Genomic DNA, 144,179 nt, shown 5'->3' with positions numbered 1-144,179 from the left:
CAATGACTTCTCCTGAGGCTTGTCATGTATGTCCTCCACTGGCTTTCTAACAAGAAGACAGACTAAAATTTGACTGCTCAGATCCATGAGTTTAATAACTTAAGAATGGTGGGAAAGGCCTTGGTAGGTGAGCCTCCCATTTGCTAAGGAGTGTGTAGTGTGTATGAAGGAATGCTAGCCCACTCCCAAAAGTGCACCTGAAAATCTACAGTCATTGTTCTAAATCTGCAGCCACCTTAGACTCCAGGAGCAGCAGATCCTCACTAATAGGTCTCTCCCATGATAAGGTGACCTCCAACCAGGAGCCATTATCTCATGGAAACCGCTTCTCCCTAGAAATTTCTTAGGGTGCTGATGTGATTTTGCCCATTAATCAAGGCATTTATGACTAGATTTCAGCTTTCAATTCCGTATTGTGAGTAGAGCCATACCCCAGCCATGCAGAACAAAAATCATGTTTCTTGTCTCTTCAGAAGACTTGACTCCTCCTTGCCTATTCTTTTTTCATTTATGTAACCGAGAGCATTCAGAATGGATATTGATTCTGCTCAAGGGAAAACTGGCTAGGACAAACTCTGCTCCTTTCTCCACTGGAAATCCTGTCATTGAATGTCCCTACAAGATGATGTAAGGTTGAAGCTGGGGGAATTCTCTGTAAGACTGCAAGTCAGCTACATTTTCACTTCCTCCTTGAAGTGGGATGCGTACAGGTGTGAGCAGGTCTCCTGGAGAGGGAGAGTCCTCCGTGCCCTCCCCACTCCAGCCGAGCTTGAACTCATTTCCTTTTAGATTCCCTCAGGTCTTGCCTTCTCGGAGAGCCACCATTTGTCTTTCTTTCATAATCTGAGTTCCATTTGCTCTGCAGGGCACAACAAAAATATAGATTTCTTATTTTTAGAGGCCTGATTTGTAATCTTTATTTTCCTACGCCTCGCAGGAAGTTAATCAATTTGTATACCAACTTTCATTCAGTTAGCAATTCATGTAACACAAGTTTGCTGACAGTGCTGCCAATACTGCAAAGGAACACCCACTGAAATTAGGAAACTGGGAATGGAGACATGGCTCAGAGGTTAAGAATGCCTGCTGTTCTCACAAGGAGCTGGAGTTTGGTTCTCAGCACCCCTATTAGGTGACTTCCAACTGCCTGCAACTCCCACTCCAAGTAATCCACCTCTCTTTTCTGGCCTCCATATGGAGGGCCCGGCCATGATAGGCTCAATAGAGGCCTGAGTCTCAGTAGTTTTCCCGAAGTAGTTTTCCTGGTTGCAAGAAAGACCACAAACTGAGACCACCCAGGCACTACTCAGGAACAGACCATCCAAAGGAATTTCCTAATGTTCCAGCTGTTGTAGATAGGATCACCTGCTAGCACACACCCTGCTAATGTAACTTTTCTGGTGTTTGTCTTTAAATACTGCCCTCTAGAAGGGCAGAGGTACCTCCTCTTGCTGTTGTGCTGATTAGGTCCCTGCTGGCTTGTAACTGTGCACACAATAAACCTTGCTTTTGCATTTCGGTCTCCCTGATGGTCTTTTGGGGGGTCCCCACGGACTAAGCATAACACATAGGCATCCACATGCAAATGCACACACACACAGACACACAGAGACAAACACACAGAGAGACACAGCACACACACTCACACATAGACACAGAGGATACACACACATACACACACACACACACACACGCACACGCACACTCACACACCCCATGCAAAACAAGCCTTGGTGTTGGAGGGATGCCTGAGAGATGAAAAGCATGAATTGCTCCCCAGAGAGCTGAGTCCAATTCCAAGCTGTGGCATTAGGAAACTCCTATAACCTCAGCTCCAGGATACTAGACCCCAACCCCAAGGCATACATGACACACCCTCATATAGACACATACATACATACCCATGAATAAAAACAGAAACAAATGTTTACAAGCTTTAAAGAACTAGCGATCTGAAAAAGCCTTCTGCTTTTGTCGGTCTGTCTTAAGTCAGTATTTTGCCACTGCAGCCCAGGCTCCTCTCACCTTAGTAATCTGCCTGCCTCATCACCCACCTCCCCAGGCACTGCAGTTACAGGAGTATACCATAAGCTCCAAATGCCACCAGTCTCAGCAATTGTCCCACTAGCTTCCGCTTCACACCACTTCCTACAGACACCTCTTTGAAGGCAAATTTGCCAGAAGCCCTACCAGGAGCCAGAAGAAGCACAGAGCAGACCCTGGCTGCGGTAGCTCACAGGCTTCCTGACAACAGACAGGTCTAGCCGACAGAGACACATTTCACAAGGCGTTGTTTTGACTACTTATTCTCAATGTAGGATCCATTGGTGAGGTTCCTCCCCGGGGGTGAAGTCTCTGGCTATCAAAGCAAGATTGAATAAAGAAATCATTCCTGCATATTTCTAATGGTAGAAGCTTCAGGAAGCTGTCATTCTCAGGGAAGCATAGAACCAGCAACTGAGAATGTGCTTCTCACGTTGAACTCTCAGAAGTCCTCTTTGAACTGGTTTCTTCTCATTCACTCAGGGGCATATATCTCCAAGTTTACAGACACGGGGCTTTCAGGAGGCAGGGACACAACCTGATACTGATATGTCCCTGCATATGTTGTTTTTTGTTTGTTTGTTTTGTCAACTTGATACAAACTACAGTCCCTTGAGAGGAGGGAGTCTCATCTGAGAAATCGCCTCCATCCAATTTCTCTGTAGGCAAAAAAGTGGGGACATTTTCTTGGTTAATGGTTATGGTGATTTGAAAGAAAATGGTTCCCAAAGGGAGTAACACTTTTAGGGTGTGTGGCCTTGTTGGAGGAAGTGTGTCACTGTGAAGGTGGGCTTTGAGGTCTCCTGTGCTCAAGCAACCCAGTGTCCCAGACTACTTCCTGTTGCCTACAAGTCAAGATGTGGCACTCTCCATCTCCAGCACATTGCTAGCATGTATGCCACAATTCCCATCATGATAATAATGGATTAAACCTCTGAAACATAAGCTACCCAATTAAATATTTTCCTTTATAAGAGTTGCCGTAGTCTTGATGTCTCATCACAGCAGTAGAAACCCTAACTAACCCAATAGTTGATGTGGAAGAGACCAGTTCACTATGGAGGGTGGACGTCCCTGAGCCTGTTACCTATGATCTCAAGGTATATAAAAAAGCAGACCGAGTATGCCATGAGAAACAAACCAGCAAGCAGTGTTCTTTCAGGATCTCTGCTTCAGTTATTGTCTTTAGGTTTCTGCTTGAATTCCTGCCCTGACTTCACTCAATAATGGATTAACCAAATAAGCCTTTCTCTTCCCACATTATTTTTGGTCTTGGTGTTTATCACAGTAACAGAAATCTGAGTGGAAAATGGGATTTGTCCCATAAAACCGGGATAGATCAAAGACCTTAGAGAACAGTAAAGTGATTATGGCTATTCTTTTTTGTTTGTTTTGTTTTTTGAGACAGGTTTTCTCTGAGAAACAGTCCCAGCTGTCCTGGAACTTGCTCTGTAGGCCAGGCTAGCCTTGAACTCATACAAGGTCACAATTCCTATTAGCAATACTTTTAACACTGGAAAGAAGAGGGCGAAAGGTGTGGAGGAGGAAAAGGAGAGGGAAGGAGAAAGGGAGACAGAGAGAGGAGAGAGAGGTGGTGGGGGGAGCATCATTAATGTTCTTGACAGTTGGCACCTGCTCTGAAGCCCAGGGCTCAGAGGCTCAGCTGAGCGGAGCCCATGGGAAGAGCAAGCACCCTGACCTTTGAGCAGTATGCTAATATGCTTGTAAAACCTTGACCAATCCCACTTCCCATAGGCTGCAGTCATCCAGAGTCTTATAATGTTTCCAGGTCAGTATCAGGGAGGCATTTAGACATAGAAATTGGCACCGTTGAAATCAAACCTTTCCATGGCTATTTTTAGGAGGGGATGAAATATTGACATCCATGTGAACTGTCACTCATGTCATCTGTCAGAGTCAAAATGAATACACAAGATATCCTTGAAGGATTTTCCCCTTTATAATCTAACAAAGGAAGAGCCTGGTTATTTCTATGAGCAGCACATATAATTTAGTTCTGTTTAAAACGAAGTTGCTGTGCCCTCCAGCCCAGAGTGCAGCAGCACTGACCAATCTCTCCTTAACATTAGGGCCACTCATGCATAGCAGGGGGCAGATTCCTTAAGAGCCCTCATTCCCTCATCTCTTCAATCTTAGCTGTATTTCAGAGTTGTTTGCGTGGGTTGCCATAGTCAAGTATTGTATTCATTTGGCTAGAACTTCCAACTCACTCCTGCTTGATCCAGAAAACCCATCCCCCTCTCTCCAAACCCCACCCTCTCAGAGAATTTCCAAGAAAGGGAAGACACCAAAACACCCAGTTCCACATTCTTGGTGGCTACCATAGCTCCTCCCCTGAAGTTGCCAGCAGTCTAAGATCCTACCAAGCTTTCCAACTTTTGACCATACTTGGGCACAAACCCTGCTTGTACAGGGCATGTCTTCACCCCTCGCCTACAGGTTATATAACCTCCCTGCTTTAGTTTGGATGTGTGATTTTTTTGCCTCTATCTCTGGGGTTGGAGAACTCACCTGGGAGTTGCTTTACTCAAATAAACCTGTTCTACTTTTTCAGTTCGGCTTGATCTGGCTTACTGAATTGGCGGAGAAACCTGTTATTGGGGTACAGAAAACCTATTAGTAAACATAATACTGCTTAATGAACAACCAAATTGCAAATTGTTTGATTAGAAGTGAGACCCCACCCCTGGCACCCATCTTCTGAATGGAGCAGGAAGCTCCATTTCAAGCCCCCTCCCCTGGGAGTTGCCTTAGTCCAAACTCCGGGAAAGTCTGCCAAGCAGTGATCCCTCCCCAGGGAGGGTCAAGACCATGCCCACAGGCTATTTAGGCTGCCCCTAGAAAAGGAACACGGGGTCTCTGAGTTTTTCAATCTCCCCTTTTTTCTCTTCCCCTCACCATGCTTTTCCTGGGCCACCCGGAAGTACCGTATTAAACACGAGCATCTTTTATTTGGACTGATTTGGTTTGAATGGAATTATTTGCGTCGGTGGAGAAGCTCGTCTTAGGAAATATTCCTAACACAAATGTCTTAATGTCTTTAAGGAAGAAGCAGTTTCTTGTGCTGTTCACAGTCTTGAACACCAGCAAGGGTGAATGCTACCAAGTGGTCTATCTCCAGGAATTTAGCAGGTCTGCTTTAGGGGACGCTGTCCTTTAACCATCCTTTAATCCTTTAACCAGAATTCCTGAGATATGTACATCCTTCTCAGAATGAACAGCAGGGGCCTGGGTTCGGAAAGGTAGAGTCCACCCCCACTTGTGGCAGTCTGTGAGCTGGCACACTGTTGGTCCTGCGTCAGGGGGGTGCTGCACGACCCCGGCTCTGGATCAGATGTGGTAGGAAGATCACTACAAGGGCTTTTGCTTTCCCTCCCTTAGCTCCTACCCAGAGCTCCTTTCCCAGAGCAGAGAGCTATGGGAAAATCTGATTTGAGCCACCTTCCAATTTAGGAAAGGCTAACCACTAGAAAAATGAAGACTGGAATTGCACAGCGATTATTTTACCCTCCAAAGCTTCAGACTTCTGGCTTTCTTTTTCTTTCGTTTTCGGGATGAACCAAAATGTCATGTTTTGAGATATCTATCTTACTGAGGAAAAATTGGAAAGTCAATTTATTGCATACTCTCTGCCAGAAAAAGCATGCATGTTGTGACTAAGGAGTTCCATTTATCACAGAGAAATCAATTCGAACAAGAAGAACTGGGGTTCAGGAACTTCTGAGGCAAAACAGTGGGTTATAATAGTTGTTTCCAGGTGACTAGAAGACTCAGAACAGAAAAGAATAAATTCTATGAGAGAGATAAAGAACACTGAAGAAAAAAGATGATACTGGAGCCCAAAGCAGAAAGCAGCCAGAGCTGCTGGCGGTGTCTCAGGGCAAGGGCTGGGGTCAGACAGTTCATAGTTTAGTTCCTCCATCTGAGTGCTGCTGCACACTGAGCTCTCTCAAGATTGTTCTACCTGTTAAGAAGATTCCCACACTGGGTACGGTGGCACATACCTTTAATCCCAATACTCTAGAGGCAGTGACGGATGGATCTCTCTGAGTTCAAAGCCAGCCAGACCTATATAGTGAAATCTTGTCCAAAAAGAAAAGAAAAGAAAAGAAAAGAAAAACAGAAACATCCCCAATAAAACCAGAAGATACCCAAGTGCCAATTATAAAACGGAATCTTAAGAAATATAAAAATGCAATGGGACACATGCCACTTCTAGTGGACCATAACTCTTGAATTAAAAAATCCAAAAATAATAAAATAGTTAGAATTCTGTACAAGTAAGTAGAAACATTGGCTTCCAGTAATAGTCACTGGCTTCAAAAGAGAAACAAGCAGATGAAAGAAATAAGAGAAACAACTCAGTAGATACATAAGAAAGTCAGCTTTGTAGGAAAAAAAATTCAGCAGCATGGATGAGAACTGGAACAAGGAAACTGAAATTTCAAGAAAACTAAGCTTTAAACACAAGGCTCATTTCACCCATTAAAAACTTGTGTGGTATCACCAGTACATTTGGTCAACCAGAAAAAAAAATAACATCAGTGTTAAAAGACGAAGTCAACAAACATTACATTAAAACACCAATAAACAAAAGCTAAGTATAATCATTATATTAAGAATGATTCATAGATCAAATCTATGAATCCATGAGGAAGAAGAAGCAGTCGAAATAAAAGAGCCATTAAAAATCTATTTAATGAAATTATACAAGAAAACACTCCAAATCCAAGGAAATATATGGACGCCATAGGAAAACAAGCACTTAAAAACCTCAAGTAGATACAGATACAAAAGAAGTCTAGATTCTAAAACAAGAAAACAATGAAGAAGTATTAAAATCTAAAAAGAAAAATTCAACTCAAAATGACAAGCGAACCAGAATAATTTCAGATATATTAGCAGAAATCCTAAAATCTAGTAAAACATGGAGTGATGCTTCAAGCATTAAAAGTAAACAGCTTCCACCAACATTAGTAAGTATGTATAAGTGAGGAAGAACAAGATTTTTATATCAACAAATACTAAGGCAATTCATGACTCCCAACCTGACTCTGCAGAATATACTTAAATAATCCTACACACAGAAGGGAAAGAAGTCTCAGTCTAAAGAGTAGATAAGTTTCATGAAAGGAATATATTGATATAGAAGAACTCAATTACCTCTACAACTAACAAAATTACGGGAACGAGTAGGCTCTTGTTAATAATAGCCCCAAATGCAAATGCTCTCGTTACCCAAACTAAAAGACATAGACTAGTTAATTTGTTTTTTAAAAATGGCAATAGCAACACTGAGTGCAAGGAACATATTTTATTGGCAAAGTAAACAGAATGAGGGTAAATGATGGAAGTAAGTATATCAAGAAAACAGAAGCCTCCAATAAGCAAGATTAACTATCCACATAACTGGCAACATATACTGAAGGCCAAAACTAGTCGAGGAGGTAAACACCATTTTATGTTAATAAATGGAAAATACAAAAGAAGATATATTCTAAATGCGTGGACACGGGACTTTGATGAACACAGTTGTGTAAAAGAAATGCTAATGGCTGTAACAAGGCAGATGGGTCCAGGGAAAACTATAGCTGCTAATTTCAACAATCAATTCTCTTCAAAAGAGATCATTTGCTAAAAAGAGCAATAACATCATCAACAACAACAAACATCAACAAAGAAATTTCAGACGTAACTGTACCAATGATCAAATGGAGTTGGCAGACATTTAGAGATGTTCCATCTAAAATCGGCAGAGCATACATCCTTCCCAACAGCTCATGGACCTTCCTCCAAACTAGATGGTGTTTTAGTCTTTACATGTCTCACCAAGCAATAATTAAAATATATTACTGTATCATGGCATAGAGTAATAAATCTACAAATCGATATTAGAAAAAATTTAGAATTATCTGGAGTCAGAAAAATATTCTCTTGAATTAACGGAATGGTGTATCATTTAAGAAATACCAAAGGAAAGTCTTAGGACAAAATAGAAATGGAAGTATAACTTATTGGAATCTCTGGGACACAGCTAAGGCAGCTCTATGAGAAATTTTTGATGCTGTGAGTCCTTCACTTAAAAAGTAAACAAATAAAAGAGAGATCTCAAATAAACATTTTAATTATATACCTCAATGTCTTAAAAACCAAGACTAAAAATCTCAGTATCAATAAAAAGAAAAAATAATAATCATATTGTTGAAAGAAAGGAATTGGAGACTAACATAATGAAGCAGAAAAGACTGAAATAATGGGTTGTTTCTTGGAAAGGATAAAAAAGATAAAAGATAATTGACTAAAAGAGTAAAGACACAAGTTAATAAAAGTTGGAACAACAAAAAGAGCATTATAATATACACTAGTGGAAGCCAGGGGACAGTGAGATAATAGTTTGAGAACCTACAGTCCAAAAAACTTTTAGAGAGAATATATAAATTGATAGACTAATAAGAGCTACCAGAACTACATTGAAAGGATATTAACAATGCAAGCAGACCTATAGAAGCAAACAGATTGGAACTGTCATGAAGTTTTACAACAAAAAAGTCAAGGATCAGACTGTTACATCCTACCATGTCCAAGAAGAACACAAATGTTCTTTAAACTGTTCCACAGTGGAGGGTGAAGAAGCACTACCAAATTAATGCTATAAAACCAAATAACTCTGTAAATACTTGCAATCTAAACTCAATAAGACATAGAAAAAATCAGACAGCAAAATAAAGTTGGTTTTATTCCATGGATACAAGGATGGCTCAACATTTTCAGGTCTATAAATTTAATAATGTATATAATTAGACCTAGGAACAGAAGTCACATGATCACTTAATAGATTTAGAAAAAAAAAACTTTAACAAAGCCCAAATATCTTCTTGACAGAACATACCACATAATAATGAAGGATATGCTCAGAAAACCTCTAACCAAAACTATACCAAGTGAAGAAAACTGTGAAATGTTTTTTTTTAGTATTAGACATGAAGTAAGTGCATCTATTCTTATTCATTTGTAATGTCTAGCATCATAGGTAGAAGAAGTTTGAAAAAAATAGCAATAAGGGGAATAATGAAAAGTGATGCAAACAAGAAAAAGTCAAATAACCATTGTTTACAGACAGCATAAGCCTATACTGTTTACAGATGACATAATCATATAATGTTTACAGATAGCATACTCCTATACTGTTTACATATGACATAATCATGTAATTTTTACAGATAGCGTAATCCTATACTGTTTACAGACAGCATAATCCTGTACTGTTTGCAGATAACATAATTCTGTACTCTTTGCAGATAACATAATCCTGTGCTGTTTACAGATAACATAATCCTGTACTTCAAAGACCCTACAATTCATCAGCATCCTTTTATATCTGTCCTATAATTTCATCAGGTTATCAGGAAACAACACCAATATACAACAATTAGTAGCTCTCTTTAAACAGGCAATTCATGCTTAGAATAGAACCAGAAAAAAATGCATTTACAAAAGCTTCAAGATAATATCTAGTAACAAGGTAGCTAGGGAGATAAAAGACTTCTATAACAACATCTTTAAAACAAAATTTTATAGCAAAGAAATTGAAGAAGACAGAGGATACATAAAAGACCTTCTACATGGTCAATTGGCAGAACCAGTACTGAGAAAGCACTCTGCAATATCAATACAATCACAACCAAAATTCCAAACCAGTCTTTAGGATTAGAACAAAAACAATTTAAAGTTCATACACAGCAGTGATTCTTATGTAAGTAAAAAGCTAACTGATTGAGCCACTGGAGCTCCTAGAGCAGTGAGTCTCAATCTGTGGGTCGCAGCACCTTTGAGGATTGAATGACCCTTTCACAGGGGTTGCCTAAGACCATCAAAAAAATGGATTTACATTGTGATTCATAGCAGCATCAGAATTACAGTTATGAAGTAGCAGCAAAAATAATTTTATGGTTTAGGGTCACCACAATATGAGGAATTATGTTAAAGGGTCAGGAAGGTTGAGAACCCCTGATATAAAGTAATAAGGACCCTGAAGAGCCAAAGTAACCTTAAGCAGAGAGAGCAATGGTGGAGGTATCCCTGTACCTGACTTCAAGATGTATTACACAGCCAACATGTGGAAAACATGTTACTGACATAAAACAGACACGGAGACGGTGGAATTGAAGGAAGGATCCATAAATAAAACCATGGACCTATAGTTAGCACCTAATTTGATGAATTCACTGGTAAGAATGCAGCTTTTCTGACATGTGAGACTGGGGATAGGGGATTTCTACATGTAAAGGATGAGACTAGATCCATATCTTTCAAGAAAAATAAATTAAAAGAGATCAAATGTTTCAATGCTAGACCTGAAGTTTTGGAACTACTCAGAAAATTTAGGTAGAACACTTTGACATATAGGTGAAAGGTGATATAGCCACTCCTGAAAAGATTTCACTAGCATAGGAAATACTAGCGTGGGTTCTCACAAAGCTGAAACTGAACCTGTTGTGTTATCTTACGAGACCTCTGCTAGGGAAACAATAAAAGAAATCCGACTCTCTACATAGGTGTCAACATGTCCATATTTTTTTGCTGCACTATTCATTATAGTCAAGATATGAAACTGATACAGTCTATGGGGTTTTGGTCTGGTTCATATTCTCTGACAGTTAAAAAATGAAAAGGCAGAAAAAAATCTGAAGTTCAACAGGCAACAGCAGAGAAATTTCATATACTACAAAAAGAATTTAAGCACAGTTGAAGAAAGGCATTTATTATGGCTGAGGAAACACAATCATGCAGACACACAGATACAGTAAACAGACAGAGTTGAGAGGTGTGGGGGTGGGAATGTGTTGATGGAGGCTGCTTATTCATTCCTGGCTGCCCAGACAAACTGAAAATAATCACACAGAAACTATATTATTTAAAGCACTGCTTGGCCAATAGTTTAAGTGTATTGCTGTCTAACTCTTATATCTTAAATTAACCCATTTCTATTAATCTGTGTATCACCACATGACTGGCTTACTGGCAAAGTTCTGGTGCATCTGTCTTCTGCTGGCAACTACATGGATTCTCCCTGACTCTGCCTACTCTCTCTCTATATATATATCTCTTTCAGCTTGGCTTTACTGTGTTAATCCATTGTCCAAAAGCAGCTTCCTTATTAACCAATGGCAATAAAATATATTCACAGTATACATCACCTCCTACATCAGGGTTGGGACTCAGAACTCTGAAAATCCAGTCTTTGCTCCAAGGCTGGGGGTTTAAATCCTCTGAAGAGTCTTCTTCCCCTAACTTCTGGTTGGTCTGTTTGAAGAAAGTTAGATTGTTTGATTGGCCCAAAACTGTTATGTGTCATTCTGAGCTAACTTTAAACTTGCTAAGTCAGTCCATCAGCAGGGGCCTTTGTTTTAAATTGTCAGGCTTTTGTCTCAAGGCAGGAGGATGTGGAAGAAGCTGGTCATCTTGGAAATTTACCATCTTTATTACCTAGCTATGGCCCCTCTCCCTATTTGTCTGACTACCAGGAAGTCTGTGTAATCCCTAGTCTCTCAAAACCAGTTTAGAGGCAAATAGATAAACATATAAAATATGCATGCAATGGGACTTTTGATTGGCCACAGTTTAGAATGAAATTATATCATTTTCAGGAAAATGGATACAATTAGAGATTATCACATTAGGTAAGATAAACGAGGCTCACAGCGATGAGAGCTGCATCTGGAATTGTGTGTGTGTGTGTGTGTGTGTGTGTGTGTGTGTGTGTGTGCGCACGCGCGCACTCATGCACACGTTCATGCATCCTTAAAAGAGAAGGGTACTCTCTGAAGTAGTGAGAAGGCAGGAATAAAAGGGAGTAACATGGGGAAAATAAAGGCAAGTTTTGCAAATTTTGTCTCATACTTAGACTATTAATAAGAGGGGAAGGAAGTCATGGGAAGGTGAACAAAAGAAGGTAAATATTAATGAATTATAATGACATATGTATATAAAAACATTATCATGAAAGCCATTATTTTGTTTGCTAACTCAAAAATATTATTAATAAATATGTAAAGAGTGAATGAGGAAGGAATAGGTAAGATGTAGAAAGAGCCTTAAAGAGTACATTATCCCAGGAAATTTTGACTTACACCTTTAATCTCTGGTAGTGGCAGGTAGATCTCCATTGAGTTCAAGGTCAGCCTGGTCTACAGAGCTAATTCTAGGATAGTCAGAGCTACACAAAGAAACCCTGTCTTGAAAAAGAATACATTATGGTTAAATCAAGCAATTAAAGGAATAAAGTAACAATGATTGTAGTATTGTGAAGACCAAGGATAAATATCTTAGAGCCTATAACCCATAAACAAATGCCTGAATAAACACAAAAATTAGGGGAGAATTAATGAATCTTTGTTGAAACCCAAATGCTATTCAGATACTCTCTGTAAATATATGATTCCTGCCCCACAGCTGCTCTCAAATAATCATTCAGAGGCTTAATATAAATTATAAATACTTGGCAAATAGCTCAGGCTTATTACTAACCAACTCTTACCTTTTAAGTTAACCCACATTTTTTATTTATGCTCTGCTGCATGTTGGTACCATTATTTCCATGGCACAATCATATCCTGTTCCCTCTGGGTCTGGCTGGCAACTCCTGATTCCGTCCTTCTCCTTCCCATCATTCTAAGGTTGGCTCTTCTACCTAATTTTATTCTGTTCAACTATTGCCCAGTCAGCTTGTTTATTAAACCAATCACAATGACAAATCTTCACAGTCTACAAAGGGATTATTCCACAGCAGCCCTTTCTTCCTTAATTTAACTTCCATTAGGACTGGACTGAAGTAGCTGATTTATTTTCAATGAACGAAGTATGGAAAGGGGGAAAATCACAGCTTCACAGGGGAAAATTGGCCAGACACACTATGAACTAAATAACCAGAGTTAACATTATCATCATAACCATGCTAAATGATTTATTATGTAGAAATGTTCCCTGCCCCCTGAGTTTCACAATAAAAGCTTTATGCCTCTATGTGTTCTTAATTAAAAATTGTGGACTTCCAATCTAATCATAGAAAATCTTTTGAAAAAGCCAAGAAACATTCTACAAAACATATGGCCAGTGCTCTTCATGGGTCAAGGTCATAAAAACAAAAATAAAATATCCAAGATTGGAGCAGATTAACAAGATAAAATTTTTGACTGTGAGGGTAATATTTGGGTTGGAGCTACATATATTAAAAAAGAAACTATTGGGGGAAAGAAAAGGAAAGGCAACTATTGGGAACACAAAGGTTCTTGTGCCCAAGAATTTCCTAGGAAACCAGGAATGTTATGCACTTAGGATTGTCCTTTCAAAAGGAAGGGAAATCCTGTTTTTCCAGAAAGCTGGGAATTGGAGGTGAATAATAGCCCAGGATTTCTATTATCTGTAGGGCCAGGCCATATTCAAGTTACCACAACCAGAGTTGACTAGTTTTCTAAATGACCCTTATAGTACCTGCACAGCCAGGGTCTCCCCCAAGCTTCTACAACCAGGATCACAGGTGGCTAATAGCCTAAATGAACTCTATGCTTTCTGTATGACAGAGACAAGCCAGGTCCTTCCCTAGACCCTTAATCTAGCACAGGTAACCTATCTCCAGAAGCCATCTTCTTAGAAAAAAAAAAAAAAGATGTGTTCTCTGAGTTGAGTTTCAGTGTAACCATGCTTTCTTGTACACTGGGGACTGTATTACACCAGGAAATCTTTTTTCCAAATTATATCATGTTCAAATATACTGACAATAAACTGTGTGGCATCTGACTCCCCAAAGTCTGATACAGGTTAATAAAGAAGTCAATCTGAACTGAGTTTTCATTCTAACCTCTTTGCTTCATGGATCACTGCCTGCTTTGACCCCTACCTACAGAGACCCCCATAGGGATAACGTTAAGTAATTGTAAGTCCCAAATCATTCCATAATTTAGTTTTGAAAAGGTTGCAAATTCAAAGTCCTATAAATAAAAACAGACCTGAAAATATTCTAGTCAGTGAAAAGAAAGTACATTATATACAAAAATGACATATAATGGTAAAATTCATTATTTTGTAATTTAACTACACATATATTTCAAATAAAAATATTTGAATTGAAAAATATATGAACTGAACCCTAATTCAGTTCATAATGCGATAAATTTTTATTTAAAGTCTTAAGTAACACTTTTTTCTTGGCTGTTATTATCAATTCTTTTGCTGTTTTGTTTTGTTTTTGAGACACGGTGTCTCTATACAGCCAGAACGGTTTTATCTCCCCAGATCTAGAGTTACATCTGGTGGATTGGGCCACCAGACATGAGTGCCGGGAACTAAACTCAAGATTCTCTGCAGGAGCTGCAAATACTGAAACCACTGAGCCATCTCTCCAGTTAGATCCTGATTGCTAAGCATTGATCTTAGAAACATTTTGCAAGCCATATAAAAACAAACATTACAGGACATTTGTTATTTGAGTTTTAGTCACATCTAAGGCAAATTTCAACACTCCATGAAGCGTGGCTGCTGTAATACCTACCGTGTGGCACAGCGAGTGGAGCTTTTAAAGGCACCTGGTGTTTTGGGCTTCTGTTGCCTTGCCTAGAGATGGCTGCTGAGACTTCCCTGGGGGATGCAACCATCTGCATCTCTGGCCATACAGGAGCCAGTTCTAATGCCATGGCTTCTCTTGTTTTAAGGAGCAAGAGACATGATCCTTGTGCACCATCCTGGTGAGAGTTTTTCAAGTCTCTCATCAAAGGGACGATCTTGGAGCTACAAACTGAGCCTGTCTGCGGTAGAAAATAGCTGGAAGAGACTGAGAATGCCCTTTCTTTGAGTGTTCTGCTCTGAAGAAAGCTGCTCTGATGGGTTATTAGGAACTTTGAACTAGGAGGAAAACTCTGGATGAATCCAGGATAAAGGATAGAATAAGAATTGTGTGTGATCACATGTAGGACACATACGTAATTACAGTGTTCTGGTTATCATGCCCTGTCACCAATGACTTTGAGAAGGGTGATAAATTAGTCATGGAGACATGAAGCTAGCAGGTCTTATTACTTACTCCTTTCATCTCTTTATTGATATATCTGTGTGGAAGCCCTCACTTCTAAACTCACTTCTCAGCAAGAATCCTTATAGTGATATTTTGTTTGTGTTTTAATAAATAAAGTTTACCTGAAGATCAGAGTGCAGAACTAGCCACACTAGTCAGCCATAGAGGTCAGGCAGTGGTGGCACACACCTCTAATCCCAGCAGTCACATGAGCTAGTCATAGAGGCTGGCTGGTGGTGGAGCACACTTTTAATACCAGCACTAGAGAGGAATATAAGGTGAGATGAGACAGGAACTTGCTCTCTTTTCGGTCTGAGATTTTGTAGAGGTTGGGACTGGAGACAGGGCTCAGCAGGCCTGCTCTTCCAAAGGTCCTGAGTCCAATTCCCAGCAACCACATGGTGACTCAAAATCATCTATAATGAGATCTGGTGCCCTCTTGAGAAAGAGACCTGGTCAGTCATCCTCATTAACTTAGACCATGAAACCCAATATGGACAAGTTCAACAGAACTGCCATATATGGGCTGCCCATGCATGCAAAAAAAAAAAAAGCCTCTCTAGTGGCTTGGCTGGTTTGCTTTTCTGATCTTCTAATTGAACCCCAAGATCTGTCTTTGGGTTTTAATTATTTGTGCTACATTCAGAAGATGAGTAAATTCATTTAAAAAAACAAAGATGCTCCTGAAAGTTAAGGCCAACACAGACAGACCCAGATGTGGTGTTAGAGACAGAAAGGGATACATTTTCTACAACTTTCCTCAGTTGTCCCAGATGCTCCTTGGCTAGTGACGAAGTACACAACTTTCTGGGTCTGCCTTGGTGAGACAATGCAGCCTGTCTGTGTGAAATAATAGACATTCCCTTCTCAAGATTCTGGGGAGGGGTTTCCAGGAACAAGGTGCTGAAAGCTCTGGCTTCCCAGGTCCCTGTTCCTTCTTACAGATGGCCACATCTCGCCTCTGAGTGCTTGGCTTCTGTGTGAAGGAAATAGTCAGGTCAAAGGCTTAGATTCCCGTTCATCAGTGGTTTCAAGGCCCTGTCTTCAAGTACAGCAACCTTCTGAGGCCCTGCATGCTGTTCTGGCTTCCGTCTATAATCTGGGGTCACCACTCACCCTGTAGTCTACAGCAGCAGCTGTGTAGAGCAAACAGAAAGCTGAATAAATAGAAATCTGCACTCCCATCAACCCCGAGGCCAGGTCACTGATCTTCCTACCTAGAGCCTCTTCAGTCTTCCACTAATACCTCCTATGCATGGGGGCACAACTTACTCCATCTTTCCTGGGGCACTTTGTGCAGCTCTGGGTCTCTGGGTCTGCTCCCTGCCTCCTACCAAAGTAAACAGAGTGAGAGGCATGCGAGGCAGAGGAGTCATGGTGCCGGGATGGTTGGGAGATCCAAACTTCTGTCTGACCATGAATTCAGATGACTCTTCACTAGTCTCCTGATTGGCTCTCCATCATGTTTGGGACATGAAAACAAGTGTGGCAAACGACTGATAAGAAATCGGAACTCACTGGGTGGTGGTGGCACACACCTTTAATCCCAGCACTCGGGAGGCAGAGGCAGGTGGATCTCTGTGAGTTTGAGGCCAGCTTGATCTACAGAGCGAGTTCCAGGACAGCCAGGACCGTTACACAGGGAAACCCTAGCAACTGATGAGAAATCAGGGCTCATGCAAAGTAAAATGTGAAAGGAGTCAGGGACAGTACATACCTCTGAGAAAATTTTAAAAGAAGAAGAATAAATGTATACTTTTCCTTTTTAAATTATGCGGCAAGTTTGAGAGGTTTATCTACTCAGATAAGTAGTATACACATAGTGGATTAAACAAAATCAGAATGACTGATGACTTGTATACAGTAGGTAATAATAAGAGGTTAGACTGTAGTATGTGGCTTTGGAGTGAATCTATAGTCACTAGAGTACAGATTTTTTTTTTCTCCTCTGTGTTTCCCAGCGTGTGAGGCAAAGGGGTAGCCTTGTTATTATAGATTCACAAGCTACTCCTTGAGAGAACAGAGTCCATGCTTTTATGACAATCAAGTTCTGCCAAGCACAATGTTGCCTCCCCCCTCAAAACAAAAACAAAAACAAAATAAGCCTGTATCACCATGTGCCTGTGGGTCAGCGTTCCTACCCTGACTGGTCACAGCCTACCTGCACTGGGCCAGCTGAAGACGAGAGGCTAGCCCAGCCTCTGGAGATAGCATTTCAGAAGATGTGGGTGCAGCATAGATACCTGGGTACTCCCGAAGTAATCTTAGCATAACTGATTGTCATGTAAGACTTAAAACAACGCCATTTGGTAAGGTGTTCAGACAACATAGTTTGGACTCCTCTAAATAGGTAGACACCAAGTCAAGGATCTGTAACAGAATTTATTTGGAGGTAGAGAAAATATCAAGGAAGGCATGGGGAAGGGAGGAAGTGAGGGAATAGAGATGTGTGTGCCTCCTCATGCCTCTCCCCATGATGTCTTCCAAAGATCTTTTCTGCCAGGGAAACTGAACTCAGGCTAGAATCTGTGATGCAGAGACAGAGGGAGCTGGTGTAAATACAACAAGTTCTCAGTTATTATCAGAGGAACTATTATTAGAGATGAAGCATACCCTGGCATCCCTAACCAGTTCTGCAAGAGGCACTGTGTGCTGTTATTGCCAGAGAAAACACTCAGGCAACTGCATGCAGAAGGTGCCACTGGTATTTGCCAACCAAGCTGAAAATGTCCTCAGCTGAGCTCGGCCTGGCTGCTGCCAAGCAAAGAACTGAGTCAATCTTTGCTGACATCCTAGGAGCAACCTGAAATTCCAGGTCATCATTTTCTTGGCTGAAACTAAAAATATATTTTCTTAACTTTCACTGTTTTTTTTTTTATTGACTAAAATGTGAGAATTAGCAAAACTAAAGATGTCCCTAAGTAGGAAACACAACGCTGCTTGCACACAAAGTTGCTTGCACACAGCTGGTCAGACTCCAACATTTCAGGCTCCCTGCTGATCTTGGGGGGATGTTTTCTGGATCTTATTTTATGCATCTGTAAAATGGGCCAAGGAATATTTGCACACTGTGGGAGGCATAGTCATCCTTGGGTGGTGCGGGACAACTCTGTAGTCTGTCAATTATGTTTTAAATAAATGTTGATTGGTCAGTAGCCAGGTAGGAAGTATAGGCGGGACAACCAGACAGGAAGTAGATGCGGGTCAATGAGAACAGGAGTATTCTGGGAAGAAGGAAGCTCTTCCTCCCCTGTCCTGCCCAGACATTGAAGAAGGAAGATGTGACCTGCCCCACTGAAAAAGGTACTGAGCCATGTGGCTAACATATACTAGAATAATGAGCTAATATAAGTTATAAGAGCTAATAAGAAGCCTGAGCTAATGGGACAATCAGTTTATAACTTATGTATACCTCTGTGTAATTTTCTTTGGGGATATAACAACTGCAGGAACCGGGCAGAACAGAAAACCTCAGTCAACACTTGGGCTCACAGAAAAGCACTTGGGAAATCAGGAATGTTAAACAGACTGGGAGCAGAGGTGACTGATAGCCTGATGACCTTTGCACTCTCTGTATGACCAAGACCACACCAGCTCCTCCCCAAGACCCTTAAAATGTCATATGTAGTCATTCTAGAGAACCCATTTTAATGGAAGTGGTCGCATGTTCTTGACAAAGGTTTTCATGTCGTCATGCCTAAGGGTTATTGTGCACACATAGGGTTGAGTTAATTATCACCAGAAAGCTTTTCACAAATTGTACTGTACTTAAATTTGCCTAAAATAAACTGCCCAGTGTACGACTCTTGAAGTTTGAACCAACTCTGGCTATCGAGTCGAGTTGAGCCAGAAGTTCCTTCTTGCCTCACAAGCATCATTACTCTGTTGACCATGGTGTTTGCAGAGAACCCCACAATATACGTGGTAGTAAATGCTGCAGGAACTAAAGACAAAAGAATTCAAACTTTAGTAGGCAAAGTAAAAGTTTTTTAGAGAATCCTCAAATCAGTTGTTTTTATTTATGACTTACCCATGGATTCCTCTGTCCGTGTTTGAGCTTGAAGATGCCGGTCTTGTCGAAGATAAAGTGATGGATACAGCAGTCTGGTTTGTCCTCCTAGGACCTTCCTGCAGGCAGCATTTTCTTGAGTGCCTTTCTATTTTACATTCTCTCTAGTGGCAGTAGCTGACTCCAGAGAGTCTGGTAATAGGCAAGGTCGCCTGTGGGGTGAAAGGCTATAAGAGATGACCAGCGTCTTTCCTATGCTTTCCTCGCAGAGGAAATGCAGGTCATCCCAAGGAATCTGTGCGAGTTAACCCACTCAACTCCCATGAGCCACTCTATTTCCAACAGTCAATGGCATTAGCTCAGTTCACACTTTAGTAATGTCTACCCGTAACCAGATTTCAGACTACCCTCTTATTTTATAAACTGTTCAAGAAAAAGCAAAATAAATACTTATATAAGAAAACATAAGGTTTTAGTCTGAACCCCAGAATGAGCCACAGTGTGTTGTTCTTAGGTAAGATCCAGAGACTGTCTGCCATTCAGCCATCTACATATGTACAAGAGGAAAACAAGCACACCGACTTTCTTCTTTTAATAGTAAGTTGCAGAACACTTGGCAGACTTGGAAGAAACATAAGCCACAAAGTTCATTAATTTATTGTTTGCACTGAACTTGGGAGCTGCTTTAAAAATACTTTTACAAATCTTCCCAGAAATTCAATTTCAAGCAATCCTTGGCAGAGTTGCTGTTAGGTGATTCTCCTCCAGTGTCTCACCAATTCTTTCCCTGGCCTTTGGAACTCAGTTGTACAACTATGAACATAGAAAGGAAGAGATGAAAGGAGGGAGGGAGAGAGGGAAGGATAGAGAGAAGATAATTGGATAGATAATTAATAGACAGACAATTAATAGGTAGATAGATAGATAGATAGATAGATAGATAGATAGATAGATAGATCAAGAGTTCCACCAATGCATGTCAATGGTTTTTCTCTTTATTGTCACCACTCAGAAAACCATAGGACTCTCTCTCCATGCTGTAGCCTCAAAATAATCATTTTCTTGAGCTGAAGGGAAAATGTCTTGGGCCCTAGTGGACCACCACGTGAGTGGGCAAATGCAGAATGCAGGCAGATCTTCCTTCACTGAGTTCTATTTTATAACATGGATTTATAGATGTGTGGGAATTGAGGTTGCCGCCTGTCCTAGTCTACTTTCTATTACCCAAACCACATGAGCAGAAGAAAGCTGGGGAAGAAAGGGTTTAATGACTGCTACATCTCAGATTACATTCCATCGCCAATATAAGTCAGGACAGAAATTAAAGCAAGAACCTGGAGGCAGAAACTGAAGGAGATGCCCTGAAGGAGCGCCGCTTACTATCTTGGTCATCAGAATTTTGCCAGTTTGATTTCTTATACAACCCAGGACTACCTGCCCAGGGATGTCACTGCCCACAGCAACGGGCCTCACTCATTCATCAAGAGATTGACCTGAAGAATGCCCACAGGTCAATCTGATGGAGGCATATTCCCAGTTGAAGCTTCCTCCCCTTAGATGATCCTAGTGTATGTCAAACCGACATAACTAAAAGCAAAACGAATCGGCATACATCTTGCTTCCATTTTCTGGTCAGAATTAGCCAACTGAATGAACTAGTGACACCCCTTTGGGAAGCCAGGCAGACAAGAGCCCTGGGTAAAGGTCCTTGAGGAAGGGCGTTGAGGAATGGCCTTGTCTTGCCGGCTTGACTGCACGGGATCTCTTGTGGGTTTGCTCAAGGAAATAAATGTGACTTCTTTCTCTTTTTCTGGGACAATGTCCCAGCATCATTTCTCCCATTTGAGAGGCCAGGTCATGTACACTTTTAAATGTGTTATCCTGGAGGTGCTTGTACAGGCAAGCAGTTGCTGCTGCCTGATCTTGAAGGAGCAATGAAGATTTCAGAATCATGGGTAGTCTTTGGCTCACAAAAAAGTAGAAAGCCTCCAAGACATTTGCTAGCATCCAGTGATGTTTCCTTGTGCGTGCTGGTAGGATGTTCATGGCCTGCCTTCGGTGATCGGTGATCAGGATAGAACTCACCCGGAGGACAGTTAGTGACCTACAGGAAACTTAGAGACAAAAGTGGCGTACCTCTAAAGCTCCAAGCATCTCAGTGTCTGTACCTGTGAAGTGTGCTTGGGAACTTCCTTCAGCCGTGGGTCTTTTGGGAGGCTGGGCCATGTTGGAGCGTGACTTTTGGGTTCCCAAGAGGCCGTGGTCCAGCCCAGCTCTCCGCTTTCTTCTTCCCGCGCTCCACTTCTTGAGGTTGGACCCCATTCTGGTTCTGTGAGTTTTCCCCTTTAATAAAGAAACTCTTTGCATAGTCAGTTTGGGATTATTTGACTCGCTCGTATCCCTCCCCCCAAGCCCCATATATGCGTTCAGTTTGGAATTATTTGACTCGCATCCCCCTTCCCCCCTTATACGCATTTAGCTTCAGAAGTGGGTAGACGGGACTATTCCAAGGACTCTCGATCCTGACGCTGTAGGAATGCATCGGCCTTCAGGAGCTGAGCAGTGATAAGTCAATTTTCCATCCCGTCTCTCTGTCAACAGACTGAGAGAACTAGCTGTGTGAAAAACTCAATAAGAAATCCTCACGCAAGCCCTAGACTGCCGTATGCTTGGTGACATCAGATCATGAATTACTGAGGAGGATCAGAGACAGACAAGAAAAAGCACCGTGCTCACACTGCTCAGGGTGCGGCAGTGGCTGCAGTTTGTCCAAGTGTTCATGGAAGTTCAAGCTTCCCTTATGTAAGCTTTTATCACTTTTAAATGTGTTCTAGTTGAATTGGCTTGTTTTATGCTTTGCTCTGCTTCCCAGATGAGCACATTGTCAAAGATAAGATGAAAATTCCCAGGGGTTTCTTTTTTTTTTTTCCTTTTTTTTTTTTTAATCTGAAAGGTGGAGGTTGAGAGAAAAAAAAACCCACAGTCTGAGAAAAGGTACTGCCACTTAAAATATTGAAGTATTGAACGGTGGTGTGCCCAGGACAATAGGAAGGTAGGCAATTTCTAAATTCTTCCTGTGGTTCACCATGAACAGAAACTCCCACAGAGGGGTGGGAAACGAGACATCAATCTCGGCTCGAGACTGCAGGCTTTCGCTTAGCGGATTCTTCCACTGAGCGGCTCAGTGCATCGTTGGCCTCGTGGGTAGATATTTCTACACTCTGGCAATTAGATCATTTCCCTTCTGTTCTGGTCACAAATAGACATGCTAATCTGCTACTTTAATTATTTTTATTTGATTTTTATTATCTAATAAACTTCCATTCAATTCGTGGCAACTAAATTAATGTTTGCCTTCTTGAATCACCAAAGACCCTGTAACCGGATAATCTACAGACAGAATTAGGGAGGGAGTCCTGGAACCTGTGGCATGTCTCTCAACTCTACATGGAGAGATACAAACCAAGTGTGTGGGTACTTAACATGGATATGATTATTCTCAGCAAATCCTCAGAGACCTTCCATTTTTGAGAACATTCAATGGATTAATGGATTGACCACAAGAAAAATAAGCTGTCATTACTACGGACATAAAGATAATTTTGGATGGAGTGGCCTGGAATAGATTATCTAATCCATCTGTGGAGGATTTTCCACAATGAATGTGACTCATACATTCAAGTAAACACACTTTAATTGTTAAAGCTCAACTGTAGTGGAAAGTGTCTTTTTCCCATGTAGTGCTTGCAGTGCATTAACAAAACTATCCTCCAGGGGGCGCCGTACCTTCAGCATGGCTCTGACTCCTTGGACTGGCTCTTCTATCCGAATCCAAGGCAGGCCATCAGACTTCAAACTCCTGGGTGCAGAAGTTCTAGACCCTAACACAAATTTCACATTGGAGAGTTATTTATTTCTGAATTTTGGGCTAGACTAATGCATTTGGAATGGTTAAAGTGGCTGTGGGCACAAAAGGACCAGTGTGCTTTGAGGGGATTTCTTCAGTGGTCCTTCCAACAGACTATGGTTACAGTCAGATCTTCAGGGCTTTCTGGAAGTAGAACTGTGAGTGTTGGCACCCTGCAGACAATTTCGTGTGGGCAGGATAAGGCCACGTGGCTCACAAGAGCACGCTAACCGTCTTTCCTACACGGGCCATACACAGAGCAATTCCCGTCTGTTTTTAAATGGAATTGTCATGTAGGTATTTGTAACCCCATGTGGCCGAGGAGCCAGCCACATTGTGAATGTCAGAATGGCAGACAGGAGTGGTCCAGAGACTACAGGTGTCCGTGTATATGTCATTAGCAGGGGTATACAGTTTCTACAACTGTACGCTTCTTACAAGTGCTGGGCTCCGGAATCTGTTACATAACTGCAAACCTATCTCCCAGGGTCTTGCAAGCATCAGTTAATATGGCTATTTGGTGCAAAGTTCCTTTCATAACTGGTGTGTGATGACAGATGATGGCTATTCTCCAGTTTAAAGTCACCGAGGGTTTGGACTTGTGTCTCCTCTCCACAGAGACTCCGTCACTGGGAACAGGTCCCTACCTTTGGTCCTTCATGCTTACCTGAACGCATCCATCCTAAAACAAACAAATAAACAAGCCTATCAGTACCCACTCCCGGAGCCAAATGCGCTTCTGGTGTGTCTGCCCACAGCTGGGACATAATATCTCCTCTGTGTGGCAGACTGCATACAATGACATACGGTGACAAAACTCATGAAACTTCCTGTTAGCGTGTTTCTCTCACGCCCATTCTGTGTTTGTAACTCAACATAGAAGGACTGTCGATGAGAAGACCTCTGTTCAGAGAAGATCTGGTTCAGACTCAAGCTGAGAAGGTCTCTACCTGGCAGGGGGCTGGATCTATGTTTTCTATGCACAGGCCGATGGGCACTTTCTCTGTTGGTGAGAGGTTAGGGACATGAACAGTATCACTGTGCCACACAGTGGCTCCCACAGAGCTGGTGCGCTCTTCCTTTTCTGGCAGAGCTATTTCTGTGCCCACCACACATTCCTACCCACCAGAAGGCAGTCTTGAGGATTAGATACAGGCCAGTGTTTTTACTTTCTTACGGCATCCAGCAGAGAGTAGAAGCAAGGATTTTTTTTTTTTTTCCGAAACCTACTCATTTTGAAAATCAAATGCTAGTCAGCAGGTATCCTATCATACCCAGTCTGGGGAAAACACATTTGTATAATCATCTCGGCTAATTAAAGTCTGGCAGACACTTAACTGGTCAAAAATTCAAGCTTGAAATGATACACCTTTCACTAGAACAGTCCTTTGGAGTGGCAGAGTTGTCTTTCTCTCATTAAAGCAAGTGGACGGACGACATTGTTTTCTTAACCAATAAGTCACACTGTTTTCCACGGTTCAAAGTTAAGCTTTTATTCAGTTTTAAATTAAAAAAATAAATTTCATTATTAAATAGTGAGATGGGTCTGACTAACGTCCAGAGAGCTTGTTACTCAGGACCAGGGGCACAATTGATGGGGGTGGGGGGGAGATCACCTAAACTAAAATTATCGGTGGTGCAGAGTTCGCGAAAAGTTCAACAGTGGCGTGATTCCAAAGAAACTAAAATACAAAGTTTTAATCGTGTACAATGAAGGGAGAAGTGAACCACTTATTCTACTACAACCAGAAGCTACTTTCCCAGCGCCAGTCAGCGTGGCCGTTATACCACAGTGCTAATGTCGTCGGGCTCGTCTGCCTTCTTTTGCCTACTTGGCAGGGATTTCAAGTATTCAAGGTGTCTTCGGGCATCCTCCTGATTCTGCCGCACATAATACACCACGTACGAGATCACCATGGTGAACCAGCCAAACATGGTGACGAGCATGGCATAGTCAGTGGTCTTTTTCGGGAGGTTACAAAGGTCAGCATCGTTGGCAGCGTTGAGGAACGGTCTCCCGGCATGCTCATCCAACACCGAGGTCTTGCAAATTACGTTGTGTGCTGTCTCGTGATTGGATGCCATGCTCCTCAGAACTTGCTGGAGGGTGCAGTCACAGTGCCAAGGGTTGTTGGCGATTCTGGCCCTAGCCTTCAGATTATTGAAGGCATTTTTGTGCACGCTTTGAATCCTGTTGTCCGACAGGTCCAGGGTCTGCAAGGTTTCTGCTACTCCCTTGAATGCATGCTCATCGATAAACTCGATGCCGTTTTTGGACAGGTTGAGAACCCTCAGTTGATGGAGGTCCTTAAAAATCTCATTGGGTATCGATGTGATCTGATTGGAGTCCAGATACAGCAAAACTGTTTCAGGAGGGAGATCTCTGGGTATTTCCTTGAGATTTGCATTGCTACAGGTGACATTTAAACCGCCAGAGGAAGAGCAAAGGCAGCCTTTGGGGCACATACTGGCGGAATGAAAGCACAGTATCATCAGAACAAAGCTCTGGAGGAGGAGACACATGGAGAGGGAACGGGATAGCCACAGGTCGACCAGATTCATGCTGGAATCTCAGCATAATCACGAGTCCATTCCTCATTTACTCCACAGGTTGTAACTGTTCTGACCACACTCCGGATTTCCTTCCTGAGCGGCTCAAAAGACTGCAGTTAGCGCACAGCCTTCATCATTTCTGTCCTTGCTTGGAAACCTAAAAGAAAGGGAAGCAGATGCAATTAGCTTCTCTGTTAGGAGAGGTGCGTGGCAATTAAAAGGTGCCCTCAGGTGTTTGGCTTTCTACAGCGGCAGGAAGGTGAGTTAGGCAGGTAATTTCCGTCAAAGCCACTGGAGGTTCTCTGTGTAATGGGAATCTCCTGCTGAAATCCCCAGAGATTGGAAAAGACTCTGAAGAGAGATCAACATTTCCACATCCTATGACCTTGTTTTCTGCCAGGGCAGAATTAGAACAAACTTCTCCCATCTCTTCTACTCCACTCCTGGGCCTTTCTATAGCCATAAAATGTAATCACGTCTTTTACTCTTCCTCCAGTAACAGAGGCGTTATATAATTCAGTCCTCCTCTTGGGCAGCAACAAGGACCGATACCTGTATTTGAAGGTTAATAATCATAGACAAAAATGCCTGCTATGGGCTTTGAGAAGATACTCAATTTAGAATATTGTCTCTAAAGAAACATCTGACTTGCGTTAAGAAGTAGATGGATGTCTCTGACCTTCACTGCATGACGTTGGGGGGCAAACCAAAAACCTCCCTAAGAACTGCTTTCTTTCTAAACTCCGGAGACTGCACAGTACCTGTGAGGATGCTCACAACTGCATCCCAAAGGGTTCTCTGTCTGTTTCCTAAGCAATATATCCTCTGTCCAACTCAAACAAGGCACATTGCTGTAATGCTTTTTTATTTTAAAAAAAAAGATAATTAAGATATACTGGCTTCTAGGACATGCCCAATAGGCTGCTTGTTCTTCCATTGAAGCTTGCACATAATACACACATACATACACACTATATAAATTATTCATATGTATATCATTTATATATTCTGTTATATATGTGTATATACTATGTGTGCATAAACAAATATGTTATTGTTAGAAGCAGCTGTGGAAATTCCCCAAAAGATTTTTCTCATTCTTGTAAATATTATATATGTTATATGTATACACACACATATACACACAGACCACCTTGTTAGTTTTGGAAAGAAGTGTGGGAATTGCAAAACTGAACAGCACTAGCAATATTGTAGCATTTCCTCAATAGCAGAGAACAGTGGAAAGAATACTCACTGACATTCAGAACTATCTCGTGATAGTAGCTCGCAGAAGGAGTGAATGGATCTTAGTGAGATTATGTGTCTTGTCTAAGGTCAAATAGTATGTAGGTGTAAAGTCAAGAATCCTGCCAAGGATTGCTCTGACTCATCCATCTCCCCTCTCTTCCCACTGCCCCCTACAGCTCCCTCCACTCCCATCTGTCCAGAAGTACATTCAGGCTCCACAGAGCGCTGCTTTTTGAGATGTTCATCACTATTAAATTGTAGCCAAAACCTCTTTGGGTCTTGATCCATGTTGGGAACCTCGCGGAGCTCCACTGATAGGCCCTGAATGGTAAAGGAACTACAGTTGACTTCAGAAGCATCCTTTCAGGATGCTGGGAACAATAAGCACCTTCAGTTTCAGCAGTGAGCATCAGACAGTCTTGTGCAAACATCTCTTTTATAGAGATCCCAGATGGATAAACTCCTAGGGAAATGACTCCAAATGTTACCAAACTCACAGAAAAAGATGATTAATGTGAGCTGGAAGCACAACGAACTGAGTTGTTAATCACGGAAGAATTAGATGAACAACAAGAGAGTGGCAAGGATGTACTTTTGGAGCACTGCAGGCCTGGAGCACCAGAAAGCAAGAAGGAAGGAGCCCAGCACACTGGGCAGCCAGTGGGCTCCTGCTTTCCTCCAGTCCATTAGATACCAGAAAGCAGAAAAGAAGGAGCTCCCATGCACCAAGCCCTCTCTCAGCACCCCAGGTCTCCCTCCCTCCCACGGTCTCCACTGAAGTTACACTGTGGCATTTGGTAATCTCTAATAATTCCTCAGGCGGGAGAGAGCCCACCAGAACAAGAAAGGGAGGGGCACACAGACAAAACAGAAAGGGGCAAAAGTATAGACTGAGGATGGCAGGATGGCACAGGGAGCAAGACAAAAGGGTTTGCTGGTGGAAATAGAGGAAGTTCACATCTACCAAGTCATCCATCAACCCAGCGTGTGTATCAGCCACAGATTAACAGAAAGGTAGCAAACTCTTTGTGGTCTTCATACTCCTGAGATTTTTAAGTTGGTTGACTTCTGGACAGAAAAGTTCCTTAGTTCAGAGTATGAATTCCTTGAGGTTATATCTTTGTGTCTGTCTCATTTGGAATCAACAGTAAATAGTCAATAAGTGCTATGTGGTCCAACCTGAGTCCTTGTTGAGATTATTCCATCTGTCTAAATATCATTAATTTGTCTTTGATTCAATATTGCAAAGACAAACATGAACTTGATCTGAGAACTGGCAATATACAGGCAGTAAGAGCTCAGTACTTACCAGTTACAGTTTCTGTCACCCTTTTGGATGTGTGCTCACCATCTACTTAGGGGTGGACACATTGTAAGATATAAATACTACTAGTGAATGATGCAATGTGATATTAAAAAGCCTGTCTATGCTTTTTAGTATTCACAGTGACAACTGTTACTATCTTTAACTTAAAAACCAACTCATTAAATGTCTCCTGGTTCCACATGCTAACATGGTGAACCTTGGGAAAACTGAGAACAGGCACCGGTGAGATGGAAAGACAGATCCTTCTGTCATTAGACTCCTGTAGACTTGATGATGGTTTCTCCAGAATTATCATTTTTTATTAGTGTTCTTTATAAATAGTTTTTATTGAGCTATACATTTTTTTCCCACTCCCATTTCTTCCTCCCCTCTCCCCTTCTACCCTATTGCTGCCCCCATGCTGCCAATTTACTCAGGAGATCTTGTCTTTTCTCCTTTACAAGTGGATCCATATATGTTTCTCCTAGGGTCCTCTTTGATGTCTAGGATTACCATTTCAATAGCCATGGTCACACGAAAGAAAGGGGTCTGAATCACACTGAGGCCTCAACATAAGAGTGCAGCCCATCTTGAGATGATACCCCTTGCCCCCAATGGGCTATCCATGCCTGGAATGCTTGCTAAGAAAACTAATACAGAACACCTCTTTCTTCTAGGGATGTTGGTTCCAAACAAGTGTCGCATTTTCTAACTGTGACATTTGAAAAATGATGAAAAAAAATAAAGCCTCTCGAGATTAACTAGATGGCTCAGCTACTGTGACTTGGTTTAAACCCCATCTGGGATATAATGGCAAGATATACAGAATATGGAGAGCTGCTATGGCCTGAATATTTAAGCACTCAGATGACTCATGTGTTGAAATCTAATACCAATACAAGGGTAACACAAATATGTCTATGGTAGATCCCTTGTAGGCAGCATTAGTGTCTGTTTAAGCATTTCCAGAGAAATTCTCGTCTCTGTGCTATGTGAGGACAAACAGAGAGAAACATCTTTGAACTAGGAAATAAGCCTCCACTATATAAAAAATCTTTTGAGACCTTGATTGATCTCAGATATCCTATTTCACAAAACCGGGAGAAGTGAACTTGTGCTACATCACAAGAGAAAGTAGGTTGTCATAGTGTCCAGGAGAAACACAGCACAGTCAAAAGAGTCAATAAAGTCAGGTCATTTTCACAAGGGTGAATGGGAGGGCTTGTGGTGCTGACTCACTAGTTCAAAATGATTGGCAGCATGGCATGGTCTGAATTTTTTGCACAAATAGACAATAGCTGGCTGGCAGATGAAGCTCTCAGAAAGAGATAACTATTCCCTCACCGGACACCACCTGCAAAGAACACTGCTAACAGGAGCATGGAAATATGAACATCCCAATCCGTTTGGATTCAACTTTGTGCACAGACCCAGAGAGGAAACAATCTGTGGTGCTGGGAGAAGAGGGTGACAGATTTCTGTCAAAATGAGCAGGACTGGGGTCACAGAAGGATGACAGAGACAGCTATGGCAGTCACTGGCTGTCCTGGTAAAAGTGGGACTCCCTGGTCACTGGCTGTCCTGACACAGAACTGGACTCGCTGGTCACTTGCTGTTGCTCTGACACGGAACTGGACTCACTGATTACCAACTGTCCTCTGATACAGAACTGGCCTCACTGGTCACCAACTGTCTCTCTGGTACAGAACTGGTTTCATTGACGGGACAGACCAAGTTCCAAAGCACCTTTCCTTTCTCAGAACTTCTCTGCACACGCCAATTCACAGGACCCCATTATCTCCATTCATTGATCCTCTTGCCTGTGACAACCAGAAAAGCCCTATTTCCAAGTGTGCTGTCCAGCCGTGACTTGTTCCCATAAGAGGACCTTTTCATCCCAAGACTCATGCCTTGCTCATATTTCCTAGCTACATAAGCTTGTGAGCTACGAAAATAATGCTGGGGTTGGGTGACAGCTATCAAACACCCTTTCCAGAATGAAAAGAACTAAGTCTACTTAGCAGAGAGAAGACAGTTCACTCAGCAGCTGACTGATTGCCCTGTCCTGTTTTCTATTTTTTTCTTGTGATGAAGGGATAGTCAGGTCTATCTGGGTAACAGAGTGTACCATTGCAGAAGAAACAGATGTACTAACTGCATCCTGACCATTGCTGCTTCCAGCCGGGAAGATTTAGTTTAAAGGTAAAAGCCACAAAACAGGAAAACCTCCAAACACACAATTTTGTAGTCAAATCGATGGGGGGAAATATCACATAATTATGTACACTGATAATTTCTCTGTGTCAGAGAGTAAAATAATACACAAATCAAGAGAAGGATTATAATACAGAGGGCTTGTGTTGGTCTGCTTTTAAACTTACAGAAAAGACTTCAAAGGAGTAAGAAACTGATCCAAGAAGAGAATGAGCAGAAAACCTATATATGCATATATATAGTATACATATAATATATACACATACAAACAAATCACACATAACACACACACATTACATGCCATATAAACCAAAGTATATCACTACCACTGAAACAAATTTAGTTAAGACATCTGTGATCCTTTTCAAAAACAAAAAGAATATCTACTGTCAACAAACGTGAAGAGACTCAGTAATACCACTTTTGGGTATATATCCAAAGGATGCTCAATCATGCCATAAGGACATGTGCTCAACTATGTTCACAGCAGCATTGTGTGTCATAGCCAGAACCTAAAAACAACCTAAATGCCCCTCGACTGAAGAATGGATAAGGAAATTGTGGTACATTTACACAATGGAGTACTACACAGCAGAAAAAAAGTGACATCTTGAAATTTGCAGGAAAATGGATGGAGCTAGAAAACATTATTTTGAGTGAGGTAACCCAGACACAGAAAGACAATTATCACATGTACTCACTCATAATTGGTTTTTAAACATAAAGCAAAGAAAACTAGCCCACAAATCATAATCCCAGAGAACATAGACAATAATGAGGACCCTGAGAGAGACTTACATAGATCTAATCTACATGGGAAGTAGAAAATAGAAAAAAACAAGATCTCCTGAGTAAATTGGGAGCACGGGGATCTTGGGGGAAGGGTTGAAGGGGAGAGGAGAGAGGCAGGGAGGGGAGCAGAGAAAAATGTAGAGCTCAATAAAAATCAATTTTAAAAAAGACAAAAAAAAATGTGAAAAGAAGAAAATGTTCTCAGCCCCTTCAGAGTGCAGAGAGCAGTGAACTCGTTTTTTTCACCAGTATTATCATCCTAAATTTAGAGACAAACTTCGCTGATGTAAGGATAGCAAAGGATGACCCCAAAATAGCTTGGTAAAGGAGGTTCTTAAAGCCGAATCACAAGTATGTACTATGTTTTCAAAAGAGGTAACCGTGCAAAGGAATACACACAGTTACGCTGACTCCAAGCAGACAGTGAGACTGAGTCTGCAGAAGATAAAAACTGCATCTTACTCACTTCTGTGTTGTTTGGAATTCATAGGGCATGACACTATTGCAAACACTGAAACAATAAGAGTACAAAGGTACCATGGAGTAGCGAGAAAACTAACCTAACGTGGTTGTTTAGCAAGTAATTGTGCTCTCCATGCAAGGGCTGCACAGTGGCAGCCCGGGAAACAAAAGCAGATCACATTTCAGGACGAGAAACTGAAAACATCAACAAGTAATCCACAAAAATGGGAGTGTGAGCCATACCCTGCAGCAACCAGCCTGGAGCCCCTTGATGATGTCAGCTGGGACCGATCATTCCACGAAGGGCACCTAAGTTCTCAACCTGTTTTTGCAGTATCCCAACCCCTGCTCATCATCACTCTCTAGTCTAATAACTACTTACCTAGTACAGTTACTAGACTACATGACCACAGAGGGTATTCAGTGTCTTACCCATTTTCACGTCAGTCACGTTAGTCAAAGCATACTGAAATGAATTCGGATCTGTTCTCATTTCATCATAGACAGCTACCATTTGGCATTACATGCCCAGCATTTGTTCAGAGATACTCCCATCTAATAGGGTAGGAACTGAAATTCTGACCAGAGCCCTGGTAAAACAGATGTAGAGGTCCCAAGTGAGGGGTTAAGCTACCATATGACATTTGCCCAGCACATGCCATGGTAGTCTAACATCTTCAAACTTATTTGAAGGATGACAAGGGTCCAAAGGTACCTCATTCATCATCTTCTCCAAGAGTAGTTTATTACATGACCCTGAGAGTTGGTGGAGAAGGGTGATCTAGAATCAGAGCCAGGTCTTTTGTTTGGAGGTGGTCTTGATGATATTTGGAGGTTGAGTAGGCCTGATCCTTAATGTATAAACAGAGATGTTAAACTGGTTCATATGGGTCAGATATAGTCACCAAAGACAAAGATGCCCTCCAAACAGTCTAGTTTCCAGTGTAAAAGTGCCTCAGCCACAAGAAAATATGGCATAATCTTGAATCTTAGGTTTAGAAGTGTAGACATCTGGAATTCATATGGTCCCAGAGTCATGGAATCATAGAGTGGGTCTGTGTCACAGAGAATTCTCAGCAAAGAATCATGTCAAGCCACCATGAATTTTGCCATCCATTTGTACTTCCAAGAGCAGTTCCTGTCTCACCTGATCTGGGAGTGGAGTGGGTAGAAAGAAAACAATTCCCCATTCCTCTTTAGTTTGAAAGTCACACCTCTATATCCAAAGAGTCTGGAATGTAATATTAAGCTGGGGGTGTCACCCAACCCTCTAGCTCCCCTATATCCAAGAAGTCTTGGATAATTGGAAGCCCTGGGCCTAGCAGTTGCCCTGGCTTGGACTCCAACTCCCAGCCTGCCAAGTGCTGACCCCTCCCTGGGAAGGAATACCCAGGCTATTTAGGCTTGCACCAGAAAGAAGAACACTTGGCTTTTGGGTTTGTGTGGATCCCCCCTCTGTCTCTCTCTTTCCCTTGCTATGCTCTCCTGACCACCCGAAAGTGCAACATTTATTAAACATGGGCATTTTAATTGGGCTTATCTGGTCTGATTGGATTTCTTTGTCCTGGCGGAGCTGCTTGTCTTAGGAAACATTCCTAACAGAAAGAATGTGGAGAAAAGTTGAATATAAGATTCAATGTTATGATTAATCTTCTAGAATAAATTTGTACTTTGGTTTAAATTGAGTTTGTTACGTAAAATGATGGTAAGGTTATCTACTACCTTACTCTAATCATGAAACTATCGGGTTGAGCGATGTTCTCATTCAGAAGCCGAGAACAATCAAATAGATGAAGATTAAGGGAATGCTGGAGGAGAAAGGGGAATCACATTTTCCCAGGGATGTACAAAGATCCTGACAACTCTCCAGGGGCAACGGTGGCCCTGATATGATGAGCAAATAAAGGCTTGTGTAGGTTACAGCCTGTCTCTGGTGAACCTTCTCAGTATCATACCCAGAACCAGAGTCCAGCATTTCAGCCTCGGTGGAGTCGAATAGCATAGCCTTCTGTACTAATGGTCAACCGTGTCCCTCTATTTCCTGTTCCTCTAACTCCACAGAATGGGGAAACGCCAGCCTAGATGTATTTTGTCTCTACGCAACTGCTATGTGTTGTAAGAAGAGGAGGGAAGAAGACGATGCTCAGAGCAGAGCACAGGCTACAGACACGCTCCAGGACACAGCTTGGGTTACAGGAATCTCTCAACACAGGACTCAGATCCCCAATCCACTCAGATCAGAACCTGGATTCCAGAAGTCATGAAGGGAAGAACTATAAAACTCGATCCCCCCAAGACAGAATCTGGATCTTAGATGTCCCTCAGGTCAGCAGATAGACCCTGATGTACCCCCAGATAAAACCTGGAATCCCAGGTGTTCCCAGATAAGAATTTGGTCTCCACATATCGTCAGGACAGAATGGAGATCTCAGCTGTCCCCCAGGACAAAACTCTTATCTCAGGAGTCTTCGGGACAGATGCCCCTCAGGCTAGTTCCCATGCACTATGCACTTGATTTTTGTCTCCCCTTTCATTCCCCTTTCTATTACTGAGAGTATGTAAATAAACTTGCTGTTTTAATATCAAAGCAGCTCTCTGAATCTTCTGACAAAGTCTGGTAAAGCCAAAACTACATACCCTCACCTTCTCTGGCGAGGCCCTCATAGTCCTCTCTGCCATCACAATGGCATGAGACCCACTTGTTCTTGTCCCAGTTAGGTGTACCACAGATTTTTCCTGCCTAAAGCCCACATCACAGAATCTATCTTGTGCTGGCTGGTTTGATATCAACTTGATACAAGCTAGAATTTCCAGAGAGGAAGGAGCCTCAGTTCAGGAAATGCGTCCATAAGATTCAGTTGTAGGGCATTTTCTTAACTAGTGATTGATGAGGGAAGGTTGATTGATTGAGGTCCTGGGTTCTATAAAAAGTAGGTTGAGCAAGCTAGTAAGCAGCACCCCTCCAAGGCCTCTGCATCAGCTCCACCTCCAGATTCTTGCCCCATTTGAGTTCCTGTCCTGACTTCCTTCAATGATGGACTCAGATGTGGAAGTGTAGGCCAAATAAACCCTTTCCTCACTAATTTGCTTTGGGTCATGGTTTCATCACACAATAGAAACTCTAACTAGCCCACATCTTTAATTGAAATGTTGAGAAAGTAGGCAAACATTGGCTCTTAGGAACATCATGCCTCCTCCCTACATGAGCTAAGAGTCACACTGCTCAGAAGGGTTTCAGATCTCTTCTTGTCCATGAATCCACTGGAAAAACAAACAAATAAAAATCCAAAACTCTTTTTCCCCAACCAGAAATTTTTCCTGCTGTGGATTCAGAGCACAGGGCAAAGATATTTCCATGTCTTGACTAATATCCATAATTATTATACAGCATGCCATAAGTTTATGAGATTAAGTGGGAGCCCATCCACCTTGGCTTCTCTCTGCTTTTCTATTATTACTTCTCAGCATGTTCTTATATAGCTTCAGTAGTGAGAGCTTTGGAAACTTTTAAAATGTAATCTCCAGAAATTAAGCTCTCAGTGTCTCATCAGAGTGCAGGTTGCTTGAAGGTCACTTTTACAAAGACCTAACTGACGTTGGATTCAAATGTAGCTCTGTGGTGAAAAGTGACTATTTCCTTTTTAAAAAATCTTATCCTTCTTAACCCTGTCCCCTATCTACTTTGTATTAAATCGACAATAGTCACTGACTCGGGAGAGAAAGCATGGGATTGAGATCCCAAAACAGGGCCTACACTTGGTTTCAGATCTCAGCTCCACAAGGAACAGTGTCCATGCATCTAACAAGTCACATACTCCCATACTGTGGATGCTTGAGTACCGATCCAACACACCAAGGATAAACCAAAAAATCAACAGCATCCACCTCAGTGCTCGTTTCTAGGCTATTGGGCAAAGTTCAAGGGAAGGATGTTCCCAGAAGTCTTTAGTCGGTAAAGAAGACTCTCTGTCTTCGTCTTCAGTAGTGGTGACAAAAAATAACACAAAATTTTGTTGGAGAATTTCAGCTCTTATACCTAAAAGAAATGGTTTGTACCTCATTCATGTCAGGACAAGCTCATCCCCTGGCTCCAGCTGAGGTGAAAGAATTACACTAACACACAACTGGAGGCGCTCTCGAGTGAACTGTTAGAGTAGGAAGACAAACACAGAGCCACAGAGGAGGTCACAGCAGCCACACTGGGGGGGGGGGGGGGGCGGGCGCGAAGAGACGGGACACAGGCTTCCTACTTAACAAAGTGCTGAAAACCAGGTGTTACTTGAAGAGCTGGGGAGCCTGAGCGTGCAGACTGTGTTTGAGATGTTATTGCAGTAACTTTTAATTTCCTGGGCTTCATGATGGCGTGAGTCCACATGCATGCACATGCACACCTGTGTACACATTCAAGCACACACACATGCACACACATGAAAACACACACACACACTTGTTCACTATAACTCCTGGAGCATTTTTCTTGACAAGGAAGTCACTCGGGAGATAATGATTTTATGCAATTTCCATGGATTTTTTTGTATTTTGATTTAAAAAAGGGTTTAAAAAACCCCTAGAAACAGGACTGACAAGATGGCTCAGGTGGCCAAAGTTCTAGTCACCAAGTGCAATGACCTGAGTTCAGTCTCTAGAACTCCAAAGATGGGAAAGCGAGAAAGCCAACCTCTGAAAGTTTCTCTTTGGCCTCTACATGCTCACCTTGACATGCTCACATACATGATAAATAATTATAAAAGCCTTGAAAACAATAATTCATTTCAACACTCACTGTAACAAAATTGATTAAATAAATATGGCATATCAATTAAAACCGAAACAATCTATACCTTAAAATTTCAGATATGTTTCACTGAGGGAAAAGTCTGAATGAATGACCACCTGGGAAAGAAACAGGAAGAAATCACATGCAAATGTACACATGGCTATACACACACAACACACATGTCCATACATGAACCCATACAATGTACTCACAAACTTTCACAAAGCAGTATATATGCACATATGATCAAATGCACACACATACATACAAACATGTATACAGACACACTTGTATAACACATACATGCATAGGCACATATGTATATAAACATGCAGGTGCACATGTATGCATGGGTACAAACATACCCATGCATGGAAAAATCTGCAGGCAGACAGACAGACAGATAGACACACACACACACACACACAAGATTTTTTAAAGGATGATTGAACACTAACAATTGTTAATGCTTACATGTTCAGGAGAAGGTTCTGTTAGCTAACTTATGTTGTAAACATTTGCCATGAACATGATTAGAATTCAAACAATAAAGAAAAGGATTGGCCTATCAGTCCTGATTGCTAGCCTCATCTTCTTAAAGACCTACAGAGGATAAACATGCCCAGGAGGCATAGTTGTCCTTATCAACTAGCCACCTTGGACAGTTTAAACTTTCTGAATTTTAAAAAAAGTATATAGGAGATAGTACAGGCCTGAATCTATGCAAATCCAGGCTCCTCTCTCAGTTCCCATTCTAGGTGAGGCCCCAGGACAAGCCAATGTTCTCATCTCAGATCCTACTCCACAAAGGAATATATTACCTACTTCATTCTCACAGGCATGGGTGGAGCTGTGTGCTATTGGCTGATATATCTGGGTGGAGACCAGACCAACTTTGCGTTTTCAAAGGGTTCCATAGGATTCCAAGTGTCTATGAGTTGTATCAAATGAATATCCTAAAGTCACCCTTTTGGTTTTGAGAATCATGGTGGACACCAGTCCTTTCGAGTTTCTGAGGATCAACATCATATTAACACATAACCTAGATTTACTCAAACACAAGAGCCCCTGCTGGAGAGTCCCCATACAGCATTGTGTTCACACGGTACTACACTCTGAATTCAAAATGAACAGAATGGCTACAGCTCCTGTTGGTGACGACCTTACTTCACCAACAAGCTCTCAGGAGTGTGAGGTGAAGAGCTTGCATGGGGGATTCCAGGCTCACACTTGATCAGTACCAATCTGTAGTACTATTGCAAGAAACACCCACCCCACTAAGGCCCACCCAGGCACAGATGAGAAAATGACAACCTGTGGCTATAACTCAGGGTTGGTGTTTAACTAAAGCAATGTCCTTTGATTGACACAATCCATGCCTCTAATAATGACAATGAAAGGGTTCTTGCTGTGTGAATTTTATACTTCGCTGCTTCCTCATCTTTCATTGAGTATTTACAATCCTAACACGTGGGCAGGAGAGGAGTTCAAGGTCACTGTTGCCAACATTCTGAGTTTGAAGTCACCTGAGCTACATAAGACCTTGCCCAAACAAACAAACAACGACCACAAAGCTTTGTCGGAACCTGATGGACATATGAATTCAGGCCTATCTTCTCAGTTACTCAGAGATGCTGAGGACAGGAGATCACAAACTTAAGGTCACCCCAGGCTACAGAATGAGTACAAAGCCAGCCTGGCTAACTTAGAGAGCCTGTCTCAAATTAAAAAGTGAAAACAGAGCTGTGCTGTAACTCAGAGTGTTTGCCCAGCACTCAGCTGACTCAGTTGACTCTTTCATAGTCAACCAACTAATGAGTCAACAAAAAATTCTAAAGTAAAAAGAACCTTAAACTTAGACACGACTTAGTATCTAACTTTGTTATCCAACTACCGGTTAATTATCAGTGAGTTAAGGGTACTTTGCTAGTAGTTTCATGATTTTTAGGGTGACATTTCATCTCCACATTTCCGTCTGTAAAATGAGTTTAGAAATACGTATTTCTAAAGTATATTCCTCATTCTATAGCAGCCACGCTTCTTTGCAATGTGCCATTAGGTCTCTTCCTGTCCAGAGAGAGAGTCTTGAATCTACCTGGCTAAAGACTTGCTTTGGCTACACCAGCAAGCAGAACTGACAGAGTTACAGGGATGATTTTGAGTCCCTCTGAAAGACCTTCTGTAGCTTGTTTTGCTCCCGAGGACCCTGCCAAGACACATGTTAACATATTCCATGAAACCTGCTGGATGATGGAAGGTCAGGTGACATGGATGTCAACTGTTCCACCTGAGGTTTTGAAGTTTGAGCTATTTCTGCTTCATACATATGAGAAAGCCTGGGTCATCAAATGCAGCTATTTAATCTTTAGGCGACCTGTCTGGGTGAGTCATAGGGACCAGAACCAAGCTACTCACACCTGTGAATGATGACAAGTGCCTTTTGCATATTATATTATGCAGATAATGGATACACATCACCATCTCCCAATTAAAATATATTAATATATTTGTCCCTTATCACATGCACGGCTGATACTTGTTTACCACCAACAGCTAATAAGTGTAAGCTCTTAAACAAGTGTGACAGAGTCCCCATTCACAAGTGCTGTCATTGCTCAGCGCTGAAGGACACCAGCAATTCCACTGTCATTAGAAAACAAATTACTTAATTCTATTTGCTGACCATCACAGTCAATAATATTCTGGGTTGTTATGGTAACCTCTGAGCAGTCCAGAAAAACCCTGACACGTAGATGAAAGATATTCATGCCATCTGAAGGTCAAGCTTGAATAACAAATTGAAATACAGTTTCCTCATGCATCCTTGATGTCTAGAACAACGGGTGATGGGGAAACATGCACCGTATTCAGGCTCAGGACTAAGATTTGGGGTCAGACTGTCCAAACTTCATTTCCTTCATGGCACTTGCCTTGATCCCCCTGTGTGTGAGCAGAGAGCCATAGAAGACCGTACCACTTCTGCATTTTATAAGGATAAAGAGAGATTATTGAGATAAGACACCTGAGCAGAACCTGGATCTAGTCTGTGGACAATAAATCTGACTTCTGTGCCTTTGTTGAGCTGTTTTTGTTCCCAGTGTGATCTTGGAAATGGAGCCTATGTTTCTCTCCAGCTCTCAGCTCATCCCACAAACAGACAATGTCAAAGGAAGAAAAGGTTATAGAAATTCAGTGGGGATTTAACATCGTGCCTTGGTGGTCCTATGATACAAAAGTGCCGTAATAATAACCATGTATCAATTCAGGACTCACTGTGACCAGGCGTCTGGCCTGAAGTCTCATCTCCCACTAAACAGAGTCCTTTCCTCACTACCGTGGAAATACATGGAGTTCTCTCCCATTTGTACTTTGGTCATTTCCTATACACAAACTTTATCCAGGGCTGCGAGCTCATGTGGTCGTCTCTGAAGCACCCAAATGAAGCAGAAACCGAAGTCTGTTCCTGACCCCAATCAGACAGGAGTAGGGAAGTCACTTTTCTCAGCTGACCCATCCACCACCTGTTCTTTCCAATCAGGGCAGAGGCAGGGAAGCGAGTGAGGGCCTGGCATGGAGGCAGAGAACATGAACGGCACATAAGAAGGAACAGCAGAAGAATCCAGGAGCATCTCCTACTCAAAGCAGCCCTTCTGGTTGGACGGCTGTCCTTTCCCGAACCACCGCTCACCACACTGAACTGAAAGCCCCCAATCTGCCTGCAGAAGCAACTGGCATAAAACCGTCACCGACAGCTCCACAACATCCCTTTGATTTCAGATTCACATTTTCATTTTGCTGAGCACCTGCTTGCGTATTAAAAACCCCACCTTCTCCGTGATTGCCTGGAGGATCATGGAAGGTCAAAGTTGATCTCATAGGTTCCATTATGTGATCTACACCTTCAAAGAAGCCGCAGTCCTTAAAGATAATACAGAGTGTAAACCCTCGGATTGATAATCCTGGCCAGGGCATTCACAGTGCTGCCAGCGGGTCTTTGGTGCTGACAGGAGGGTCACAGAAGGCCACTTCTGCTTCCCTACAATTGCAGTGGGCTCACGAAGGAGTTGTTTTTAGGTCAGTGGTATGGGTCCTCTCCATGCTGAACCTTTACTTTTTCAGGTCAATATAGATGCAATTTTCCAAGCAAAAGCCATCATTTGCTAGAAAAAATTCCCCCAAATCCAAACAGGAAATGCGATCTGAGATTATTAAGGCCTACATCCTGTGCACTGCATCAAAGCCATACTGGGCAATGCATGGCCCTGAGTTGGCATGAGTCTCCTCTGGGAAGTACCCGGAAAAATTAACAGTCACCCTGGGAGTTGGCTTTGTCAACAACACACCAAATAAAACTTTCCATGTCCCTTTAATTGTCTTCCTGAAGCAGTGAGAGGTTCCCTGTCTCCCTGCTCAGACGTAATGGAACAGTTCTGCGTTTTCCTGTGTCCTCTACTGAACACCAATCAGCAGGTGTGAGAGAGAGAGCAGAAAAAGGTGGCAGAAATCTGTTCAGGGGAAGCTGAGAGACCAGGAGAGGGAGCAAGGCATGGCAGTCAATCCCCATTCTGTCTCCTCTGAATGCTTGTGTGAGCTCTAAAAGCAGACAGTCAGTACTGACACCCTGTTCTAAATTTCACTGCGTGTGGTATAGTTGCACAAAAATGTGGAGAAAGGGAAGGATCGAGAGCTACTAATTGAGAGCCATTCTTCCTGCAATTATGTTCCAAATAAAAACAGAGAGCCTAGCCCACCAGGAAACAAAGGCGGCAGGGTCCCCAGGAAGGATGGTATCTGGGTAACAGAGTGTACCATTGCAGAAGAAACAGATGTACTAACTGCATCCTGACCAATGCTGCTTCCAGTCAGGAGGATTTAGTTTAAAGGTAAAAGATGGAATTTGCATGTTCTGGAATGTCCATCTCCTTTCTGCTGGCCTCTCCACTTCTCCAGCATAGATTCCTCTGTTTTCCCTCTGCCGCTTTACCTGTTGGTTGGCTCACAGAAGTCGAGTCTATGTAAGGATACCGAGTGCCAAGGCTACCACACGGAGCCAATCTTTAGATGCTGTAAACTCTCACAGGGGTTTGGCCAGGTGCAGCTGTGTTATTTTTACCCTGAGTCACAGCTTGTGAGGATGAGAAAAATGCATCTGGCATAATCTCCCAGACTCCCCCAGTTACGAACATCGGGTTGCAGAGCACGGCACACAGAACTCCTCTTTCCCTTTCTTTCCCTGTCTTGAGTTCAACAATTCCTAAAGTCACAGATGGGAAGTTTGGACAGAGCAGAGCAAGACATCCAGGCACGGTGCAGACAACAGAGCATCTGAATAGCACAGCTGTGGGCTTCCCCAGGACTACGGGGAAGAGGAGGGGGGTGATGGCTTAGCACATGCTCAGGACAAGCTGCTCAATGAAGGACCAAGCTAATAAAAATACAGTGGAACATCTCGTGACCCTAAGTGCTCATGGGAAGAGATGGTCTTTGACGCCACTCAGGGTTGACTTTGCCTCCTCTGAGCTGTCTGCCGTCCATAGGAAAACAAGGAGGGGGAGGGGATAGGAAAGAACAGAAAGCCACTTAGAGCTGTTCTTCACAAACTTAGATTCAAAATAGAAACAGAGACCCTAACTCTGCAACCAATCAGGACTGATATTGCTGTCCAATTCTGTGACAGAGGCCTTGCCCACAAATTTCAGAAATACATTCTTTGGTTTTTCTTTCAGAAATACATTCTTGAAATGCGAAGGCAAAATGCTCACAAGGAGTGAGGGGCCTGCAAAGGGATTTCTTTCTCTTTCAGTGCGTTTGGAGGGAAAGATGTCATCGTGGCTCCAGGGCCAATGGAGTGACTACATATACAGGGTCCCCATGCTTGGCTATTGGACCCCCTGGGGTCAGCATTTCCTTGCAAACTGAAATACCTGGCACTATTGTGTGACAGGAAAACCAAGACTCTGGTCACACGTGAGCGGACACTTGCCAAATAGGAGAGTCTGTTCCCAACAGACTAAGTGGGAGCAGAAGCAACCCTTGCAGCTCAGCTGCCAGAGCCACAGAGGGCCTGGAAAGTGTCCTCCAGGCAGTGATGATGGGGGTGAGCTAGGGACAGCCATTGCAGTCTGCTGCTAGCAAGTCATTCTTTCCCCCAGCACAAAGGAACAGCATCACTCGTTCTGTGGTCTTCTATTTAAAATGTGTGCCTGGTCCATTCTCCAGGGAAACATTCTTGGCAGGCCAGAAAAGGGTAAATGTTATGGTAGTTGGAAGAGGTGGGCATATTCTTGAACATTCATTGTCCTAGTTTCGTTCTATTGTGGTGACAGTCACTACGACCGAAACACTTGAGAGGAGGAAAGGGCTCACACTGCCAAGTCACGATCCACCATTGCGAAAAGTCAGGGCAGGAATGCAAGGCAGCAATCAGGAAGCAAGAGCCACAGAGGAATGCTGTTTTCTGGCTCACGTTCTGGCTCGCTCTCAAGTGCATGCTTAGCTGGCTTCCTTATATCCAGTCCAGAAACACCTGCTAGGAATGGCACTGCCCACTCTGGGCAGGGCCCTCCTTCCTATAGTAACCATCAGGACAAACACTAAAAGCTACAGACAGAAGCCAATCTGAGCTAGGCCACTTCCCCACTGTGACTCCCTCTGATGACTCCAGGTGATGCTGAGGACGCAGCTGAAACTAACTAGAACACTCATCCCCTTACTATCAATTTGCAATATTTCAAAGGCTTCACTGGCCCATATTAATTATGTACAATAGTGAGTTTCATGAAAACATATAATATACATTGATCATAGTCACACCCGTTATCCTATCTGGTCTTCCAGTCTTAGAAGATTCATGCCATCCTTATAGGGATGTCTGCAACAGATGACTCTCTTTTGAGATAGCCCCAGTGGAAGCTTCTAGGAACTATCTTTATAGAAACATAGCAAAAAAGAATTTTCAAAGGATCTTCCCGGAGGCTGCAGGAAAGTCGTCCGCTTGTGTGGCTGTTCTGCTCAGTAACCGGGTCTGGAAGACATAAGGCCGCCTGACGTGATAGAGCGAAGGCCCCTTTTTGACTATTTCTACTGTGGATTACCTCACCCTTTTCAATCTGTCACCTTGGTGGTCCGTGGCCATTTTTGCCACTCATTAACACAAGTACCAGAGGGAAGGCAGAGGAAGCAACGAGTGATGAAATTCAAATGAATCAACCCAGCCACTTGTAAGCTGCTCAGCTCCCAGTCCACGCGGGGAGGAGGAAGCAGGCTACGGTTTCACTTCTCTGTGTTATTCCCGTCCGTTCCCTGTGCTGCCAGGCAGTCTTGAGTGGGCTGTATGGAAATGATCTGTGGGATGAAAGAAGACAGGGGGAGTTCTCTCCCTGTGAAGCATCTTCAAAGAGGGAGAGGGATGTTAGGCTCTGAGCGGCATGTCACCGAAGACAGCCAGTCTCTTATTCGATAAACCCATATTTGGATGCGCATGGTCTCATTAGCACCCGAGGAAACAGAAATGCAGAGATAGCCCTGTTTGTCACAGCTGCAAGAAGATAGTGAAGGGTCCCTAACGACTAGAGCAAGGACCACAGAGGCAGACACGAGCAAGGCCATGTTAAATCACTGCAGAGTTGGGAGATGGGAGAAAATGCAGCAAGAGTTTAAACCACTGCATTGTTCTGACACATGGGGTGCTAAGAAGCACAGCCTAGAGAAGATCAACTACTTTCTTCTCTAGACTTGTTGAGTAGAGCAGAGGCAGACTAGCCAGCAATCTCCTATTTCTCTGTCATGGTGGTCAATGGGGTATCATTCGGGTATGCGGGTACCCCTGGAATGAGTGCTTGACAACCCTGGACGGACTGGAAGGAGATGGTTCTGTGGCATTGACTTCTTTGAGGCTTGTCTCTGTGCAGACACCCATAGAGTCCCCAGGTACAGTCACGGCCAGTGAATGACAATCAAAAGGAACAGGTCAGTTTCCAGCACCTGTATAGGTGTTAGTTTAAACCTTGACCTGTTGTGAGGTGGGCTGTTTCTGTCACGGAGCTGCATCAAAGCCATTGTTTTCCTCTCCCAAGTCCCATCTACCCCAAGGGTTAATTTTCATGATATTCCCCAATAAACGTCCTGGGTGGTAAACCCTGCCCTCAGTCTTTCCAGAATCCAAACAGGCAGCTGCTCATTTGTTTACCATACGACAATGGGTCCAGCTCTCCACTTCCTTCTTTGTTTAAGATTTACTTTATTATGTTATATAAAATTGGTATTTGCCACAAAAGAGAGACTCTGTTACTCATTAAATTAAAAAAAAAAAAGGACATGCAAGGTAGAACGGGAAAGGACTCAGGAGGAAAGGCTGTGATTGGTGTAGAGGGGATCAGGTAAGCATTCTGAGCTCCTAATGCTAAAAGAAACAAAATTGAAGGTACCATAAGAAATTAGATCATTGAGAACCAACAGCTACATCATCCATTTAAAACGGAATTCATACTGGGTCAGAGTTCTGGCGAAAGGAGAAATAAGAGGATGGGTGTGTTGTGAGGAGACCCCATTCTGCGGAGAAGCTGGCAGCTGCCCATTTTGGTTAAGCCTGAGAACATAGTATTTTCTATCCAGGGCAGCCATTTGCAATACATATTTAGCAGATGCTTGCCAGAGAAAGACTGCTACTGAGAAGCGGAGTGGCCCCCTTGACACGGAGCATTTGGCCACCCTAACATGGAGCATTTGATTATGCTACACCACTGTACCACCGAATGGCATCAGGTTCAGACCCCAGATCTGAAAGGAATAAAGAATTGTAAACACAACACCGTTCTGATTTCCTTTATAGAAATTTTCCATTAACTGTTGTGCCAAGGTGGAGCAAGGGATGGATGCAAAATAGTATTGACAGCACCAGTTGCTTTTAGATACAACGAACACAGGTATTTTCGATGCTATGCATACTTTGTTCCAGCTCTTCAAAGGAAGGATCCTGACACCATCTTCCATGTGGATGGTGCCCCAGCATCACCACACTCCTTTAAGAAGGTCAAAGTGCCATTCAGAGCTGATTCTACTAGGACATTGGAGAATCACCCTTCTCTACTCTTCTTGGTATAGTCATGGAAACATAGCCCTTGGGCTAATGAATTCTGAACATAACTTGTGTGAGCTATTGTCCTTCCTCACGTTAACATATACGTAAGTCAGGGTGTAACTGGGAAGTGTAGGTCTCCAGACTGGGCAATTATATGAATGAAAAAGAAACTCCCTCTTTTTGAGGAACTGTGATTTGGAGCACATTATTTATTGACACTGTACTATGAAGTCTACTTTCTGCAAATCAAGAGGTGGAGGACTCCAAGCCATTTGTCCCTGCTGCAGGCTAGTGAGATGGCCAGCATTTTGGAAAGCAATGTGGGTGGAGCAATCACTGCAGGAAACAGGACCCTCAAGTCCAAGAAAGGTGAGCTCGAATTCTTAAAGCATCCCTGCATGTATGAGGATAGAGTAACACACAGCCACTGCCAGGGGAACTCAGGTCTAGAACATAGCGTGAGAAAGGAGCTCATTCTGGCTTGAGTGTTTATCATCTGGAATTTCATCTAATTTATCATGAGGGCCCAGTTGTCACTGTAGCAGCATGAAGATTAGGGACCTTTGAGAAAAGAAGATCCATGCCATTGTAAGGGGGCAAAGTGAGACCCCTCTGCTCTTAGTCCTGTTTCTTGCCAACTAATGCTGCAGTAAGAAAGATCCACCATGGACACTAGGCTCTTGGACTTCTCAGCCTTCAGAAGTTTGAGCAGTAAGTTTCTGTTCACAATAATTTGGGTATTCTGTACATCAACATAAGACAGACTGCCTAGGAAGGGGCTTTCCATTATGCCTGCCAGAGATGGAAGCAGTAGAGCAGAGACTGCCAACAAGAGACAGAAGAGAGATGGTGACACCAATCACATGAACAGTCAAGGCCACAATACTGTCCACCAGCCTGCCAGATTCCCACTGCTGCCTGATCCTTTGATGCCATGTAGATTGAAATTGACTTCATTTCACGAGAACCCTTTGGGCTCAGCCACTCCGTATAATTTGCTTGGCCACTCTTAGTAAAGAAAAAGTCTTTGTAGATAGACCTGAAATGTTCTCAGCTTTGTTTTCAAGACAAGGGATGCTTCCAAGAAATTGTTCAGCCAGCCATGGTCCTGAGTGAATAACTTGAGCAAATCATCTGAGCTGGCTGATTCACCAACAGCAATGGGATGGATCTGTGGCAGCGCCAGCCAGCTGGAAGGAGCCAAGAAAATGCTGACAGGAAGGATCCGTGGAATAAGGGTCAGACTCTGCTTCAGACCAACGTTCACCAGACAGAATGTGCTGACATGGGAACAGAGGCTTAGCCCTGAGAGAGTCTGCCGGTGTGCTGGAGTTTTACTCCGCCCGGGCAGGCAAGAGAGCAGCAGAGAGTATCTGATTAGACTGTAACATAGGGCCTGATCAAACAGATGATCAGTGGGCTGGACAGGGTGGTGGGTGGCCTTGTTTTTAGTAGGAAAGATTTTAGGCTTGGAGTCTTGAATTAGTTTCACTTCTTGGTAGGGATGTAGTCCTTAAGTACTGTAGTTTTACTCATCCATGATCCTTATACCCTATCTTGGACTAGGGAGCCAAAAACCCCTTTATACATATCAAGAATCTTGCTGACACTCTATTATGAGTCTGGCATGTGTATTTCCTAAGACCATAAAAGGACTCAGGCCTGACTGATGGGTCTGTAATCACCATAGTGCGGTTTCAGGACACAGGCTTTGTCAGCAGTTGCCACTGTGCTCAAGAGACCAGAAGCGGCGCTGTTGAGACCCCATCTTGAAGTAAACCAGTGTTCACCAAGAGCTCCCTTCCTTGCATTTGACTGTTGAAGTTGAGGTGCAGACTATTCCCTAAAGAGAGACAGGTAGCTCAAAACAAAGGACAAAGGAGACCCCGCAGAGTTTCCTAGCTTCGCCTTCCTGCTAGGACCTCTTCTGCTTCCTTTCCAAAATTCTTCCCTGAAAGTCCTAACATGTCCTAAGAATAACTAGAAAACAAAAGTTCTCGAAGTCTGGCTAAGCAGTACCATCAGATTCATGAATTCTGGGATAATCTGAGCTATATAATGAGACCCTGCCTGGGAAAAAGAAAGAAGAAAACATGAAAAGAAAACAGAAATCTTCAAATTTATCCTGGCAGAACTAAAAACCTAAATAAATAAACTTGGAATTGTGTGGATATTTAAATGGTAATGGTCCCCATAGACTCATGCGTTTGAATGCTGGGCCCATAGGTGATGGCACTATTAGGAGGTGTGGCTTTGTTGGAGTAGGTGTGGCCTTTTGGAAGAAGTGTGTCACTGTGGAGGTGGGCCTTGAGGTCTTATATGCTCAAGTTATGCCCGATGTGGCACATAGTCTCTTTCTGCTAATCAAGATGCAGCATTCTCCAGGTCAACCTGCATGCTGTCGTGCTTTGCACCATGATGATAATGGCCTAAACCTCTGAAACTGTAAGCCTAACCCAATTAAATGGTATATATATATGAGTTGCTATGGTCTTTGTGTATCTTCACAGCAATAGAAACCCCCAACTAAGACAGATTGCTTCTGCCTGCCAATCTCATATGTCACAGGTGCTTGTACAGAGAGACCTGGGCACCAATCAGGACAGCTTAATTTCTGCACTGTCTTCAGTAAGCATGCTGGAATAGTTAAACAGGAAACACAAAACTAACCAAGGTGAAGGGGGGCCAGTAAACATGACACCATAGTGCTGCAGCTTGTGAGGTTCAATGGCAAAAAAGGGGACTATCCTCTGTGCTACTCACCCCCAAATGAGGCTATGAGGAGGACACTTAGTGCTCTGTCATGGGGAAGGATAATCATATTCAAGTATTTGCTCTGCTTCGTCCAGGTGGGGGACAGTCTTTCCAACAGCACTTGACCCTTTAACAGAACTTCTTGGAGGGGAATAAAGAGCTCTTCCTCCCAAGAACAAAGCAAAGGGAAATGTGGTTTCTCAAATAATCAGGACACTTTATGGGAAGAGCTGGAGATGTTTTCACAGTGGACACTGTGGTGTGCATGGGGTGGAACAGAGAGGAAGCCAGGTGGGACTTGGGTGAACTTGAGTGTTGGGAGAAAATGTTAGCTAATTTCTGGCTCCCCAGACCACGAAATAATCACTCAGAAACTATATTATTTGCATCACTGTTTGGCCAATAGCTTAAGTGTATTTCTAGCTAGCTCTTATATCCTAAATTAACCCATCTCCATTAATCTGTGCATCACCATGAGGTTGTGGCCTACCGGCAAAATTTCAGTGAGCTCCAAGGGTCTATCTCTGGTGGTGCCTACATGGCTTCTCACTGACTCCACCTACTCTCTCCTCTTCTTTCGGCTTGGAACTCCCACCTTGCCCTACTCTGCTAAGCCACTGGCCGAAACAGCTTTATTCATTAACCAATAAAAGCAAAGCATAGATAGAAGGACTTCCCACACCACTTGAGCATTTTCTAGGACAGTGTAATGGTAATGAGGTGCAGGCTAGATGCAGAAGGGCTTGTATCCTAGGCCAGGTGTCAGAAAAGAAAAGGAACATGAAATGAACAACGTGCTCATGACAAAGGGCTGGCAGAAAGCCCTTGCCTGAGTCTGCATGATTTTACTTGGCTACAGTATAGAAAGGATCTAGTTAACTACTAAATGTGACAAATACATCGTATATACTGATTTATTAAATGAATGGCCTTGCTTAAACATTCAAGAACCTTCATTCATTTCAGAAAAACTTTTATTTATTCCAAGTTTATCAACCATTCGGTGACTCTTCTAACAGACAGTAGCTGGTAATAATGCTAACCCAGCATAATAAGAATAACTATTGTAACTGTTGTGGCTGATGTTGATGGGATCTTATTCAGGGCTTTGTGCTCTGTAATGACATATCCATCTGCTCTGCCCTCAGAGCCACCCTAAAAAGTCCAAACTACCAGCTTTTTTCCTTGTCATAACTGAGGAAATCAAGGCCCAGGGAAGACTAGGTTGCAAAGCCTAGTCTTGATCTTCCAACTTAAGGGCTTAGATTCCTATACATAATGCATGGTTGCCTCTTGTAAAGGAGGGACAATAGGTTCATGCCTTTTGCTCCTAGGAGGCTGGGAGGAAAAGTGAGTTCCATATGCTATTGCTATGATGCCTTTAAAAAGAAATGTAATTTAGCTGGACCGTGGTGGCACACACCTTTCCAGCACTCTGGAGGCAGAGGCAGATGATCTACAAATTGAGTTCCAGGACAGCCAGGCTGTTTCACAGAGAAACCCTGTCACAAAAACAAACAAACCAAAAAAAAAGTTTAAAAAAAAAAAGAAAGGTAATTTGATTTTAGCTTTCAAATCAATTGTCCTGTTACAACTACATAGTCAATACAACATTTTTCTCACAAAATCTATACCTATATTTGTTTGTTAATGGAATTTAGTGTGTTCACACAGAATTGGCATCATGATAAGCTGAAAGACTTTCATAACACAAAGATTAATACAAAGATTTAAGCACACATCAGCAGGAAAAGAATGGGCTTGCTTTCCTCCTTGCTCTCTTTTCTTTCTCTCCCCCAGCCATTGAACCTTTGCTCTGATCAGGGTTTCTCATGCTGTGCTGAAACACCATGACCAAAGCTAGTGTGGAATAAAGGGTTTATTTGGCTGACACTTCCACATCTTAGTCCATCACTGAAGCAAGTCAGGACTGGAGCTCAAGCAGGGAAGGAACCTGAAGGCAGGAGCTGATGCAGAGGCCATGTGGAGGGGGCTCCTTATTGGCTTGTTCACCATGACTTGCTCAGCCTGCTTTCTTATACAACCCAAGATCACCAGCCTAGGGATGGCACCACCCACAGTGTGCTGAGTTCTCCTCTATCAATCACTAATTAAGAAAATGCTCTGCAGCCTGATCTTATAGAGGCATTTTCGCAATTGAGTTTGCCTCCTTTCAGATGACCTAGAGTGTGTTAGTTTCACACAAAACTACCCAGAACAATGCCATTCTTAGCATATAAATGGAAAATAAATATTTGCAAAAACAGAAGATTATGTTTATTCTTCTCTGCACAATACCCCCTTTAGTCTTTAGCTTCATAGACAAAATTCAGTGTCTAACAACAAAACAGGAAAGCACCTCAAGGTAAAGATCGTTTTTTTTAAAATACAAGTAAATCTGTGTGTGAGGACATGCCAAACAGATTCCTCACTTTGTGGTAGACCATGCCAATCTTTAGTCTTGATTTAAAAAATTGACAATCCAGAGGAAAGAGCCATGTAGTTTTTCCTATGAATGTAACAAGCCAACTGGTTTTCCCACATTACGCATGGTTTCAGCATCGTGTGGGAAGGTGCGGAGGCCATCTGTGCATTAACTGTTTGCAGGGCAAACCACATGCCTGGCATGTACTACAGAGAGGCTTACTGCATTACTGAGGAATCTTCCATGTAGCTTTTTGTGGTGAGCAAATGGATGAGCTGCAAAGTCATATAGTGGAATTCCCAATTCTTGGCATGGCACAGAGTGCTTGCAAGAGAAACCCCCAGAGGAATTCTTGTTCCTGAAACATGAAAGCTAAGGTACAGGCTACTTCTAGATAGATAGAGACATGTAACTCAAAAGTGTAACTTAGTAGGACTCCCAAGCACACAGAGCAGCTTGAATTGTGTATCTAATATTTTCTTCCTCAATGAACATTTTAGTGGAGAAATGAATATCGAGGGCTTTGAAGAAATAAGCAAAAGTTATTAATATCTTTGGGTTTGTAAAAAGAGTAAAATGTTGGCTGTGTCAAGAACCAGGAGATTCACATCCCTGTGAAATTTTCTGAGCACTAATTTCAGTTAATAGTAAAGGCTTGTGCTTCTCTGCTTCATATAAAAAATAATAAAATAGGTTTAATTATCAATCATATTTGACATTTCTTCTATAAAGACAAAATCGACCTTGTGGGACTGCATTCACTGATTAGCACCTGTGTAATTTCCAGCAAGTCATTTTGTCTCTGTTGCTCAGCCTTTTCACCTGTAAGACAGAGGCAATAGCTGTCCCTTCCTTGAGGGTCACAACAACAGGGGATCCGAGTCTGCTGGTGAACCAAAAAAGGGCCCCAATGTTCCCTGGAAATTCTGATATTCTTGTAAAGGATGCCATTCCTCTCAGATGACAGAAAACAGACACAATCCATGGATCCTCAAGGCAGCTAGCTATCCTATCCTCAAGACTGCCAGACACAATGACATGAAGCTTCCCATTGTAAGTTGTAACTATGGCAGAGGGGAGAAGATACGTACTGTCTTGCATGCTGAGCTTCAGCAGGAGGATGCCATCCTGCTATCTGGATTCTGAATCCTAAGGCACTGGGCTGGGTCTTGCATCTGTTTTAAGTGCCTGGCAGAGGAGATATACAGTCCATGTGGTTTTGTTGTTGTTGTTGTTTTAAATAAGGGTTTTTAGTTGATGACCCTAAGGATGATGCTGTCCATTTGAGTAGGGGATGGGGTAGAGAAAAGAACATATGAATGGACACCTAGAAAACAGGAAGATATAAATGACTAAGGTAAGACTGAGACCTGAGAGAGTGGCAGGGCACACCACTGAGACTCAGCCACAGACATACATTGCTGCAATCTAGAGAAAATCTCCATGACTGATATGGAATTTCCCTCTGTATTCTGTGATTACCATTGGTTAATAAAAGAATGGCTTTGGGCCTATAAAAAAGCTATAGGGGAACAGAGGTAGGCAGGGAAAACTGAACTGAATGCTGGGAAAAAGAAGGGTGGTATCAGAGAAAATCCATGTAGCTCCACCAGAGATTGATGCCAAAATTTTAGCTGGTAAGCCACAGTCATGTAGCCATACACAAATTAATAGAGATGGGTTAGTTTAGGATATGAGTTAGCCAGAAATATGCTTAAGCTATTGGTCAAATCATATTACAAATAATATAGTTTCTATGTGATTATTTTGGGGCTGAGCAGTAGGAATACAAACAAGCAGCCTATTGCGACAAATTGGCACCCAACATGGGACTAAATCCATGTAAAACTTGAGAGAGCTCGAAAAGGAATTCTAGACACCAAAAAACAAAGTTTAGTCACATTTATTTTCCCAAATGGGCTTTGCTTGGTGTCTGCACACTGTGACTTAAGAGAGGTTTTCCTGACTTGGTAGTAACAGAAAAAAAAAAGCCATGGTTTTGAAATGCTGACTTTCTAGGCCATGCTGCTGGTGTAAACTCTGACTCTTTCTGGAAGTACAGCTATGGAACACTTGAATGGGATTTGTAGGCCCAGGTGCTTGTATACCCTCTTGGGAAAGTAGCTGAGATCATGCTTGCAGCTCAGTGCCCCCAACCTGGGCAGATGGTGAGATCAGGACTGCTAGGAATGTACAGGTAAGAGAGCATAGTGGATTTCTGCCACCATACACAGAGATATTTCCAGGTTGCACAGTGCTCTGCATGGCAGATTTAGCTATTACTTAGATAAGAAGGGTTTATGTACTCCATGCTCATTCTCAGAGTTAAAGTGCTGAGCATGGCTCCTACCTGTTGATCCTAGAGCTGGCAGTAATGGTACCTCCACCATTTTGAAAGTAGACAAAGACAGAGCCAGTATCTAGAGCCACTGCAACCAAGCTGCTTACTATTTTAAAAACTCTCCAAGACAGAAAAAAACTTCAAATACACAATAGAACAGATTCAGACATTAAAAAATAACTCTAAATAAGACACAGTGTTAGACAAATGTAATAGGCTTGGGAGAAAGAAGAAATATAAACCGTTATAAAAAGAAGTAAATGTTTTTTTAAAAATAAAGGTAAAGTCTTTAAAGAGACAGAGTACAGACAGTGATAGATTGAAATAAGTAAACAAAAGATGGAAAATTCACAGAGAGTCTGGATTATGTATATTGGTGTGTTTTCTTTGAATTTTTTGACTGTAAAGGAGCTAAGTACAAAGAGAGATTTCATTATCTGGGCTGCTAAGCTAAACTAGCATGTATATTACAAAGGTATCTTGACTTCAAAATTTGGGTCTAAGGATATGTTGCTTTGAAAAAAAGGTTCTTTTTTTGTTTCCACAGAGAATGAGAACCTGTGGATTGCTTCTAGACTAATATGGTTTGATGCATCAGGACCCCTTAAAGGTTACTGTGAATACACTCCCAAATATACTTTGCCCAATAAGCAGCAAGAAAAAATTTGGAGGAGAACTACACCCATATTCCCAAATATTGTCTACAAATGTTTGTTTACATTTAAAGGTGTATATGCTATAGAAATTTTCATTGGTATGGATCTTGGTTTATTGATACAAATTTGAGGTCAATTTTGTTATACTGTGTATATGTATTTCTGATCTTGATTAAGGTATTGTGTTTGTGCAGCCCATTAAAAATGTAATATATAATTAAAAATATAGGTTAATAGATAATCATCTATAATAGTCAAGCTTGTAGTCATGTTAGATTTTCTAGATGTATAGAGGTATATTTCAGGTGGATAGGCATTCTTAAAACCTTTCAAAGACTACATAATATGGCATTTAAAATCTTTAGGAAGTTAGGACTTTTCATGACAATGAAACATATCTGTTCCTGGTAGCACCAAGCTACTTCAAGAGGAAGATGGGTACTGAAGAGGCTCCTCATGGAATCTGTTAGTCATTTGGGGAAGAAACTGCTCTTGCCTAGACTGTTTCACGAACTAGACATGCAGGACCCACACAGATAAATGACTACTGAACTTGACTAAAGGTGAGATGGTCCTTCAGAGTTCCTGTTTCATGAAAGAGTCAGCTAGACATTCTACAGGATACAGGAACAAGTGACTGACAAACTATGCGTATAGGCGAAACTGTCTTTAAAATTTCCTGCTTCATGAAAATGTCTGCCAGATACTATGGGTCTGTAGGATAAAGATGGATACCCCAATGGTACAAAAGAACTTTGGGTGACTGCCCAGGCATTAGATCTCTGTCAATTCTAGAGTTTTGGACATAACTTACAATGTACTTTCTGTTTACTTAGGTAATATTATATCCTTCTGGAATCTTTGATGGAATTAAAGAATTTATAGTTATAATTTGACTTAGTTATGATAAAAGATGAAGAAGATATAAATATTGTAACTGTAATTCTTGCTTGATAAATGCTTTGTTATATGTAATTTTACTATGTTAAAGTTAAAAACCTCCCTTTTTATTTAAACAGAAAAGGGGAGGTGATGTGGGACTTCCCTCTGTATGCTGTGATTACCATTGGTTAATAAAGGAACAGCTTTGGGCCCATAGCAGAGATATAAGGGAACAGAGCTAGGTGGGGAAAACTAAACTAAATGCTGTGGGAAAAAAATGGGGCAGAGAAAAAAAAATCATGTAGCCTCACCAGAGACAGACACTGAATCTTTAGCTGGTAAGCCACAACCATGTGGCTATACACAGATTAATAGAGATGGGTTAGTTTAGGATATGAGTTAGCCAGAAATACACTTAGGCTATTAGCCAAACAATATTACAAATAATATGGTTTCTGTGTGATTATTTCGGGGTTGAGAAGTAGAAAAACAAACAAGCGGCTTATTGTCTCTGAATGGAGGAGTGGAGCCTAACAGCGGCTGGCTAGAGCCACTGGAGACCCAAGCTCCACCTTCTGGACACCGACTGTAGAAGTTAACTCAATTTGAAGAAGTTAACCAGGCTAGCTAAAAGATAAAACAATTATATTTTTATTTATTATAAGGGGAAAACTCATGAAACAGGAACGAGAAGCTCAGCTGTGCTGTGAGGGAACCACACACAAAGAGAGTGCACCTGAATTCCAAAAAACCACACCCTAACTTGGTCACACCTCTTAAAGAAAATTGGTTAACAAGGCTTCCCCATCACATGACAGTAGCTCTATTCATTCAACCCTCTATTTGGAGCTGACTGTATGCCAGATTCTAAGAAGCAATGGGTACAGAATAAACACAACAGAGAATCCAATCTTCATAACAATGACTTGGCATTATACAAGGGAGCCATGGCCTATCATTCGACAGCTTCCTTATCTAACTACAGGAGACAGCAGGGGTCACGGGGAGCAAGAGGGAGTCCCAAGCTCACTGCTTCACAGTCTTGGCTGGGCGCTGTGGTTCTAATAATATGGCGTTTTCTATAAAAGGAGAGCAAGCCTGCATGGTTTTTCATGTCTTCTTTAGTCTGCTGCTATTTATAAATGAAATTCAGAAGAGATACCTTCTTGTTCTGACAAAGACATTGGTGAGGAATATAGAACCACTTACTGCTGCTGAACACAGGAGTGACCATTTCCCTGGAGCTTTGAACCGTTGAAGAACTTCCCCGTCATGTGGACTAATAAGATGCCGATTCTCAAACAGATCATCAGAGAAGCTGGCCTTCTCACTGAGAAGAAAGGTTCATAAGTGCCCCTTTGTGGATTGATATTAACCTCCATTAGGAAATTATATGAATAAAAGCTCTCATGTTCCTTTGGCTATTTAAGGTTTTTTTTTTGTTATTAACTTAGTGTGTGTGTGTGTGTGTGTGTGTATGTGTGTGTAAATATGGGTGTGCACACGTGTGGAGGTCTGAGGATAGTTTTTGAGAGTAATTTTTTTCTCCTTCATGTGGGTCCCTAGGATCAGACTCAAGTCATTAAGCTTGTAGACAAGCGCCTGTAGCCACTGACTTACCCCACCAGTCAATTCTTTTTTTTTTTTTTTTTTTTTTTTTTGGCAGTGTGGGTAAAGACAGCCACACAGAAGCTGTAATGGGGTGGTTAAATGAGGGAAGAGAGAGTCTAGAATGTGCCTTTTTCCTCTTTAAAATGTAAAACAAAGCCTGGGACATGATTTAGCTTTTAAAACAAGTTTAGTCAAAATCTGTAGATCCCAGATTTCCTAGCTACCTGAGGTACTTTACAGTTTCCTCCGCGGTTTCCTTTAACAACCTCATTTCAAATTAAGCTTAGCACAGAATGAGAAGCATTCTGGGGTGAGTTTGCCCCAGGGTAGATTGACTCATCCTCCAGTTAATCAGGCACCTTCCTTATTGTCCTTTCACTGATGAGGCCCCAAGATGTGGAAACAGCGAGGAGGAAGAGAGCCAGAAGGCTGGGACTTATTCCTCCCTGCAGGGATGACTTCTTCCATCCCTGGCCCACTGCACAGCAGCACAGGCACCTGGCACCTCAGAGGATCTTAGGAGTGCAGACTCCCAGGCTCCTCTGCAGGTGGCAGGGAGGGGAAAGGGAACAGGTGAGCTGCACCGCTGCAATGCTGAAGAACACGAGGCTTGGAGAGTCCAGTGCATTTTTGCATCCTTCCCCCTCATTCACCCACCCTTGCTCCTTCATTCAGTATTTTCTTATGATCTCTTCATGTGCCCACTGTTCCCAAAAGAGATGGTAGTCTGGTGGACCCTATATCTGCCCTCAGGAAGCTAGACACACACATCTCTTGATGTGTGAGAGGGACTAACACGCGGTGGAGCGGTGGCCCCGCTACGGAGAGGAGCTTTAACTGCAGTTGTCCGAGGTCCTAAACAGGGGCAGAACTGGGTGATGTGACAATCTCTGAAGGGTGGAGGGACCAATGCTCTGGGCAAAGGCACAGAGGGCATTAACGCTCAGTCACTTCTGCTTCTTGGAGCAGAGAATGAGAAGTCTGTGGTCAGGCAAGTTGCATGGGTCAGCAGGGGAAGCATCCACCTTAAAGGCCCTACCAGAGCTGTGCTTTGTGATTAGATGTGCTATCTTTGTGCTTTACCAGAGTGGCGAAGAAGCTCACTTTCTTTATCTCACAGAGGAGGTGCTTCTGGGTCTCAGGCAGCACCATTGATCCCCAGCACGGCCTTCCCTGCAGAGACACAGTGGCTTGGACAGGGTGTGCGTCCCAGAGGCCTCTACTCCACTCTTTCTGCCGTCTGGAAGACTGAGTAACCAAGACAGATCCAGCAGTCTTCAGCTACCCAAGGCAAAACAGCCTCTGCTGTGGGTGATGAGCCATCTCATTACCAATGTGCTTGAGTTCAGTGGAGGATAGCGGCCTTGGTATGCAGGGTTCACTCAAATATTGCTAATCTGACCTTAAAGATACCAATTTTCACCCTAACATTTCATTTTTCTCCAGGGAAGAATCCCTCACTCTTCCTTCCAGAAAGCCTTCATATCCTCTTTGATCTTGCAGGCTTTTGTTCCGACCTTCAACAGAATATAAATTGGGAACGGCACGACCTTCAAAGGCTATTTGATGTCTGGTCTTCTGCAACTATGATTTCATGGCTCATGGTGGTGAGCTCCAATGCTTCTCCGGAAGTGGCTGTTCCCGCAGCTCTGGGCAGGCCTTGCTTTTCGGTGTAAATCGTGAACGGAGATGCTCCCCGGGAAACAGATTCTGATTACTCTGGCACGAGTAAGGACCAAACAAAAATGCCCTCTATGCCAGATGTTTGTAAATTTTACCTGGAAGGGGGCTTGGGCTTTCCTATAAATCTGTTATCACTTGTAAAAAGTCCTTGGTTGGCCACTGATTCTATCGGCAGTTCAGTTTCTGGGCGTGATCTCTCACCTCATTGCTGTAGCACTGGAATGGCGGTACCCCTGACATCCCCCAACATCCGGTCCACTGCCAACCCCTTGCCACTCTTCTAGCTGCTGTCTTTCTCACAGTCACCCTCCAGGCTGGGTTAGGACAGAGGTGGAAGAGCTTGTGCCCTGACAGCCATTGCTGATTCCATGAGAGGGAAAGGCTTGCTCAGAACAGCGGCTGCTGGCTGGGCTTCCCTCGAGGTCAGTAGTGCTCTCTGGATAACTCTCAGTCCTGGGGGTTAGATATTTCTACATCACCTGATTCCCACTCCCTAGAGGCAAATATGACCTCCATACGCCCTTGTGTATTGCTGTCTAGCAGTGTAGTTTTCACATTTTTGATACACGCTATTTTTCCTGATAGTTCAGCAGTCCTATTAGGAAAACAGCGTGGCTTTTATCTCCACGTGACACTGGAGGGCACTGGTGACTCATCTCGGTGACTCTCCGAAGGAACTAGCTTGCTCTCTGACCCTGGGGCGAATGTATGATCCTTGCTCTAGTGCCATTTCCCCTTAGCAATCCTCTACATTATAGTGTGGCCCTGAAGCCCAACCACTTCTGCGGTCCACTACCATTCAGGGAATACTTGCAACAAACCTTGGATTCTCACCTTCCAAAGCATGCTGTTAGACTCTTTGTCCCAGACACAAAACATTTAAAACAAAATAAACCAAGAAAGGTCGCTGCTATTTCATGAAATCATGGACACGTTTCACCCAACAGAATATGAAGGAAGTCATTTAGAATAACAGCTAGTTTCCCACAAAGAGCAAGCACCGAAAAGCATGTTCTACCATCATACTTTTGAAAAGCAAAAAGCTCAAGTGATACTCTGTTATGATTCTGTAGGCAATTACTTAATTTATAAAACCCTGACATCCAAATATATATATATATATATTCAATTGTATGTGTGCTCAACAATGTAAAAAAAGCAGTTATTCCAGTTAATCTTTTTTTTTTAATCAATACCATTGTCAAATCTCCAGTTTCACACCACGTGGCAAAAATGGAAATAACATTTGCTAGGGCTTCTTCACACAGCTTGGAATATTCTGGGCAAACTGAAGAACCGGAGAATTAATTGTTTCCATGCCACCAGCGGATTTCCCACCCTCTCTCTGGAGCTCCAGGGAGACCGTGGGTAGCTGGCAGACTGTGTGTCTAGCTGACGAGAGCAAGGGCTCAAGGCAGGTTAATGTGGCACTGAAAGTCACTGCTGGGACCAGGACTGATGTCACAGGCCTGGCTCACCCCACAGGTTGGAGGTATCGAATAAAGGCATTCCAGACAGGGACATGCAGGTCCGGTTTTAGCACCACAGACACAGGCAGGCGTAGGTTCAGGGTAAAACACTTTCCTAAGGATACACAAGAGCCACATTTAATCTCCAGTGTGTGTGTGTGTGTGTGTGTGTGTGTGTGTGTGTGTGTGTGTGTATGTGTGTATGTGTGTGTGTATGTATGTACATACGTATGTATGTATGTATCAGGTAAAATTATTCAGTGGATAAGAATGCTTGTAGCCTGAACCTGACAACCGCAGTTTAAACCCTAGAACTCATAGGTAGAAAGAGAGAACCAACTCTGGCTTGTTATCCTCTGATCTCTACATTTTGGCTGTAGCACATGCATACACACACACACACACACACACACACACACACACACAAGTGCAATTTAAAAAATTCCTATAAATTAAGAACCACAGACTATGTGCATGCTGTCTCTCAGTGTTTTGATCTTACAGCTTTAGGAGAAAGACTGACAGTCCCCAGCTCTGAATTATCAGTACAGATATCTAATCTTATGCTATAAAATCAGGTGAGAATGACCAAGTGGGAAAACTCTACTACAGTGCACAGATACAGGTCCAAAGCTAGTCAGCATCCGGAGATTCATTGTCCTTTTTGGCTATGTTGCCTTTGATGGTTCAGTCACAGGACCCGACATAGGACGAGCACAGTGAAAAACATCTCGCAGGTTTTCATCATATTTAAGCCCCTTCCATTTGAAGAACATTCAAGAAGAAGGAACTTTGGCAGGATGGTGTCAGGGAGGCTGCTGACTGAGAAGGGAGACCCTGGAGGAGTAGTTTATGACTTTATGAGTTGGGGACAAGAAAAGACCCATCCCTGAGAAAGATTCCTGAGAAATTCCAGGAGGACTGAGGAACTTGTGGGACTTTTAAGCTGATGCCTTGTAGGTGTTTCTAAAGCCGCACAAATCATCTACACTGTTTGTCACTGACATTTGCTGTGCTAGGTGCGACTAGTAAGGAAGAACGTGGGCACTGCTTCCATGGAGAATTTGTGTTTTAATAGTAACGGCGCCTATGATAACTGATATAATGCTGTTATTCGTTCAGAAAAATTGTCCCGAAATAAGGAATGCAGAAATTTTAAAGAGCATTCTTTATTCATTTTTATGAGACGGGGAGCAGAGCCAGCATCCAGCCATTTGCATCATGCTCACAGTTTGCTTTATTTAGGTCGAGTTACTCCTGTCAAAACCTTATTTTTACTTCAGTGCATTCAATTCCATTTTCATATTCATAAATAAACGTTTTGCTTTTGTCCCCTGTCAATAAGACAAAAACATTGATCAAATCCCATAACTTATCTGTTAGATTGGAGATGCTGTGACTGCAGGGGGATGATCTCTACTGATTAACTCTAGGTGCCAAGGAAGTCATTTCTGAGAGCGGTATGTCTAGGCCCCTGACTAACCTGCATGCCTCTTCTGGAAAGCAGAGAATGGCTGTGGCTCAGCTCGAATCTTCCATCATTATCATATTTCCTGCTTATTAATGTGTCCATTATGTGTTTATTGTTCCATTACTTGTCATTTACATTAGAATTTTAGAGGAGAAGAGTAGACCTCATGCGGCCTGCCTATATTCCCAACATGGTCCACAACTTAGGGTTCAATTTCATGACCAAGAAACTCAGAAGAGTGAAGTAGGGAAGATATGTGCTACTTTTTATGTCCAGCGATTGCACCTTGATACTTCTCAGAAAGCTGCTGATCTGCTCAGACTTTGGCAGAGCCCAGGATGCCTCTCTTCCCTGGCTGCCATGCCAGTGGGGTTTGTCAGGAAGATGGCAGACCTTGCTCATTTGGTGACAAGTTAAGAAGAATAGCCAGGGAGACCTAACCCAGAAGCAAGATCAAGGTGAAAGTTTCCTCTCCAATAGGCCCTTCAGATCAATCTACTAGCGCTGTGGGACAATGGTCTTCTATCCTGTAATGATTTGTTGCTTGTATTACTTTAATAAGATGCTGATTGGCCAGTAGCCAGGCAGGAAGTATGGGTGGGACAACAAGAACAGGAGATTCTGGGAAGAGAAAAGTCTTAGTGTGCAGTCATCACTCAGACACAGAGGAAGCAAGATGAGAATGCCTCGCTGATAAAGATACCAAGTCACATGGCTAGCACAGATAAGAATTATGGGTTAATGTAAGTTATAAGAGTTAATAAGAAGTCTGAGTTCATAGGCCTACCAGTTTATAATTAATGCGGACGTCTGTGTGTTTCTTTGGGATGGAATGGCTGTGGGACTGGGCAGGACAAAAACCTCTAGTCAACACACTAGAGTGTTCTCTCGTGCTTTAAAGGTGGTAATGGGCCTGGAGCAGGGAATCTCACTACTGGGTGCTGTGCCTACACCACCTTACCAGTCTGCCTCAGAGTCTAGCATTGCTCTCCAAACCTTCCCCAACAGCAGAGAGAAACCTAACAAAAGACTATTTGCCTTGTTCTGTGGCTCAGTCCTGAGCTAGCAATTCTTTATATCTGTGGACCTCTGGGACCCATCTTCTTGAGTGTCAATGGCTTTACATCAGACACACACACAGCACCACAGAGGACACTGTCATCCATCAGTGCAGCTGGATAGGACAAGAAAAATAAAAATTCATAAGCTCAGTTTTAGTTGTTCTATAAAGAATATGATTTATACTTCCCTATTCCAATGAGGAAAAGGAAGCGGGGTAGGGGAGATAATGGAGGAGGGACAGATCAAACTAGGAGCCATTTGAGGGTGTGGTATGGGTGTGGTATGAGGTACCTAACACAGTAGCAACTTCTTAGTATATCTCATATGGGGAAGAAATCTAAACTGGAATCACCACATATTAGGAGAGACAAAGCCCTAACTAGACAAAATCCTCCACCGAATGAAACCTTCCGTGCCAGTGCTGTACATGGCTTACATCTAATTGAGTTGCTGGCCAAAGGGGCTCCTTGACAACCCAGGCTATAGCCCAGGATATTGGCTGGTCTGTACAAACTGATGGTAAGATTCCATTGCTAAAGACAATACGTGCATGACTCACTGAACAAGGAGATGATGATGAGTCAGTATCATAACTGGTGCTCATGGTACTAGAAGGCTCTCCGCACACTACCAGAAGAGAGAGGTAAACACCAACCCAGCTACAAAGTCTCTAATCTGCAATGGTGACCTGCCTGCGAGACATGCTATGCTGGTGTAATATTGCCACAAAAGTCGTAGGAGTAACCAACTATTATGTGCTGGGAAGTAGGGACTAGTCTATAAGACAGAACACATGCCTGACACTGCCCAGGTGACCAAGAACCTGAGGCCAGATAAGTGGGTGACCTAGGGGGAAAACAAAATATTATTGTTCTGCTAAAGAAGCATAGCAATAAAGTGACTCCTAATAACCCTTTGCTGGACAATGTGCAAAGAGTGAAGGATATTTACTGAAACACCCAGTCCTAAAGAGAATGTCTCCATCAAATCCCTCCCTTCAAGGCTCAGAGAATTCTGCAGAAAAAGGAGAAGAAAGAGTGTAAGGCCCAGTGGGGATGAGAGACACCAAGTAAACAGTGTCTGACAGACACAAAAGGATTGACGCCCTGATGAACTCACGGAGACTGTGGCCCCGCGCAGATCTCAGTCGGATGGGGGTCCCAGTGCTGGGAGGGGAAGAAGACATGAGGCCCCATCCCTGACCTCCTCCAGTGGATAACTGCCTGCAAGGAAAAAATAAATTCTCTAATCTAGTTTCTCTGGGAATACAAGCAACATCTAAAGGCCAGTAGTAGATGATTAAAAATTGAATTTTTGGAGAGTTTTTCTTTGTCTCGCAATGCTTTCTCTGAGCATTTCGTTTTCCTTACAGATCTTTTGGTTATATATTACAGTTTCTGATTTTGTTTTCATGGATTTCCTGTGTGTGAATATGTGTGTCCCAGTGTCTGCTTGTATTTCTTGTGTCTTTTCTTTGACTTTTCTTATTCTGTTTATTTTGTCGTATTTGAGTTTTCTTTTATTATTATTATTATTAATTATTATTATTATTAATTCCCACTTGTATCCCAAAAAAGAGAAAAAGAAAGGGTGTTGGGGGTTGGGTGACTGGGGAAGCAGGAAAGATCTGGGAGGAATTTGGGAAGGAGCAACCATAATCAGAATTTATTATACAAGAAACAGTTTATCTTCAATTAAGAAAGAGAATACAATGTAAGAAGCAACTGAACACTGAATTTTTTTTATTTGACATTTGTGCAAAGCATGATCACTTGCCTCCATAGCAGAGCTCTATTTGGATTATGTGAGAGTAATCCCCGGGAGTCGCCTCGCTGAGCACAGCTGGCATTTGCCAAGGCTGAGCTACAGATGCTGTGAGCGTGGACTGACAGGAGATGAGGGAAACTCTCTAGTAGAGAGTAAGCCTACCTCTTGCCTGGCATCCCCAGCCCGTCATGTATGGCTGTTCTATTGCACCCCAAAAGTGTTTCCTCTGCCCCAAAGGGCATGCTATAGAGTTGTGTCTGAATTAGGTACATTCTACTAGAAAGTCTTTCAAGGACTGGGGAAACAGACAAATATACTAAATCCCCAAATCTTAAGCAATTACTGAAACAGTCACTCTGATTTTAGCAATAGTTTTGAAGACATGATTACAATTGTTGATAAAAATTTGATATTTTAGTGTTTCATAGCAAAATTGCTACCACCATTGGAGGCAGACAGGGAACAGGGTGTGAACACAATCTGCCAGGAGTAGGTAATAGAGAAATATTCTCTTCAAATCTGGTGGTTCACACTGTGCTGTTGCCCATCAGTGGGGTATGCTTTTGATCACTTACAATTAATCATCGTGAAATTACGAGAAGAAAGCTCATCCCTCAGCTTCATAATAAACTCATATTCAACAATCACAAATTGCTGCAACCACTGAGATGAAGTTAAATAGAATTTCAGCTGGGCAGTTGGTTACAAACTGTGTGTCACCCCCACACAGGAAGATGGTGATGCCTGTGGTTTCCAGGGAGCTACACCTTATATCATGAAATGAGTGATTCCCTCCGCTCCCTGTTCTGCTTTGACAAATTTTGCTTTATGTCTTGAAAGCAGTTCTTGATGTGGGACGATCACACAGTGGGCCAAGCAACTTGTGTGGAAATACGAGGGATCTGAGCTCAGGTACCCAGCATCCATGTAAAAAGAGTTGGTAGTGGAGATCTGTGTGTGCCTCAGCAGTGCATAGCCAGCCACCTTAACTCAATGGTAGGTTCCAGGTTCTGTCTAAAGCTCTGAGGTGGAGAATATTTGAGGAGGACATCGATGCTAACCTTTGGCCTCCACAGGCAAATAGCGCACATGCCACACAAACCAATATTCTCTTCAGAATGGTTTTGGCTGCCAAAAATTTACTCAATTTTAGTTTCAATAAAAAAAAAACAATTCTCTGATTGTTTATTTTGGCATTGAGTAGACTAGCCTGATCCACTAGGCTCAGCAAAGACTCCAGGTATTTCCCACAGTCCCTGGCTTCCAATGTTAATCTTAAAGGACTGCATTTTGAAAGATTAACATTGCCTTAGGATATATGTGAAAATGTGCGTATATATGTGTAAATAAATACACAATTATTATTTAATCAGAGCATAATATGTACGCTATGCACCATATTCATTTATGTATTTGTACATTTGATATTTATAGATTGTTTTTCCTGTGAGTTTAAACTCAGATAAAGAATGACAGACTTGCTTCACAAGATCAAACAGGCATTTGGTTAGATCAATAGTGGGCAACAGTGTATTTCTTCTAGTTCCAGCTAGAATCTGGAGGGTAGTAGAATGCACACAGATCACTGTTTGGGAAGGTATTTAAAATGTATTTAAATGTTAACCTCCCTGGGTTTTAAATTTCTACAGACTAAATAGATCTTATAGTTAAAAGAGGCAGCATTTTTATTCTCCACCTGTCTAGTCTAGCGGTTTCCTCCTGAAGAAGGATGAACTTCAGTGCTGGTCTGAAAATACCAAGTGAGGTTCTGTCTAAGATCACCCACCGCACACTCAGAGGAAGCTTCCCCTCTGGATGTCAGCATCTCAATCTGCGAAATGAGTCTAGACTTGTCCACTCCTTCTGTAAAAAAATTAATTTGTACGACATATAAGAAAGTGAGCTATACCCAACTCTCCAAGTGCTGAGCCCAGCATTATACAAGCGACACACACATGGAAGCACCCAGTGTTTCAAATACCTAGGTGCTACGAAGATCGTTGAATGTTCTTTGCATGTAACAATGAAAACCATGGCTAGTTCCTGAGCTCTCACTGTGTGTGCCTGTCACACAGAACTTGCCATGGATGTTGCTGCTTTCCACTCTCCCAGCCTACAGATGCAGCGCTTAGATGACTTCTATACCCTGTTGGGAGAGAGACATAAAAGGCCATGCAACAAAACCTAGATGCATCTCTGACTTCTCGCCTCTGACTTCTCGCCTCTCTAGGCAGTAAGGGAACAAACGGCTTTGACCTTTAGATGGTCAGTTAAACCCTTAACGTGGTGATGACTCTTGACGTTTCACCGACTGCACTGCAGGTGTTTACCAAACAACCCAGGGGTATCATCTGCTCCCTTCGAATAAAAACCAAAACCCAGGGGCAAAAGTATTTTCCTAAGGATATAAGCATCAGGATGAAAAGGCATTAAAGTCTCTGGAGCCACAACACTCTGTATTTTCTTCTGCAAGGCCTATCCTCTTTGCACCCAGTGGGTACACTGCAGCCACAGGTATGAAAGGCCAAGGGCACTGTTAGGGCCCTGCTGCCTGTTCCTCATGCTCGAAAGGCAAAGGGATTGAAGTGTTTTTCTTTTTCATCTAGACACCTGCTGGGAAATGTACACCTCTTCCTAAGTCATCCTAGCGTCTTCTGTGATAAAAGTCCAAGTTCATTAGCAGAGCCCACAGGATAAAATAAATGGCTCGGAGGACAGAAGCGACAAGTGTGAAACATTAAACTCAGTCTCATCCAGCAAGCACAAGGGACAATAATTCAAGGAGAGGTAGGCATGCTTTCAGAGGATGTAAATTGACCTCTTGGCTTCCCAACCCTCTGCAATTCCCCCTGTAGAGAATCCGATGGTCTCTTCTGACTTCTGCTCACTGCATGCACACGTACACAGGCAAAACATCCATATGCACAGCACGCAAATAAAGCTTAAAAAATTCATAAAGTAGGACAGGGAGGGGAGGAATATTTTATCAAGCCCAAGGAAATGTGAGCAACGTGATGTCTAAGGACAGTCCTATCCCATGGATTAAAATTGGACTTAGCCTGGCTAAATTAGATCAAATCAAAATAACCTGAAATGCTCAGTGTGCCATAGCCCTCCTTTACACACCCGATGATGGAAACCCAAGGTGTCATCTTTTACTGTATAGCCATACAGCAAGATTCAACTCTGGGGAAGACGGAAGTGTGAAATAGTTCTATCTTTAGTGGTGAACAGGAAACTCTTATTTTCCAAGCTGCTGGTTGTTCTCTTAACACAACGGAGTTTTTACCAAGAGAGTAAATCCCAAAGAACAAGAATGCAGCAATTAGTGAGCACTAGGATTCCGCTACATGGTTCTCAGTGCCATTCTGGACTGTGAAAGGAATACTCGTTGCCTTATCTCAGAAGTCGTTGTGCATTCGGGGAATCCTTTCATTTCCTGAAATGGTGATGCTAGTTCCGGTTTGTTAACCCAACCCTGGAAGAAGACTACTCCACAACATGAGCTATTACCCCCATTTAACAGAGGAGAATGAAGCCTACGGAAACCAGGTCTTCTGCAAGGAGTTGGCATATATCAAGTAGGGCTTGGGGTGGTGGCTTAAATGAGCATGACTCCCATAGGCTCATATGTTTGAATGTTTGATCCTCACTAGGCCAAATGCTTTGGGAAAGAGTAGGAGGTGTGGCCTTGTTGGAGGTGATGCATTATTAGGGGCAGACTGTAAGGTTTCAAAAGTCCAAGCCAGACCCAGTTTCATTTTTTTTTGTGTGTGTGTCTTCTGCCTGTGGATCAGTATGTAAGTTCTTAGCTATTGCCCCAGCACCATGGCCACCTATCTGCTGCCCTGCTTTCCACCACAATGGTCAATGCTCTAAACTTTAAGTAACACCCAATTAAATGCTTTCTTGTAGAAGCTGCTCTAGTCATGATGTCTCTTCATAGCCACAGAACAGTAATAAAAACACATGGAAATAGCAAATACTCCACTGGCCACTCATTCTCTTGTCACATTTTGGTTTTCACCTTTACCAACAAAAAGGAATCTTTGGTACCTCAGTGGATCTTCACATCTGCCACAACATAAAAGATCTGAACTCAGTTAATGTTCATTGATTGAAAAAACACCAGTGGTTCAAGTCACAATACATTCAGAAGGGCTTTGTTTTGTTTTGTTTTTTTTTCAAAAATTTATGTCTACTAATATCAACAAAAGTACCATTGTATGTGTACCTAATGTTTGAGTATTTGTGGGGTACACTGGTGCAGTAAAATCCAGTGTGTATGTAGATTTGGGGACCTCTGTTGTGATAGATAATATTTTAGGATAATTGTGCTGCTGGAAAGAAACCATCCAAGCCTTTCTCTCCTAGTGGACCACCTGCTACCAGAGTTTGAGAAGGAACTTCAGTATATCATCCTACAAATTTAAGCCATCTTTATGTGTTGGAAGAGAGTAAAAGAATGAATCACACATGGAGACAGCAACTGTTTACCACTGGCTGGAACATTCTGGGGTGGTATATTTGCTTTCTGTGTTGCCCAAATTTCCTATGCTAATAATCCACCCATTTTAAAGGGAAAACAAATCACAAAAGACTCAACAGATAGTCCAACACCCCTGGATCAGGAAATTATAGTTTTTGCAAAACCTAAAATTGTAAGTTCTTGTCAAATGTTCCCAGCTGCTATATCCACTCTTCCTGGAGACCTGTTCCTAAAGAATAGCAGTGGGGCCATGGTGGCCGACATGTGCGCTCATATGCATGACACCATGAGGACGATAAGTTTTTAATGTTGATACAGAACACAAGTCTCACCTCCAGGAGAGTAAGAAATATTTTATTCAAGAGCTAAATATAAGTGAGCATCTCCTGAGAAATTAGATTTAGGTTAGCCCAAACCCCATGTTCCAAAATGGTAACTACTCAATTGAAGTTTTCACAGTAGACACACACACACACACACACACACACACACACACACACACACAGTCATAAATTAAAACATTTTTCAAATATGAGGGTGGAAGCATCACGTATGTAGGTTAAAGCAGAGAAACATTTGTAATAGGCTTCAGGTGCTTTCCAATTATATTCTTAGATGTTAGTTGGAAGTTAGGTCAGACATGGAGGTGAGCAAGAAAATTTTAGTGGGCTAAATATGCGAGAATTCAAGATGAATTGTCATTAGGCTCCGGACCTGCAACATTTCAAATCACTGAAGTTCTCGTCAGCCTTGAAGAAGGCCCAGTGAGAGATGCTGCTTCTCTCCAGAAACGTTCCTTCACACCGATTAGGACAACGGTATTTCCAGAGAAATTTCTAACATCCCGATGATTTCTCTGACCAGGACAATGGTATTTCCAATGCAGAAGTCCCTGGCATGTCCCCTGATAGCTTCCCTGATAAGGACAGTCACATTTCCAGGGCAGAAAACCCTGATACATCCTCTGATGCCTTTCCTGCCTGTTCTGTTGAGCTGCCTGGTGACTTCATGACCTAAAAGATTGCTACTCCTGTCCACCAACCTCTCTGTCATTTTGATGGCATCCACTCCTTTAGTAACTAGCTCTGGTGGGGCTTTTATAACACTGTGACCTCTTGGATCCTGTGTAGAAAAAGGCTCTTTAGTTCTCTTCACAGAGTTCATTTATTTCAAGAAGAAAAAACAACCTAAAACTATATGCACTCCTAACACAGCTTATACAGGGGCAGAATTATTATTTAAAATATTTAATCGTATTGTAGATATGCTCTTATTACTACTTTTTTCTCAAGACAGGGTTTCTCTGTAGCTTTGGAGTCTGTCCTGAAACTAGATCATGTAGACCAGGCTGGCCGCGAACTCACAGAGATCTGCCTGCCTCTGTCTCCTGAGTGCTGGGGTGAAAGGTGTGCACTACCACTACCCGGCCTTCTTATTACTATTTATAGAACATAGCTTACACGAAAATCAAAGAGAGTTCCAAACCAGTAAAAAAAAAAAAATCAAAATGGATGAGATCCTGAAATGTTTCTATAATCCAGTTATCTCTGTCTGCGTATTTACGAGTTGTTGGTCAACATGGCCACCAGTGGCAATGACCACTCTTTATCCTGCAGTGTCCACCATCTCTGTCTGTCTCCTAAGAGGAACTCCACTGCTGCCAGCAACCTCACCATCAACAGGACCCACCATGCTCCTCAGCTCCCTGGGATCTTAGACGTGCCCTAGGACAAAGGTTTGACCTACAGCTGAGGAAACGTTAGGCATTACTTATAGAAAATTTCTTCAGAAAGGAAAAGATGCATTCTTCTCTTGCTTCATCTGCTTCATGGAATGCAGATACAATGGCTGGTGCTTCAGCAGCTTTCCTAGGCCCTAAGGGTGGTGAGGGTCATATTTTAGGTATGGTAGAAGAGTGAGATGGACGAGGTCCAGGTCTGCCAATGATTTCTAGAGCTCTCAAGCTCACTCTGTGAAGTCTCAATACTTCCTTCCATATCTGCATATACAGATACACAGGCAAAAAAAATATTTTTTTACGTTTTACTTGCAGCCAAAGAATCTTAAGAAATTTGTAGAAATTTGAAAATTGCCAATTGTTTTAGCAGGATACTTCATCAAAACCCTTAATTAATCCCATATATTAGTCTAGAATGTTCCTACCAAATATTAGTAATCCTTAGGAATCTACTTAGAAGGATTCACCTGCATCAGATCTTTCAAGGGTTAAAATACCATAGGCTTGGGTAGACCATCTAAGCAGGGGGGTAGTTTTATCAGCAGTGAACCTTTATTTAAGTGACAGGCAATGAGACAATTTTTTCAAAATTCAGAGAGACCAGGCTTTACTGCATAGCAATGAATTCTTATATTTAATTTGTTAGCGGAATAGCTAATATATGATATCTATCTTTTCAACCCCAACTCTGATCTTTTAGAAAAATGCTATAGTTGGTATACTACTTCTAAAGCAGCAATTTCTATTCTATTGCGTATCTGACCAGTATTGCTAAAAAATCTGTCAACATCATAATAGCAACATGAAAAAATGAAAGTTTGAGAAACTGACACAGATTGGAAGATACAGAGACAAAACTGGGGAAGGGTGGGCACTAACTGTGTGACATCATCCTGGAAAAGAAAATCACATCAGGGAGGGCCTGATGAAGAGTATTTGGAGTTCGGATGCTGGTAATCTTCCAGCACTGAAGTCTGAACTGTAGCAAGCTACCACGTGATGAGCCATGGGGGCTGGAGAGGGAGACAAAGGAGCTCTAGGCTCCACCTTCCCAATGTCACTGTGCAACTATAAGAACCGTAGATAAAAGAGACAGGCATACTCTCTCCTGCCAGGCCGTTGGGAGGATTATTTGACATTAGCTACAGAGAGAGTTCTGGTCTGATATTGGGAATTGTGCAAATGAAAACATCCTTCTTTCAAACTGAATTCCCCACATCCCACCAATTTTTTTAATCCTATTAAAGGAGTCCCTTTACGTATGGGTACTAAGCATTAGCAAGGAGGAATCCATTCTTCTATAAAAATATTCATAAATTGGAATTGCTATTCCTATCCCCCCTTTCCCTCCACAATCAGCTATCTCTTTGCTAAAGTTCAGTTATTCTTCACTTGCCTTGCTTTCTTTCTAGAAGTAGTTTGACTGTTTATTCATAAATTTTACAGTGACAGACCCAATGGTGCTTCTGTGTCCCCAGAAACAGGCGTGGCTAAGGACAGAGGCCATGGTTTCTCCACGGTTCTCTTTCCTAGGCTCAACATGGAGTCTCTTCTCAGGGGGGCTTCTGTGTGTTGATTTGGAATTAGTAAACAAGGAGTAAGTAAAAGGCGTTTTTTTCCATGAATTTTGAACGATTGATGACATTTGGAAATGCTCCAATGTGATATCAGACTTAATTATGACATATTTATGTCAAAGCACTAAGCCAGACAGATTTTCTAGGACATGAGCTGCTTTGGTGACTCCTGGCTGCCCCTTGGGGCCCCATGGCCACTTTTACACAACCAACAGCATAGGAAGAAACTCCTTAGAGAAACAAAAGCAGCCTAAGGACTGGTTATGTCTCCATGACCATGAGCGGCTTCTCCTTCCTTTGCAAAGAATGCTTTGTAAAATCAACAAGCTAATTTTTAATTTTAGATCCTTTTCTGTTCATTTTAGTGTCTGGTTGTTTGTTTGCTTTTCACTGTATATTTTTATACTTCAACTCTTCTCTCTGTACTTGTCAATACCAAATCCAACTCCTTCTGAGATAACAACATTTTGAAGTTTGTTTTAGTAGATTACAACAAGAGAACACAGGAGGTGTGAGCTGGTAAGGAAAACATACCCACAAGACAAAGCCACAGAGCCACCAGGAAGTATTTTTAGCAGAACTGAATGAGGAAGGTTGGAAAAGAACAAGAATGATAAGAAGAAATGCTTTGGTGTGTGCGTGATTTCAATCTCAACAAACTGACATTTGATTTAGAAGTTGGATCTGGAGATAAGCTCGTCCTTCAAACTGAGATCTAGGCCGTCACAGAAAACAGAACTGATATATACTGCTATATTCTCTCACTACCTCGATTATATGTAAATATGGGGCAATCTGGTGTGCTTTCACTCCCAGCTCCCCATGCCCATGTGCTTATCAGAGAGGCCTTCGGCAGCTGTGGCTTTTCTTTTTAAAGTAGAGCTTCAAAGGGAATAAGCCACAGATAGCAAGATTAATATCACTGGTGTAAACTTGCAGACTCTATTCTGAATCTCTCAGAATCTGGGAAAGGGGACTGTCTTAGTTTTAACTGTCAACTGGACATAACCTATAGCTATCTGAGAAAGAAATCTCATTTGAAAGATAGATTAGACTAGCCTGGGATCATGTCCATATGGGTTTTCCCTGATTGCTATTTGAGGTAAAAGGGCCCACCCAACTGAGTGGGACACCATTCTTCCAGCAGGTTCTGGGCTGCAGAAGAAAGATAGGTAGATATTCATGAACCTACAAGAAAGCCATCAAGGAGTGTTCCACTATAGTTTATGCATTTGAGTTCTTGTCTGTAGTTCCATCAGGGATGGACTTGTAGCTTATAAACTAAAATAAATGCGCTCTCCTCCAAAGTTCCTTTTCGTCACGGTGTTTGCCACAGAATGAAACTAGAAGAGTGACCAATGACCAGATGTTGTTTATGCCACTCTTATACATGCTGGACTTTGAGACCCTCAGACCAGCACACATGACAGCCAAATTATTGATTGTGTACATTGAGAGGTGAGGCAGCCTCCAGCCAGTGCCGAGGATATAAACACTGCAGCTGCCTTCCAAGGCAGGCAGCCAAAGGTGGCCTCTACAGTCTTTCCCAAATTCTCTGAAAAGATGAGCCAAAATGATCTGTCATGAGGCACTCTAAGTGGCACTCCAGTTCAGGGCCTTCCTTTTGCCTCACTCCTCCATACCCATCCTAGTCAACAAGACCACTTCTCAGTAAAGTTATGTGCTTCTCTAGTAGAAGATATGCCAAAAAGTACCTCTTTTGGTGGAAACTTGCTGGTGAACTGTCATTGTGTTAGCCATGGATGCTATAGTTAAGCGGTTCAGGAGAAGCAGGTGACAGCGAGAGGCTCCCCTCTGCCCTCAGAGAGAGCACAGCTGGTAACAGTCACAGAGATGTCAAACTATGTGAATGGGTTTGGATTTCTCGGCAGTGGTAAGAAAGCGTTTGACCCAGTTTCTCGGAAGAGACAGGTAAAGCTAAGTGATACATATGGATGGAGGTTAGTCGGTGTATGAAAAGCAAACAAAATATGCCAGCCAAAACCATGAACTAAAATATGGGAACAAGAAGCAGGGGGAGCCCAGGAGGAAGGTGATGTCAACACAAGGTGCTATTTGGGTGCTGTCAGCTTGGCACAAATCTAGACACAAGCCGAAATTTCCATGAACAGGAGATCACAGCTGAGGAGTTGCTTCCACCAGACTAGCCCGTGGGCATGTCTGTGGAGCATTTTCTTGACCACTAATTGATATAGGAGGTCCAAGCTCACTGTGGGTGTTGCCACCTCTAATCAAATGGGTCTGGGGCTGTGTAGGAAGACAAGCTGAGTCAGCCAGTGGGAAGCATCTGGTAAGAGTCATTCCTACATGGTCTCTGTTTCTGGCTTCCTTCCTTGGGCTTCTTTCATTGAGTTCCTGCATTGGTTTCCTTTGATGATGGTTTGTGACCTCCAGACACATAAACTAATTTCCTTACCCAAATTGCTTTTGGGACATTGTTTGTTCATAGGAACAGGAATTCAGATTAGAATACATGGTTTGTCAATATATGGGAGTAAGGAGCTCGGAAGACCCAGGATGGGGTTGTCTTCCACATGGTATCAGGTTCCGGTGGAAGAAGGCAGGTGGAGAAACCGAAAAAAACTGAGAATGTTTCAAAGTGTATGAAGAGGTCTATACTTGTAACAGGGGGAGCCTTCTCCCTTGGGTAGTGGGCATATGATGACAAGTTTTAAACATAGATGAATCTGATCTGAATATGCTCTTAGAAAAATCTCTGTGCTGGATGTGACAGCACATACTTCTAATCTTTGCACCTGAGACATGATAGAGGCAGAAGGATCCAGAGGTTGAGGCCAGCCTGAATTGCATTGAGACATATCCGGTCTTCAAACTAAACAAAACAATCCATGTGCGAGGGATCCGACTGAGTGGGTAGGCACTGATGTGTGAAGACCTCAGGTCATCCAGACACCATACAAAGAGGGGAAGAGTGAGGAGAGAGAGGAAGAAGGAAGTAGACCTCTTAGTTTAAACAAAGGGCAGAGGGGAGGCAAGCTTATCAGCAGAGAGATCAGGCAGAGGGTATGGTGAGGGCTCAGACAAGAGCGCACAGTATTCACCTGTGAGGAGCAGAAAGTAATGAAATTGACAAGAATCAAGAGAATATTCAGCACAAGTATCCATTTTCCTCCCAAGGAACTTAACTAGTCACTTAGATCATAGAATAAAGAAGGCAGGCGTGGTGTTAAGATGTTGGCTAAACATTGTGCTGAATGGCAGGGAAGAACGAGGCAAAGGTGAATTCAAGCTCTAGATGAAACAATGCAATTAGCTCAGAGTTTCCAGTTGGTCATTTCAGGGCAAGGGCTAAAACAGTCATACTGAGAGTCGCTGGCCCACCTTGAAAAGCTAGATATTAATACCCTTAATTTAAAATACCCATGGGAACTTTGTCCATGCTGCTAGATGCACACAGCTCCAATTACCACAAATGTAGTATGTCCCATCAACAAAACTGCCTGGCACAATTAATACTCAAATCCTCTCAGTTAATCACAACTTAGTGTGATTATTTTAATTGAAATATTTATGAGTTTTTTCAGTACTGTTTAAGCAATTAATAAAATTCTATGTTTTAAGAGAGCTAGATCTAGAGAAGTAGAAATGCTTCCTATAGGAGCAAACACTAAAACTGAGATGTGTTTTTGTTGCGGTGAGGTGACGAAAGCAAAACTGGCCTGGAAAACTGAAGGATCACACTGTACAATCACAGCAAACATGATACTTAAGTCCAGCTCAGAAATGTTACTCTGATGTGCGCACATCACTCAAAGCCAAAAGCTGGGGGGAAATGAGCCTTAGGGAACAGTTTGCAGAATGTTTTATGTGCCCCCGTTGCTCACAGGATTGCTGAAAGCATAATGTTCTAAACTCTTGCTGAACTGGATATCTTGGGAGAGATGGTAGCAAGGTCCAATCAGAGCAGGCACCCAGCAGCCCGTCTGCCAAGTACGGGCTAAAGCCCAGAAGTGATCCGACAGAAGAGTGTATACCCTTCAGGGATACCTTCCTCCTGCTCCATTTAACTTCGCAGTTTTGGAACCTGAGATGAGAGACGTGAAGAGATGAGGCAGGAAGCGCTAGGCTTTCGTAAAAGTAATGGAGGTGAACACTGGTCTTCCCTTTTCCCCATCACCCCGAGATCCTGGATCCGTGAGAAAAAGAGGTTGTGACTGGAATCAAGAGAATCCCAGGAATGAAATATCCACTTGCTTCCTAAGAAAAATAACTCTTAGCTCAAATAGGAGAGAAATAAAAAGAGGCATGTAGTGTTAAAACAGAGGAATACAAACATACTTAACATGTCATCCTCAGTCTGTCTATCATCGATCTTTATTACCTAGCACTATATCTTTTAGTTATGTTTACCTAGCATCTACCTGGTATCTTTCATCTATCTATCCATCCTTCTATTTGATTTGCCTACCTGTCTATATCTGTCTGCCTGCTTATCTATCTACATATCTATGTATCTATGTATCTATCTATCGTCTATATACATACATAAATCATCTATCAACTATATAGCCATCTATCATCTCTTATCTGTCTATCATCATTGTCAGCAACAAAGCAGCATGAACAAATTGTGCGAAGTAGGCAGGGTTAAGATCTGACTGGTAGAAATTTCAGAGGATGGCCTGGAAACTTTCCATTCTACCAGGAATGAGGAGCAGTTAATGGACAAGTGGGGCTACTCTAATAAGACAAAGCAGTAGAAACCACACGTCACTATTAATCCCGACAACTGTTTATTTTCATGCATAATGGACCAAAGCGAGGTTAGCAAACAAACATGTTACTTTGTACTAACGTATTCAAATTCCTGAATTTGGAGCACAGTGGGGCATGCCCAAGTCTAAGGACAGCAAATGAGTGTAATTGTCTATAATGGTCTAGAGGAAAAAAATGACAGAGCAGGCTAACATTAATAGCTAGAAAAAAAATGACCTAATTATGTAACTCGAGAGAAGGGTGAAGACAACATTTAATAAAAGGCCTAAAATTCATATTTCTTTAATGTTGAGGTTAATAGGACTGAATTTGGGAACAGATAAGTGAACGCTAAGGACTTATGCTAAGGACAACTGCATTCTTGGAGAAAATTTAGGATCCCCTATCCTCAGGATTACTAGAAGTTTCTAAGGGATTCTGAGAATACAGCCATCTCTCAGGTTTTCTGAATAACGGCTGTCCATTTGAGTCATTATGGATTTCCTGAAATTCCAGACTTTAAAAGCCTGAAAGAGAAACCATCTTGGCCATTGAACTTGAGCTGAAACAATCGAACGAGATGGAGAAATATGCACCATAAATCAAGGTCAGCTACAACAAGGCCCTGCAGCTCAAGTTACCTTGAAGATTTGCCATGTCTCCTGGTGAGTGCATCCATCCCCACCAGTGCCTGAGAAGGTGTGCATGAAGACATTCATGGCTGCATCACTCATGATAATGAACACCTGGGAGATGCCTTGCAGTGAGGCTGGTTAGATGGTCCGCCAGGATCCACCGGATCTGGGCTCATGTGGCTATTACAAGGATGCATCAAAGGGGAAGGAGAAGACACCAAATTACCTTTGCATGACTGATGACAGAAGAACCAAAAGTATAAAATTCACAGGTGTGAAGAATGAGCGGTTGGCATGGTACACTTGCAGCCTCCTTGTTAGCATTTTTCCAATTTTCTATAAATAAGCATGCTGTAGCCATGGGATGGCGCTGAAAACAGCAGTAAATTTGGGGGAAAGCGTGGGTACTGATGCTACCTGCAGACTTCCACAGCTAATAAAATAGTACTATTTATTTATTATTTTGAGACAGGATCTCATTACAGAGCCCAGGCTCCTCCTTCAGTCTCCTGAGTGTTATGATTACAGGGATGAGGTACCAAGCTTGGTGTAAACAAGGTCTTAAGAGAGAAACCACTTGGGTCCATGGTGAGAGATACATTTCCTGTGCACAGGGCCTTTGGGATGTGCATATAATGTGCACACTGAGGAGATCTTTGTCAATGGCACACACTTCTTGGGTCATTTCTATTCACTGGTTTGAAAGGCACTAACAATCTATTTGGAATAAATTGTTTGATTTTCTAAAGAAAATTAATGGAGTGCTTACAATGGCATGCAGATTAATAGTAGATCAAAGATATTTTTTTTCTGAAAGTTAATTCTTGCATTGACAATTTCTATTGTTGCGAAGGATATTTTCTATGTTTTACTCTGTGATTGTCATCTCCACCAAAGGCTTCCGAAATAGGGACTGTTTGTATCTATATTGTAAAGACAAAAGATAGAGAACTGGGAAAGAGAGGGGGCCCGCCCATTTCCTCAAGGCTGAGTTCAGGTGCAGGCAGCTTTGACCAGGGCACTCTCCCCGTAGCGTCCACACCTCTGATTGCTGTCCACAGGTTCTCACGAAAGTATCTAATGACCCAGACCTCACAGACCACTCTTTGGTTTAAATCTTCTTTATAAGAATTCCAGAGAAGAAGCACAGTGCTTTGGAAGACATGGCGTACACTTTCATCGCTGCTGTAGAAGCCAAGGAAAGGAAATGATGGCTCCATCGACTGGCCCTCTCCTCTCACTGAATCGTTTGTAAAATGGTACCGAGTCACACACACACACAACTCACTCCATCCTTGTTCTGTTTTTGAAGTTGATAATTTACTTAAGAGATATCATCACATCTTACAGTAACATTTCCTTAAGAGTGGTGATAGCCTCTAGTCCTAAGGAAACAAACTGTGATCTACTTACATGAAACGAAACAGAATGAAGGCCTAGTTTAAAAGTCTCTTGCTTATCTCCAGTGTTGACCATTCTGTCATCAGGATGCCCCACCACCTCAAGGACCATCACATCCCTTCTCGTACTGATTCCACACACTCAGATTTCCCAATTCTTTAGCTTAGTTTGTATTTTTACTATATTATGTTTCCCTTTATTCTTGAGTCCTTCCTACATGCATAAGTAAAGCAATTATATTATCCTCTTTTCCCCACTCCTATCAACTTCCTCACAATAGCCCCCTCCCAACTTCATGCCATTATTGTTTATTTTTATTACTCAGACCCAGTTAGAAATGCCCATCTGTATATGGTGTGAGGCCATCCACTGGAGCATGAAGACTCTACCCGCATAGACAGAGGAGGCATTCCTAGGTCCTATCTCATCCCTTCCTGAAGAATCTTGGTGGTTGACAGCTGCTGGGAGACAGGGAATCTTGGTGGGTTTAGGGATCGAGGGTGTGTGTGTGTGTGTGTTGGGGTAAAATAGTGCCTTGTGTAGTTCAAACTGGCTTGAAATTCTCAAATTTGTTGTTTAGCTGAGGATGACCTTGAATCCTCTGTTGTTCCTCCCTTCCCAGTGCTGGGATCACAGCGGGGAGCCACCACCAGCAGGTACAGGCTCCTCAATTCTTCCATGGACGGTGGTGAGGGGATCTGTACCTCAGCTCCTGCTAAATTTCAGAGAGATTGGATGGAGTGCGTGAAGCCAGGAGCCTGACACTTTTCCAAATGTGAGAGCTTTTGCAGAATGAATACGTGTGCGGATGAGGTAAACAGCGAGAATCGCGGTCTAAATCCGAGTGTGAAAATGCTGGGAAGGAATTGCTTTCATCATGAGACAGCTAAGATCTAAATACAGGCGGTGTGGAGAATCATTTCAACCCAGATGAGATGCCGCTTCCCAGAACAAACTATAGCAACTACTCCTTCACAATACATGAATGAATAAAACCAGCGGATGGATCTCTTCAGACCTAAACAAAGCAAATTCATACAGGTTTGGTTTGATTTGGCTTTCATTTAAGAGTTCAGGCTGAATTAATTCTCCCTCACAAAAATGTGGAAATAGAGACTAATACAGTAAACACTAGATATTTAGAAACTGCTATTCAAATGATCTCAATACTAATCAAGTATTCTATCCATGGACTTTTCTCTGGGTCCTGGACTTTCCCTGTACTTCTGCCTGCTATTTATAGAATTCCTCTTGGATTATTTTATTTCAATTTCCCAGCCATCCTAAGAGGTTTCCAGAATACTGCAAAGCCTGTTTCTCAGTAAGTAGATGAAGACCAAAGGATTTATTAAAAGGCAAAAGCTAGTGGAAGGATGCTGTTAAGGCACAGGCAGGTGAGTATGAGAATTCCCTATGGCACCCAGGGAAACTTACAGCGTCACAGAGGGAGCCAGCCTGCTCTAACTTGATCTCTGAGCTCTGTTGACCTGGGGAGCCGACTTAGCCTTTGCGTAACTCTGTGTTTCACCTGCAGGAGACCACAATCGTATCTCTTTTATAAGATTGCTGTGAGCATCTGAAGGAATTAACATTGGCACAAAGCTTGGCAGCCAGCAAACACAGTCCATGTACTATTAGCAGCAGGGTTGGTCCAGTGTGGCCTCGGCCTGTAATCCCAACTGCTTGAGAAGCTAGAAGAGGGAGACTGGAGGTTTAAAATCCGCCTGGGCTACAGCACGAGTTAATGGACAGCTTGAGCTACTTTTGGAGACCATGCCTCACAGTATAAATAATAAATAAATAAGGCACCAGGGCTGCAGCATTGTGGTGGGGCATGTACCTAGCACGAGAGGGTCCTAGGTTTGCTTCCTAACACTACAGAAGAAAAAAAGAGAGAAAGAAAGAAGCAAACAAAGAAAAAAAGAGAAAGAAAGAAAGAAAGAAAGGAAGGAAGAAGTTTATTTGAAATTATGGTTCTAATATTTCTACCAAATACCACAAAATTCTGCCCCGCACCTGCCTCTGGCTCCGACAGCCAGTCTTCTGTGGATTCCTATGGACACTCACCCTCACACACAGCAGACCGCCAAGTCCCCATCACCACCAGTACCATGGATAGGAAAATCATACTGTCCTTTACTCCTCCTGGTCAGTGCAGACGCAGTTTTGAATGTGGGAGAGCTTAAATGATGCATATTCAGAATAATCTAGAGGAGGCCCTTTGTGGAAACAGTGTAGATTGGAAAACAAAAGGCCTGCTCTCTTCGGATTGCAATTTCTCCTTCTTATTGCAAGTGCAGCCTGGTTATTTCTCACAGACATATAGCATCTGAAAGTATTTTGTATAAAGGTGAGGGACTGGTAAGATTGGGACCTGCCTCATCAGCTCCCTTAAACCCTGGGTATGGGGTGTGAGCCACCAGCAACCCCAGCAACCTGGATGGAGACACCCAATCCTTGCATTTTAAGATCTCAGTTGAGCCCTGTGCACATGAAAGCCACACAGCTACCTCTATGCAGGTACTGTGGTTGTGAATTGTCTTTTATTGAGTTGGTCTTGCAAAGGTTGGTATTCTATTAGGTGACTGATGGGGCAGTAGTCACGATAATCTTGATTTGGCAGGATGCAGGCACAACATAGATGTTATAACCAAAGTAGCAAGTCTCCTCCTCTTTTTCTCTTCCCTCTCTTATTATTTACTTATTACAGCTTAAAAGGGCAGATGCAGCCTTACCTGCACCAGCCAGATTGTGAGTGAGTCATCCCACTCCACCATTAGAACAGGCTATGCCTGTCAATTCATGCTGTACCCGCGCAGAAAGTACAGAAGCAAGGCTGGGCTATCATCCTCTGTCAAGCAGCTCAGGAAGCAACTTCAGAGGCAATGTGTACCCTGGCCAGACTTGAGACACTCCAAACGACTCGAGCAAGGGGGGGAAAGCGAATGAAAGGGAAACAGTATAATGAATTGCTCTAATTCTGGAGCTCCTCAAGGCATGAAGCAGGAACAAGTCAGTTTCAGTGACGAATGCCACCAACTCTGAGGAGTGACTTAGCAAATACCGAGGTATGACGGGACAGCTGAGGATAAACCGTACCTGAAGGAGAGACACACAGGAGGGGCCAGAGATGGCGCTCCACACCAGGGAGGGAGTCCTTACCGATATGCAGCCACCAGAGGGCTGCCACTAGCCAGACAGCAGGTTCGGAAGTTGAACTTAATTGAGTTAGATGGAGCACGGACTTTGATCCCCGTTTGACATCTCTTGGTTAGCGCACATCTTCTCTCAGGCCTCTGGATCTATACATTAAGAAGGCACTAGCAGAATGTTTGTTCCTAAATGATGAGTGAGCTGGTTTACACAGCTGCATAATTCCAGAAGGACATATGTAAGCCTAGCTTCCCTAGGCCGGTCTGGGACCGTGTCTTGAACGCTAAGCCCTCGGTGGTTTTACCAAGTACTGCACATTTCACGTCCATTTTGATCTTATGCTACTCTGTGGAGTAGAAAGCAACAGGACCACTTGATGGTGACTTCAGACGGACAAACTTGCTAAGTGGCTCTCCCAACTGGAATCTTTCCTTCCATCTTCAGATTTCTATACACGGTACATTTCTTTTGCTTCTCTGGTAGGAACTGCCTTCTAGAACCCATTTTTTTCCCCCTTGGTTTCTTTTCTCTTCTTTGTTCAGGCTGCCTTACTAATACTTGCAGTCTGTGGCTGAATTCTGGCCAATGAAATAAGAGTTCAAGGAACAGACGCCTCTTCTGAGACTTGGTCCCTAAAGAGTCCTCATCAGTGAATGGCTAGGATGGGAGCAATAGCAGTCTGAGAGGCTGTGTACTGATGGGCGCTAAACCACAGTCAGCTGAGCTCCTGAAAGATGGCGTGATGGGCAATTCTTATTGTTACTTTGAGGGGAATTTGAAATAATAGAGAAATAAGCCTATGGGCGCGCCTAAGAAGGCATGTCTAGATTAGGCTGAGTATGGCCACATTATTCCACATCTGCGGGCCCGACTGGATAAAAAGGGGAAATTAAACTTAGCAAAGACATTCATCCAATCTGTTTTTTGACTGTGGATGCAACATGACCACCTCCTGTTCCTACCTCGTCTTTTCCCTGCCGTGACCATATCTCCTGGAACAAGAAGCCAACAAGCCAAATCAATCCTTCCTCCTGAGCAGAGGAAAGTCATCACCAACCCCCACACCATCACCAGCCATGAACATCCTCAGATAATTATGTCCCCAAGACTTATATTGTGTTGAGTCATTCTGTGTTTGAACTAATTTGTCTTTCAACTCTTAACTGCAATGCGTGCCCAGCCCTCCTCCAGCCCTGCATGCCAGCTCTTTGGGACAGCAGCAGCAGCAGCAGCAGCAGCAGCAGCAGCAGCAGCAGCAGCAGCAGCAGCAGCAGCAGCAGCAGCATGCTTCTTCCTCTGCTTTACAGAGACTACCAATTCCATCCCTGCAGTGATTCTTCAGGGCACTCATAAATCACTGAGCCAACATCATCTGGGGAAAACGAACAGCCAGGCACAGTCCTGGGGAGGCAGGTACAGCAGTGGATGAGGTCAGGCTTTGCAGTCACACAGAGCTCAATGGAAGATTCGGCTTTATTGTGAATGAGCTATGCAAACCTTTGCTCGCCCCGCCCCCACCCAGCCTCTTTAAGTCATGGTCTCATTACCTGGTGCACCCTTAGGTTCCTTTACACTCAGAGCAAATGCGTCGTTGCTGGGTTGATCAAGCCAAGAGGGGCTGCCCTTTTCCATAGGCAGAATAGGAAGAGACAGCTCGATGGGAAAGCACTTTGGAGATGGGCTGTTGTGATTTTTGTCAGGTGCTTCAGCCACACCTCCAGCATTTATGTCAGCATTCCAGTTGACACGAGGCCAACTCTGCTCACATTCTCAGGGCTACTTCAACAAAATGCCTATCATCCCCGTGCTGGAAGCTGACAGGTCCCGGGCCTGGTCTGTCTATGAGTTGTCATTACTAATCCCCTGTTCTTCACCCTCAGCGCCTACCCTCATTGGTGCTGCTTTGTTTCAACACCATTTCCTGATTTCCTCTTTCCATATAAGGACAACGACTTGGACACAGGATGAGTAACAAGTATCTAAGGAATCATCTGGATCTATTTTTGTATTGGTTTCAAAACTTGAGCTTCTACTTATGAAACAAGCTATAGATTTCCACCTAGGGAGACATTGAGTAGTTAGAGAGTTGGACAGACAGACAGCTTTTACAGATACGTTTAAGCAAAAATCGGCAAGCCCGTTTAAAGAAATATACCAGGAAACACTCTGCAACTCTCTGGAGATGGCAATGGAATGGCTCAAGTTAGGGAATGTCCATTTAACGAAGTATAGCTGCCAATGCTACACAAACCTCTGGAGCTGCCAATGGAATGCCACCAGTTAGGAAATGCCATTCTAAAGCCCCGCCAGCCTCCTCAGGTGGCACAGCGTATGCCTTCCACCTTCTTCCTGGCATTGTTTACTATGAACATCAAGCAAACAATTGCTCCTTTCTTGCGCAGATTCTCTAACTGCCTGTGACAGTTGCGTGTGCATACACCAGGACCCTTAGGAAGCTTCCCGCTGCCCTTTCACACTCAGCCCGCTCTCCCTTCATATCTCCGGGACAGATAGACGGGAGTATGACCCTCTCCTCTCCTCGTTTCTCTCATCTCTTTGCGTCTACCATTTTCTCTGCCTTTAGAGTCTGCTTGTCTTTGCTGTTCTGCTCTCCATGAACCTCTCACTGTGGTGTATTAACACTTCTCAGCAGGGTTTGCTACACCACACCTTAGTTACAGCCAAGCATCCGAACCACTTGGGAAAATTTAAGTTGCCAATCCCTCAGTCGCCACTTGAAAATTCTGACTTAACGTGTAGGACTGTAGCCTGGCACTTAGGTGTGTTAATTCTTTCAAGAAGAGTCTATGGGTAGAGAGAAGGGCGAGTACCATCGCTATACACAGTCGCTCTTCCCAAATCCTTGCTCTTGCAGCTGGCTCTGCTTGCTTGGCTTGCTGTAGACGACACGGCCGCAGGGAAATACATGAGGATCCACTTCAGGATTTTTTAAAATCCATCCTGGCCTTGTTCAAGGACACCCGATCTTTGAGTGATTTTAAATCACTATTCCATTCCATTATTGCAAGTTATTAGAAACAGACTGGGCACAGAAGAATATCACAGCCACTCTGCCAGGCTCTGGACCGCTCCCCCATCTAGGAAATGCATCATGCGGGCTATTTTAGGTTGTTAATTAGTCATGGAAAAAAGAGAGCCATCTGCTGCCACCAGGTATGGACACTATAAGCATTCTCTTTGCTACCCATACAGCACAACCCATTTCTTTAGAAAACGAATGTGGAATCTTCAGGGTGGCAGCACTATGTAGCTTCACCTGGGTCAGCACACTTATGGGCACAGTCAGCCCTTAGCAATAGACAGCACTTAGAAGGTAGAATAACCTAGAACCTGGCTTTGAGCTGGTGTCAGCGAAATCACGTCAGACCCTGAAACATACATCACAGCCAAGGGTTCTCAGGACCTCAGGTCATCTTACAGCAGTATTGAGGATTGTGTTGGCTTTCTCTCCTGTGCGTTCTTCCTTTGGCTGTGTGTGTGTGTGCGCGTGTGTGTGAGTGTGCGCGTGTGTGTGAGTGTGTGTGTGTGTGTGTGTGTGCATGTGTGAGTGTGTTCTAGTCCTCTAGCTGCCTCCTTGAGACTTAGGTCAGTGAGAATTGACATGTCAGCTGCTTCTAAACCATTATTAATGACAGGCCAGTTTCTGCCCACTCTGAACGCACGTGTGTATCCAGTCTTTCTTTGCTTTCACACTTCAACCTGGGGAAACACGACAAGAACTCTAGATGGTGGGAGTACCTACTCAGAATGTGGCCCTGGCTACCATACGCAGCTAGGCTAATACACAGGGAGAGAGGTAAGCCAGGTCTTTTCAATAATTATTACTCCTACTTTTCCCTTTTCCCGTTTTCCTGGATCCACAGCTTCGCCTCCTTGGTGTTTCATCATCCTTTAAGAATTTTTATCCTCCCCCCCCCCCCCAGCATCTTTCCTGGCTGGTCATTCATTTTCTTTTCATTCCTCCCACTCCATCTCGGGTTTGGGGGCCACCTCTCCTGATGTGCAGGTTTCACAGGTCGGCTGTCACCCCTACTCCCTCATCCTTGTCCCAGGTAGTGCTGTGTACTGGCAGATTTCCTCCAGAGAGCACAGCACACAGGAGCCCTGGGCTTCTGCCCTGGTAAAAATGGCCATGAACGCAGTCAACGACAGCACAGAGAAGAGCCCCAAAGACAAAAAGTGAACATGTTTTTAGCAGGGAGACACTTTGCTTATTCTGCTTAATAGTGTCATGATTCTGTTAGTAGAACTCTAAATTAAATCATGTACACTTAAAAAATAGATTTTTATCCCCACAATGTCTGTGTTTTTGTTTGTTTGTTTTTAAAGTTAAAGTAGCTTTCAGGGGTGTGTTTGTGTGTGTGATCCTAACACTGGGCACATTTGCCGGGGCTGACTTACACCTGAACATAGAAGGATGGCCATCTTGTCCTCTAGAGCTGGCTGTGTGAACTGAGGGGTTCCTGGGTGTTCTTGCCACAAGGATAACTTCCCAGACACTACTGAAGCTGTTGCCCTCTCCCCTCTCCTCAGCCTGCTTTTCTCTCTCAGCTCCAGGGCGCCATTCCTTGGCTTCTGTCTTCCACTGACTTCACAGCTATGAGGTGACAGCTAACGTTCCCTGGCAGCATATGCAGCCAGGAACAGGTGCCAAAGCAGAGACCAGAAGAGAAAAAGAGGATCCCACCGAGGCGAGGGCGGGGTTTTGCTGCCAGGCAGCCTCTGGGCGGAATCTCAGCGGGTCATACTGCTGAAGTTCCACAGGGACATGCAGCCTTCTCCAGACTTGGCAGAAACCAAAGCCCCCTCAGCTGGCTGTGGGGGCACATACTGTCCCTGAAGCTCTGGCTCCCACTGCCACCACCCGGGACAGCATGGTAGGAGGACAGACACTAAAAGCCCGTGATAGCAAAAGTGGGCCCTGAAGCCAACCCCGGGTTCAATCCCAACCTCTCGTACTTGCGGGTAATAGAACCTGAGTACCTTCTAGTGTGATCACTTGGCAGGAAGGTAATACAAATCACACATTGTAGCCATAGTGCAGTTTACAGACTTAGCTGGCAAGCAGAGAAATAGGAGCCATTTTCAAACTACTTTCAGGGAAGCCCACCTTTTAGAAATTCCTTTAAGTTAGTATACAAACGAATGGGTCTCATCATGGATGCATTTATGTTCGTCTTCCCTCTCCACTGACTTCCTGCTTCCTTACAGCTCCTTTCTGGCTGGGCCTCTCTCCCTCCAAAAGGTACCGTTTTTTGGTTCTCGGGTCCCACATGCTCCGTTAACCACGATTCCTCCTCCCCACAGTTAACACTTTCGCATCTCCTCTTAAGAGGCCTGTTATGCTAAGTTTTTGTCAACCTGCCACAAACTGAAGTTGCTAGAACATTCATTAAGGTTTGGCCTCCATCAGACTGACCTGTCGACAAGCATGTTGGGTCATTTTCTTGATTAACAATTGAGGTGGGAGGGAGGGCTAAGCCTACTGTGGGTTGTGCCTCTCCTGGGCACAACCTAGGTTGGATTTAACACACACACACACACACACACACACACACACACACAGAGAGAGAGAGAGAGAGAGAGAGAGAGAGAGAGAGAGAGAGAGAGAGAGAGAGAAAAGGCTGGAAAAGCCAATGAGAGTAAGCCAGCCAAGCAGTTTCCTTTACGGCTTCTGCTTCAGTTTCTACTTCCAGGTCCCCACTGTGGACGTCTTTCTGGCTTCTCTTTGATGCTGGCCTGCAACCTGCAAACTAAAACAAACTCTCTCCACCTCAAGTTGCTTTTGGTCATGGTTTCCTCTCAGTAGCAACATCCTAACTAAGACAATCCCTTTTCTGTGTTCATGGCCTCCATACACACAGCACACACGGATGCGTTCCCTCAGTGAGAGAATATTTGATATTCGTCTAACTATGGCCTATTTTACTTAACATAATGATCACAGCTTCAATCTTCTTAGTAGCTGAATAAAATTCCTGATCTATCAACAGACAAATGGACACTATTCTTTAGGAACAAGGTCATCCCATGGCCCACACGAAGCTCATTTCATGCTTGCTACTTCAGGCTAACCCCCAAGATAAGAATCCAAACACAGGTCTCTTCAAGACCTTGTGGCCCTTCTCTCAGTCCTCAGCTGCTTCAACTCATGCCGTACCTACTGAGCACTGACTTCGTGCCAGGCCCTTTATGGATGCTGACGAGCAGTATGGACATAGCACATCACATGACCCTACAGTGCTTGGAGTTCAGTGATCATCCGGATGACGAGGGAGATAAATGGAGCGTGGGGCATCATCTTAGATCGGCGGTTATTTTTAAATCAAGGTTGAAATGTAAAACACAAATATATGGCCTACTTAACGAGGCATAAAACATAGATGAAGTAAATGTAAAAGGTTTTAGCTTATTAAACACGGGTTACTATCCCCAACTTCTGTTCTAGTTTCTGCCCTGGGTCTCAAGGATAGAGTGGTATTGGATACCCAAGGACAAGGAAGAGAATGTTCCAAGTGGAAGCCACACCGGAGGTGAAGGCAAGCAAGAGGAATGCTTCGAGAAGTAAAGCAACAATCTTGTTGATGTTCATCAAGAACACAGAAGTACATGGTGGCCTTGTGCGCAGGTTCAGGCTTGTGACATCAGAGATAGCTGAGTTACCAGAGGATTTAAGCCAGAGGCATCTTCAGGAAAAGGGTCTGGTGGTAATGAGTGAGGTAAAAGGGTGAGGCAAGAGGAAGGGCAAAGAAGGAGCAATTTTAAACCCCGCTATGAATGATGAAACCTAACTGAGGAACCTCTTTACCCCACATGACGGAGAAGTGTCTACTAAGAGGTGCGCTGTCATGAAACTGAAACCCGAAGAATGTGTCTATTTTTATTTTGAGAAATATAACGAAGAGGGTCTGGTAAAAATAGACACGCAGTTGGCATCTAGGAATGTGCTCTTCAGTTCATTCCCATAGCTTTGCTTGTTAAAGATTCTGAGTTAAAAAACCTCTCCAGGAAACAGCAAAGAACTGAGAAGGGGAAAGACACTCTGGTGCACATCAGAGCACAAGTGTTGGTTTCTCCGTGAGAGCAACAGCTTCCCAAAGGCACACACAGGGAAAGAAGAGACGGCTCGCACCGTTATTAGCAGATTTGGTGACAGGAGATTGCTCAGACAGCCTAGCATTGAGTTGAGTAATGCAGAGTGAAAGGACGGCCTATGACAACTGGAACCCCAGCCTCCGCTTCTAATTATTTTTCTTGGTTATATAAGTGCTCTCCATTGTAAATATTTCTCAAAACTGTATGTGAGCCCTGCCTATGGGAGAAGGCCATTTTCTAGCTGTATTCTCTCTGTGACTCCAATATTGCTCCTTCTAAGAAACCTGTTGCTCCCCCCACAAAGCATACCTGTTATTATTCAGAAGATGCTCTAAGGGAGTCATGTGTGCTGTTGGAATCTGAGACCACCAGGTTGTTGACTATCTCAGTCCTGAGGAGGTTGCTCTATCCAAAGGCATAGTTCACAGGGTTTATTTGGTGCTTGCAATGGCTGTTTATTGAAGACAGGCAAATTAAAGGTGAACCATGTGCCCGTGAGAATTTTATGATGAAGAGTGTCTGTGTTATGCACATTTTTACAGAGGATGAGTGTACTCCAGGAGGGCTCCTCTCGGGAGATTAACAAAGAGACCCTCCATCCTAGGCCATGTGGGCAGGATGCTGATTCTCTCAAAAGCAAGATAGACGTGGTCTTTGAGCTTCAGGAAATGGAGAGAAAACAGGTTCAGAGCTCAAGGTAAAGTAATTTCCCCAGATTCAAGACTTGGTTTCATTTTCTTACACTGGGCATGTTCATTTCCTCTGAAATGAAAGAACCATTTTCAGTTCTTATAAAAATGAGGGCAGAGGGGGTGGGGTGGCAACATCAGCCCCTTATCTACAGAGCGCCAGGGAGCAAACGAAGGAGGGCTTCCTACCATTTGACATCAGTGCTCTCTGCCTAATTCAGTTTCCACCAGGGTAGTTTTCATGCTTCTAAAAAATCCCACGTCTTTCTAAACATCATGAATAATGGATTGAGATTTCTGAAACCCCCTTCCTCTTCCTCCACAATTTAAATCAAGCCTCTTTCAGAGCCAACACACTCCACATGCTGATTGAAGTCGGAAAAGGTTAGAAATAGCAAAGGTTGAAAACTTTCCACAAAGGTAAGCAGATGAAGAAAATCACAGTACCATCCACAGGCAGGGTGTAGTCACCGTCAAGTGCGTTCATCATGGCACTATTGTCTTGCAGTGGGTACAATAAGTCAAAGCTGCCAAGATGCCACTGTGCTGGTCTCTAGGCTCCACCCTTGGCTCCTTAATTCTGGGACATGATGTTAGTTTCTGAATCCAGTCTTAACATAGCTGAAATTGAACCAAGTCACTGCATGGCAATGGACACTCTTTAAATGCCACGTACTCTGTGGGACCGACCAGAGAGAGCCATTGTCTGTGAGCTATTGGCTGAGTATCAAATTTTAAGATTCTCCTGCTTCTAAGTGCCCTCCCAAATTCCTACTGACGAACTGCATCAGGACTGTCAGGAACATCCCCTCTCTGCAGTGATGCACACTGTAAGAATATATACGCGAGACTTGAGTGGAGGAAGGAGGTTCTTCACCAGCAATGTGGCAGAGGTTATAATACAGCCCAGCTTGCGCAGTGTTTATCATTTACAAAGCTGTCCCAGCGACCCTGTGCTACTTCATCCCAAGGATGTGCATGTGGGGTTGTTCTGTTTCTTACGGAGTCCAAGTAAGTTCTCTCTAACAAATATTTAAGGAGTGTTTGGTGCATGCAGGTACTGATACACTGGGGGTGTGGATGGCACAGGACCTTAGCTCTAATTGGACTCTGGGCTAAGGAGAAATGGACGATAAATACAAGTCATAGAGGTGGAGAGAAGAGCTAAGAAGAAAATCCGTCAAGGGAAAGTGCTAAAGGATAAAGAACTGTGGGGTGGTGCTGTTCTTGTAGTGACTTTTGGGCCAAAACTCCAGAAAATAGAACAACAAGGGTTGGGTGATTCTTCAGAGACAGGCAAGCCAAACCATAGTAAGCAGGAATGTAGGGGCTCTATAGCATAAAGGTAGTGGGGTTCTCTGTACCCAGCCTGCTGAAGTGGAGTAGAGGTTGGTGGGAAGGTACCACCATTAAGGACAAGGAAGCATGATGAAGCAGGAGGGGTGTCAACCCATGTGTAGACAAGGGCCTTGAGCTGGGTTCATGGCCTGATGACCAAGTCCTACTCATGTTATGGTACCTCATGCTGCTTTTCCCAAGCCCTGCCATCTGGAGTCAGCATGGTCTACCTTGCGAATCCTACCCATCCTATCTCCTCAAATTCCACACAAGAGTCAAGCTTTTCTTTGCCTGGGTTTCAAATCTGGAATTCTCCTCAACACAGAGAGCCAGCGCTTTTGTTCTTTGTCCTTGGTGGCCTCCTGGCTGAAGTCCCGATCACAGGCTCCACACTCTGGGGGAAACTCGAGCACGGAAGAGAGAATATAATTACCAGTGCAAACAGGAAAGGTGACTGAAGAAAAGATAAAACATATTTAAATGCCTCCAGGAAATGAGTCCAAATGGATTTGATGAACATCACACGGCGAATGGAGTGTCTGTTCTCCCCTACCCTGCTTGGACACAAGCTGAAATTGCTTTGGAAGCCTGTCACATCGAATTAGCAAAAGCAGATAGTAATTCAGAGGCCTGCCAGGGTGACAGTGCTGAGGATGCTGTGAGGAGGATTCCTGGAGCATCTTCCGGGGCTCTCTTTCTTCTCCCTTTCAGTATGAGCAGGGATGGGACTTCCGGTAGGTTGAGGATCAGCATCTTTGGAGACAGGCAGGCCTAGGCTGCAATGCTAAGGAGCAAGGACCAAATGGGAGAGAAAAACAAGCATGCCATCTTCAGCTGGTCCCAACCTTCGGCCATGTGACAAGGTTTGGAACACAGACAGATGTTGATCCAGAAGAGCAAGGAACTACAGAGGACTCTTGACTTTTGACGTTAGAGTGAACTCAGTCATGAAAAGGGTATGGAAACCAGAGCCAGGAGTTCTTCCCTTGACCATGGTGGTTGGTGGTCTTCTCAGAGGACAGCCTTCCCTAATTCTTAGTCGTTAGTGCTTTGGTAGCAGTGTTTGAGGTCTCTCAACTACTTACTTTCTCTCCCTCAAACTCCAAAATGCAAGTGGACTATGAGCTGCCTTATCCCCAGCGCTCAGAACAAGACCTGTACACAGTGGCCATGCTAAATACTCACTGAAGGAACAGTAACTTCACAAAACCCTTCAGATGGCAGCAGTCTGAGCTGTGGGTGTTGGCATCCTTCGAGTCATGATAACAGGAACTGCCTGAACCCATTGGAACATAGGCAATAAAAACTGTCCTCAGTCACAGGGACCAGAGCTTATCTCGGGGACCAATCTCTCCTTTGTAGTGAGATCTGGTCTGGGGAAGATTTAGCTCAAAAGCCTTAGCTAGTCTCTGAAGGGGATAGACATGTCCCTCTGGTGGCTCAAGGAACATTTTAGGCATTTCTTCAACACCCTGGTCTACATAATAGCATTTTTAGATTTTTGGATATACATCTACAACAGCCCAAACTCAAAATGATCTAATAGTTTTTACTTCCTTTTGAAATGCCTTAAGCCTAAGTCTGCAGAAGATTGCAATACTGGAAAAATAACATTCAAGATTGACTATCATATTCTATCATATTTTCTCTGTCTTCTAAGTGTATAACTGTGGATGTATCGCCTGGATGGATATGTACTTAAAATATGCATGGTTGTGTATACATTTTTGCATGGGTCTATATGTGCACGTATGGTATCATGTGTATGCATATATGTCTACGACCATATCTATGCTTATGCACACATGTGCCTGTGGATCTACATTTGTATATATGTACACTCATATGCACACATGTGCATTAGTTACACCTATACCTACACACAAATACCTACACACGAGAGCAATCTGTGTGAGAATTAGTATGGGTATATATTCTTTGACTAAGCCATTGGGCTATTGTTTGTGGACATGGATTGACTTCATAGTCAGTACTTTCGCATGAAGTTCTAGGCTGAGAATATGATTTATAGTTATATTATCACATTAAGAAAGATGAAAATTTATAACTATCCAGTTCTCTAGGAAGCCATTCATCGCCTAAACCGCCTTAAGAGTTCCACAATGTGTGCATAGCAATTTATTTTAGTCTGGGTCCCATGAAGCATCACTCACTGACTCAGTGGCCATGCCCCTTCACCCTCCTTTAATTTGAATGCTTCCGTGTGTTTCATGACACTGACATTTGTGTAGAAATTAGGGCCAGTTTTTTACGTAGTTTATTTTCCTTTTAAATTGCTTGTTTGTGTCTGCTAATTATATCCAGGTTAAAATCTAACATTTTTAAGTACCCTAAGCAATCAATCAGAAGTAAATGTGAAATAGCTTGGATTGCCCCAAAGGACATTTTAAAAATAAGTTATCAAACCGGTGAAGATTGTGTGCGCTCCTGACAGGTGCCAGGTGTCACCTGGTCACCTGCTAAAGTGTTCTCTTTTGAATGCCCAAGAACAAAAGCCTCATCAACATGATTAAGTTAGCACTTCCCACATGTCAGTTACTCAATACAAGCACAGGGTCTTTACGGCATGACATTCTACTTGTCCCACTGCCAGCGAACTCTCTTTCTCAAGCTCCATCTTCCTAAATGACTCGCAAACAATAAGAGTGATATAAATGATTTTGCAAGGCTTGCTACATTTTTCTAGTGACCACAGAAGTACTTATAAATATGCACAGAAAGCATACCCATTTGAAATCCCTTCAAACAGCATGGTGCTACGTGAGGGGACACTTGACATTAAGACAACCGTCTTAGGCAAAGTGTGTGAAGAGGTGTGAAGCTACATCTGTGCATTCTTAGCTGGCCAAAAGGTTGTCCATGAAGTATGAACGTTGGAGCCAGTGAGCTGACTCAGTGAGTGTAAGGTGCCAACTATCAGGTCCAATGATTCGAGTTCATCCCCAAACCCCACATGGTGGAAAGAGAGACCTGATTCTCACGGGCCTTTATCCCCACATGCTGCCGTGCTCCACATGCCCCCCTCACCCCACTTCTAAAATAAGTGTAAAACACTAAAATAGGAAATGTGGACAAAAGAAGGTGCCAGGTTTGAGGCCCAAGGGGACTGCCTCTCAACAAACAAGACCACAACTTTTGAGACATGCAGCTACTGCCTACGTTCTTCTGAACGAGGCTCCAGGTAAGATGAGTCTGCCTGAGACTTGGAAGTGTCGCACTGGGGATGCGCTCTCTGTGGCACACACAGTGCCACTTCTTCATACACAGCTAGTCTGTTCAGTGAGCACAGAGGTGTTCCTCCAGCTCGCTTGGCTCCTCCTGGGTGTGCAGTTCAGGGTCTGAGTCAGAGTGTGCAGCCTCCAAGGCCAAGATCTCTGGTTTCTTCTTGCCGCCTGGGCTGCTCACACATAGGCCCTAGTTCTCATCCTCAGGTTCCAGGGAGCCATGGCTTCTCCTGCTGTGTGCACTCTATTGCTCACTATTGCTCTCTGAGTCCAGCTGGTCTGGAATAACCTTAGACCCATTACCTAGCATAAGGTTTGTTGTCCACGAGCCTCTTGCTGCTCTGTCATGGTCCCTAATCAGTGACTTGCCCTCGGTCCCCGAAGCAAGCCTTTGTACTCTTTATCCCTCCCACAGTTGGGAAGCACCTGACTCAGCAATTAATACATTATCCGTATCATTCACAAGCTGTGCTCCCTGCTCAGACCTTCATTTATCTTCAGTCTCCAGTGTTCTTTCTCGGATCCATGTTTGGCAGAAAACCAAATGCATCTCTTCTGAACCAACACAGAACCCTTCCAGTCATTTGTGCCCCCCCCCCCCCAATTTCCAACCTAAGTGGTTATATCTCATCTTCATACCTCCAGGGAGCACAGCATGCCCTCCAGATATGATGATTGTATAGATTTAGCTTTCCATGGGCTTCTCTGCCTTCTGAATCTGAAAACATCTCACAAGTCCATGGTACACCCCAGTACCATCTTAAATGACCTGAACAGTACAGCCAACACCATACTGTGGATCCTTCAGGAGGACTTACATTCCAACCATGGAGAAAGAAGATGAAAAAGAAATCAGGGCTGGTGAATCCAGGCCAGCTATGGTGATATTCACATGTAATCTCAGATCTTTCACCTCTCTAGAAGCTGAGGCAGGAGGATTTTTGACTGGAGTCTAGCCTGTGTGAAGTGATGGATCCTTCCTTAGCACAACAACGTCAACCCAGCAAAGCCCAGATTTCTAAGCTGAGTACCTATTGATTTTGAGGTTGTTAGGTATAAGAATTACAAAGGGAGTTTGCTCAGAATAAGGCACTTTTAATATTCTGGCCTAGTTGGTTTGGGGCAGGGCATAGAACTCCTGTTGGACAAACAGGCTCTCCTCATGAACAAGGTCTTCGGAACATATCTTGAGAGCCACTGCCGAAAGATCTGCAAGCAGGGCTGCTTAAAGGCAGAGTTCTCAAATGAGGATCCTTTAGATAACTTAATGGAGAGTTTGGGGGATGGATGGAGGACATGAAAACTTGGGTTTCTCGCTAGCACCTATCTTCAGAGTCAAAGACGTCTATCGTATGAACCCTCCATCCTGAGCCACCGAAGGAAAACTAACCCTTTCTTTATAACAGGAGCAGAAGCATCCATTTCCGTTCATAATTTCTCCACCTAAACTCATCCCCGAACTTTCTGTTCATGCAGCAGAGACCACTGGGCACCCAGGATATGAATAATGATATTCACCCTCTAGGTGAGTTCCGTGAGCAGTTTTCTTGGCAAATGATTGGTGTAGGAAGGTCCAGCACATTGCAGGTAGTGTCAACTCTGGGCAGGATGTGCCGAGTTATATAAGAACTGGTGGAGCAAGCTCATAGTAATAGCATTCTTCCATGACCCTTGCTTCAGGTCCTGCATTCAGGCTTTTGACTTGAGCTCCTCCTGTGTGTCCAGGTCATGGAAGTAAAATAAATCCTTCCTTCTCTAAGTGCCTTTTGGTTCTAGTATTTATCAGAGCAATAGAAACCCTAACTAAGAAAAAATTTAATTATCTAAATGGCTAGTGACAATGAATTTCTGTTGAACAATACAACACTATCCAAGACCAAATGAAATGCAAATATTGGAGGCTGGGCATGACTGCATATTTGTAAACCTACAATTAGGAGACTGAGATCAGAAGGCTATGAGTTCAAGGTCAGCTTGGGATGCACAGAGGGACCTTGTCTCTTCAAAACAAAAATATATAACCTTATGATTATTGAATGTTGTTACTAAGCATTTCAAAAACCTAGTAGAACACCATGCTGAAGGGCAATGAACATTTGTATCGAAAGTAGCCACTCCAAGGATACCATCTATCAGCTGACTCCAAGGATACCTTTTCTAGAAATGAAATCCTAGCTGAGCCTTATCCAGTTGGTCCTGCCTATGCTAGAGAAGCTGGAACAGTGTATGTACCCTGGTCCCTCTCATAGTCAACATCCTTATTCCCGATAATGTTGTGTATTGCAAACATTTCCCTCACTCCTAAGAAGCTAAACAGTAAACATTGGTGGCTGGGTGCTTGTACAAAGTCAAAAACTTCAGTCTCCAATACCAGATTAAAAAGGAGCAGAAAACAGTGATGTGGTTATTTAAAACACTTCTCCATTGTTGTTAAAGATAACCTAACACTGTTTTGAGTAAATGAAAAAGCATTTTTCCCCTACAGGAATGACTCTGAACTTACCACATTTATAGGCTGAGTTATGGTTTGTATATTTTTAAAACTTAACAAGCAGAGACACTACTTTAGGATCTGGGTACAGGTTTCACCTGCAAAGAGACAATGCCAGCTCACAATTGTCTGAAATGCTTTCTGAATTTTTTTTCATTGACTAGAATTAGGAGTTCTCTTCCATGCTAGAGGCATGCCACAGATTACATCACTATCACCACTATCGGGTCCCTTGAAGTCATCAGTAGAAGTCACAGTTTCCCTGGACATAGGGCAGTATAGCTCCTGGAATCATAAAACAGTATAAACTTAAAAGCATGTGGTTGATCCCTCCTGATCTCAAAACTCATACTACTTAGAGGGGTTAAAGTGAAGCCTTTTAGACACAGGGGAGCTCTGTGATGCTGAGAGGCTTTCTGTGCACACTTGATCTGCATTCGTAGACCAGAAGGATGGCGTCATTCAAATCAGAAATTTTAATTCCCAATTAATTGTCTTTTAAAATATGATATCATGCGGGCAACTGGTCAAGCCCAGACAAGTTAAACATATCTATCCACTGCCTAAGAGAACATACTGGGATGTGTGACTAAATAATTTTTTTTCATTATTGATAACACAATAGGCAATAATATGGTCATGTATAATGCTCAGGGTGCTTTGTGCTGGTAGTCTTGGCACTTGGGAGCCTGAGGTGAGAGGACTAAGAGTTAGAGGCCAATCTGGGTTACATGGGTTCTCTGTCTGTCTGTCTCTCCATATATGCATGAAGAAGTTATACACAGTCTGCCAAAGGGGTCCCCAGCAAGAACAATGGCTTAGATTCCTGCTCTAGACAACCCGTGACCAGAAGCACCTGATGTCTGTACCCTCCACTCCTCCACCAGGCCCTGGTCATGGCCACGCTTATGCTTTCAACACTGCTCAAACAGATGAGAAGTTCATCATTACTATCTGCACAGGGGAAAGAGAAGGAAGGAATGGGAATTGTTAAAAAAAAAAGGCTCACAGGAGGAAGTCTGATGTGGACTGAGCGGTTCAGAGTATGGGGAGCTAATGGTGGTCTCCGAGTCGCTCAATAAATCAGCAATTTTCCCAGCAAGCAGGTGACTCTTCCACCTTCAGTAAGGAAAGTGGATTCATCTTCTGTGTTATGAGTAGAAGGACTTCTCTCAGCTACTCCACATAGCATGGTCGTGCCCTCCAGATGGACTGCAATGCCAGGCTTGCACAGGACACACAGCTTCAAGAGAAAGAAGCTCATGTCGGAGGCCTGCACAGCATGACTATATGACTATTGCCCAATAGATAGAAAGAGCCCTGGCCCCAAACCAGCTCTGTTGACTGTAGAATTATTTTTTTCTGTTTTAGGACTGAGAGAGTCAGCCACTATTTAATAATGTCAATATGTTTTCTCCATTATACAACCAGAATGCTGTTACCTAAGCACGTCAGCCTCTTCAAACCCCACACCCACACGTTCTGAACTCAGCTGCACCCGATGTGGTAATGAAGGAGAGAGCCTTGAGGAAACCAGGTCTCTGTCGACAAGAAGCGAGTCCCATGGAGTGAATCCCATCCAGTGTCTGACTCACTTCTTCTCGCAAGAGAGAATTTTACAGTCACTTGCTGTGGTGGCCAGCCCACTGCATCTAGACAGGCCCCGTCAGTACCAGGGCTCTAAGGCTTTGGGAAAGGAAGGTTTTCTTTCTTTAAGCTCAAGGAGACCAGGATTTGGCAAGTCAGCATCCAAACTTGAAAGCTCTCTGTTGAGAAGAGTTAGTTCTAGGAGACCTTGATGAAATCGCTAATGCTTAGACACAGTTACTTGCTGCATGCTGGGTAAATAGGAAAGCATGCTGACTGCATTTATTTTGCTATCATTATGTCTCCATGGGGTGAGCCAATAAGAAAAGCAGAACTCATTAACATCTTGGGGTGTGGTATGTGAGTGTGTCTGTGTGTATGTGTACATCACTAAGATAATCTAATTTATCTTTATTTCAAGTTACCATTGCAGGAGTTCTTTAGCACTGAATGAACGGTTCCCAAACTATCCAGGTGAAATACATATTATTCTCTTCACGAGAGTCCACACTTTTAATCAGTCCATGGTTATTGAGAGTCTGTTGTAGATCAGACTGTAGCTTACCCCAGATTAGGAAACAGGTACCTTCTTATGTATCAAGAGGCAGGTGAGTACCCAAGTTAGCCTAAAGTCATTTCCTTTCAGGGCGATATTGGGCAGGGTGCCTTCAGCAACAGGCATTTTTCTCTTGCTTTCCTGGATAAGGTGCAGCAGAGCCGAGGCTGGCATGGGCTTTGCTTGGCTGGCAGTGAAGGCCTTCTCATTGTGCTTCGCATGGCTGTCCTTGCATGTGAAAAAGGAAGAAAGGTGTGGCGTGTCTTCTTATGGGGACGCAATAGCATTTCAAGGGCCACCTTCATGACCTTCTCTGAGCCTCACCATGTTTCAAAGACTCCAACTCAACATATCACACCAGCAGCTTGAATTATGGTGCATATTTAATAAAAAATTTGCTATCCTCATCTCTATGCCAAACACATTCAATATTGCAGTATCTAGCAGGTTATGTGTTACATGTGACATGTACCTAGCCAGAAGAGGGATGCATGGGTGCTTCCAGGGACAAGCACAGTGGCGAGAAAGATCTGCAAGGGCCAAAGATACTTCTAGTCCTTGGGACCAAGATCGCTTAGGCTTTGGGTGTCTAGGGGTGAGCAGCACTCCAAAGTTCAGGGGAGCTTCTGAAGCAATGGGGTCAAGGTTCAACAACGGAGCTCCTGTGAGTCAGGTATCTCCATTTCAAGGTTTGCCTATGACCAAGTTGAGCTGGGCAACACAAAACCAAATAAGGATAATGCAGAATTAGACAACAGCGTGGCCGATGATATAGTAAACAATAATTTTTCACAAAGCCACAAGCACAGATTTCTCCTAATCCAGTGATGTGACATGGGTCAAGTGACATGTGTGGTTTGTGTGCCTGTATCCTGACCATGTCAAAGCCAGTATCCATTGAGCTCAGTCCCTCAACCAGAAATAATTAGACTCTTTCAGGGTTTGATCATATCCTTCAAATCCTGCATGGGAAAGGATCAAGAGGGAGGAATGGCAAAGCCAATTTCAGGATGAGATCTCCCTGACTGACACTTGGCTATAGGTGAGTCCTGAACAGAAGGCCCCCTCGTCTCCTGGAAGGAGTAGTTGCCTACACACAGAAGAGCTTAGGGCTGCCTACAGCCTTGCATCCTGCTGCATGGTGACTCCTGGCGGGATCTCGGACACAAGGTCTTCCAACATGCGAAGTCAGACTCTGCAGAGTGCCGTGCCCAGAAGGAAGCAGGAAACACACCTAAGGATTTCTCCCCCATCTGCTGCTGGAACTTAGGAGGCATGTGTGGGCATCTGGGGAACCTGGAATGACTGTGCTATTTTGGGTCTGCTCGGGGTGTGCGGCTGTCGCAGCACACAAGGACCTGTGGATCACACCGACACTTGTCTGATTGGCACAGGCTCAGTTTCCATCATCCAGAGACTTCCCACAGTAAGGTACAGAGGACAAGAAATACAGTAAGCATTTGGCAGAAGAGTAATGGTGAGAGCTTATGGGGCTCGCCTGTGTTCACGCAGACTGGCAGCCAGAATCACATTCAAAATGAGGAATTTCAGAGTCACGTCTTAGCAACTTTCCGCCGGCTTGGGAACATAGGCTCCTTTTTTTGGTGGGAGCCTGAACACGGCCTGCACAGGTGTCTTCTCTTGCTTTCTTACTGTTTGCATCAAGAAAAGGCTTCACCACATAGCCCAAGCTATTCCCAAGCTCAAGATGCTCCTAGTTCAGCATCTGAAGGTTGAGATTACAGACACACAGTGCCTTACAGGATCTCATGTCCTCTTTAGCTGACGGAGTCCAACCACTGAACCAAGGAGCTCTCAGAAGCAGCCCGGGCTCCGGACTTATCCTTGGAAAAGCTGAAGCTCTGCCCTGGCCCAGGGCAGTCATCAGACAAGAGGAGGCAACAGCTCACTCCCTGGAGCCTTTTGCTGAAGTTCCAAGCAGATTAGAGCCTCCTTCCCTAGAACCACAGGCTCTAGGTCCAAATCCTGACAGTCTTTTCATCTCGTCCCACCTTGGGCCCTGCTGATGTGTGTCCTCGTCTGTCTTTGCTGTCAATCTACTGCCTTAGGCTCTAGAAAATCAATTTTGATAATCCTGGAAGAGATAACTGGGCTCTGGAACACTTTTTGTATGCGTGTTGTCTTTATTTATTTATTTACATTTTTATCTTCTATGTATACGTGTTTTGTCTGCATGGAAGTCTCTGTATTATACGAATACAGTGCCCACGGGGCCTGAGAGGGTATTGGATCCCCTAGAACTGGAGTTATGGATGGTTCTGAGCTGTCGTATGAGTGCTAGGAACTGAACCCAGGTCCTCTGCAAGAGCAACAAGTGCTCTGAGCCATGCAGCCACCTTTCCAGCCCCCTCGATCTCTTTCCACAGGGACACGTGTCATGCTGAGCCACAGTCGGCTATTGATAGAGCTTTACTTGGTGTCAAGGGCAATACCCTTAGTGTTTTCAGGTGCTGGACGCTGTAAAAAGCGTGTTATACACTCAATCCTCTCATGTCTTTCAACTGTCTATTTTTATACCCATTTCACATAGAGAAAACTGAGGCACACTAAAGACAGGAAGATGTCCCAGTCTCCAAGTTGGCTATCAAACGGCGAAAGAGGTATTGCTATTTGGCCAGGTTACCTCTAGATGAGTGGACATGTGGGTAGGTGGATAAAAGCTCCACATTGAGACAAGGAGGGGAGAGGGAGAGATGGAGAGAGCCGCAAACCTTTGAGAATAAGAGGATAAAAGTGAAGCAGGGCTGTGGCGTGCGCAGGGAAATTTCACAGCTAGATTTCAGGGCAAGTGTCCGCCTTTGTCGTCTAAACACTAGCCTCACTGACTTCAAAATGCTGACAGAGAGTTGGTGAGAAGAATGAGGATTTGTGTCAGTACCAATAAGCCCAGCCCAGATTGCTTATAGGATCCCAGAAATAATAAACCGCGAACAGCCAGTGAAGGACTGGGGGGGTCATCCTAGAGACGCCACGCTCCTCCGCACAACCAGACTCACACCCTTCCCCACCACCATACCCTTCCCCATCCTGCCCTTTGGCACTCATCTCTTGAACTTCTGCAGCCTCCGCTCCCGTCTGCTAATTCAAGAGTGGCAAAAAGACACTCCAGGTATCATTGACTCTCGAGGTTACAGGATGTCTACCCGCCCACGTGGGGAAGCTATCACATGGACCGGAAACACACACACACGCGCCCCCTTAACTCTTACAGTTCATGTTGCTGGAGGCCTTTGCGGAGTCTGAGTTCCAATTAGTCCTCTCACTGAGCATTCACGCAGCAAGCCCGATGCTGGCACGTGATCAGGAAGCTGAACCTACATACCCATGAAAACTCTTTTGTTTTCTGACCTGCCTAGGTTTCCTTGAAGAACTTGTTTTTCTACTGAGCAGGTTCTCTTTCACCAGCAAGAACAAACAGTCCTGTCCATCTCAGGAGCTGGACATTTATTCATCGTCTCCAATGTGGGCTGACGACAGCCACCTGTTTAGGAAACACACTGTAACCTCAGCCCACAGTCCATCCCTCAGCTTAAGAGATCTTAAGACCCTGGACCTTATCCCATGGTTCTCTAACCCCTTGCCTGCTTTCTGGAAGCTTCCTGATATCTAGAAAGCGTTCAAGAAAAGGAAGTAAGCTTTTCGAAACCACTGACCGGTCTACTGAAAGTGGAAGCTGCTGGAGGGGAAGACTACACTGTCGAGAGGCAGTGTAGCCTCGCTTCAGGTCATGCTGGCCAAGGCCATGGGGAGCATAGCCCAAAGGGGATGTTTCTGGAAGCTAAAACACAGTCACCGCTCATCTCCCCGTGACCACAGTGCTCCTGGGGCGACTGCGCCTGGCACTCTTCCCCCTGCCCTCCATGCAGCCTCCCACGGCCTGGCAGGGGACCTGATATGGGATATTCTTTTGGCCTACAGCCGTCTCCATTTTCCAACATCTTTGATACCCACAAATAAGGAAGAAAAAGATATTCCTTGGTGCAGAGAAGTGCAAATTGCTCTAAGAAGAAAGTTTAAGCAGCCACAAGACCTCTGCATTGTAACACATCAAGATCCACCTCAACTTACAGCCAGCAGCATGGAGAAACAGCCATAGACCTTCACATTTTCCAAAGACACTTGGTAATCTCAGTGGTCACCCTGGCCCAGTGTTCTTATGAGGTCATAGACTTGCAAGACATCCACCAACAGAACCCAATTGACCATGAACTTGAATGAACAGACTTCACAGCTTTTGTTCATTGCCCTTCCATCACAACATAGGGCTGCATTAGAATGCCAACGCAGGCCCCATGGGAGCCAGCAGAGCTAGGGTTCTGTCTCTGATGCAGGGGAGGCACGACCAGCCATAGGGCAGCAATCTCAGTGCAGCACATGTACTCACTGCTACTTTGAAGCAGCAGCACCTATTCCAACCACAGAGGTTATATTGACGCATGCATTCCATAGGAATCACAGACGGCAGCAACAAGGGCTGAAAGTGAATCTTACATGTGATCTTACATATATGCAATACATTTAAACATTCTATCCTGGGGCCCCATGGCTTCATCAGATCTGCACCTGCTGGCCCCTTGCCACCTCCTTAGGCTCTGCAGCAGATAGACTCCATCATACCATTTAGAAATAAACTACATTTTACTGGCGGGAGGTATTTCCGAGACACAGTTGGAAGAATAGACTGGCCATCCCAATAAGTGCCTGTACACTACTCCTAAGGAGAAGAGGAAAGCGTAACTTGTGAGGTGGATGGAAAGCACCCTGCTGGGGAACTCCAATAGCACCGCTGTTGGGAACCCCAGAGGCCAGACCAAGGCTTTTCTCCTGCCCAAGTTTCCAGCCAAGCACATTGCTTAGTCACTGCAAGCAGAGAGCCCTTAGGGCAGGCCTGTTTCTTTTAAGCCTGAGGAGAGGTTAGAAGACAGGGGAGAACTAGGAAGAAGCCTAGCAACTTGTGCTTTTAGATAAACACACCATGCAAGGTTTCTGTAGCCCTGCCCTCATCTTGAGATGTGGCCTGTGAAAGTTTCTCCCAGAGATGTAGCGGAGAGAATGGCTGTCTTATCAATAACCCCAGGAAGAAAGGTAGGGCAGGGAGAGGGAGGAAAGGCGGGAGGAAGGGGGAAGGAAAGAAACCAGGAAGCTAGCCTACACTTGAAAACACAGTGCACTCTTAAGTTTGTTCTATAATTTTGAAAATAGTTTGAGATGTATTTTTCCCTAGTCAGAGGTGCTAGAACTCTTTAAAAAAAAAAAAAACTGCCTAAGAATGTAGTGATATTTCACTAGGCAAGTATTAACACAAAATGTGCTTAGGAGTTTAGCACAGAATGAAACAATAAACATCGTACCCTTCCCTAATCTGTTCAGTTTGTCCCTTGAAGACAAAATCACATTCTTATGGGACTGGTTCTCACTCCAAGACTCAATCATTCATTTATGAAGAATTGTATGGGCCTTATATTAATTTACTCCTTCTGGGAAAGACCACTGGCTCAAGAGAAGACTCCAGACTTCACTGTCACCGGAAATGGCCATGTCACATGCTGAGCTGAGACGCATCAATCTCCTCTCATTTTGTACACAGCACACAAAAGTCGACCTGAAAGCCTGGTCTGCCCTGCATTCTTAAAAAAGTGCTCAGAGTCACGATCTACAGAGACAATGAGCACAGTGAGTCACAAGGAGAACGCAGAAGTGGCCATGGTTTAAGATCTACACAATGGCTTAGACAGAGTGCATGAGGGTGAAACCTCTCTGGTTCTGTTTTGTTCTTCTCATTTTATTTTGTTTGTTTCATTTATGGGATTGTCTTCATATCCTTTTCTTAGAATCTACTTTGACTTTTCTTGCTATTAAAAATCCAAGTTGGGTACTCTGGGTCTTGATTATTTATTTGAAAAAATCAACAAAAAATGAAAGTTAATGTCTAATCGCACCATTTAGAACATGGGCCTATACCGCCAATGTTTTCTAAAGGAAGACTTTATTTTTCTTGTGATTACTCTCCTGGCTGTTTAGTTTTTCTCTTGTCCACAAACTCTCATGTATAGGATTCAGAATGAGTACAGGCTTGGAGGATTGCGATGGCATCCTGGGAGCCACTTGATGGGATCCCACAAAGGTGCCCATAGAGTAAGAAGAGGGGACATGGGTCACAGGAGTCCGAGACAGCCACTAACACCCACCTCCTCTGAAAAACCTGAAATGGCCGACGGGGGAATCCACCCAGCTTCTCCAGAGTCTCCTCTCTGTGGCAGAGAACAGAGACCATTTCTTGCAATCTTATCATTATGGATTTCAAGGATACAACTTAGTATTTAACTACCTTAACCCAACTAGAATCCTAACCTTGAGACAGTTACATTTTGAAGACAAAATTATTGCTCACAGTCCTCCTGGAAGAGTGTGGCAGGTGGATGAAATTTCCTACTCACATTAAGTCATGATTCATTTTTAAATGAACTCTTCAGAAATTGAATGCAGCCATCAGAGACCCTGGGACCCTGGGATTTTCCAGGCAGACATAGACAGCAGGTAGGCAAATGGATGGAAAAGATGACTACGAATGTCCCTGTGAGACTTCCTGTCATCCAGAGTTTCTCCAGCAGGCCTCACCTTCTCCTCCTCCACCAGCCACTGCCCAGATTCTCTGTGCCAGCATGTCACCAAATTGGGAGTGACGTAAGAGCCACCAGGTGTCCATGCTAACTCCTGCCATCCTCATGGAGCTGAGAAATGGGTTTTTCTTACTCTCTAGCTGGAGTTTGCTTAGTTTGTTTTTAAGGGGAGGTCATCCTGCAACTATGACCTGGAGAAAATACATGACCTCTCCCCAGTAGCCAGAATCCCACTCCACAAGACTTCTAGAGGTGGACAGAATGCCTAGGTGGCTTGGAAGTGCTGACTGTGGAGTGTCCCAGTCGGTGAGGAGTATAGGAGTCCAAAGTACATGGCGACACTTAGAATTATGTCAGCCAGGAAGCCGAATGCGGTGGAAAGCTACAGGGGAGAAATTCACCAACGCATCTGCTTGCTTCAAAAAGAGACTTCCCTGCAAGTCTTAACAGTTCCTCACCTCATGCAAATGACTGTGAGGAGGGTAGGACAAAACCCACCCAAACTTGATAAGACCTTTCAAAAATGGCTGGGAAGTCATTTAATCTTATTTAGAACCATTAAAGTTTCACATGCTTAGTTAATTTTTATTAATTGGAAGGAGTATAAAGAGTCTACTGCAAGCTCTCCCCCCGCCCCCGCCAAGAGCTGGGTTCCTACAGCTTTTTTTTTTGTTTTGTTTAAAATAAGGAAGTCTTTTTCCCAAGTATCTTAAAGATGCTGAGAAAAAAATCAGAAATAAACATCTATCTGTGCATAAGCGAAGTTCACTGGACCCAGGGGTGGAAAGGTAATGGCTCTCATACCACTCATGCTGCAAGCTCAGTGGTACCCAACACCAACTGGCCTCCCCAAGGCAGGACAAACCATGGCCTCTGAGCTCCCCCTCAGTGTTTACATTCTCATCCAATTCCCAGACAGACATTCTCCTGTGGAATACCCTTGCTACCCGGAATGCCTTCAACTTTGTAGCACAAAGCAGACCACACATAGGTATCCAGTTCTGAATTTAAAAGAGAAACATCTGCTATCTACTAACAGGTTGAAAAGAGAAGAAGCACAACAACAAGAAGGGGTTCCTCAGACTCGCTCCCGCTCCCGGTGCATCCTAGGAGACTCTAGGCACAGAGTGTCAGTAGTCCCCCATGCCAGAGGAGAGGCTAGCATGCTGGATACTAAGAGACACCATTATCACGCTATTCTCCCCTACACAGTTCAACCACTGGCCCAAGCCACCTCAGTGAGGTTTAAAAGTCGTCTCCCAAGTTCACAAGACATGAGACACCCGCCCTATTTCTGTGAAAAGGGGGAGAACATTAACATAGCTGAGAAGCATCTAGAAACCTGTCAGAGTGGTTGAGGTCTAAGGTCCTACCTCAGATATCCAGGTAATTCAGAAGAGGCTGCTTGCTGTCACCAGTCAGGGCTGGTGAGGGTGTGGCCTTTGTGCCCCAGAAATGCACCAGAAGCTTGTGTGGAGGGAATCCCCATTCTTCCTCCTCTGGCTCTAGAGCTGTCTGTTTGGAAGTAGGGAAGAGCACATCCAGGTAGGCCTGGGGACAGGAGTGTCTACCATAAAATTCCCACTAGAGTCCTGATTGATAGTCCACCTCTTCTGGAAAGCTCTCACCAAAAAGGTAACAACAGTGACTCCAATCCTGCTTTCTCCCCGCTAGTGCAGACTCCAATCCTGCTTTCTCCCTGCTAGTGCAGGATAGGAGAAGCAGTCACAGGGCAACCTAGGGAAGGTTGTTCTCCTAGAAGCCAGAATATGAGAAGTTCAGGCAGGGAGAACCTGGAAGTTGTCCACAGTCCCACACCAGCACAATGCTTCCCCACCAGGCTTGGAAGGATCTGAAGAGAGGCAGGACTCTCAACCAAAAGTGTCCCAGGAGATGGGGTGAGGAGGGCTATGCACCTCCTCTCCCAGATGTGGTGCTATGTTCCCCACCCAGGAAGAGAGGAGGAGTTTGGCGACAGAGAGGGGACTTCCTTTCTTTGCAGGGGGCACGCTAGGCCCCTTCCCACAAGTGGTCTTGAAGGCCAGAAGGCTGGGGTGGGAAGTATTCCTGCAACCACCAAGCCACCAGAAAAAAACCGGGGCGATTTATCTGTGGGTTGCAAAGTGGGTAGACCCACCTCTGATCCTCGACAGACACCAGGGTAAGAAGCTGGGTCTCCCTTCACAGGAGAAGCTGTGCACACCCCCTTCCACTGCGACTCTGCACACACTCTCCAGTGCTAAGCTAAGGATCTCTCCCAGCCCCGCTCTGGGCTCCCCCACTCCCTTCTTTGCTCCGCCCAGGTGCAAACCTTGAAGCAGCTCGGAAAAGGTGGCTCCGGGTGCAGCCTTCGCCCTGCATTCTCCTCTGGAGGGTTGGGACCTCAGGCTACCTGCTGAGCGCTGGGGACTCCCCTTGGCTTTCCACACGTATACCCTTAGGGATCAGGCCAGGAGTCCCCTTCCCCTTCTGGGACGTAGAGACATCCTTGACACCCTAGTGCTGTCAGAGACGGTGGGCGTAGATCTACCGACCCGATTGCAAAGATGAAGGGGTGTAGAAGCAAGCGGGTGCGAGAGAGGAAAGGGGCTGTGGTCCTCTTGGAGCCAGGAACAGCGTCCTCGGTCCATGATCTGAACATTCAGTCACCGCCCAAGATGCCAACGCATTCAGAATGTAGCCGAGAGGTTTGTTTGTTCCTGGGGAGGGAGCTCTTTCTACCCTATTCTACCCTAGGCAGAAGCAGCCAGCCTTCCTAAATACCCAGGGGCAGGAATTCCAGGGGCTGCTTCTCACCACGGGACCTCCCAGGTACCTAGCCCCTCCCCCTGTATTTACACATCCAGGCTGGCGGCCCCCCTCCCGCCCCCATCGGACTTCAATCTCTTCTAAATCCTCTTGGGTGACCACACTGGGCTACCCCTTCGCCCACGTTAACCGAGTCTTCCGTCCCCTCACCCTTGGACAGATCTCACCCTCTGGCTCCCTCCTGTATCCTCAAAAGAGACCCTTTCCTCCCAGAATCACTTACTTCACCCACCCAGAACCTCGCTTGCATTTCCCAAGGCACCAAACCGTAACCGAAAGCCACTCCGAGGATTTTATTATCGAGTTCCGGGTGGCCTTCTTGAGTTGTCTGACCCCCCACTGCTCTGGATGGAGACCCCCCGGGTGGCAGAAACCTTCCCTTAAAGTCCCACCTCTCCTGGTTCTCCTTCTCTGCCCCTACCCAGATGCGACAAGCAGGAGAAGCACTACTAGATCCCCCAAGCCCTCGCCTCTGGAACCGGAGCTGCAGGGAGCGAAAAGTCGAACTGCAAGAACACAGTGAGAGAAATGGGCAAATGCGTTAAGAAAAGGGGAACTGGGGGAAGGGCGCACACGAGAAATGATCGGGCACCGCACCAGGTGAGAATCATACAGGGAGGGTCACAAAAGTTTGCAGACTACTGCATGGCACCTGGTTGCACAAGAGCGAAAAGGGTCGACTCCTCGTATTCCAGGCAGAGTCTCTCCAAAGATCTGTGTCAAACGGACCCGGGGATTTGGACTGACAGGACTCAGAACTGCGGTGACCATTCTCTGCTTCCCAGAGAGATGGCCTAGACAACCTGACTGGGAGCTGATCCCGCGCTCTGCGTAAAGCAACAGGCGGCTGCACCTTACCTTGCGCCAGTCCTGGGTTGGGATGGCTGCTCCATCCTCGTGGCGCAGGGAGGAGGCGTTTGGTGCGTATGCCTAGGGGTGTGCGGGCTGCCAGGGCTGCAGCGGCCGCCACCTCCAGCAGGCTGCAAACTGGGCTGCCCACCCCGACCCGGCCCGCCGGCCGGGCTCCGCTCCGGAGCGACCGCCGCGGCGGCGTGGATGCGCTGTGGCCGGGGCGCAGGACGCAGGCTGTGCGTGGCGCGGCTGGCGGCGTCTTCGCGCGCCGCCACCGAGCGAGCGAGGGTGCGGCCCCGGGCTGCCTTGTGGGGCACGACTTAGCTTTTCGCTGCAGCGGCAGCCGCTGCAGACCCTGTGCGGGGAGCAAGAGGCTCGCTGGAGGAGGAGACAAAGATACGAGGGAGGCAGAAAGCCACTCGCCAACATGCAGGCGGCTCAGTCACTAGTGGGGACTCGCCTCCAAACCTGGGCTGGCGATGGAGGAGGAGGGGCGAGGCTTCTGGGGACTAGAAGAGCTAGAACGAGTGAACGTGACAGAAGAGCTGGCTATCACCTCGCTGACACAATTTTCTGCCTTCTAGTTGGAGGGTCCTGAATGGGGAGAGGAGGGGCTTCAGTTTTGGCTGAGGAAGCTAGAGCTTAGGTAGGAGCCTGTGCTTCCTCCTCTGCTTTTGCATCCCCTTGCACAGTTACAGGAAAGGTTGCAATGGGCCCTTTTTTTCCCCTTCTGTTTTCTGATTACTAAACAGGGCAACTGTTTAGCCAAGGCTCATTGCTGTCAATCGGGAAAAAGGAAATATTTAAAATTAACTCTACAAATGACTTTTTATTGGGTACCAAGTATTGTGCTAGGCTACTGTGCAGGAGTGAGAAAGGAGACAGTACTCCATACTCAGGGTTGTTCCATTGTCTGATTTCCAGACGAGTGTGCCCTGGACTCCCAGTGCCCAACATTTAGGCAAACAGTAGTAGTCCCTAATCCTTAGTAGCCAGTCTCTCCTGCTCCCCCAGGATTCCCTGTCCCTCTCAGAAGTAGCTTAAGTCGGGCAACAGAAATAGCCCCTTAAGAAAGATTTTGTGTGTGTGTGTGTGTGTGTGTGTGTGTGTTAAAGAGAGACCGAGACCAAGACAGAAACAGAGGAGAAGAGACAAGACAGAGAAAGAATTACTAGTTTTCGTAATATTCTTATTTCATGACTTTATAAGATTAGCACAAGAAACCAGTTTTAGATCAAACAACTTGCTTTTCTCGCTTCAACAAACACCAAGGTTTTTCTAAGTCTCCTTCCTCCTAACCTCCACCCCAGGCCAAATCAATCTAAATTCTCTTCCCTAGGCTGTCGCAGGCTTTCATCTCCCATCCATTGCAGGGCTGACACGCTGATGGATTTTTTATCGTTTCCCTCACCTGTGAGACCCCTTCCAGGTGCAACATTCACCACTGGTGGCATCTGGAGACAAGGGATGCTTATCTGGTCAAAGATCACCTCCTTGGAGAGCAGTAAACCCCAGTGTCCCTGGAATGAAGGACTGGTGAGATACAACCTCTAGGAGTCTCTGGAGGAGCAAGGCGCACAGTGATTTTCAGAGGCCCCTTTGCCGACAGCACACAGCCACTTCCCCCTCTTTGTTCCTGGTTCACCTGCTCCCAGTGACCATCTCACTTCTCTGCTGAATCCCCACAGGCCAGAAAGCCATGCTGTTGAGCTCACTCACGCACAGGGCCAGAGTCAGGCTTGCTGCAGCTGGCACCCAGAGCAAACCCAAGCCTGACGGGGATCCACCAGAAACGTCTTTAATATTTGGTGGCCTGTATCAAGCTTGTTGGAAGCCTGCTGACATTCCCCGTGTTTGCAATGATGCATCTTATTGCAGATACATTTAGAAGATTCTGAGCAGTGTTTCACTGCTGTACTGTGACGAGGTAGGCTGCATCTAGACACATTGCAAAAATGTAAACCATTGACACCCCAGAGCAGGCAGGCCCTTATGCTATATACTATATTCTCTTATAGTCCATGGCTCGTATTTCTAATATTTTGCAATGTGGTTTGGTTAGTCTGGATTTGAATTATCATTTTTTTACAGTTTTAAACTAAGACTTTTAGGACCTAGAAATAAATACATATGGATTGTAGGCATGTAAATTGGTGTATTTATTCAGAGGGAAACATGGCATTGTTATTGAAAGTATACAATTTGTTTGAGGTACTGTGACAATGATTCTACTCCTCTCAACTCAGGAGTTAACTGAGAACATACAACAAAATCCCTCTGTAGTGATGCTTGCTGGACTGCTGTCCAAAGCAGTGGGCAGCTGGGAGAGCATGAGAGACGAATAGTGAAATGTTTCATAAGAATATGTGATAAAATACTACACTTTGAATTGTTATAGATGAGTATTGTCATGGATGCCGGGTGTAGGTTTAGTTGAAGGGTTCCAAGACGGCACAGGACATAATGGGGTTCGGAATCTGAATCCCACAGATCTGGCTTAGAGCCAGGCCTTCTGTATTGTTGACCAATAATGTCTGAAGCTTTATTTTCTCTGCTGTGTGGTTATCTTGATGCTGTGTCTAAAATAAAATGGTGTTTGGGGAAGCATTCATCACTTACTAATGTCCCTAATACATTCATTTAGGTAAACTTAAAAAAAAAATCTGACTGTGGCTCAGATAACCCTTAGGTGGCTTTCTGGTTTGGTTGGCTCACCCAGTCGTCAACATGACTTGTTGACTGTTGGTGTCACCCATGCTATAAAAAGGATAAATGACAAGGCGTGGAGTTTGTCACCTCTGATATAAACTTAGATTTGTTTTGTAGCAACCGGGAATCAAGTCTAGCTCAGCAAAATATGGGATTTAATATGAGACTCTGATTGGTTGTTCCCTCTGCTTGTGCTGACATCCAATTTAAAAACGAAACAGGAGAAAGGACGCTTCTTGGAAGCTCTACCTATAACTTAATTAGTGCACCAGAGAACGAGCTTAGCATGAAAGGGTCATGAGGCTCTCTGACCTTCAAATTCACCTTCAAGGCCTTCTGCTCCAGAGCTGGGCCTTTTGTAAAAGCTGTCTGCGTGCACCAGAAATGTTCCAATGATACCCAGGGAAATGGGAAGTGCTGCTGCTTTCTGTCTAACTTCCTCTGGAAATGGAGTGCTTTGTTTTGGTCAGTGTGTTCCAGGAACCTTTGCATGTAGAAGAAATCCCTCCAATTCTGTACCACATTCCCAACTGAAACCTTTCTTTAAAAAGTGCAAAGGCCTACTTCTCAAGGGAGGGGGGTCGCTGAGTTTCTCAAATTCAAACGGTTGGGGTGCCTGAAGCCCTGTTGCTTATGGAATGGAAAAAAATCAAAGCATGAAGATGATGCTCCCACAAAACCTTTGATAGAAGTATTTCAAGTAATAGGAAGCCACTGTAAAGCAGCCTAATGCCGGAATTTGGGCAAGGAGGCCCGGGCCCCTCAAGAGCATGCTTGCTGTTGGGCTCAACCTCAAGCACAGGAAGGCTGTGCTGTGCTTAGCCTTGCACTCCATGGCTGCTGGGGGCCTGGTGGTGACCTCATCTCCATACACACTGCTCTCCAGGAGCTCTGGGTCTTTCTCATAGCTGGTGGCTTGGTTCACATGGAGAGAGAGGCCCCAGTATAATCAGACCTTCCCCTAATAATGAACACCCAATGATTCATGAATGCAGTGATGCAGGCTCATTCAGTCTTGACAAGACTGCACAAGTTTCAATCCAGAAAGTATCAGCTCATGAACTAAAGAACCACCCAATCATCTGAATAATCTTCCAAGTGAATCAACTCTTTTCCGAGAGTGGGGCTAATTTTATAAAGAATCGGAGAACTAGTTGCTTAATCGCATTTATAATATTATGTGTTGTTTGATTTTTAATAATGATTCCATATCATTAGTATGATATGGAATATCATAATAAATTCCTTGCCCTGGTCTTTAGGGTCACTATAATTTAACTCTCTCCCTGTGGCCCCATACATACCTCCAGCCTTCCGTCAGTCAGCTCCTGTCCCCATGACTGGCAGGCCAGATCCATGTGCAGAGTACATGCTTGCTACAAACCCATTGAGAAGATGAATACCTGTGGAACCCCTTACCTTTCCCATCTCCAAAATAACAATGTCACTTCTGAGCTACTCCACAGGGAAGCTAATTAATTCTCTGAAACTGGAAAATATTTTGAAGTTCCGCAGTACTTTAAAAGCCCTCAAGAACACTAACATGGGCAATAAAAACCATTATTAGTACTTTCCTGATGTAGAAATGGTGAGTAATTCCCTTTTAATGTGTTTGTTTTGAATATACTCAGGATATTTGCAGATGTAATACATTGTTGGCTCATTTCTCTTAGGGACAGCTTATATGGATGGAGTAAGACCTTCTAGGTCTACTGTTTGCTCACTTTTTAGTGTTGAGAACTTCTGTTTACAGTTAACATTGGTTACCAGGAAGGTGACCGGACTCTAGCCTTCTGCAGCTCTGTCTTAGTAGACAGTATGGGTACCTATGGGTGACTTCTCCGGCCATATCCTGTCATCTTGCTACCAACCCGCACAGTCTAATAGAGTTCCTTGTCTGCTTGAATTTTCCGGAAATTTCCTCAGAGTTACCTGTGAGAATTGGGTTGCCGCATAGCAGCCTAATCTACCATATGTGAACACTACATGGAGTATGCATGTTGGCCACCACCTGCAGAATGAATCTTAAGCTGTCACACTGGGCTAACATAAGAGACAGTGGCTCCCTAGGTGGCCTTCAACCCTGGCTGCAGCCGTTGGTGCCATTTACTGCATTTCCCTTGGTTTCTTATTCATCTCGATGTTTAAATAAATTAATCTTCCTGCTTAAAGTCGTTCAAGTTGGCTTTTGTCAGCCAGGGCCAAAAGAATCCCCTCTAATACAGCATTGAAGAAGGATTTGAGAATCACCTCCCAGAGAAAGTCAGACTAAAGGTTAGAGACAGCATCTGCACATACGCTTCCACAGGAGGCTTTCCTCTCTTGAAGTCAAAAGCTTGGCAAACAATAGAAATGGAACCTCAGCTTCTAGAGACACAAATTCTACCTCTAATTTAAAACCCGGGAGCAGGGCAGGCCCTTGACTAAATGAAGGTTTCCTGAGGGCAGAGAACTGGGTTGTCTGCCCTTATACCCTTACAACTGGAAAATTCTGCACGTTTAATGCATTTCTGTTTAGTGAGTTAATGTGTTTGTGTCTCTTTCCTTGCATTGGAAATAATAAAAAATTACGTTTTGCTAACTCATTCTGTAGCCCAGTCACTGTACTGAAGCTTCCTCCAAACCTCCCTCAGCTTCTTACAGCCTTGAGGATGTGGGCTGGGCAGCTATGGATCAAGAGAACTTGTTCTCATAGATTAGTTTGCTGAGAGAACCCATGCTCCTTTTCCTGTGATCATGCTTTAAACCTCAATGTCTCCAGAATGTTTTCTCTATTGTACCACAATCTCCTTAATGCATCTCACCAAAGGGCAGAAATCTGTGCTGGATGGTAAGCCCCATCATCCGCAAAACTAACTAGCTTTTCTTCTTTCCCTTCTGCCCCTCTCGGAAACTTACCAAACTGCCTCCCTCTGGCCTGCTTATTCTTGATCACCAAAGGAGGAGGTCAGCTTGTCGTATGCTTTGAGTGAATTAGATTCCCCCTCTTTTGCAAATAGCTAGTATACTGGGCATAAGACGCGGAGTGCCCTCCGTGATGTTCTGGACCTCCCTCCTGGGACTGTCTTAGTGACTGAATAGACCTCCCTCCTGGGACTGTCTTAGTGACTGAATAGACAAGACAGCTTGCCTCAGAGATCCAGATCATATTTCTGAATAAGGGTCAAAAGCACCAGGATAGATATTTTTATCTTTATCAAAATTAGTTGTATATTCCTCGTAGTGGTGGAAAGGTAGAAACCAACCAAATATTGACCAGCTGCGAGTAAGACTGAATACACACACACACACACACACACACACACACACACACACACACACGCACAATGGAAGATTATTTCAATATACTGAATTTGAATCTACTATTTCAAATTGTCTGGCTGAAAAAACTTTTGAAGTAGTTGGTGCTATTTTATTCATTATAAAATGCATTCCCCTGGCATTTAATTAGAGTCTGATCGTTCAGTGGCCTTTCCATTTTGACTTGCAAGTCTCCCGGTGATCTAGGCTCTTTTGTTTTTCCAGCACCCTCTGCCACCATTACCTCATCTTTTCTCTTATTTAAAGCCTTTTTTCCCCTGGTTCTAAATCTTCCTCTTCTGCTCCTGGCTTTTTTATGATTGGGACTTTCTACCATTCTCCTCTCCCACCTATCAACCCCTCCCCCAAAAGTCTCTATCTACTCTACTCTATATCTTTTTGGGTTTTTTTTTTTTTTTTTGCTTTTGCTTTTTGACCCACTGGATTTTACCAGGGATACTGGCATGGGCATGGGTGTGAGTCTATCTGCTGTAGTGTAAGTAGATCATTAGTGGCTACAGATGGCTTCTTATACACTCCCAACAATCCTTGATCGCCATTAGCCATCCTGAGTGAGGCGAGGCCTGGCAAGTCCCTCCCACCTATGAATGAATGTTCACACCGCCATTGTGAATTTATGAGTGTCATGTCACTCCCTGAGACAGTGTTGCACCATCCTCATCTCTATCACCCATGTCTTACAGTCTTCCTATCCACTCTGCTGTGATGTCCTGTGAACTCTCAACTTGTGATATGGACATTCTATTTAAGTCTGAGCACTCTCTAGCCACTTGTACCAGGCACCTTGACTAGAGACAAGTTTCCACAGTAACTAACTGCATTCACTACAAAGATAAGCTATTTAGACTAGGGGTAAGGATAAGAATAAACTATGGTTATAAACATAGATAGCTAAAAGGCAGTTTGATAACATTCATTCAGAAATACAAATATAATAGGGTTACCCCTAGTGCTTTTAAACTCTCTAGTCATGGGCTTTTGACCAGATCAATGATATCTGGTATGAACTTCTTGCCATAGAGCAAGTCTCAGATCCAATCAGAAATCAATTGATTGGCCCCACCCATAACCAATTCCAACTCTTGGGAGAGTGGGCCCCACATCTTGCCAGGGCAACACACTAGAGCGAGTCCCGGTTCTGTGGGTGCAGGCGAGTGGATAATTCGGCACAGGGGGCATGAGCCAAGAATGGGGGAACTGGGCCTGCCCTTCACCTGAACAGAGCTGGAGAGCTGGCCCTAGTGGCACAGGCAGAGGATAGCAGGCAGGCTGACCAACTCTGCTATAATCCAGGGCCAACATATTCCTTATCTAAGAACTGCTAAAGCATGTGAAGGTGCTGCGGAACCAAAGCTGGAAGATCTCCATGACACAGGCCAACAACAGGTTATTTGAGAGGAGTCCCTGTGTGGCTCCGATATTGACAGTATGGCAAAAGGCAGAGACCTTGAACTAGACCAACAACTCACATCTTACAATGAACATTTATAAGCAAAGCTGTTTGGGTAAAGGGTAGAATTCACTGCAAGATTGCTTTTGATGTTGTTGGTTTATTTTTGCTTTTTCTATTTAATTTGTATTCTTATTTTTTGTTTTTTTCTTTTGCGGGGGGGGAGGTTGTAAGGGTAGAGGGCAGACAAGGAGGGGTGGAGAGATGAAGGAGATTGTGGTGCATGATATGAAATTCACAAAGAATCAATGGGAAAGAAAAGAAATCAGTGGATGATCCTAGAACAGCCGTTCCACTACACTATCGGGATGTTCGTCTTGCCTTGCAAGTTACTATCATAGCCTGCAGAGTCCAAAGCCGGGAACGATCGTCACTGACCGTTTCTTTCCCCACTGTCTATGTAACACCTCAGTTCCAGCATGGTTTATTTACATTCTACAACTAAGGTGTGTGGAGTCTTAAGCAATAGGATCTTACCATTCTGGGGCCAGGGAAGAGCAGTGGTCATGTGCCCAATGCCAAGAAATATCACATGACTAAGGTGAGAGGTGTGCTGGTTACCCCGATTGCATCATTCTATATAGTGTAAAGGTGTTGGACTATTACACTTTACCACCCCCCATACAAATGTCTATCAAAAATAGAAACACATTTATAAAAATGAGACCCTTGAATAAACCTTAAATGCATTACTGCCTACCAAAGAAACTACTTCATAAAGACTACATACTGTAAGGCTTCATTGTATAAAACAACTCTAACAGGGGGATCTACAAAGTTACAAGCAGATTTGTAGTTGCATGGGGCTGGGCTTGGAGGTAAGGCTCCTTTTTAACTGTGGCTGTGATTTAATCACACAGTGCAGCAGCTGTACTGATCTGTGCACATGCTAAAAGTCATATAAAGGTATGCATGTGAGTTCCAGCTGAGAAAATCTACATACATGTTTTATACATGTGATAACAGAGCTAAGATTAGGATACATGAAGACTCTACTACCTTCTTAGTCTCTCTCTGCCTGTCTTTTCTCTCTCCACCTAGATGGAAACCTAGGAGCCTAGACTAGAAGCACCTCCATGTCTTGACCATCTCATCTCTTCCTTAGGTCTCCTTCATCCACCATGTCTTCTTGTGCATTATTTTTCATACGGAGATTTGGACCTGCAAGGTTTATTCTTACCATTTAGTAGAATTAACCAACTCAGTTCACATCTCAGAGGCTTTAAAGGAAAGGAACAAAGAAAGCTGAGTGACCTTAACAAAGGATGCTGAAGAGGTCCTTATCAGTAGCTACTCATTCTAGCTACTTTTGCATCCGGACAAAGACCTGTGCATCTCCAGTGGAGCCTTGCAGGCTTGCTGCTGCTGCTCTGTGTAAGCCCTGGCTGGCTGAGGCGGCTCGCCTTCCACCGTCTGTCGTGTTTAGGGAAGCCAGCACAATATTCATGCTAGCTGGTCTGGAGTCAGTTCAGTATTTAATTATGGGGTTGGTTTCCTTCTTTTGTACTAGTGTTTTCTCCGCCCACTGGGGGTGTTTGAAGGATCTGACAAGGAAGCTTTCTGGCCGTCCATGTTTTATTGTAAGAAGCCAAGGGCATGAGGGAACAGCCCTCCCTCCATTACAGCTGGGGTTTCAGTCTTTCTTCTAAACTTAAGGTGCACTAGGGAAGCCATGGGACTTCTCAGACATTGGTTTTTCCTGATAGAAAGGGAGAGAATTATTCCATTGTCTCCAAAAGCTCCTTTTAGAGTAGGTATTCCCCAAACAGGGCCCAAGACCTCCAGGCAAAACCGTCTCTACAGGTTTGCAAGCAAGAAGCTGACAAGCACAACGGAGTGCAGATGTATTTGTGTTTTAATGATGTAGCAGCAGACTGCTTGTTTGTCCTGGCCACCCAGAACCAAAATAATCACACAGAAACTGTATTATTTAAATCACTGCTTGGGCCATTAGCTCTAACTTCTTATTGGCTTACTCTTGCGTATTAATTTAACCCAACTCCATTAATTTGTGCATCACCAAAAGGTCATGACCTACCAGCAAAGTTTCAGCACATCTGTCTCAGGTGGTGGCTCCATAGCTTCTCTCTGACTCTGGCTTCTTTCTCCCAGGATCCAGTTAGTTTTCCCTGCCTACCTCTATGCCCTACACAGGTCCAAGACAGTTTCTTTATTAACCAACAGTATTCACAGCATACAGAGGGGGGAATCCCACATCATAATGACGCCTCATTTGCATAGCTTTTTGCTGGGACATCAGTGCCTGAAGTAGATCTGTGTCTCGAGGTCAGCTCCCTCCAAGACTGTTAGCAAGCATGCATACAATGGGTTACAGGAGGAATCCCCAAAACATGAGCCCGAGTTGGTGTGCTATCAGGATACCTGCATGGATATACCTCCTCCAGCTCTGCCTGGGAGATACATTCTACCATCTTATACCCACACAGACATTCACTCTAGTGTGGGCCATGTCATGTGTATTCTGTCAGAATATCCACACAGATAACCACTCCACCACGGACCTGGGCTGTGTGCCGTGTCTGGGTCTTCCCACACAAACACTTTCCCCAGTGTGGGCCTAAGCAGTGTGCTCTGTGAGGATTCCCACACAAATACCACCTTTAGCCCTGTCTGGGTGGTATGTTCTGCAAGGATACACCCACTCCACACACGTTGCCTCTCAGCATGGGCCTGGGTGGTGAATTCTGTCAGGATATCCACACAGACACCCACTTCAGTGTGGGCCTGGTGGTATGCTGGGTCAGAAGACTCCTACACAGACACCCTCTCCAGCATGGGCCTGAATGGTGGCTCCTCTCCAACAAGGTGTGTCCACACTGTGTGATACTCACATGTCTATGGAGAGACCTCTCCAAGACTGTCCAAGTACCTGGAGGGTGACTATTGCAGAAGTGCCATCTTACTCTCTGCCTTCATCTTTCCTGAGGTAATTGCCTTCATTCTATTTTCAGTCCTTGCTCGCAATGTTGCATGGCCTACTGACAGTTGTTTGATGGAACCAGAGATCATATTCCAAGAGGAAAAAGTACATCATCACATGTGGGCCAACATGCTGCTTCTATGAGCCACGGGCCTTACTTCCAAACAGGTTACACGTAGGAAACACCTGGCTCTCACTTGGTAAGCGGGAGATGGAGTTCTGGGAAGCAGGCTCTTGAGTGGATCTGACCCACACACTCTATACAAGGGGCCAAAAAAACACTATAGCCCAGAAGGACCTTCTCAAGACAAGAAGAGAAAAGAAAGCTTCCTTTCTTTGTGTTCACCTTTCGCTTCCATCCACAGCCACAAGGACTCCCCGCTTCTTCTACCACATCACACCACTCTCCTCCCCCTCTCACACTGCTAGGCTGATTGAGAATATTATCATTCCCCACTTGAGCATTGTTTCATTTCTCTAAGAGGTCTACCTACCCCATCCCGCCTCTTCTCTTGCCTGCCACACCCTCGTTCTGTGCGCAGCAGCTTCAAGCCTGCAAAGCGACTGTGACATGCCTTGCTCAGAATTATTCAATGGATCACGCTAAAATGTTAACTTCATTAAACAAGTTGAACTATGACTGTGCCTACCTGCTCCCTTAACTGCATTCCCCGCTATTCTCCCTTCTCCTGTGGCCCAGCCAAATTCAGATGTTCACAGTTGTGCTCTCTCCCGTGGAATGCTTTCTGATTTGAGCTCCACATTCAGGTGCCTCCTTCTTACCCTTCAAGCATCTCTTACCAACACCCTCTTGAGTTAATTTCCTGGCCTTGCCTTGAGTCGGTTTTCAAATCTCCAAAGAGGGCATTGTCTGTATAACCAATGCTCCATCTATATACCTTACCACCCAGCAATCGTGAGACTAGATACAGTTTTCATGATGACCTTGAACATAATTACCTGAAACTACAGCTGTGTGTTGGATTTCCCAAGAACCAAGCTAGGTAATGGGTGTTCAAAAGATACCTAAAGAAGAGAATGAAAAGGACATTTATATAGCACTTACGGTACATTGGTCTCTGCACTTGTAATTCTCACCAGAGCTTTCACATTACGATTGAGAGGACAAGAAAGTAAATGTCTACTAGATAGATCGGTCAGAATAATAAAAGTATGTTATACTTACTTGTATAAGAACAGATATGTTAATAACAACAATTACACACTTTGAGAAGTCAATAAGTCGGGAAGTACTCTCCTCTGTGTAGAAACTAATTTGAATATGATATTGGTGAGGCATCTCTCAGGTGAGCTGGACAGGAAGTGTAGATGGTACACATGAGTCAGGGAAATCCTGGAATCATGAGCTGGGGAGACACTGAGAGGAATTCTCAAATATGCAAATCGTATTCACTGGTTGTAAAAAAAGCATTTATCAGTTCTTTAAATATTGAAGAAAGCAACTGCCACTTTCAAATGGGAGGGAAAGAAAGTAAGATTGGGGAAGCCACACGGAGGAATTCGTAAGGAGCCTAGGAGAGGACAGTGGAGGTAAGATCTCATCAGGGAGACTGGGAGAATTTTGAACATGGCGCATCTCCTTCATGTTTGCAGGCTAGATATTTATGGCTGCGAACTTGGGATAGATGGAAGGTGTCTATGTCTATGAAGGGATGGAGATGGTGAGGCCCTTGAGAACTCACCTGCAATGGGAAATAGTTTTAACAAATTTATTGTTATTGGTGTGTGGGCACGTGCGTGTGCCACAGCTCATGTGTCAGGACCAGAGGACAGCCTTGTGGAGTCGGTTCTTTTCTTCTATTTGCACACGGGTTCCAGGGGTCAAACTCGGTCTTGTGTGTCAAGTGGCTTTATCCAGAGCCGTCTAGTCAGTCTCCTGTGGTCAATCTTGACTGTCAACCTGATAGGATCTAGAATCTCCTGGATTTCCAACGTAGGGTAAATTGGAAATCTAAATGTGGATAGCACCCTACATGTGGGGAGCACACTAAATGTGGATAGCACCATCTCATGGACTGGGGTCCTGGACTGAATAAAAGAGAAGTGAGTTAAATACAAGCATTTCTCTCTCTCTCTCTCTCCCTCCTGAATGTGGACCCAAGGTGGTGAGCTGCCTCCATCTCTTATCTCTATGAAGATAAACGGTAATATAGCATACACTGTTCATTCTTCAAGGTCTCTTTCTCAGGTATTTTATCAAGACCATAGAGCCCCAAGAAAAGTGGCTAACATACTCTCAGAGTATTCAAGGTGAGAAGTCGAAGTTCCAACAGTTCCAGCTGGGGCTTGGTGAGGCACAAAAAAAAATGCAGGGAGATAGTTTTGAGATAAGTAAAGGTGTCTGACCTTAGCCACACGGGCATGCGTTAAGTTAGAGAGTCAAGATTTCTGTGTCAGCATAGTTCCACTGTAGCTGACACAGCTTGTTGCAGATCCAAAAACCATTATCTTTCTCAACATTCTTTCCACATAGCTTGTATCTTCTGTATGCTGAAAGTCTACTCTCCTCCTTACCCTTGCCATGGAAGAACATGCATCAGACAGGCTTACACTCAGTGTACCCCCAGGCATGGACAAGGATGTTTCTCGTCAAAGCTTTCTCCCTGTAAAAGAATGCTAGAGGAGCAACATACCTCTAGCATGTTCACGGTCTTGCCATGAGTGTTTCTTACAGCTAGTGCCAGTGCAACTATCTGGAGATCAGGAGGTGAAATCCAGAAGACAAAATTCAGTAGATCAAGAAAAGAAATGGCTAAGATCCTTTGGGCTGTTGTTTGAGTGATTCCAACAATGTGATAATGACCCACAGCTGGGCTTTGGCTGAGTAAAATAGTACAGAGACTTATTTGAAAGGTTTTGCCACTCTGAATGTTGTCAGTGGACAACTGTGTCAATGTCTTCAACTCCTTGAAGCGGCACAATCTTGAATGTTACCCCACAGCACTGAATGGGATGTGCATTCTAACCAGATCTCAAGCTCAAGCTGAAACCATTGGAGCCGGGAGTCCTGGTTTTAGCACCACTGGAAGCATGCTCATATTTCAATGTATTGCTCTGTCTGTCAGTAGAATAACTGTTCTTTATTTTGTTATTCCACAGCACCCGACCACCCTCACTAAAGCAAAAGACACTTGATGTTGTCACTTATGGCCAAGCATACACATCCTACTGTGGGAACTAGTCACGGCAGGTAGCCCTCCCAGCAGCAGGCATGTCTGAAGGGTGGACACCATCACCTGTCAACCTCCGCATTTCTTTTTATACCTGTCATCAAGCTTCACAAAACTGTAAACAATTTAAATGTCTGTTGACTAAAATCGCAAATGTAAAAATGTTTTGCCCTTACTTCGACCAATGAAGGACTTAGAGCTTCCAGGAACTCGGCACAACGGATGCTAAAGTTTGCTGTGGTTTGCCTGCGTTAGGCTACAGATGTATTCTATTTGCTTATGAAGTCATCTTAATGGGGAGGGCTTTTCCTGGCCAAATAAGCTTGATGAATTTTGAGTCTTTTTTTTTTTTTTAAAAAAAGGTGTTCATATCTCCGCTCTCTTCCTAAGCTCCATTGCTTGTTTGACACTGGAATAATGAAAGTCATTTCAAGGTTGTTTCTCTCAAAGGCTCCAGAGCCAGGCCTCTAGGGACTGTTCTGTATGTATAAGTGCATAATTGAAAGCAATCAATGTCACAGATCAATTCAGGATTTAGCATCAAATACTATTTGCTGAATAAGACCAAGAAGGAAATCCCTGGCCACATAGAACTCAGGAAGGCCCCAGAGTGGAAGGCCCATTCTAGCAGATTCTCCCTTCTTTAAAAGGTTCTGGCAGAAGCTAGAATGCAAGAATAAAGATAGAAAATTGATTTTGCTTTTTCATTTAATAAAAAGCATCTAGAGATTTAATAAAGTAGAAACTCTGTATTTAATATAGGTCATTCAAATAGAACGTGCACACATACACACACTCGTGTGTGTGCACACACAGAGGGAGGAAGAGAGATAAAGAGAAATGAAGGGAGGGATGATGGGAGAGGGAGTGAGAAAGGGGAGAGAGAGAAAAGGAGAGAGAAAGAGAAATTAGTCATCTTATAACATGTACACCAAAATACAGAACTTCATTTGGCTTGCTATTTTCTCATGATTTTCTAAATACATCATGATAATCACTTCATCTGTATCTGATGGTAAAGCTCAACTTGAGAGAAGAGCATGAGGCTTTGGTTCAGTCTCCATTCGGCTTGGAGGTGGAAAGGGGCACTCTGTCAGCCTCAGAGCACAGGACTGTGATGAAGAGCCTCAACCTCACCTTAGCGATGGGGAAGAAGACCCCGCAAGGATCTAGAGAAAGTGACTTCAAAGACTGCTTGGAACTGATGTGAGCTCGTGTAGAGAAGCTGGCTCGCAGACCTGCCTGCTGTGATGACACTGTGACCATGGGATCTGCATGTGTGGACAGCGCTGGTTGTGGGAAGGAACAGATGTGGTACAGCCACGCCATTCCTAGAAGAGACAGCTTCATGCTGACCGCTGAAAGCCTAACTCCACGGAACCAAATTGCCCAATAAAAAAACGGCCCCCAGAAGACCACGCAGGACCGCAGGAGCTGTGTGTCTTCTCTGACCTTCAGACAGCAGAAAAGCTCAAATGTTCATCTGGAGCCTCAGAGAACTTGGTAGCACCCTGCACTTATTCAAATTCTTGTCAAAGATTGGAGAAAATCGCTCCTATAGCTTTAGGGTTAGCATGTTTCATTCCCAGAAGAAAAACTAACTTGATGTTAATATTCATTGTGTGCTTTTTTGCTTGGTTTTATTTGTTTAAGCATGACCAGTTGAAATTCGGTAGTAGTAATTATTCATGAAGACAGTCTGGGATAATTGATTTATTGTTTCCACCGTAGGCTAACAGAAGCTTCCATTCATGACCAGCACTCAAGAAGCCGTGGAGTCCTGAGGGGTTTGATGGTTTGCCCAAGCCCACAATCTTACAGGTAGCACCACAGCCGCTGTTTAGTTAGACTGCTCTTTTGCTGTGAGAAAGCACCATGGACAAAGACAGCTTGGGGAAGAAAGGGTGTATTTTTTCTTACAATTCACAAGTAACTTGCCAACGCTGAGTGAAATCAGGACAGGAATTCAAGGCAGGAACCTGGGAGCAGGAGCTGAAGCGGAAGTCATGGAGGAATGCTGCTTCCTGGCTTGCTCTGCATGGCTTGCCTAACCTTTCTTATATCACTCAGGACCATCTGTCTGGGGGTGGCACTGTCTGCAGTTAGCTGTGCCCGCCCTCATCCGTCATTAATCAAGAAAATGCACTATAGGCTTACCTACAGGCACACCTGATGGAGACACTGTCTCCATTGAGGTTCTTCTTCCCAGATGACTCTACCTTGTGCGAAGCCAACATAAAATTAGCCAACATAGCCACTGTGACAACATTGATTAGGAGTAATGATTTCCAACTGGTAGCAATCTCACCTCCCCAGGGAACCCTGGATAATAACTAGAGGCCTTCTTTGCTATTAGAGCAGAGAAGAATGGTCCCTATTTGCACCTCTCAGGTTGAAACCATTGTGATACAAAATCCCGCCATATACAAAATAACACCAAGTTTGGCAGTGCCACTTTTAAGTGTCGAAGCTTACCCAGATGAACACACGTTCTCCCTCCCAACACGCCCTCTCTCAAGGCACAAAAGAAAAGGACACAATAACTCTTACATTAGTCTAACACATTCTTATGAACAAAATCAAGAACAGTCATAGCAGCAGACCTCAAAGTTTTCGTGACCTTTTCATTTCATTCCCACTCCCAACAATTTATGTCAAGGGTCAGCACACGCTAACAGCTCCACTTTCATACTGTGCCACCACGCCAGCTGTCTCCCATCTCACTGAGCTCCTACCATCCCATCCTTTCTGAGCTTGAAGGGTCACGTTGATATTTCCACTTTGCACCCCTCTCTCAGGATCTTTTGTATTTTAGGCTTGTGAAAGACTCCTTCTTGAGCAATGGATGACCCAGGGCTTCTGATCCTCCTGCTTCTGAGCCTGAGCTTTGGGACTGTGTACCTTGTGCTACCATCTCTGGTTTAAGGGATGCTTGTGATCCAACTCAGGGCTTTATGCACAGCAGGAGGACACACCACCAACTAAGCTACATTCTGAGCTTCTCTATGTCATCCCACTGACCCATCCCGTTTCCTTTCTACTCAGCAGCTATGATTGCTGTACTTCCTTCCTTAGTTATCCAGGGGGACCATCGTCATCTCCCAAAGCACAAAGATCAAGTGTGGGGTGGATTTGGAGTGGGATGTTGCAGGCACTGGCTATCTGGAGATAAAGGAAACTTTTCTGCCACTGAGCAGTTGTCAAGGTGATTAGCCTAAGACATTCCTGAACCCCCGAGTCAGGGTGTAGAAAATACTTTCTACCCCAATTGCTCTCCGCATTCCATTTGCTGACCTGAGTGTCCAAGACCTGCCAATCAATTCTGTTTCAAACTCTAGGACACGGAGCTAGTTGATTCCAACTTGAAAGCTCTTTTGAACACCTGAGTCTTGCACCTTCACTCATTTCAGTCTCACAGCATCCAAGAAACATCATCAACTCACTGTCTTTACCTAAACTGTGTCTTCCTCTTTAAGGGGGAGGAATATCCGATTCTCAGCTCCTCTCACATATGAATGCTTGCTGTCAGGGTTTACAATTCTAATATACTCATTAGAAAGGAAGTGTTGAAGGGACAGGGACTTTGGTTGCTCCTTTGTGTTTAGTTCTAAGAAGAACTCCCAGGATGGAGACGAGACAGTCTATCTTCACTTTCAAAGCAATTATGTCTACAATGTGGAAGTTTGGAATGTGTTCAAGGCCCATAGAAAACCCAAATAACCCCTTGACTTGAAGACTATGCACTTAAAAGTCCTAGTCTTCCAAACCATGCTAAATTCACTAAAGACTGCAAGACAATGCTTAAAAGGGACTCACATCTGTCTTTGTGGATCAAGCATGACTGATTAATCAAGGTATTTCTCAGGTACTTGGTGAGTCATGAACACGATGAGGCATCTCCAACTATTTTTATTCATGTAAGATACAATGAATGGTCTTTTAATAAGGCAAACTTTTAATAAGATAAAATTATTAAGGCAAAATTTCACGGACTGTTTTGTTCTGGTGCTATTAAATGTGTAAACTAAACAGGAAAGGTGAAGTAGGGAAAATTCCTTCACATTAACTGTAATACAAGCTTGGAGTCTGACAGCAGTATACTTGCCTGGAGCTCTGGCTGCAGGCCAATGAGACAAATTTCACTTTCCTGGGAGAAGTCTGTGCAGACCAGGGTTCATCACACTTCTTTGGCTCATCAAGAACATGATGTCACCTCTTTCTGCGGTTCCCTGAGCTCCAATTGTTCCTGTTCCTCCTCTTGCTCACTGGATCTACCATAGAGATGGAGTTGAAATATGAGGACCTTTGTATGGGCTCGCAAGTATATGCATAGCCATGGTATCTGGACTCTGGGCATCTCTGAGTAGGTTTCCATATACTCAGAGTCCACAGTGGACACCCTGGGAGTAGGTGGTTAGGAGTGGCTCTCAGAAGGGAGACCCAGGAAGCAGAATCAGGAAAAGGAAGGAATCTAAGTAGAGATGCAATCTTAACTGGTGTCCTCCATCCCGGAATATTAAGTGTGGCACAAAATTGGTTCATCTCAAGGGAAAGTAGGCAGCCTTGGCCTTTGCCTGCTCCATAGAGTAGGATGTGAGTACATCGTGATCATACCAGTGAGTAGCTCTTACCCCATACACTGTTCACCACCAACCAGAGACTGCAGTAACCATGTTCACAAGAGGAGGAGTGAGGATGTGCTCCCGCCCTGTGAGGGGACTTGGGGTCACATCAAGGGTTTTTTCTCATGTTTACCAATCTCAAAGACTCATGGATCAATGTTATAGCCATTTTTAGTCTCCCAAGCATTCTCTCAAAGTGCTGCTACTTGGCCCAGGGTTATTCATGGTGGCCTTGAACATCATACAGCAGGCGTGCTGGATTTGTTCAGAGGAAATTCTTCTAATGCAAGGCAACACATATACAGCATTTGTAATCCCAATTAGCACCTTCTCCTTGAAATGCTCCAAAACCCTTGCAAAGAGCCATTTTAACAAATCTCAGGGAACCGTGGAGGGGCTCGAGCAAGATGATAAAACATTTGATCTAAAGATGAGAAGAGTTCGTTTTATTATGAACTTGGGATAATAATTAAACGAAACCATTTCAGCAGATCCCTCAGAAATCTTATTTGCATTTTCATATTTTTCATTTATTTTTTTATTTATGTCTCTGAAGAAACACGATCTTACACAGAGTTTCCCAAACTCAGCGTATCTGCTGTTGGGGTCAAAATTTTTTAGCAGTGTTCTGCGTTGTAGTATATTTAACAGGATCCCCGGGTTCTACCTAGCAGATGTCAGTGGTCTGTCCCCACCCCTTCTCTGCTCTTACATTGTCACAAATCTACTGGAAGTTAAGTCAGCCTTGATATTGAAGCTAAAGAAATCAAAGTCAGTCTCTCAGTGATGGCAGAGGCCTTCGCTAGTTATATCTTGACTAAGTTGGGTTATTCGAAGCCTCAATCTTGGGGTTCTGTAGAATGTCACGACACTTGCACACAGCTGCACTTTATTCTTTATTCATTAGCCAATAAAAGCAACACATAGACAGAAGGACTCCAACACCAAGATGATCACATGCTCGTTCAGTCCCAGTCCAGCTGGCCTTGGTGAATGTGGCTGACATGGGGGCTGTCTGAGAAGCCATTGATAATGGCACTGGGACTTGTTTTGTCTGCATGTACTGGCTTTTTGGGATCCAGTCTGTTTGGATGCTCACCTTCCTAGACCTGGAGGGTGGTGGGGGGGGAGGAACTTGAACTTCCCACAGGGTAGGACACCCTTTCTGCTCTTAGGACTGGAGAGGGAGGAGGAAAGGGAGTGGGGAGAATGGGAGGGTATTGGGAGGAGGGGCAGAAGTGGAAATTTTTACAAATTAATAAAATAAAAAAAAAACTCTCCTACTGTCTCTTGTATATGGGTGCAGGCCACTCTAGATTCTCTCACCTTCCTGAAGGTTTCTGAATAAGTGATCTTGACCTTGAGTCTAAAATGAGGAGCTCATGACCAGGAGAGGTAAACATGTCTTCCCTTGGGACCTGTGTGGGCATCTTTACGGCCATCTTCTGCATTCTCTTTTCTCTAGAGGAGGCATCGGAAGACCTTTTCTCTACAGGCCCACACAGATGGGAAATATATTAAGAATTGTGCACAGTGGGGTCTCTATCACAAATATACCCTTATAATTCAAGAGTTACCATAGACACTGACAAGGCTATATTACAATAACAGTTCATTCATAAAACCAGGCAATGGTCAAGATTAGGTTTTTGCTCAATAGCTTATAAACAATAAGATTTAGGGTCGTATTTTCTGTGTCTACCTACATTACTAACAGTTCTTTATGCTTTTAACCCAGTACTTTGCCAGAAATTAGATGATATTATTGCCAAGTAGGTGAAGTTTTATTTTGGCACTGGGATCCAAATGGCTTGGCTTACACAGAAATGGGTATCCCGCTAAGTATGCCAAGTAATCCCTCGTAAAAATGGCAAAGCAGTAAATTCTCTGGCTAGATGGAGAAATTACACAGTTGAAAGATTATACACAATCTATTTAACAGATGTGCTGTATAACAAATATACTGTTTTAGAGATCAGTATCTAGACATGTATAAGATCATGAAACATCTTACTGTGGAAATAGAGAGTGGCAGCTTTGTGGTCCCATTACAATGGAGTTCTCTCCTTCCACCTTCCCTCCAATTACACTTTTCCTGGGGTATAAATAAAATCCTTTCATAGTTCTGTATCACCGAGTTTAGCGTGAGATGGCACTGTTGTTTTGTTTGTTGTTAGGCTATTTAAAGGGTCTTCTCACCTGGTTGTGCTTTCAACAGAAAGAGCATTAATCAAATAGCAGACTCCCATGCCCATTTCTTAACCTCATTGTTTTTGACCAACAGATTACATATAAGTTTCCCTTAAGGTTAGCCACCCTCTGGAGGACAGCCTTAGGGATGTGAGGAAAGACTCACAGACAGTAGTTTATCTGACAACAGTTAAAATCTAAATCATATAAGTAACCTATACAAAGCCATAGGAAAAATAAAAACCTGATTGAAAGGCAGGCAAATGACTCAAATAAAATTATTCAAAATTGAAAAGCACGACATGCGTGAAAAGATACTCAGCACCCTCACGTGTCAGGAAAATGCATATTACAGTCATATACTACCATCCCACACCTTAGGGTGGTTAAAATAAAAAAAGCCAAAGCATTAAAAGCACAGAATAGCATGCAGAGCAAAAGGTGGCAGTATGCAGTGCTGGGAGGACGTAAATCAGTGCTGCCATCATGGAAAGCCGTTTTAATACTTCAAGAAAGATAAAAATAGACCTACCATGTAACCCAACCGGTGAACATACACCCAGAAGAAAAGAAGAGTCAGTATGTCTAGAAGACACCTGCCCTGCTATGTTCATTGTAGATCTGTCTACCACAGTCCAAACAAGGAAATGGCCGACTGACACATGCACACACATGTACATGAGCACATGGGTACACCATGCAGACACAAACACACACATGTGATGAACTAGTCAACCCTCTTCAGATGGGCTAGTTTTACATTTGTAGCGTGGATGAGTCGAGAGGAAACTATACTCAAGGAAACAGGCCAGGAATAGAAAAACAAAACCTGCAAACTCTTCTCACCATGACTCTACAGAGGCTGAACTGTGAAACAGAGAGAACAGAGCAGTTGCTGCAAGGAACTGATGGGCTGGTAAACAGACAGCTGAATGCTAATGGCACATACCTTCAGCTATGAGGTAACTAATTTCTCAAGATCTGTGGTTCAACGCAATGTTAATGAGAATGAATTCTCTGTTTTACGTGGATCCAGTGAGTAGGCCTTAAGTGTTCTCATCCTGAAAGTGAATGACAGGAACTGATGGGGCCGGGCAGTTGGCTAAACTGGGGAAATCATGTATCATGTATTTCACAAGGGAATCATGTATCTGAACATTATGATAAATATTTGCAACGCTTGTCAAAAATCCCTCCACAGAGCTGAGAAAAAAACAACATAAAGAGATAAAAGAGAAAATCATGAGAGGAAACAGCAATGTGCAGAACCCACTGTGGGGACCACTTCTCTGGGGTCTAGTGAAACTTTGGGAACCTCTGTGGATTGAGTACCCAAGGCCTTTGGAACAGTCAGCATGCTCCTCAGCCCAGGTGCAGATTGGTGCTGGCCAATTATATGAGAACTGCAACAATCCACCAGGAATTTAGCAAATTCCCATCCAGAGTCCAGTGTGAGAAGGAGAATAGCCCAAAATGTTGCACGGTATTGGCAACTTGAGAGAACTGGTCTGTAAAGTCAGCAACCATCTTGGGTTGATCATTAGGAAACCTTCATATCCAAGACCAACATGAAGGTGGTATGGCCGCCATTGCTCTGTGCAGGGAATCGGAGCCCTTCAGCAGCTTCCTGCCTCTTGGAACCTCCATTTGCTCTCAAGGGCGGTGAAATCAAAAGGACAAGATTTTATCCCTCTGCATAATTAAACAGCGTGTGTGTGTGTGTGTGTGTGTGTGTGTGTGTGTGTAAATATGTGAGCATGGATGAGGCTGTGAGGCTGAGGATGGGTTTTATCAGTCGGTTAATGGAAACTTCAGTTGTTTCCTTTCTTAGCTTTTGTGAATGGTACATCAATGAAGACTGAGGTGCAGAAATCTCAGCATGTTGATATCATCTTGTGCAAATGCCCAGTCATGGGGTTTCTTGCACTTTGGGGGATTCTACTTTTAACTTCTGTAATATTTTTTTTTAATTTTGAGGACTGCCCATATTGTTTTCCATAATGTCTCAGTTGTGCTCACTGGGTTCCTAATTGGAACTATTTATACACTAGATGTAGATAAAAGGCTGTTGGTTAATGTTTCGATTAATCTTGGGTACTCCGTAGATTACTTTTGAATGAATGAACATAGACACATGAAAGGGCCGAGTCTGTTTGAAGGCATCTCTCCTGGCTTAATCATCTCACTCTGTGATGGGTATTAGAAGATGAAGTTTGCATTGTTGGAGGAACTGAAGGCTCAGAGAGGTAAGGCATGTGGCCAGTATGCTGAGGTCATAGCTGAAAAATGACCGTCTCCCTGATCAGTTTGCCTCTGCCTTGCACTAAGCACCAAGCAGTATTAGTTAACCACTATTACATAACAGGTTGCCCTAACTCTTCTCAGATTAAAATGGCATGCCCATGACCTCTCCCAGACACCCCAAGGCTCAGGAATCCTCCAGAATGGTTCTGATGGACGGTCCTAATAGAGGGTCTCTTGAAGGTGTGCAAACACGGCCCAGGGTTGGAGACATCCAGGAACTTCTCTGGAGATCGATGCCCACTCACAGAAGCTCAGGGATCTTCATCTCTCACCAACTACACCTGTTTACCCTAAGAACAGAGAGAATAAGGAGAGTGAGAGGGGAAGGGAGAGAGAAAACTAGGGGCAGGAAAGTGGGCAGGGAAAGAGACAGACAGACAGACAGACAGACAGAGAGAAATAGAGAGGAAGAGAGTAAAACAGAGTTTCAGACTAGTGTCCAAAGTTTACAGGTTTAAAGGGATCTGATAGCTACTGGGGTTGAGGCCTCCTTCCTATGACATACCTGCATACAGAATGTAGAGGGCAGGGGTTTTCCTCATCCTTTTCATAAGGAGAGAGAGAGAGAGAGAGAGGAAGAAGAAGAAGGAGGAGGAGGAGAAGGAGGAGAAAGAGGAGAGGGAGGAGGAAGAGGAAGGTGAGGGAGGGAGGAAGGGAGGGAGAGGGAGAGAGAGAGTGCTTGCCACACTCCCTAGGCACACACCTGTCTGCAGCTTAAGTGTTATTTTCTTCTGATCATGGCAGGACATTATCTAGCTTGGGAGAAGGAAACCCAATGAGGAGAGAAAGGGGAGAAATGAACCATAAATGCTGGAATCATTCCACAGCACAACAAACAATAAAGTCCCGCTGTTGCTCACAAAGATCTGTACCCACAATTGCACTTGACCCTTTTAAAAATAGCAGCGGGAAACTAGACTGTTTCTAAGGCAGGGTGTCATCTTCATTTTTAAACACGAGTAAGCTACCAAGAGGAAGCCCGTGGGGGCTGGAGCACCAGACATGGAGACTCAGAGCAGAGAAAGGGCAGGGGCTTTTGCCTGGTGTTCCAGAAGAAGGTTATTTATTCATTCATTGCTCTAAGTAGCACACACAGAACCTTTATTATTAGCATGCTGGAGGAGCTATAAAAGCACAGAGTGCGAACCTTGCTCTGCAGAAATGTGATGGTGTATATATCGCTTCCCACAGATTTAGTAGACCATCATGGTCTCCAGGTTTATTCATTCATGTGCCAAGCACTGTGGAAGATGCTGCTGTGGTAACCGCTAGTAGAAGCAGAGTCTGTCTGTCTGTCTTCCAGGGCCAACAGTCTGCGAGCATCAGGTCAGAAGTGGATCCAGATAACTATGAGGAGAACGAAACAGGGGTGGGAATGACAAGGAGAAGCCTGTGATGGCTTTAATCTTTACACCTTCCTCCGTCTTCACATTCTCCAGTCACTCCCTTTGGGAGATCCAAAGTCAGAACCACCAGAGAAACTGAGGCTAAATATGGTAAATCCATGGCAGGTACCCAGGGGACTGCTTCTTGAAGTTCACAGGGGTAAATCCTATTTGTGGCAAACTGTGCAGAAGAAACTGTGTCTGTTGTGGCTCTGTGTAGAATGTACATCCCTGTTACATGTCACTCAGATTCCCCCCTCAGTAGAGACGTTACATTCCTGTTCTACAGCACTCGGAGCCCACCTCGGCAGAGATGCTCAGAGCAATGAAAACCTCTTCAGCATATCCTCAGAACTGGAGGAGTAGGAATCTGAAGCTGGACCGGCCGACTCTAAGGCAAGTGCTCTGGTTTCCAGTCTGGTGTTTCTGCCCTGGGAGCTGTGGTACTGAGGGGATAGAGAGCTCTCGAGAGTGACAAGAGAGATGGATGTTAAGTGTAGAACAAGAGTTTAGGCTAACAATAAGTGGGACACTGGGGACCAAGACATTTCAGAAGCATCGAGGATACGAGACCATGTGGAAAGGAAAGCATACCGATGTCAAGAGTGAGAGAGAAATTCAAGGATGTGCAAGGAAGCTCACCTGATCCCTCTAAAGCTAGAAATGTAAGTGTATTTAGGGGAGTGGAGTCAAGTCCCATAGTACACCACAGGAAGAGAGCCTTGTGTCCTGACCACGCTGTCTCTGGCGGACAGTTTTACATCCATCTCTAAAGATAACAACACAAGCCAAGCTTCTGGGACACTGGGGATTGCTGGCACCCAACTCCTTGGACTAGATCTACCGAGGGGAAACAAGAAACAAGGAGATGCCAGAAAAGGGCCTGATCGGAGCCACCTGCCTGATGGGCCACCGAGCACAAGGAGCATCTGGTGAGGGGAAAGGAATTAGTTATGGCTTCTGTAGCAACACTGAAGATTTCTCCCTACCAGATGGTCCAAACATGACCTTCCAGAAGACCAGAGTATGACTGCATGGTGATTCACAAAGAAGACCCAATTGAGAATTTGTTGTGAGTGATCTTAACATTTTCTTGAGCCTTCTTAAGCTGGTATCATTCTCATAGGTAGTAGGGAACACAAATGACTAACACTGATGTTTCCTCATGAAGGCCGCTGTATACCAAGCAATGCTAAAGGTCTACAGCCTTCTGGAAACAAACGTTGGCTCCAGAGCCAAGTGTTCACATTCAACTTTCCACTCCAAGCAGAAGGCAGCCGTGTGACATTGGACATTCTGAGTGCTGGCTTCCCCAATTATAAAAGAGGGCTAAGAAAGCATACCTTACTTTATAAGGAGAGGTCAGCCATCCCAGGGTGGATATATGCAGAAATGAGATAATGGAATGAAACGCAATGCTATTCCATTGCTGCGAATTGCATTTGGGCTGCAGAAGAGATAATGAAAGTCATTTTCTACTACGAGGGGAATGCAATTTGCTTCCACTAGCAGGCTGCCTAGGGCAACCAGCACAGCACTCCCAGGCACTAGTCCATGCCCTAAGCAGTAAAGTCCTCAACAGTACAACAGTGGCCTCAAAGGACAGGAAATCCTAGCAACCAGAGAGTTCAACATGGCAGCCATAGCCTTGCCATGGAAATGATAAGCCTTGAGTGCTGGTGAGTCCCGTTTCATGGAAAGTCTCTGGCCACTGCTCTAGCTCTTAGTATGCTGTTAAATTTTCAAGATGGTGACACCAGATACATTTCTATTTAAGTATGCCTTGTACTAATACACAGCAAAATAGACACATAGTAGACTTTGCTGCCTCTGGCATAGTGATTACTGTACCTTATTGCAGTCATTTCCTTATATGGGGTTCAACTCCACTAGACTGAATGGTCTATAGAGATAGGGCAGGAGACGACTTAAATGTGGGTTCCCTTTGATGTGACTAGAACTGCCTTGAATCGTAATCACCAGGATTGCCCCAAAGTAACTCCTGCCAGTTTTTCCATGTAGTTTTCCGGCAAAATATAAATAGACAAAAATCACTACAGTGGTAGTTTCTGGAACACGTCTGGCAATGATATCAGCTTAAGATGAGCTAGGTACATTCCAGGCAGGATGACTTCACTTTTCTTCTAACCCATAAGCACTCACCTTTGTCATACCCAAATAGCAAGTGCCCCCCCCCCCGCCACCCTGTGGCCTTTCTTTTATTTCTATGAAATTCCAGGTCTACCTGCTCCTCTTTCTTCAGTCTCACGGTTCCCTGGGGTTGGTCGTCATGCATTAAAATTGTGCTGTTATAGGATACCTGTAACTGTAGCAAATTAAGGATAATAAATCCAAAGAACCCATCCACTGGCCTCAACAAATTGATGTAAGGGGCAGGTAGACCAGGAAAACTTTCTGGAGGAAGAAAATTGAACTGAAATATAAAGGATTCCGAATCAGTTGCCAGACAAAGAGGACTGGGGGCCTGCATATCTGCAAAGATACAGTCTGCAGAGATCAAAGTATTCATCAGTGTGGTGAGACAGGGAGCCTGTAGCATGTATGATGCCTGCAGTCCTATGTCATATAATGTGGCCTTTTGCCTGGGGACAGAGGATCCAAACAGGACTCTGTAGGGATCAGCTTCACAATTTTTGCCAAAGCCAATAATGTGATACTGGGGAGCGCCCGATCTCACTCACAAACTTGACAAGTGTTCTACCTTGGAGATACATCCCTTCTTAGCTGATTTTGCGATGATGTCTTAGTCACCAAAGTTGACCTCCGACTTGCTCCTCTCCCACTTCAGTGTACCGAGGGGCAGAGACTGCTGGCACACACAGCAGCCATGGCCTCTGTACTCTCTTATGTCTTCTTTGAACCGACTCATCGTTTATTTATTCAATAAATTTTCTTTATAAGGAAATTCTTACTATTTTAAAGAATAGCCCCGATTATCTGACATAAATGTAAGAGAATGAGATAAATAGTTGAAAATATCATCTTAATCAAGTCTTGCTTGTTATTTTGCTTGCTGTGGGTTCTGAACTGAGATGACTGCCGTTAGTAAGTGGTGAAAATCAGCAGGATTCAGGAGTCTGATGGGTGTAAAGCCCACCCACAGCTGCCTCCTTACCTAGAAGAATAGAAAAGGATCCAGAAGCATGCAGCTGTGGGCATGACAGGAAGTGACATACATAGTCATTGTGAACCTCTCAAGCATCTTTAAAGTTCCCAGTGGCAAGGGTACCACCATTTGAGAGGCATGTGGGAAGGTACCTATCTCTGGGCCACTTGCCAGGTATTAATCACTTTTAAAAACCATACAATGTTAATGGCGAGGTTCTCCAAGCAGTATTGTGAACATTCCTTTTGGTGTTCCTTTGACTATAAATAAGCAAAGGCATTGGAAGATGGGGCAATTGGACCATTGAACTCTGTCACCCAGTACCAATGGATATATCTAGAAAACACTCTCAAACAGTAGGGAACATTGTGGAAGAGGGAGTGGAAAGATGATAGGAACCAGAGCAGAGGGTCAGGGATTTTGTTCTGAGAGTATGTCTCCTAGTAATCTCAGAAGCTACACTCACGAAGTATCACTAGCATGACTGTCTGAACGTGAGCTGGACAAGGACAACAAGGACAAGAGCAGCAGACTGCTAAGCTGGAAAAGGGATGGACCATCAGACTTCAGCCCTGTGCAAAGAACTGCTGGTACCTAAGGGATGCTGACAATGGGAGAAAGAGTTTCCCCCAAGGACAGCACAAAAATTTGCTATCCAGTACCAAATGGTCAGCTCTGAAAATACAGATACTAGTAACATTATACAAACTGAGCAGTTTATATTTAGGAATATATATGTATATACATATATGCATGTAATAACAATCAATAAAATATAAATTTTAAAGAGAGAACAAGGTGCTATATGGGAGGTTTGGAGGGAGTAATAGGAAGAAAGGAAATGATGTAATTATAACCTCAAAAATGAAAGAAATAATTATTTTATTTTATTCTGTTCTTAGATTTATTTATTATGTATACAGCGTTCTGCCCATATGTATCCTTGCAGGCCAGAAGAGGGCACCAGATCTCATTCTGGATGGTTGTGAGCCACCATGTGGTTGCTGGGAGTTGAACTCAGAACCTCTGGAAAAACAGTCAGTGCTCTTAACCGCCGAGCCATCTCTCCAGCCCCCAAAAATGTTATCTTTAAATAAATGAAAAAAGAAAGAGAATATACCCAGGTGACAATGGCAGAGTATGTCAGTGTTCAGCTGTGGAGTCAGGGAAGGCCTGACGCTGGGACTTTCTCCTGTTTCCAGTAATAACGGCATGTGTTCATTCTATATTACCTTATACTGAACACACAGTAAGGGGGTGGAAGAACACATGGAGTCCTCCAAAGGTGACTGTGAGCTTTTTTTAGCTTAACAGCCTAGTCACACAGCCTGACAGCTCCCATCACAGCTTCCTTGGTCAGGAGTGGAGGTCACACACAGGAAAAGGATTGCCCTATCAGAAATCAGAGGGAATTAAGAGGTTCCTCCCCTCAAAACTATTGTGAAAAAGTAGGTGTGTCTCTTTTCTCCATTCACAGTGTTTCGATTTCTTCTAAGTGGCTGTGCCTTGAGTTTGTTCATGTCAAAAATTTCCTTCTTGAACTTTCCTACTTGTGGACTTAGTGTGGGACTTTATCTACTTGAAAAGATTGGCAAGATTTTTTAAAATTAGACTTAAAATACTTCCTAGGTGTGAGATGAGAGGCCATTGGATATCACAAATCTCGACCACTCAGAATCCTTAGAATCAGTGAGAACCAATAGGACTTTAAAGAAGAATAACATAAATAAACAATTGCCCTGCACTCTCCTATGTGGAAGACTCGAAATCAGCCATAGGGGATGCAGAACATAATCTTCACCCAATCTGCGAAAAGTCTGGAAACACCTTTGGCATAACAATTGGTGTCACTATTCCAATCACACTTTTACCATGTGAAAAGGAGCTGGACTTCCATCTCCCACACACTTCTGGGCAGAAAGATTGCATTTAAAACAATGCTGATAGCGCAGGGACTCATTCCAATTTCCAGAACTTTTGAAAAAGCTGTACCAGGGTGCTCCCTCTGAAACTAGAGTCCTCATACCAGTGCTTTCTTCCATTTGACACCAGGAGTCAGTGTTTTGAAATACAACTCTTCCACCTGACAATCACAGTGATCAGCCTGCCTTAGGAGGACCCTGTTGGGATATCCAACTCCCTCTACAATCACGACCTTGTTTTTAAGTCAGATCTCAGCAACATGTAAGCTTAATATGAAAACAAACTTCAGTGCAGTGTTTCAGTTTTCTCTTTCCAGTACTGAAGTGAGTGCTTCATATCTTTTCCAGCTGCAGCAGACTTTAACTGAGTAAAGTTGAGATGTCCGTTAAAATTCTTTAAAAAATGCTGGAGTGCCCCCCCCCCCCCCGCCTGCAGCAGCCTGCCTAAGATCCCCAGGCAGCAGGCTCGCAGACCAGCTGTGGTGGCTCACCCCAGACAGGCTGGTGCTGCCATGCGGCTGGGAGAGTCACCCAAGTGGGCGGGTGAGCAGGCGGCAGATAAGAGGCTTACAAGACATAGTAAATAGACATAAAGCTGAACATAAAGCTGAACATTTATTACTTAAAGGAGAGAGAGACAGAAAGACAGAGACAGAGAGAAAGAGAGAGACAGAGAAAGGTGTGCACACACAAAGAGAGAGAACAGAAAGAGGCCAAGATGGCGACAAGAGGTCAGAAGTCGCTGGGAGTGGGCGTGGCTTGTCCCTTAAAGGGACCAGAGACCAAAGGAATAACATCCGTTAATTGAGCTGGTAAGGATGATGGTCCTTCCAAAACCACAGCAAATTTCCCTCCACACTGATGTGGGATTCCTCTCTGTATGCTGTGATTACTATTAATGAATAAAAAAATTGCTTAGGACCTATAATAGGGAAGAACTTAGTTAGGTGGGGAAAACTAAGCTGAATGCTGGGAGAAAAGAGGGTAGAGTCAAGGAGAAGCCATGTAGCCCCTGCTGGAGACAGATGCTGGGAAGTTTACCCAGTAAGCCACAGTCACGTGGCAATACACAGATTAATGGAGATGGGTTAAATTAAGATGCAAGAGTCAGACAATAAAAAGCTAGAGTTAATGAGCCAAGCAGTAATTTAAATAATATAGTTTCTGTGTGATTATTTCAGTTCTGGGTGGCTGGGACGAACAAGTGGAGAGCAGCCAGGAAACAACAAGCAGCCTTCTCCTACACCACATCAGAGTAAATACACACAAGAGCCAATGAAAGCTGTGCCTTTGGGCTACACTGTTGGGTTGGGCAGCCATGTGCTTCTGCCTGAAAAGGGGTCCACTGAGCCTCCTCCAAGCTGATGCCACAGCTTCGGTAGGTTGCTGGTACTGTAGAACTCCCCCTTCACTAGCCGTTAGTTTAGTTAGTGAGTATTTAGAGAGCAAGCTGGGGAGGGTTTAGGGTAAGAGAAGAGATGAGAGGTAGGATGCTAGCATGGACTTGAACTGTGTAACAAGTACTCATGATACCAAAGGAGCCTGGCCCCACATTTAATTGTATTTCTCTTCTGCCAGAGGTAGGGGAGATTACTCCTCTTGGTAGAGGATACACTGTTTCACACATTCCTGAGAAATTCTGGCTTTTATCTAATGGCCAGAGATCCCCCTGTAGTCCAGATTGAGCTCAGTGGACTACCTTTAGAAGTCTGGGAAACTGGAGTTTCCATCAAATCTAACCCTCCGAAGGCTCTCAACAATCCAACCCTTGCTTCAGGGACTCGCTGGGGTGTATTGCAGGGGTATGATTAAGGTTACATGGAGCAGCAGTAAACTGGGGTGGATGGACAGAGTGGACAGAGCGGCTGGAGGCGGGAAGCAGGAGGCTGCGATCATGTTCCTGGTGTTGTGGCAGTGAGAAGCTACTCTGACTGAGAAAGGTGATGTGAAAAAGCCTTTGGGAAAGAAGAGCAAGGAAGGAATCAAATAAAATACGAAGTTTCTAGGTAAAGGATGTATAGAGATATGGACTGTTGTTGGCCAAGCACCCAAGTGCTTGCTTTAAGATGCAATGAGGTTGAAGCTGTGCTGGATACCAGTCCCCAGCTGGCGGTTGAAGATAAGGACTGGAGTCTGAAGAAAGGAAGCAACCTTGAGTTTTCGAATAGAAAAGATGCAACCAGGGCCACGGTGAGAAGTGAGGGGAATACTGAATTCTCTGGTCTTCTCTGAAGGCAATGGAATAAGAAGAGAGTTGGAAAAGCCTGGGAACTGGCAGTGGCTTCTGTGTGGCAGTATTATCCTCCTGCAGGAGCATGGATGTGATTATAAGGGACTCAAGTGCAGCCACGTCCCAGCCCCTGCCTTCCTTGAACTACCATGCTATCTGAATACAGCCACTTCCACCCTGTGACGACTTTCCAGTGAGGAGCCCCTCGTCCCCTTGGCTAATAGTTTCAGTTTCCCGAAGTCAATACCATCAAATGCGTGACTGCTTCTTCTGCGTTAGCCATTAACACCCCACTGAACACCCTCTTTCCCAGTTCTGATAAAAATCCTAGTCTATAAGTGTTCACCCTCTCTGATGAGAACTCTTTCGAGGTGTGGGAGGCAATAAACCTGCCCCACTTTTCCCCACTGGCTTTGAGTTGCCTCCTTGCTTCTCTTCTCTTAACAGTGGGTGTGTAAATAGCTCATGCTTAGTTTTAATGAGATTGAAATCTCAGCCTTCTGCCCATCTTCCATTTCCAAGGAAGTTCTTTGTGCAAATTTTCCTGCATTGTCCAATTAGCTCAAATGAGAAATTCTGCCAGGGGGACACTACGCAGAAAAGGGAGCTACATTTACCCTTTAAAACAGTGACCTTTTATTTTCATATTTTATTCATCCTTTCTCAGTAGATAAGCCTGAACTCTTTGCTATTTAAACTGTATTACTGATTTATTGAAGTCACTAAAAGAAAAAACAGTAAAACTTCTCATTCAGCACTATAACCATTTTATTTGTTTTTGTTTAATAAATTATAATTTATTCTCCCCAATTACTAAGCAATTCTGCCTGCTTATTATACCAGGGTAGGAAAGACAGAGCGAATCAGGGCCAGGGAGCAGAGAATCTGTACTTCAGGTAACCCTAACAGGAAATAGCAGATCACAGGCATTAACTGCATAGGACAGAGAGTAATGGTTTAGGTTTATATGATCAACAACATGACCTTAATTAAAATCAGCCTTCTTGTTTGATAGATTGTCTAGAAAGATGGAAACCAGTGACTGGAATAGCACAAGAACGAGCTTCCTGAGCCACGAGCTCACAGTCATATCGCCCACGGTGGGATACGACGGTCACCACAGACCCATTCCTCTCTTCGTTTAAGGGTCAGGGGGACAGCAGCTTCATGATCGCTGCAGAGAAGTGGGGGGGGTTGTTTTAGTCTGAAGATCTGAAAGGAGGCCCTATAGGTAAGGGTTTTGCTTACCTCATTCATTGGGGGTGCTCTATGAATCACGCAAGATGTGGGGAGGCAGCAGGTACACAAGTAACCACTTTCAGCAGCAAGGGTCAAGTTGCTGGGGTTCTATGCAGGACTTCACTGTGGGGTCCACTGTGGTCAGGGCCCCACACACCAACCCCTCTCCTGCCATAGTATGTTATCCCTGAAGCCTGGGCGTTATCTACCTTTTTACCATAAGATGTACCGATAGTATATTATTGGCCTCTTTGAACTTTTAACTTCCCCGACTGTAAATTGGGTACAGCTGTTATTTTTTTTTTATTTTTGGAGACAGGGTTTCTTTGGCTGTCCTTGAACTCACTCTGTAGGTCAGGCTGGCCTTGAACTCGCAGAGATCTGCTTTGTTGTGGGAGTAATTTCCGCTGCCTCAACTTAAGCTAGTTAGAATAGGATATTTGTATTTATTATATATAATTGTGTAGGTTTGTACTTACTATATATAATTTCGTAGTAGGCTTAGAACTCTCTTACTTAAACAAAAGGGGGAGATGTTGTGGGAGTAACTTCCGCTGCCTCAACCAATAGTCGCTAAAATATGAGCCCACAGTGCAGCGGGGAGCGACTTCCGCTCCGTCAGCCAATAGCTGCTGAAATACCAGCCCACTGGGGCATGGTATATTTCTCTTTTAAAAAGAGAAACAGATCCGGATCAGGCTTTCTTGGTTCCGGCTCTTGGTTCCGGTGCTTGCTCCTGGCTCCTGCTCCCGGCTCCTGCGACTAGGCTCCCTTCCTGACGGTTTATGGTGTATGTAAGTTTTACCCCCCAAAATAAATAACCCCTTAAAGCATAACTGGTATGGGATTGATTCGCCGATACTGCTTGCCTCTGCCTCCAGTTCCGGGGTTTGAGGCATGTTGTATATCACCACAGCCCAGCTATTTAAAATAATTTTTGATATCATCATATGTATCCTCTAAGAAGCATATATGATAGCTAGGTTTTTAAAATACAAGTACAATGTCCTGGGAAAAGGCTCATGATGTAAAGTTCAGCCCTTAAAAGGATCATATTTGTTTGCAATGTACGTAAGGTTGTGAAGTGCATGCAGACTTGCATAATTAGAACAAAACATACTTAATATTTTTTAAGAGTCACTAATTCTAGTTGGTAAGACAATAGATGACTTTTATTTTTATGCCTACTTTCTTCTTAGGTCCCAAATTTGCTACAAAGTATATGTATTACTCTATAATCAAGAAGAGACAAAATTCTTTACATTCAGTTTTTTTCAGGGCATTTGTGAGGATAACAGATAATTATGTAACGTAACTTATGATAGAACACAGCACAGAATCTTTGCTTTGGGCTTTAATATTGGGAAAAAGACTGCCCTACTAACAAAAACAATTAAATGGGTGGTTCCTGGTAGAGACATTTGACCTTTGTGTTCTCTCAGTTCTCATGTCAGTCTTGCCTGGTAGATATTGGCCTTGACACAACTGTAGACATTTTAAAAAACTGAGATTTATTAGGAAAGTGGAGGCTCATTAAAGAAAAACCCAGAATAACTTTGGTTCCTCTTAATGCTCTTAATGAATCATTCAGAACTGCAATCTCTTAGAAGAGGAAGGAGAGAGAGAGAGAGAGAGAGAGAGAGAGAGAGAGAGAGAGAGAGAGAGAGAAAGATTGGATGTTTCCATAACTGTGACTTCTATGGAGTATGGTTAAAATGAACTGTGTAAAGGTCACTGGTCCTATCATGGTGGACATCACATGGACCTTGGGCCTTTTAAGTGAAGGTTGCAAGAACAATTTCTCTGCATCTCTGCCTCTCTGAAATGCTGTTATCTTTTGGAACAACAAAGGAAGGCCAGAAGCAGGCATTTTATCCTGCAAAGACTTCATAGCCAGAAGAGGAGAATGAAGGACAGCTGATTCTCAGACACCCTTGTCACGCAGGCCTTGCGCAACAAAGAACAGGAGGCCTGCCCATTACAGCAAGCACAGTGCGAGAAATATACAAAGCCCTGCTGTGGACAGAAGTGTCATCTTGGCTTATTTTGCTGTCAGTAAAGCAAAGGCCCTTTTCTTGTGTGTTAGTGCTGTTGGATTGCCAATTTCTCTTAGAGCCGTGGAACTTAATTAAGCAAGCTTTTACAGCTATAGTCTGTCAGCTTTACACTCTCTCTCAAAAAAAAAAAAACCCTCCTCTGGTCTCCTTTTAGTGAATTTCATTATTAAAAAAAAATCAAAGAGTAAAGCTCTAAGACTGTCACCATGAAAATCAGTGAGGGAGGGGAGAGGATGGAGGGTACCTGTGTTTTCAGCTTAATTGTTTTCGAATGACAAAGGGTTTCAGCAGTTATTTGTTAAAGGTGGAGACTTCGGAGATAATAAATCTATTTTCACAGTGCCTCTCTGATTCCGTTTCTGGTAGGCGGGAGAGAGGCTCAGCAGGGAAACAAACCCTCCATTGTTGCTGTTTTCTTCTGTGGTGTCAAGGAGGCTGTGGTTCTTCTGTACACACTGCCTCCAACTTAAAGGTATGGTGGTGAACAAAGGACCTTGTGTCCCAGTTAGAAAACCAATCCCAGAATCTGGGACTGTTAACTCTGGTCTCCCACTACTGGCCTTATTTTTGTAGATGTCACCCTTTGCAGTAGAAAGAAAACTCTGAGTTAACAAGGCACACAATGTGGCTTTAGAACCAGAGCTCTGATTTGTGACACTTTCTTTGATGTGACCTGCACAAAATAGCAGACTTGTTCAGGTCACAGAATCAAAGAAAATGGCTTAGGTGGAGTTCCTGATTCAGGTCACAGAGAGGTCCACCTTAGCTGTTTTCTTTGGTTCTGTGTTGAGGCCAACCTCTAGGTCTGCCTGTCTCCTGGTCTTATGGATGGGTACCAGA

The 144,179-nt window shown here is 43.8% G+C and overlaps 1 protein-coding gene across 3 annotated transcripts; it reads right to left on the bottom strand.

The window, feature by feature from the left end:
- Positions 1-24,513: 24,513 nt before the first annotated feature.
- Lrrc3b (leucine rich repeat containing 3B) lies at positions 24,514-108,795 on the bottom strand. 3 transcript variants are annotated; one of them, XM_085687905.2, is made up of 3 exons: positions 108,658-108,743; positions 65,385-65,461; positions 24,514-25,756 (listed from the first exon to the last, which is right to left on the bottom strand). In XM_085687905.2, the coding sequence occupies exon 3, from the start codon at positions 25,606-25,608 to the stop codon at positions 24,829-24,831; it is 780 nt and encodes a 259-aa protein (XP_085544031.1). In that variant the 5' UTR covers positions 25,609-25,756; positions 65,385-65,461; positions 108,658-108,743; the 3' UTR covers positions 24,514-24,828. The 3 variants fall into 3 exon arrangements, with proteins under 3 accessions (XP_085544031.1, XP_048277525.1, XP_085544030.1); XM_048421568.3 differs by lacking the exon at positions 65,385-65,461 and having other exon boundaries at positions 108,658-108,795; XM_085687904.2 differs by lacking the exons at positions 65,385-65,461; positions 108,658-108,743 and adding an exon at positions 106,365-106,861.
- Between the last annotated feature and the right edge of the window lie 35,384 nt (positions 108,796-144,179).

The sequence above is a fragment of the Myodes glareolus genome, chromosome 5, assembly GCF_982192425.1.
Source record: "Myodes glareolus chromosome 5, mMyoGla1.1, whole genome shotgun sequence".
Classification (NCBI taxonomy): domain Eukaryota; kingdom Metazoa; phylum Chordata; class Mammalia; order Rodentia; family Cricetidae; genus Myodes; species Myodes glareolus.
This window is presented reverse-complemented; position numbering and strand designations above follow the sequence as displayed.

What these genes read in the sequence shown, in the direction of transcription:
- Lrrc3b (XM_048421568.3), bottom strand. Translation starts at nt 25,608, where the DNA reads ATGAATCTGGTCGACCTGTGGCTATCCCGTTCCCTCTCCATGTGTCTC.